Source organism: Adiantum capillus-veneris, chromosome 29 (genome assembly GCF_014529385.1).
Source record: "Adiantum capillus-veneris isolate H3 chromosome 29, ASM1452938v2, whole genome shotgun sequence".
NCBI classification, from domain to species: domain Eukaryota; kingdom Viridiplantae; phylum Streptophyta; class Polypodiopsida; order Polypodiales; family Pteridaceae; genus Adiantum; species Adiantum capillus-veneris.
In genome coordinates, this window is record NC_140959.1 from 87,274,245 (window position 1) to 87,418,423 (window position 144,179).

General features: G+C 43.8%; 2 protein-coding genes across 2 annotated transcripts; one reads left to right on the forward strand and one right to left on the reverse strand.

Annotated features, from left to right (window-relative positions):
• Window positions 1-2,767: 2,767 nt before the first annotated feature.
• Window positions 2,768-92,266, forward strand: LOC147419538 (uncharacterized). Its single transcript, XM_086506079.1, has 7 exons — window positions 2,768-3,176; window positions 3,273-4,090; window positions 67,668-67,877; window positions 68,766-69,005; window positions 69,083-69,294; window positions 69,390-69,644; window positions 91,278-92,266. Exons 2-7 carry the CDS (start codon window positions 3,709-3,711, stop codon window positions 91,527-91,529), a joined length of 1,551 nt encoding a protein of 516 aa, XP_086362205.1. The 5' UTR covers window positions 2,768-3,176; window positions 3,273-3,708; the 3' UTR covers window positions 91,530-92,266.
• Window positions 72,371-73,564, reverse strand: LOC147419539 (uncharacterized). Its single transcript, XM_086506080.1, has one exon. The coding sequence runs from the start codon at window positions 73,562-73,564 to the stop codon at window positions 72,371-72,373; it is 1,194 nt and encodes a 397-aa protein (XP_086362206.1).
• Window positions 92,267-144,179: the final 51,913 nt, after the last annotated feature.

Below are 144,179 nucleotides of genomic sequence, written 5' to 3' on the forward strand. Positions count from 1 at the left end.
CCAAGCACCAAATGGACTAGTCATCCATTCTAGAATGATGTCGCAGGGTGAAAAGGGATCCTCTACCTGCTAAGAAACGTAGACTAAAGACTAAGACTTTATCTCTTCTACCTCATAGTCGAGGACGACTATGAGGTAGAAGAGATAAAGAGCAATGCTACCTAATGGAGCTTAAAGACCTTAGGGTTATCTTCATTAAAGACCTCCAAAAGTTAGTGTTAAAAAGTCCTTTGATCTTAAGCAAGCTAGGGTTGACCTTGAGATGGGAATCCTACCTAAGCATGAAGTGCTTGTCGGCTTGCTAAGTGTTAGTGGGAACCTTGCCCAAAAGCTTGAAGTGCTTCTCACATGCTTAAATGACTAAGGTTCTTGAAGTGTTCAATTCAAAGATAAATTCTCAAGAGGCATCAAAGTTTCCATGCTTGGTTGATTAAGTCATTGAAGTATTCAATTCAAACCAAAAGACTTAATAAGCATAAAAGACACATGTTAAAATGATCCTCCACATGTGGCCCTCATGATGTGACTGAATGCTATTGGATAGGTTTTAAAGCGATCCAATGAGAATTTAGATACATAAAAATAAATAATTAAGTTCTTTCTCTTAAAGAGGAAAAAGAGGACACATATCCAAATGAAATAATAAAATAATATGAGAGAGAGAGAGAGAGAGAGAGAGAGAGAGAGAGAGAGAGAGAGAGAGAGAGAGAGATGTGTGGACCAAGCATGAGAGGGGGGTATACCCTCCCCCCCCCCCCACGCACACATTCTCTCATTGTGTGGAGTGCAAAGTGCAAGAGCTCCATCTCCTTCTCCGAACTTGTTGAGAAGTGGAGAGCCTACATCAACACTCTTGGCTATGGAATGCAAATCCAACCAAGAGCCATTCTTCAATGCTTAAGCTTGCCACCTTCTTCATCTTCATTACTATGCTATTATGCTATACTAAGCAAGAAGAGTCGTGATAAGTGAGGAACTATTTCTTTCTTCTATGGATGATTCTTCTTCCTCTTCCCTACCCTCATTCCCCGCTAGCTCTTTCCACCTTCGAAGGTGTTTGAGGCCTTGGGACTGAGGCTTGGGATAGTTAATGCTTTCTGCAATGTTTATGTTATGCTGGTGATGCATGAAGCTTTCCATCTTCATAGCATCACTGAAGGTCACAAGGAACACAAAGATTGTATTGTAACAAGTCTCTCTTGATGGGAGAATCTATAATACAAACGCCTTTTGGAGGGGGGACCGGCTCCAAGTAAATCCGGTCCTCAACTATTGTCATGTTCTCTAATACTCTCTCTCTTGCAAAAGTATTGTTCATGCCAAATTAATTAAGTACTATGTTCATGTTGCTACCATCAATTAAGTTTACCCTCTATGTTCTCAAAGTAATCTCACAAAAATGCTCACTCTAATTCTCTTAATTCCGCTATTTACAAAGTTCATATGCCATTTCCATTACAAAGCTCAACATTTGAGCTCGCAAATCTGAATCGGATCAGAGTGAAAAACACTCGGCTCGACTCACCTTTGTGGTGCATGCATAATCTTAAAAAATGGACAGGGTTCAGTACCTTAGCACAAAGCAAAAAATTAGGTAGAGGAAAGTCATTTTTTTGCACAATTGAATTGGGTAGTTTGGAAAATCTTGTTCAACCTTAGTAAAACGAGGTTCTCCATAGTGCTAATATTTTAGGTTTTCTCAAACAAACGGGATCTGCCATGGCAACTCTAGAGTATTGAAGGGAGAGGGGGAGCATCTAGTGTTGAGCCCCATGAGCTGCCCAAGCGGCCCATGAGCAGGTCCTTGCCGTGTAAATCACCCAATAGGGCAACAACAAAACAAGCAAGGGCTAGTTTGTGAGCAAATTTGAGCTCTGGATGTAGCTCATGGGTAGCAGGAGAGAGCATACAATTTGTAGAAGGTTGCCCCATTTTGATAGAGCTTGGATTTGCAAAGAGCATCATTTTTAAACTGCTTGTAAACATGCATACCTGCAAGGTATGCATGCTAATTCTAACACAAATATATGCTTTAGCACACCGCTAGAGCCTATACAGCGGCATGCATAAACTTTGAGAGAGCCAATGGGCATAGGTTTTGACGAGATTCCTCCCTATACCTCATGTGCATCCTAGTAAGTCCTATAGTAGTACCACTTATTGACACATTCGCCTTTAAGTGGGAGGCAAGTGTCAGAAAAAACCCGGGATCCACTGTATTTTAACCGACTGAAATTGTAAAATCCCAATTAGGATTTGGGCTTGCCTTTAAGAAAACCGAAAAATTTACACAAGTTTTAGAGTAACTAGTACGGCCGGCCGCCTCTCCCCCTCTCTCTCCCTCTTTATCGCGTGCAAAGGGGCTTTTTTTTAAATTTTGGACTTTAGCCTTCAGGTCGCAGATTGCGACACGTGTAAAGGGCTCCCCCTTCTGCCATATTATGTTAGTAGATTACCGACAAAAGCTTCAAATTTTAACCTTAGGGAGAATTACCTTATTTTCAATGGTTAGTAAAAATGTATTTTTCTAGCGCCTCTAGAAAGCCAACAAAGGTGGTTGCTTTGTATTTCTAAATTCAAGAATAGTCATTTTTGATGGGATGGGAAAAGGAACACATTATCAAAAGCATGTCTTGGGTAAGGTAGAATAAATGGGTAGGCTCTGTTGCTAAGATAAAAGTGATGTAAAGCACATCCTGTCGCTCCTCCTCCATTTGACTGTGGGTGTGTGAAATTGTGAGCCTTTTTGTGAAGGGGAAAACTTAAAAGAGAGGTGGTTTCTAAAGCTACCTGCAAACACTGGTGGAATCCTGAAAAGTTGGGGCCTTTAGGAGACCACCCCTTCCTTAATTGCTTACAAAACCAGCACTGCCGTGTGTGTGTGTGCGGGAGGGGAGAGAGAGAGAGAGAGGCTGGTCGCTCGTTAACGATCAGAGAGAATTGAACAGATGGAGGCGGGCATGGGGCGGGACTCAGGAGTGAAGTGAGTGAAGAGTTGAATTACCCAATTGCAGGCTTGCAGCTGAGAGAGGACATGGGCTTGTCTGCTTGTGCTTGTACGTGTGTGCTCGTGTGTAAAGAGAGAGTTGATCCTTGAGAGAGAGAGAGAGAGAGAGAGAGAGAGAGAGAGAGAGAGAGAGAGAGAGATTCTCTCGCCTCGAGCACACTCTGTCAAGGTAACTGCAACCATTCTTCCTCTCTAATAGCACTACCAGGTGGATCTGAATATTTCCATTTGTTTACACATCTTTTGCTTGCTTTTCTGCCTGCAGTCACATGGGTACATTGTATAACTCCTTACAGATATTACAAATGATGGTCCAGTTTGTACTTAGCCCTGCAGGTAACTCGTGGAATTTAGCCACCAATGCAACAAATTCTACAAAGAGACATATTCAGCCACTTTGTTGAAGTCAAGTTCATTGAGGTTTCCGTGCTTTCCTCACGTAGCGGTTGCTTTTATGCATGCAAGACCAACTTTAATGTGTGAATGCTGATCCCACCGGTATCTTCAGCTTCTCCACCTTCTTACACATTCCGTCAAGAAGTCAGGTTTACACAGATTATTCGATGACAGCTAGTGCAAGGTTGGTTTTTGTAGTTCTCCAGCTGAATTATGCACTGCCCATGGGGTTTTCGGGTACTACGGAGACTTTGAATTGAGATAAAAAGGGCTTTGCCAACTTGTTCCACTTCAATTGTGGTCTTATGGAGACGGAACACGTTTTTGTGGATGCGGATGACACAGATTTCTTGTCAATGTCGTATGAGCCAAGGATCCTAGACCCTCTGCCTTCACCAAGAGAAACATCAGAGGGGTGGGTCGAACGCCATGGAGGTGATTGGGACACCTTACCACATGTTCACAGCAGTGCAAATTTTACAAGCCGGGATTATGCAAATGTTGTAGGGAAGGGCGATTCCTTGGCTGACCCTGAAACACTAGAAAAGGTTTGGAGTTGGACAGCAAATGTGTGTATTCGGGTATGGGACAAGTTGGAGCCAGCGGTTGTGGAATATTTGCCTGAAGATCGAAACCCTTTCTGGGTTTGTGGAGTCTTGCTGCTGGTTTTCTTCCTAGCCATTGCAGGTTTTTCAGCTCTTCTTCTTGTATTTGATAGTAGTGTGATGAAAACATAATGAGGCTGTTTTTGCCTGCTTTATGAAGTGTGTGTGTGTGTGGAGAGAGAGAGAGAGAGAGAGAGAGAGAGAGAGAGAGAGAGAGAGAGAGAGAGAGAGAGTTAGTTTATTAACGTCTTTTAGAGGTTGAACTCGGCCTATGAGACAAATCAATGTACGACTGTGGTATCTTCTGTCATCCCAATAAAGAAAGAAAACACATACTGACAAAACTAAAAGTAAAGCCAACTCTAACGCTGGACCTGAAAGGGGTAACTGATTGGAGTGTACAAAAGCTGGGGGAGGGTATTGTAATTTAATGTAGAGGGGGATGGAGCTGTATGTATAGGGGCTGAAAATGCTAGCTATATCCATTGGGTATACAAGTAGTAATGCACAATCTAGCTAACTCCATCTAGTACCGTATTGAGGGTGTGGGATGGTGTACCTTAGTGATTTGGGGGTGAAGATCTGTCTGAAGAATATGCCTAGATATGAGCAAGCTGAGCAAGTCTCTCCTCCTCTTTTTGCTTCAAGCTCTAATCTTTGTCATTGCTCTATGTAGAGCCTAAGCATCTACTGGTAACATGGTGTCCTCTGTCTCCTAACGCCTAGAGCGGCTACACCCCTCTAGGACGCACAATCCTCTTAGGTGGATCGTAGCCGGCCTCCAGAGCTCTCTCAGGTTTCAACTACTTAGCTTGGGACATTCGCCTCCTCGACTGGCTCCTTTGCCTCCTAGCTCACCTTGACAGGTTCGCAAGGCTTGTCCTACCCCATCCTCTCAGCCACATACAAAGCAATTGTCCCCAGCCCTTAAGGCACCTCCTCCCTAGGCACCGAGTGGACAACAAAGCGCACTGGATGGAGGAGCTATTCAAGGAGGTGGTGGAAGCACAAGTGCCTCAGTTTTCATGTCAGTTGTGCCTCCCCCCCCCCCCCCCCCCCCCCCCCCCCCCTTGGTAAGAGACTTATCTCAAGGAGGCCTCCAGAGTCCAGTTGCTTCTTTGCACTGAGGTAGAGCTCAAAGCTTGGTATGAGGAGTCACAGGGTAGATGACTTGCCCCTCTTTTTCTTAACATGTACCATCTAGAGCGCAAGGCCTCTTCCAAGAGGCGATACCATGAGAGGCAATAGATATTACAGATGTATGCCATTGTAGGTTAGATATTTACAGGTTCAAAAATATGCCACCGTTGAGGATGCATTACATGTTAAATCCATCTTATGATGTGGTGATTTACTCACTCATGGAGATGGGTCATGAGATATATGCCTCCATTGATTGCATGTATGAGATTGTGGATGGGATGCATCATGACATGGGATATTGTGTAACTACTTGTCAGGGTTTGTATGATACTGAGGCCTTGTCAGTAAATGCATTTACTGTGCTGTTATTTTTTGAATATATGCCAGTGTGATAGCAAAGATGTTCGCTTATGCTTTGGATAGGGTTAGTGGTTCATTCTTTCTTGAGTATCATGGAGCTCCATGCACTAACTTGGAACACTAACGGATGATAGTCCTCTAGAGTGAAGGGCTCTAGGAAGCTTCTGCTCAGAAAGATTTTGCATAGGCATGTAGTTGGAGGTTTACTCGTTCAAGAGCAAAAGATTGCGAAACCATTTGGCAATCTTATGTATGTGAGATCTCGCACCTTCTGGGAGCCTGCTCTACAAGAGGTTTGTCTCGCAGTTGTGGTGTATGCATCTCTGTGGGTCCAAGATATGTTGCATCTATCAACAACTTGGTATGTTAGTTGCTGGCATAGCATTTATGTTGCCTTACAGATAGTGTCACATGAAAATGCTTTTTGTCCCTCCAAACGAAAAGAAACACAAAACACTTAACTTGTCGAAGCAAACTCAAAATAGAGGGACAAAATGCGTTTCGTAGGTTCAAAAAGTAATTTTGGTGTAATTTTCAAATCAAAATTAGCCAATATAGTGTGTGATGCTCGACATGTTTTACCACTTGTGTGATTATGTATTCAAGATTTATCCACATAATAGACTCCTAAATATTACGTTTCCTATAACCTCTAGAAACATTTGTGTTTTGTATTGTGTTTCGTCATGGCATTTTCAAAACAAAATGAAACCAAATGCCTCGATACGAACACAATGAAACCTTTCTTGTTACACTACATATAGATAGTTGACACTTTGGTTGGTTTTATGTCTATCTATGCTCCTACTCATCCTCAAGAACGAGTTCTGGCCTTATATCTAGTTACAGGGAATGGCCATTTTCAAGTCTCCGTTCCCCGTTCCCATTCCAACTTCCCGTTCTGAATCCCCGTTCCGTGTTTCAGATGTGAGTATCTGTAACAGGGAATGACAATTCATGCTCGTTGCCATTCCAGTTCCCTGTTTTGATTTTCTGTTCCGAGTAACTATGCCTAGTAAAATTAAAATAGAGAACACATAATTAACCATTAAGCCAGCTATCCCACTTGCAGTTAACCACATGCAACATGAGGGTGCCCAATCTCGTAACATCTCTCCCACCAGGGATAGCAACTGTCCTCAGTTGCTCATTAAAGAATCAACATCAATTGGACTGTGAGTGATGAAAAGTGTGGAGAAGGTCTAAGAAGTTGCGGAATTTTTTTTCAGGCATCCATTTGGCATCCTCTCGAGGATGGCCTTTGAAGGTCAAAAGATAGCGGTTATAAACCATGCCGGCGCATGTGGTGGTGGTCTCGTGATCAACTATTTGTGTAGCGATGAGTTGTTCTTCTTGGTTCACAAGTGAAGGTGGTTCCTCATAAATGTGATGTGTAGGTAGGGTCCTCTGAAAGATCTTAAAAGACTAATGTGAAAAGCATTGTGAATGTGCTAATGTGAAGGTAGGTCTAAACGAAATGAAATATCATCGATCACAACGGAAATTTTGAAAGGACCGTAAAAACGAGGAGCAAGTTTAACAAAATTATTAGTATCAACACTTTTGATCCTTCGTTTTTCAATGCGAAGTATAACATAATCACCTTCTTTGAATTGGTGTGCCTTATGGTGCTTGTTAGCATGCTTAGTGTAAAGTCTTGTGAGTGTTTAATGGCAGAAAAAACACTTCCATAAATATCATGAAAATTAGTAGTAAAATCATCTGCGGCAGACACAATATTGGAAAGACGTGAAGCAGGAGTAGGCAAAGAATGACCATACACAATTTCAAATGGAGATTTACCTGTGGCAGTGTGAGTGGTGTTGTTATATGCAAACTGTAGAATATGCAAGTAATTATCCCATTTCTTGGGTTGAAAAGAAACATAAGCTTTTAACAAGTCAATGATAGTGCGATTAGTGATTTCGGTTTGACCATTAGACTCAGGATGGAATGCAGAAGTAAAATCAAGTGTGGTTCCAAGATTTTCAAAAACAGTAGTCCAAAAAGCACTACAAAATTTGGAATCTCGATCATAAATTATAACTTTAGGCAAACCATGATGTGGAAAGACAGCTTTAAGAAATAGAAGTGCAGCTTGATGTGCTGTGAGTGTTTTCTTACAAGGAATGAAGTATGCTTGTTTAGAAAAACGGTCAATGACAATCCAAATCAAATCATGCTTGTGAACAGTGAGTGAAAATTCAGTGAAAAAATCCATTGAATTATGTTCCCAAGGTTTTTTAGGAATAGGGAGAGGTTGTAAAAGTCCCAATGTTGCTGCTTTGACCTTTTGACAAATCAAACAAGTTCAAACATACTGTTTAATATCAATTTTCAGAGCAGGCCAAAAGAAATCACGACATAAGTTTTGAAAAGTAGCAGCAAATCCTCTGTCCAGCATAGGGTGGTTTGTGCAACTTTTCAATGATCAATGTACGAAAAGATTTAGTTACACATAATTTTTGTTTGAAATAAAGAAAGTTTTCTTGAATAGTGTATTCCAAAAATGTGTGCACAGAGTTGTTAATCATATGCAACCATGTGGTTTTGAAATCATCATCTTGTGTATAAGTGTCTGGCATTGAATCAAATGAAGTACCCGTAATGGTTGATAGACTATTAAGAGAGTGTCTTCGATTCAAAGCATCAGCTACAACATTCTCCTGCCCAGGTTGGTATTGAATGTTGGGTTGAAAACCGGGCAATTGCAGTATTGGTGCATTTATCAAAGCATTCTTGAGTGCATTAAAGGAACTTACTTACAAATCAGTCTATACATAAGGAGAATTTTTCTTTAATAGGAGAGTGAGATAATGAGATTTGTAAGCAAAGTTACGTACAAACTTCCTATAATAATTGCATAGATCAATAAAAGAACAAAGTTCATGCAAATTTTTGGGTTTAGGCCATGATTGAATGGCTTCAATTTTCTTAGGGTCTACGTGCATTCCTTTTCCTGATACAATGTGTCCCAAATATTCAATTCCAGATTGGAAAAATGAACTCTTTTCAGAATTCAAATACAAGGTTTTTTGTTCAAGCAGTTCAAATACACGTGTTAAATGCTCTTTATGTTCTTATTGTGATTTATTGAATACAAGAATGTCATCAAAGAATACAATCACAAAATCTTGATGGTCAATGAAAATTCTATTCATCATGCGTGTGAATGTGGCTGGTGCGCTTGTCAAACCAAATGGCATGACAAGGAATTCATAGTGTCTTGTTTGTGTTTTGAAAGTAGTTTTGTAGACATCTTGGACAAACATTTTGACTTGGTGATACCCTGATTTGAGGTCATTTTTGCTAAATATGTTTGCCCCTTTTAGTTTGTCTAATAGGAAACCCATTTTTGATGGTGATCTTGTTCAAAGTCCTATAGTCAATACACAAACAAAAAGTTTCATTTTTCTTTTTAACAAGAAGTACTGGAGCTCTGTATGTAACAAACTTGGACACTCCAAGTCAAGATTCTACCGCGCCACAGCAGAGATTCACTTCAAAACAGTTCACAGTTCACAATTGATTCGACATGGCCCAACGGAGTTCCGTGCTTAGAGATATTAGCCCCAAAGACTGGCGCTCCTTTCGGTATTTCTTTTTGTATTAATCTAAGTTTAAAGTACAAGGGAGTGAGAGGGTTCTCACTCTCAGACTCTGGACTCTGCGTCCAGATGCTGTGAGGAGTGGGAGCCTAACCACCTATTTATTGGTTTACAAGGGATGCCAAAAGCAGAGCCCTAGAACCTTCAAAATCAAAAGATTCTCAAAAGAAAGCATGGCTTCAAAAGCTTCTTACCACAAAAACTTGTGTAGGTTTTCTCTTACGTAAAAAGTTGCCTTCCGTAGAGCTACCGTACGCACTGCCACATCAGCTTGCTTTCTGGAAATCGCGTCGCATTTTTCGGGGGTCCGTACCTACCACGTCAACCCTGCAACGTAATTTTTGAGATTGCTGCTCTGGGAGTGTGTTGCCACGTCACTAGTTTGTGACATACCTTCCTCTTGAAAGCATTGTAATCGCCCTCGATTACGCCTGCAAAACAGACAGAGGCCATAAACTGTCTTAGCAGTCACTGACTGTTAGTACCGACGCATTAGGAACACACATCTAGTACATGTATCAATCGACAGTCACATCACAGGACATCACATGACAAATCACATCCAAAATTTCATTTGGATCTCAGATCATGATTAATCGGCAATGTATTTAGCAATTGCATCTAGATCCACTTGGGACCTCATAGATCTGTTCCAAAATCTGTTCTGGAACGAGTATCTCCTTGTTTTCCTCCACTTCGGGTTGCTCATCTGGCTCCCCAGCATTGGGCACATCGCCTTTAAAAGGCTTCAGGAGACTCACATGAAAAGCATTGTGAATCCTCCAAGTATCAGGCGGCTTCAGTCGAAAGGAGACATCATTTATCTTTTTGGAAATCTAGAAAGGTCCATAGTATCTCCAAGTACTCGTCGGCTTCAAAAATCTTATCTTTTGTGCTTAGGAAGGTTGGAATCTTTGTAGCACCTTCGATAATCTCAAATGGCGCCTTCCCCGGCGAAGAGTGTATCATGTTATTGTAGGCAAATTCCACCAAAGGTAAATACTTTTCCCATTGAGTCTTCTGATTCGAGATGTAAGATTTCAATAAATCTAGTACCACTGAATTAGCAATTTCTGATTGCCCGTCAGTCTGCGGGTGGAACGATGACGAGAACTGCAACCGCGTGCCAATGTTCTCCCAAATAGCCTTCCAAAACAAACTCGTGAATCTAGGGTCTCTATCGGAGACAATCGTCTCAGGCATGCCATAATCTGAAGATCTGGGCCACAAACAATCTCGCTAAGTGATCCGGTTTGATTGTTTTCTTCACTGGAATGAAATGAGCTTGCTTGCTAAATCTGTCAATAATAGTCCAAATACCATCGTGACCACTCTGTGTTCTCGGGAGATAAAAAATGAAATCCATTGCAATACTTTCCCAAGGGCGGGTTGTAAGGTGCAGCGGAATGAATGTTGTACTTTCTCAAGATGAGTGATCCATATTTGCTCAAGGTTCCTTTTAGTTCTTATGGAAGGGAGAGCCTTCCGTTCTTTATGGGGAGTGCTATGATCACGAACAAGTGAGTGGATATTGTGCGTGCAAGTCTATGAGTCTGAGAAAAAGAGAGAGAAGAGAGATACGGCACCAAAGACGTTGTAAAACCCTCCTCCGAAGGCCCCACTCTCGTCGGCGAGAGTGGTCTACTTATTGATTGCACAAAGTGGTACAATGACGATGCAATGGACTGATGCAACCTGGGACTATGCCGATGGCGACGACGGCGACGACGGCGACGACTTAGAGGCTAAAATCTGTGAGAACTGGGGGCTGAAATCTGCAAACTTTGGGGCTGTTTTCATAGGACTGAAAAACGCAGGTTTAGCTGCGTTTTAGGGCTAAAAAGAAACACACTGTCGGAACTGCAAACAAACGCTGAGGCTGCGTTTTTGGAATGCTGAAAAAACGCTGAGTATTGGCTGCTAAGAGGCTGCTTTTTGCTGCTGTACTTGAGGGCTGCAAACGCTGGTTAGCTATGGCAACAGGATACTGAAAACGCTGATTGTTCCTACGACTGAAAGCTGAAAAACGTTGTTCCTCGAGGGTTGAATCGCTGACTGTAGAGGGCTGAAAAACGCTGTTTGTAGAGGGCGATAGCAAGAGGCTAGGTTTGGAGACTGCGGCGATGTGTTGCTCTTGAAAACGCCAGGCTGCCAGAGAAGATGGCGCTAACACAAATGCTAGGCTGAATGGGAAGGGGCTCGCCAAGGAATGCTTGGAGAGGGTCTTGCTGAGAGAGAAAGGGGTACTTGCTGCCTGAGGGCCTGTTGTGCTCCTTTCTCATCTGCCTAAGATTGCTAACTTGGGTTTGCTTATATATTTTCTTGCCCAATTTGCCCTACCTACTTTTGTTCGGAAGTCACTTAAATTAATAAGTGACAAATGTCAAAAATAGGGAAAATAGGATAAAGTCAATGCAAAAATCCCCAAACTGACTCTGATGGAATCTGATGGAAATGCTTATGCTTATGCGGTGTGCAACCAGAGGATATGCATCTACACTAAGTGACTGGCCATGCACGGTCTACGAATAGACTCACAAAAGTGCCAGATCAATTCTAATCTAGACTGACTGGACTGACGGGAACCCTGTTATGGTGTAGCTTGTCCACGGACACATAGGGTTGGATGTGTCACGTGACATCCCCTCCTTTTTAAAGTGAGGTACTGGTACCGAGCTGCATGACTTCCTTGTAGTCTGCCAACAACTCTGGATAATCCTTGAAGAACTCTTCGTCTACCCATACCGCTTCATGGGTTCCGTGATCTTTGAATTTCAAAAAATATTGTCGTACTTGTTTCTTCGAACCATGGCGAAACCGATGCAACAAGACTTGCTTTGGCTCCATGACTTCAGCTTCATTGATGATCTCCGGTTCTTCTTCTTCCGAAATGTCCTTTGGACGTGTTCCCAGAAACACTTGCAACCAAGAAACATGGAAAACGTTGTGCATTGACCATGAGTTAGGCAACTGCAATTTCATTGAAACCTCATTAATCTTTTTGATGACTGGAAATGGACCATACATACGAAAAGACAACTTAGGACATTTCTTTCCAACTTGCTTAAGACGTTGTTTCATGATTCTTAGATATACCCAATCTCCTTCCTTGATCGAGACCTCTCGACGATGCTTGTTAGCCTGCTGAGAATAAGATTCCTGAGCCTTGCTTAGCTGAAGCTTCACACTCTCATAAATCTCATCCAATGACTGACTCTCAGCATTGGCATCAGGCATTTGACTGAACGATCTAGTCAAAAGTGACTGGAACGGACGGCCAAAAGCTGCCTCATACGGAGTTCGACCAATAGCAGAAGAAAAGGAGTCATTTAGAATAGCCTGAACCAATGGGAGATAGAGCTTCCACTGAGACTGCTGATCATGAACATAAGAGTTTAACACATCAAAAGCCACCTGATTATAAATTTCTGTTTGACCATCTGACTGTGGATGAAAAGCCGATGAAAAATTCAACTTTGTGCCAAAATTTTCAAAGAGTGCGCGCCAAAAGTTGGACGGGAACTTAACATCCCTATCTGAAACAATGGACTTTGGCAAACCACAGAGGGGGTACCAATGCTTAATGAACAATCGTGATACATCTTGTGCCGTGATTGTGGTCTTACAAGGAATCAACATGCAAAATTTGCTAAAACGATAGACAATTGTCAAAAATTGAGTGTTCCTTGAATGTAAACTTGGTGGTAAGTTAGTCACAAAATCCATAGAGATATCTTGAAAAGGTCCCTCGAGAATAGGCAGCGGAAGCAAGAGGCCTTGCTGCTTACCTCGAGGAGCTTTTACTTTTTGACATATAGTGCACTGTGTGACATAACGAAACACATCTTTCCGCATTTTAGGCCAATAAAAAAATCGTTCAATTTTTTCCAATGTGGTGTTCATTCCCCTGTTGACATAAACCAAGAAAAGAACGCACATCATATGCAGTTTTGGGCAATTCCAATTACGAACCTGTTCCACCTTCGCGGGGTCTAGCTTGATATCCTCTGCAGAAATGATATAACCTAGATAAGTGACTTCAGTAAGAAAAAATTTAGACTTCTTAGCGGCAATGTACAACTGACACTCTCATCCAAACGAGTTAGTACCCTTTCAACATCTCTTTCATGTTGTTACCACGATGCAGAAAAAATGAGAAAATCATCTAAAAAGATGAACACACATGTATCGACCATATCACCGAAACGACCTACCATGAGACGATTGAACGTACCCACGGCACCTGTCAATCCAAAAGGCATAACAATATACTCCCATTGCCCTCGCTCGGTACGAAAAGCGGTCTTGAAAATGTCGCCTTTGAATACCCGTACCTGATGGTATCTACTTTTGAGATCGACCTTGCTGAAAACCTTTGCCCCATTGAGCCTATCAAGGATATACTCAATGCGAGGTATCGGAAACTTGTTCTTGACGGTCATCTTGTTTAATGCCCTGTAATCAACACAAACGAAACGAACCATCCTTCTTGCGAACAAACAAAATAGGGGCAGCAAAGGACTTACACTAGGACGTATGAATCCTCTAGCCACCAACTCCGTGAGTTGTCACTCTAACTCTTCCTCCTGTGACTTGTTCAAACGGTAGGGAGCCTTACTGACAGGCTGCGCTCCCTCCATAAGCTCGATGCGATGGTCCTCCGACCGCTCGGGTGGGAGACGAGGTGGAAGATCATCCTGCAAAAAGAGATGTTTAAACTTCGTAAACAACTCCGAATACTTACCTGGAGCCTGAATGTTGTGGGAAACTGGAGCAGCATAAATGAATGTTGCTTGTGCTCCTCGTCGTAATTCACGCTTTGCCTTCACATGAGAGATAAGAGGCAAAGAATGCAAGTCCTCCTCAGCACGAATGATGAGGGGGGAATTAGTTTTGGCATGTAAAGTGAGAGTGTTAGCCTCAAAATCAACGAGACCGTTGAGTTCACGAAACCATTTAATGCCCAAAATCATATCACGTCCTGAGAGAGGAAACACAAGAAATTTCCTACGAAAAGAAGCTTGTTGAACGGTAAACATCACATCAAGGCACTCCTTCGTGATGAGAGAGTCCATACCAGGAGCGAAGCCAGAAACCTCGAGAGGAGATTTCTGACTAACCTCTAGGCGGACGCTCTCAACAAGAGGGGGACTAATCACATCATGCATACTGCCTGGATCAAGCAATATGATAAAACGTTGCCCCTTTACATGATCATAACACTCCAAGAGAAACTCATCAATGTGTGTGTCAGAGTCAAGAGAAGATGCAGGTTGTGTTGTGACAGTGCTTGTGGTAGTTGTGGGTGCTTTTGGTTCCTTAGGTGGGACTGTCTTAGGACAGGCCTTGTTAATGTGACTCTTGATGTGACATTGAAAACATCTACCTTTTTTAGCATAAATCACTTGTTCTTCAGCCGTGATGTATCCTCCTATAATTCCTTGTGAAGCTTTTTCATCAGGGGTTAGCTTAGGTTTTGCAGTTGCTTTAGCTTTACCCTTAGATTCATTGTTAGAGTTCTTTTCCGAGGAATTAGAGGAAGAAGAGCTAGGAGAATTACCATTCTTACCATTCTGTGTGTTCTGAGAATTCTGCGGGGTTCCTTGAGAAGTCTTGTTTTCCTTAGGCTTTCCTTTGTTGTGCTTCATCTCGTGTGCGAGAGCAATCACTACCGCTTTGTCGAGATCGATTGGATCAAGTACCTCGACATCATACTTGATATACTCGTCCAATCCGTAAAGAAATGCCTCCTTGCGCTCCGAATCCAATTTGCGTAATTGAGTTCCGAGCTGCAAAACACGATTAGAGAAAGACATAACCGGCATACCATTTTGCTTGAGAGCACGCCAATCGTCCTTCAATCGTGCAAGGTACTGAGATGGCATAAACCGCGCCTTGAGCTTGTCTTGGAAATCAGCCCAATTGAAAGAAAGGGGCGTGAAGTCATCGGCTTCCTCTAAGTGCGCGGCTAGCTGTGCCTCTTGCCATGCGTGGTACCAATTAATGGCATCACCGGCAAGGTACATAGCTGCCATCAAAACTTTGCTATTGCCTGTCTTCTTAGTTGTCGCAAAATAAGCATTAAACTGATGTAACCAAGAATGAATAACGGTAGCATCCATCTTATTGTCATACTTATTGAAAGTCAACTTTTCGGTGATTGGGTTGTTGGAATCCGCATCGTGTCTTGCACCACTCGAGGAACTCCCACGATCTTTGGGTGGTTCGGTTTTCGAGGCTAGCGCTTGTCGAAGCAATTCTTGAGTGCGTAGCTCTCTTTGAGCTTCACGCTCGATCTCCAAAGCCAATCTTTGAGCTGTACGATCGGCCTCCAAGGCCGCGCTTCTTGCCGTCTCGTTCGCCTTTCTTTGTTGTTTTCGTTCTTTGCGTGCGTCGCGCTCGCGTTCTATAGCAAGGCGATTGTCTTCTTGTTGTGTGGCAAGTCTCGCGTTTCTCTTGTCGCGCTCACGGTCCTGAACAAGGCGATTTGCTTCTTGCTCGCGGTCCCTAGCAAGGCGATTTGCTTCTTGTCTATCCATCATGGCCATCATCTGCTTGACCATTGCCTCCATAGGGTTTGGTACACTTGGTGGCGTAGATGGCGAAGGGGGAGGGTTGAAAAAATCTCTTGGTGGGGAAAAGTCTTCGTCGCCTCTCTCATGCTCATCACCTGTATGCGAAGTATGCATTCCGCTTCGGGTGACGACCATGCACTATGATCTTTGGTCCTTAAGTTCACGAGGAACTTGGGTTCTTGAGGGTCTTGGAGTTCTTGAGGTTTTCTTTCGCTTGCAACACTTCCAAAGCTCTGATACCAATGTAAGGTGTAGTGGAATGAATGTTGTATTTTCTCAAGATGAGTGATCCATAATTGCTCAAGGTTCCTTTTAGTTCTCATGGAAGGGAGAGCCTTCCGTTCTTTATGGGGAGTGCTATGATCACGAACAAGTGAGTGGATATTGCGTGTGCAAGTGTATGAGTCTGAGAGAAAGAGAGAGAAGAGAGATACGACACCAGAGACGTTGTAAAACTCTTGTATGAAGGCCCCACTCTCGTCGGCGAGAGTGGTCTACTTATTGATTGCACAAAGTGGTACAATGACGATGCAATGGACTGATGCAACCTGGGACTATGCCGATGACGACGACGGCGACGACTTAGAGGCTAAAATCTGTGAGAACTGGGGGCTGAAATCTGCAAACTTTGGGGCTGTTTTCATATGGCTGAAAAACGCTGCGTTTTAGGGCTAAAAAAAAACACACTGTCGGAACTGCAAACAAACGCTGAGGCTGCGTTTTTAGAATGCTGAAAAAACGCTGAGTATTAGTTGCTATGAGGCTGCGTTTTGCTGCTGTACCTGAGGGCTGCAGACGCTGGTTAGCCATGGCAACAGGATACTGAAAACGCTGATTGTTCCTACGATTGAAAGCTGAAAAACCCTGTTCCTCTTGAGGGTTGAATCGCTGACTGTAGAGGGCTGAAAAACGCTGTTTGTAGAGGGCGATAGCAAGAGGCTAGGTTTGGAGAGTGCAACGATGTGCTGCTCTTGAAAACGCCAGGCTGCCAGAGAAGATGGCGCTAACACAAATGCTAGGCTGAATGGGAAGGGGCTCGCCAAGGAATGCTTGGAGAGGGTCTTGCTGAGAGAGAAAGGGGTACCTGCTGCCTGAGGGCTTGTTGTGCTCCTTTCTCATCTGCCCAAGATTGCTAACTTGGGTTTGCCTATATATTTTCTTACCCAATTTGCCCTACCTACTTTTGTTGGGAAGTCAATTAAATTAATAAGTGAGAAATGTCAAAAATAGGGAAAATAGGATAAAGTCACTGAAAAACCCCCAAACTGACTCTGATGGAATCTGATGGAAATGCTTATGCTTATGCGGTGTGCAACCAGAGGATATGCATCTACACTAAGTGACTGGCCATGCACGGTCTACGAATAGACTCACAAAAGTGCCAGATCACTTCTAATCTAGACTGATTGGATTGACAGGAACCCTGTTATGGTGTAGCTTGTCCACGGACACATAGGGTTGGATGTGTCACGTGACACGGGTGGGTATGGGTAAACGCTGTAACAATCCCTGTGCTTTATGCCTGTCAAACTTGACCTTTTGGCATACCAAGCAACTGCGTATAAAATCGTCCACGTCCTTCTTGAGTCTCGGCCAAAAGAAGTATCTCTCCACACCTTTCAAGGTGGTAGCAATGCCGCGGTGACCCGTAGAAGGTGGACATTGGCATTTGGTTAGAACCTTTTCCCTCAACGGCTGTGTAACGCAGAGCATGGTTTTCTTCATCAAGTAGCCATCCCGAATGGAATATCCCGCTATTACCTCCCCATTCCATATCCGAGTGAAAATATGTACAAAATCTGTATCTGTGGCATACTGATCGATCATATCCTCGAAGCTCCTATGATGTATTGCGGAAATAGCTAGAACCAACGGCTTCTGAGACAAAGCATCTGCCACCAAATTCTTCTGTCCCTGCACATGGACAATCCGGAAGTGAAACTGCGACAAGATGTTCGCCCACCGCATCTGCTTTTCCGATAGCTGCTTCTGTGACAAGAAGTAGTGTAAACTCTGACTGTCTGTGAAGACAGTAAAATCCGCTCCGAGTAGGTCATGTCGCCACTGAGTAAGAGCATGGTTAACCGCCAAAAGCTCTTTCTCATATATCTGTGCTGTCAATTCCGGCCTTGAGAACAATCGGCTCTCATAGGCAATGACACGGCCTTCTTGCATTAAGACCGCACCTAGACTACGATTACAAGCATCACAATATACTTCAAATAACTTCTGCAAATCCGGCAAATCAAAACTGGTCCTGTAGTCAATTTCTCTTTCAATGTCTGAAAGGAAGTCACCTTTGTAGGTCCCCACGAGAAAGGGACTCCCTTCTGTGTCAAGATATGCAAAGGGGAAGCAACCTCTACAAACTTTCTAATGAATCGCCGATAGTAAGAACATAAGCCCAATAGGCTTCTAACTTCATGGACATTCTTCAAATCGAGCCAATCACGGATAGTCTCTATCTAGGCCAGGTCCATCTGCACTCCTGCTGCTGCTGAGACAATGTGTCCTAAAAAGTGCATCTCAGGTAGGAAAAATTCACTTTTCTTTGCATTAATCACCAACTTGTATCTCGTAATGCCTGAAAGACATGTAGCAGATGTTCTCTATGTTCTGCCTCATCCTTGGAGAACACAATGATGTTGTCAAAGAAAGTGCCAACAAATAGTATGTACTCTCGAAAAATCCTATCCACTATTTGGTTAAATGTCGTTGGAGCATTGGTTAGGCCAAAAGGCATGACCAAAAACTCAAATAAACCAAAAGTCGTCCGAAAAGCTGTCTTGTAGACATCTCCCAGCGCGATTCGGATTTGATGATATCCGCTCTTTAAATCGATCCTGCTTAAACAAGAGGATCCCTGTAGTCGGTCTATTAATATCATCGATCCTAGGAATGGAAATCTGTTCTTGATGGTGATTTTATTGAGAGCTCTATAATCGATGCACATTCTTTAAGATCTGTCTTTCTTCAAAACCAACAATACTGGAGAGCAGTAAGGTGAAGTATTCGGCTGGACAAGACCCTTTTCCAAGAGGTCTTTCACTTGTTCATAATCTCTTCATTCTGGGCTCGGCTCACATGGTAAGGTGGCCGGTTCGGTGGTGTGCTTCCGGGTATCAAATCAATGGTATGATCCTCAAGACGAGTTGGTGGCAACTCGCCTGGCAGGCCCTCAAAAAAGCAATCGACATGAGTGGAGAAAATCTTGGCGTTCTTTTTCTAGATCTTACATATTTGTCCTATGATCATCATTCACCTCTTTCACAAAAAGATCGAGTAAACAAACAGTTTGGATTTTATTAATTTTGAAACTGCCGAAGCCGATACAATAGGGACAGACTCGCCCTTAAGTTTCACATCAAGTACAATGGTTCGGCCCTTTTACGTAGTCAAAGTCGCTTTTCTCGCTCGATAGTCGACCACGGTGTTGTTCTTATGGTACCAGAGAATTCCCAAGAGGACATCACAACCTTCCAAGGGCATTATGTAGAAGTCCTCGTGCCCCAAATACCTCTAACAATGCAACCGAAGTTTTCCAATGACAAGTGTAATGGCTACGTCCCTGGCGGGTGCCGCTAGAAGTGCCTCTGCTTGTGGCCCCATCCGATCGGGTGTAATCTCGAGCCGTGCCGCCAATTCAGGTGAAATGAAGTTGGCCTTGGCTCCTCCATCAAAGAAAATCAGGGCTTCTTGATCTTTCACTTTGCCCCAAGCTCGGTAAAGTTCTGTACTCTCATGAATCGTGCTTGGGTCAGTACCCATGCAATCTGGAACCAGTCCTGCTTTCATCTTGCCTTTTCGTCGACGTTCCTCAGCTGCTTTTGAATTCTCTAGCCTTTCTTCATCTTGTTCTTTTTATGCCTTTTGAGGGCACTTTGCAGAGATGTGTCCTTGTTCCTCGCATCCAAAACACTTCCCCTCTTTGATGTAGTTGGCTCTCTCTCGAGGAGTGAGCTGGGGTCGTGCATCCTTATCTTTCTGATCTTGGGGGCTCTTCCTCTTTCTACTTTCATTTTTAGAAGTCTGTTCTGCTTTCTGCGTCATGATCTCATCTGTGGGGTAAGTCAAATTTCCTGAGTGTATGGCAAAGCCCCGTTTCGCATGACTCATCAGTTCTTGAATAGAATCTGACTTTTGCTCTAATCAGTGATCTCGGATCTCCGTAGGAAGTCCCAAGTTAAACCGCTCAATCTGTTCCTTAAATGAGATCTTCTTAAATGAAGAAGTGGGTAGAAAAGAGCTTTAAAATCTCTCGCAATATGCGTCCAAGGTATCTTTCTTGGTCAACCGAAGATGGTTCAAGCAGTTCGTATGTCGCGTTCGTACTCCCGAGCAACCAAGAAGAAATAAAAAGCCTTTTAAATTTCAACCATTTAATTGGCCCTTTCTTGTTCAATAGAAGAGTAGACCACCATGTTCGAGCATTTTTCTTAAAGTAAGAGGTAGCCCTCCAAATCTTGGAGTGCTCTGAGTAATGTCCTCCATAGAAAGCTATATCAAACTGCTGTATCAAGGCTGAAGGCCAAAACCCTCGAAGCATCACGGAATCCCAAAAAAGTGTCAAATTTAATCGGTTGTCCACCTTCTTTAAATTCTCGAACTTTCTTGATTTTATCCTCCAAAAAGTCATACTGGTTGGCTTTATAGAAATTCTTCTTCTTTGCATAAAATCTGTGATCATGGATCTGAAGACGAATCCTCTGTAGAATTGTCAGAAACTGGGCGAGACTTAGACTTCTTTGCCTTTTTCTTGCCCTTTCTGAAGCTTTGCTTTTTGCTTGGCTTTTTCCCTTTCCTGTCTTCTTCGCTCGAGTCAGAAGAGCTAGAAGAACTGTCAGAAGAAGAAGAAGAAGAACTGGATACTCCTTCAAATCTGACATGCTTCTTTTGCTTTCTTGCCGAGGCAAAAGCAGATTGACGACCCAAGTAACCCTGGAAGTCAGTTTCTTTCTTTTGCTTTTTGTCGAGCTTTTTGGCTTTGTTGTTTGCGTCAAAAAGCTGGGTAATTCGTGTATCAACCACCTTTTCCAATTCTTGCTCTGTAAACATCCTCGGAGTAGGAGGTTGTTTGAGAGCCGGTTTGAGGGGTGGCTGCGTGGTTTGCCGCCACTGTGAGTGCACCTCGTCGAAGGAGGTCTAGGTCAAAATTTTTGCAAATTTCGGGTCCTTCGCAAAATTTATCATCATCTTTGTTGCATCGTCAACCAATCGTCGACGCTCCATCTCTTCAATCTCCGCCTGAGTAGGCCGATGCGGGCCGTACTCCTCGCGAGAATCTTCTTCATGATCTCTTCTCGCATCTTCAGATACAGAGGAAGTTGACTGATCTCTGTTTGAATCCATAAGTGTCGTGAGAAAAGGATCGGATTTCCCGATAGCAGAGAAATCGGCTATGCTCTAATACCACTATAACAAACTTGGACACTCCAAGCCAAGATCCTACCACGACACAGCAGAGATTCACTTCAAAATAGTTCACAGTTGACAATTGATTCGACACAGCCCGCCGGCGGAGTTCCGTGCCAAGAGATATTGGCCCCAAAGACAGGTGCCCCTTTCAGTATTTATTTTTGTATTAATCTGAGTTCAAAGTACAAGGGAGTGGGAGGCTTCTCACTCTCAGACTCTACGTCCAGATGCTCTGAGAAGTGGGAGCCCAACCTCCTATTTATTGGTTTACAAGGGATGCCAACAACAGAGCCTCTTGTAGAAAGAGCCCGCTTGGAGGTTAGCAAGACATCTCCTTTCGAGGTGTCGGGCTTCGCTCCCGGTATGGACTCTCTCATTACACGAGAGTGCCTTGATGTGTTATTTACTGTTCAGCAAGCGTCCTTTTGCAGAAAATTTGTAGTGTCTCCTCTCTCTGTGATATGATTTTGGGCATTAGATGGTTTTGTGAGCATAACCCTCTCATTGATTGGGTAGACAATACTCTCACTCTAAATGCCAAAAGTTACTCTCCCATTACCATTCGTGGTGAGGAAGTTATTCATTCTTTACCTCTCATTTCTAATGTGCAGGCGAAGCTTGAAAAGAAACAGGAGAAGGACACTCTCTCAGTCCTTTCTTCTTCAAAGCATGACACATGTTTTGCGTGATAAAGATGTGATTGTTCACAAGGATGATGGTTTAGATGATGCTGTTTCTAGTGAAGCTAACCTCATTGCAGATACGATCAATCACGCAGATTCGATCTTGGCTCTCGAGTCGAGGTCCAAGGAACCCACTCAAGAAGTATTGTGTGTTCGCATGATTAGTTAGCACTCATTGTTTGAGTGTTTCATTCGTGACGGTTTCTTGTATTTTCGTCACCGTCTTTATGTGTTTCCTTTCCATAGGCATGTCGTATTGTACGATGCACATGATTAACTCATGGATGAGCACAGATGTATGTTGATTACTCTCGAAAAGAAGAAAAGTTTGCATTCAAGGTTCACATTCCATGTCTCTTCTTTGCCATGACACAATCTTAGAAAGAGCACGAGAAAGATTGTCTATCAAGCATGGGCATTTCCGTTGTGATTTGCCACAGTTCATAGATTTAGATATGAAAGTCAATATTCGATCTCACTTGTTGCGTGTGTTGGTGAACGGTTTGGCACTTTGTCAATTGGTTCATCTTAATTGCATGCACAGTCATTTAGGAAGACTAGTATTTTTCCAGTCACTCTATATGGAATGGGTATGTTCATGATTTTGTGTTGGAAGTGGTTTCAGGAATTTTCCTCCTCGGAGATTCTTGAAGAAGGTAGACCTACGTCCATATACGCAGTTCGAGCATTGAAGCCACAGATCACTTTGTGTCGCTTTCGGCGCGGCCAAAGAAGCAAGCATTGCAGACCTTTACGAAGTTCAAGTATCGCACGATCCACGTATCAGAGTGGACAGACGAAGAGTCCTTCCCAAGATTCCAGACGTTGTTGGCGATCTCCCTCGACGCCATACAGTTCGGTGCCAGTACCTCACTTTGAAAAGGAGGAGATGTCACCTGCACATCTAACCCTATGTGCATGTGGACAAGCTACTAGGTCTAGGGTTCAGGTCAGCTTAGGAAGTGTTCTGGCACCTTTGTGAGCCTTTGCGCAGGCCGTGCATGTCCAGGTACTTAGAGTAGTTGCATATCCTTTGGTTGCACACAGCATGATCATCAGCATGACAGTCAGTAGCCATCATGAGCATTTTACAGTGCATAGAACCCATTTTCCCTATTTTATCCATTTTTCACTTATTATTAATAAGTAACTTTGTTGGGAAACTAGGTAGGGCAACTTTGCTAAGTTAATATATAAGAAACCTAGCGCTAGCACTTTCTGTCCCCCTCTTGTTGAGAGAGCCCGCCTAGAGGTTAGTCAGAAATCTCCTCTCGAGGTTTCTGGTTTCGCTCCTAGTATGGACTCTCTCATCACGAAGGAGTGCCTTGATGTGATGTTTACCGTTCAACAAGCTTCTTTTCGTAGGAAATTTCTTGTGTCTCCTCTCTCAGGATGTGATATGATTTTAGGCATTAAATGGTTTCGTGAACTGAACCCTCTCATTGATTGGGAGGCTAACACTCTCACTTTACATGCCAAAACTGATTTCCGCCTCATTATTCGTGCTGAGGAGGGCTTGCATTCTTTGCCTCTCATCTCTCATGTGTAGGTAAAGTGTGAATTACGACGAGGAGCACAAGCAACATTCATTTATGCTGCTCCAGTTTCCCACAACATTCAGGCTCTAGGTAAGTATTCGGAGTTGTTTACGAAGTTTAAACATCTCTTTTTGCAGGATGATCTTCCACCTCGTCTCCCACCCGAGCGGCCGGAGGACCATCGCATCGAGCTTATGGAGGGAGCACAGCTTGTCAGTAAGGCTCTCTACCGTTTGAACAAGTCACAGGAGGAAGAGTTAGAGCGACAACTCACAGAGTTGGTGGCTAGAGGATTCATACGTCCTAGTGTAACTCCTTTTGCTGCCCCTATTTTGTTCTTTCGTAAGAAGGATGGTTTGTCTCGTTTGTGTGTTGATTACAGGGCATTAAACAAGATGACCGTTAAGAACAACTTTCCGATGCTTCGCATTGAGTATGTCCTCGATAGGCTCAATGGGGCAAAGGTTTTCAGCAAGGTCGATCTCAAAAGTGGATACCATCAGGTACGGGTATTCAAAGGCGACATTTTCAAGACTGCCTTTTGCACCGAGCGAGATCAATGGGAGTATATTGTTATGGCTTTTGGATTGACAGGAGTCGTGGGTACGTTCAATCGTCTCATGGTAGGTCGTTTCGGCGATATGGTAGGTGTATGTGTGTTCATCTTTTTAGATAATATTCTCATTTTTTCTTCATCGTGGGAGCAACATGAAAGAGATGTTGAAAGGGTACTAACTCGTTTGGTTGAGTGTCAGTTGTACATTGCAGCTAAGAAGTCTGAATCTTTTCTTACTGAAGTCACTTATCTGGGTTATATCATTTCTGCAGAAGGCGTCAAGCTAAACCCCGCGAAGGTGGAACAGGTTCGTAATTGGGATTTGCCCAAAACTGCATATGATGTGCGTTCTTTTCTTGGTCTATGTCAAGCATATAGTTCGCACATAGAGAATTTTGCACGCATTGCTGCACCTATGACTGATGTTTTGAAAGGGGGAAAGACTCGCCATGAGTGCGTAGACTTACCCGAGGCAGCTATTGAGGCTTTCGCAGCTCTCAAGGTTGCGGTGAGAGAAACTCCGTGTCTTATCCTTGCTTCCTGGGATGATCCCTTTGAGGTATGGACGGATGCGAGCAATGTCGCCATAGGCGCTGTGCTCCAGTAGCATGGTCGTCCTGTAGCTTTCCTTAGCCGGAAGCTCAATAGTGCGGAAAAGAATTATTCAGTTTATGATAAAGAACTTTTGTCTGTCATTCACTCTGTTAAGCATTGGAAGCATTTTTTGTATGGTAGAGAGTTTACAGTGCGCACCGATCATCAAGCCCTCAAGTGGCTCCAGTCTATGCCTAGTGCACATTGGAGTGATCGCCAAGTGCGGTGGTCACAATTTTTTGAGCAATTTGGCGGTTTGATTGAGTATGTGCCTGGAAAAGCTAACCCTGTTGCAGATGCTTTGAGTCGCAAAGGACAGATTTTGGCTCTTGAGACATTTTCTATGCAAGGTGAGTCTTTTGACAGCATGAAGAATCAATATGCACATTCGGAGTTTGGTAAGTATTGGTTGCAGGCTCTTGCTTCCCAAGGGCCCAACAACTATCTCATTCGTGATGGATTGTTATTTTTTCGTCAGCGTCTATGTGTGTTGCCCTCTCTCAGGCCAACCATATTGCATGATGCACATGATTCTCTCACGGGTGGGCATAGGGGAATGAACACCACATTGGAAAAAATTGAACGATTTGTTTATTGGCCTAAAATGCGGAAAGATGTGTTTCGTTATGTCACACAGTGCACTATATGTCAAAAAGTAAAAGCTCCTCGGGGTAAGCAGCAAGGCCTCTTGCTTCCGCTGCCTATTCCCGAGGAACCTTTTCAGGATATCTCTATGGATTTTGCGACTAACTTACCACCAAGTCTGCATTCGAGAAACACTCAATGTTTAACAATTGTTGATCGTTTCAGCATGTTGATTCCTTGTAAGACCACAGTCACGGCACAAGATGTAGCACGATTGTTCATTAAGCATTCGTACCTCCTCTGTGGTTTGCCAAAGTCCATTGTTTCAGATAGGGATGTTAAGTTCACGTCCAACTTTTGGCGTGCTCTCTTTGAAAATTTTGACACAAAGTTGAATTTTTCATCCGCTTTTCATCCACAGTCAGATGGTCAAACAGAAATTTATAATCAATTGGCTTTTGATATGTTAAAGTCTTATGTGCTAATTTTTTCTATCTTTTGTGGTGCGTATGCCCTATCAACTACCTCATTTTTGTGCTAATTTTTTCGATTTAATGCTTCTTTTAGTGCTAGGCTTCTGTCACAAGACGAGAGCGTACACGAGCACTTGAAAATCTGAAAATTAAAATACTTTGCAAATGTGAGAGAAGGGAGAAGATTGACATAGTATTTGGGACCAGAAGATGGGCTGGTCCCCCCCCCCCCGTTAAGAGTATTCTTTTATTCAGGGAGAATTCGTATACAAGCACGAGAACCCGAGGAAACTCCTCCGTTCTGTAATCTTAGACCCGAAGGTCGTGCTTTCCCGTAAAGGGCTTGGGCACAAGGCCGTTCCTTCCCGTAAGGGACTTAGGCACGAAGCCGTTTTCCTGTAAGTGACTTAGGCGTGAAGCCGTACTTTCCCGTAAGGGACTTAGGCGTGAAGCCGTACTTCCCGTTAAGGGCCCTCCCGTAAGACGGGAGATTCCTGCAAAACAAACCACACAAACACGCGACAACAATTCGTATGGTGAATCCACAATAGATACCTGTCGCTCTTGCGCGGGAAAAAGCGACTTCCGTGCTTCGTACTGTTGCGATCTCTTGCGGCAGAGTCTTCTCTTGCTGACGTTGGTACCCCCTTTGAGTGAGGGCATGTGGTGCTTTTATAGCTCCCTGACCACGGCACGAATAGTTGCTCGCGTAGAGATCGCGACCTTTTTTTTTTTTTTTGCGTTGTTCTACCCGAAATAGGGAGAGAGAATTCGCTGGCTGGTTTTGTTGCTTTATCTTCTAAGTGGCTGCCCACTTATTAAGTGGGCGGTTGGCATATTTTTAAATTGGTATGAACCTGCCCAAAAACTCAATAAAATCTTATTAGTTAAAACCAATGCATTTAACAACACTTCCCAGGCGTCCCTGGATGCAACCACATGCACGAATGCAATGCAAACATAGATTCCTCGCGGAAAAGCGTCTGTCTTCCCACGATTGTTCTTGCTTTTCGTAAAAAGCATCATTGAACCCATCTTTATTCTTGTACTTGCGTTCTTACGCGTATTTTCTTACTCAGTTCGGATTTCCTCCTTAGCCTACGGGATGCCCCCTAATTGATGCACCCGTCACCCATCATCTGACACATCAGAGGCACTTGTATCCCGGCCCTTTCCACCGAACTTACGGAAACTCCTTCGCGATGTTTACCGTCACCCATCAAATGACACATCAGAGTTGTCCGTTCCTGATGGTAGTTCCTGTAGCTACAATCTTTTAACAGTTCTTAGTGCACATAATAAAATATCATAAAAAGAAAAGATTAATCATAAGAAAATAGTCCAATTAACAACAACTTCATTATGGCTGAGTCTGCCCTTGATCTCCGGAGTCATGACAGAAACTCAGTACGTTGAACTTTGTGTTGATGTATGCTCACGTGTGTGTGCGTGTGGTGTGTGTTGTGTTGGGGAGCATATGTTAGTACCTAGTTCTATATCCACTATTGGGCACTGACGACGTTAGTGGGGATGTCGTGGTATTTAGTCAATACTATGCATGATGGAGCTGATGGTTATATTGTCTTGTGGGTGACCACCATGGGTCTATACCTTGCATTGTCCTTCAAGGGTGAATTTGGGCTTATCCTGGATTCATCTGGGTATATTTTTTAGTCGTATAGTGGACATGCAGACTTCACATTGTGAAGTTTTCGTCCGAGTTACGACCAGTTGATATTGTGTTAATTCTTTCTATCTTTTGTGGTGCGTATGCCCTATCAACTACCTCATTTTTGTGCTAATTTTTTCGATTTAATGCTTCTTTTAGTGCTAGGCTTCATTATGGCTGAGTCTGCCCTTGATCTCCGGAGTCATGACAGAAACTCAGTACGCGGAACTTTGTGTTGATGTATGCTCACGTGTATGCGTGTGGTGTGTGTTGTGTTGGGGAGCATATGTTAGTACCTAGTTCTACATCCACTATTGGGCACTGACGACGTTAGTGGGGATGTCGTGGTATTTAGTCAATACTATGCATGATGGAGCTGATGGTTATATTGTCTTGTGGGTGACTACCATGGGTCTATACCTTGCACTGTCCTTCAAGGGTGAATCTGGGCTTATCCTGGATTCATCTGGGTATATATATATCTTATGTTCATGATCAACAGTTTCAATGGGAGCTCTATCTCCCATTGGTTCAAGCTGTTCTAAATGACTCCTTTTCTTCTGCTATTGGTCGAACTCCGTATGAGGCAGCTTTTGGCCGTCTGTTCTAGTCACTTTTGACTAGATCGGTCAGTCAAATGCCTGATGCCAATGCTGAGAGTCAGTCATTGGATGAGATTTATGAGAGTGTGAAGCTTCGGCTAAGCAAGGCTCAGGAATCTTATTCTCGACAGGCTAACAAGCATCGTCTGGAGGTTTCGATCAAGGAAGGAGATTGGGTGTATCTACGAATCATGAAATAGCGTCTTAAGCAAGTTGAAAAGAAATGTCCTAAGTTGTTTTTTCGTATGTATGGTCCATTTCCAGTCATCAAAAAGGTTAATGAGGTTTCAATGAAATTGCAATTGCTTAACTCATGGTCTATGCACAACGTTTTCCATGTTTCTTGGTTGAAAGTGTTTCAGGGAACACCTCCAAAGGACGTTTCGGAAGAAAAAGAACCGGAGATCATTGATGAAGCTGAAGTCATGGAGCCGGAGCAAGTCTTGTTGCATCGATTTCGCCATGGTTCGAAGAAACAAGTACGACAATATTTTTTGAAGTTCAAAGATCGAGGAACCCATGAAGCGGTGTGGGTAGACGAAGAGTTCTTTAAGGATTATCCAGAGTTGTTGGGCGACTACAAGGAAGCCATGCAGCTCCGTACCAGTACCTCACTTTAAAAAGGAGGGGATGTCACGTGACACATCCAACCCTATGTGTCCGTGGACAAGCTACACCATAACAAGCTACACCATAACAGGGTTTCCGTCAAGTCCAGTCGGTTTAGATTAGAAGTGATCTGACACTTTTGTGAGTCTATTCGTAGACCGTGCATGCCCAGTCACTCAGTGTAGATGCATATTCTCTGGTTGCACACTACATAAGCATAAACATTTCCATCAAATTCCATCAGAGTCAGTTTGGGATTTTTCAAGTGACTTTATCCCATTTTTCCCTATTTTGGACATTTTTCACTTATTTATTAAGTGACTTTTGTTGGGAACTCAGTAGGGCAAATTGGGTAAGTTAATATATAAGCAAACCCAAGTTAGCACAATAGGGCAGATGAGCAAGGAGCACAACAGGCTTTTCCAAGCAACAGGTACTCCCTCCCTCTCTCAACAAGACCTCCCCAAGCCATTCCTTGGTGAGCCATCCCCATCATTGCATAGCGCCATCCTCTCTCTCCACCTCGGCGTTTTCCCACCTGTAGCCATCGCCAGCAAGCCAGCACCTTCAGCGTTTTGGGATCGCCAGACTTATGCAGATTCAGCGTTTTTGACCTCAGCGTTTTCAGCCATAAAACGCAGCATCTGACCTGCAACAGTCAGCGTTTTTCAGCCTTCGACAACAGCCCAAAAATGCAGCCTGTCCTTGCAAAGAACCTCAACGTTTTTGTCATCTGTATGAGCCTCTACAAATCAGAGATTTTCAGCCACACGAAACAGCCCCAAGATCACCCAGATTCCCAGTCATTACCCCCTTGTGGACAGCAGATAGAAGAGAACCAAATTCAGCCATAAAGTCATCATCGTCGTCATCGATATAGCCCCCGTTTGCATCAGTCCATGCATCATCATTGTACACCTTTGTGCAATCAAAAGTAGACCACTCTCGCCGACGAGAGTGGGGCCTTTGGAGGAGGGTTTTACAACCTCTCGGGTGTCGTATCTCTTTTCTCTCCTTCTCTCAGTCTCATACACTTGCACGCACAATATCCACTTACTTTGTTTGTGATCATACACTCTCCATAAAGACGGAAGGCTCTCTCCTTCCCTAAGAACTAAAAGGAACCTTGATCAAATATAGATCACTAATCTTGAGAAAATACAACATTCATTCCGCTGCACCTAACAGGTTCTTTTTACTTACAGAAGGGAGAGTCTTCCGTTCCTTTAGTGAGAGAGTCCAAATGATCACAATCAAAGTGGATAAACACTGTGCATGAAGGTGCCGAGACTGAGAGAAAGAGAGAAGAATAGGACACCAGAAAAGTTGTCAAAACCTCCTTCGAGGTCTCCACTCTCTATGGTGAGAAAGGTCTATGCTATTGATTGCACAAACTTGGTACAATGGTCTAAATGCAATGAACTTGCCGACGATGTCGACGACGATGACGACGACTGAAATCTGAAAACGCTAGGGGCTGAAATCTGCAACTTTGTATCTGCTGAATTCTGACACTGTGTTGGCGATGACGACACAGTGTCAGAATGTCCAACAGTGTATCATACTGTGCGGCGAGGATCTGCTGCGGCAAGGTGAGATCTGCGAGGTTTGGGACTTGATCTGCAGTGTGAGTGCTGAAAACTGAAAACGCTGATGCAATGGAGGTGCTTGTTGTCGGGAATGTGCAAAATGCTAGAGTGGTCTGTAAGTTGCAAAAACACTGGGCTGATCTAGTGGAACTGCTAACGCCAGGGTTGATCTGCAATCTGCAAAACGCTGGGGCTAATTTGCGCAGAAACGTTGGGAGTCTTGATGGCTGGACAACACTAGGAGATGTTGCCGGTCTTGCTGTGAAGGTGTACTGCCAGATGTTGTGTATCTGGTGCCTCTTCTGTCACGCTTGCTTCTTTGGGCCGCGCCAAAAGCGACACAAAGTCATCTGTGGCTGCTTCAATGATCCAACTGCGTCTATGGACGTAGGTCCACCTTCTTTAAGAATGTTTTAGGAGGAAAATTATTGAAAGCACTTCCAACACAAAAACATGAACATACCTGTTTTATGTAGAGTGACTAGAAAAAGACTAGTCATCTCTAAAGACTGTGCATGCAATGTAGATAAACATAGAGACGGAGTGCCAAACCGTTTATCAAACATACGCAGAAAATGGAATCGAAACTTGTCTTTCTGCTCTAAATCTATCAACTGTGGCAAATCACAATGGACATGCTCATGCTTGATTGTCAATCTTTCTTGTGATATTGTGTCATGCCAAGGAGGAAACATGGAATGTGAGTTCCTTGAATGTAAACTTTTCTTCTTTTCAAGAGAGTCCCGCATACATCCGTGCTCATTCATGAGTGAATCATGTGCATCGTACAATACGGCATGCCTATGAAAAGGGAACACGTAAAGACGGTGTTGAAAATACAAGAAACCGTCACGGATGACACACTCGAACAATGCGTGTTCACTAATCATGCACAAACACAATACTTCTTGAGCGGGTTCCTTAGATCTCGACTCGAGAGCCAAGATCGGTTCTTCGTGATTAATCGTATCTGCAATGAGGTAGCTTCGCTAGAACAAGCATCAATTAAACCATCATCCTTGTGAACAATCACATCTTTATCATGCAAATCATCATCATTGTGAATAATCACATCTTTATCATAGAAATCATGTGTGTTGATGTCATGTGACACATCCAACCCTATGTGTCCGTGGACAGGTTTAGTCAATCCAGTCAGTCTAGATTAGAAGTGATCTGGCACTTTTGTGAGTCTATTCGTAGACCGTGCATGTCCGGTCACTTAGTGTAGATGCATATCCTCTGGTTGCACACAACATGATCATAAGCATTCCCATCAGAATCCATCAGAATCCTTCAGGGGAATTTTCCAGTGCATTTAGCCTATTTTCCCTATTTTTGACATTTTTCACTTATTATTTTTAAGTGACTTTTGTTGGAAAGTAGGTAGGGCAAATTGAGTAAGTTTGTATATAAGCAAATCTAGACTAGCACTTTCTGGTAGAAGAGGTAGCAGGAGCACCTTGCTCAACAAGCAACTTCTCAGCAGAACCCATCAGAAGGCCTAGCGTTTTGCAGATTGCAGGACCTAGTGTTTTTTTCCATCAAGACCAGCCTGGCGTTTTTGCTTAGCAGATCAGCCTCGGCTACCGCAAGACAGCAATAGCCCCAACGTTTTTGCAATAGAATAGCAGATCAGCCTAGCGTTTTGCATTTTGCAGAGCAACCAGCGACAACAGCAGAATTTCAGCCCTAGCGTTTTTGGTTTGCAGATCAGCCCCGGCGTTTTGCAGATTCACCGCGACGGAACACCAAGAAGCATCAGCATTTACAGTTTCAGCCCGGAAAACGCAGTTTTCAGCATCTGCGTTTTCAGCACGTCGTCGTCGCATCGTCGCCATCGACATCGTCTCCGACATAGAGTCAAAATTCAGCAGATAAAGATTTGCAGATTTCAGCCCTTAGAGTTTTTAGATTTCAGCCCGTCTCGTCGTCGTCCTCATCGTCGTCGACATCTTCGGCAAGTCCAAGCTTTGTAGAGATTTGTGCAATCATAAGTAGACTACTCTCGCCATAGAGAGTGGGGCCTTCGGAGGAGGGTTTTACAACGTTTCTGGTGTCGTATTCTCTTCTTTGTCTCTCAGTCTCATGCACCTTCATTCACAGTTTCCATTCACTTTGTTTGTGTCCATTGCACTCTCTCACTAAAGGAACGGAAGGCTCTCCCTTCCGTAAGTAAAAGGAACCTTGAGCACAGTTCGGAGCACTCATCTTGAGCAAAGTTCAAACATTCATTCCGTTGCACCTAACATTGGTATCAGAGCTTTGACAGTGTTCTGTATCACTCAAGGAAAGAAATGGCAGCCATAGAGCGTCAGTACGAAGGGAAGAAAAAGAAAGTCAAGCAAGGTTTGATCGCGAGAACAAAGCAAGAATGCAAGAGATGTTGCGACTCTTTTCTCAGTGCAGGCACAGATGCAAGAGATTTGGGAATAGGAGACTCTCTCAGTCTCTTCTTCTCCAAAGCAAGACACACATGATTTGCATGATGCTTTGAATGACAATGATAAGCATGATGATTTGGATGATAATGATGAGTATGATGATTTGCATGATCAAGATGTGATTTCTCATGAGCATGATGATTTGCATGATCAAGATGTGATTGCTCACAAACATGATGATTTGCATGAAGAAGATGTGATTGTTCACAAGAAGGATGATGGTTTAGTTGATGCTTTTTCTAGCAAAGCTAACCTCGTTGCAGATTCGATCGATCACGAGAAATCAATCTTGGCTTTCGAGTCGAGGTCCACAGAACCCCCACGAGAAGATTCGATCAAACACGAAGAACCGATCTTGGCTCTCGAGCCTCGGTCCAAAGAACCCTCATTGTATGTGTTCGCATGATTGATACGCACGCGTTGTTCGAGTGTTTCATTCGTGATCGTTTCTTGTATTTTAGTGAGCATCTTTATGTGATCCCTTTTCCTAGGCATGACATATTGTATGTTGAGCACATTTCACTCATGGATGAGTACGAATGTATGCGGATTTTTCATGAAAAGCTGAAAAGTATGTATGTAAGGAAGTCACATTCCATGTCTCTTCCTTGGCATGACACAGTACCTGAAAGAGCACATGAAAGTATGAGCACCAAGCATGGGCATTTCCGTTGTGAATTGCCACAGTTGATTGCTTTAGATTATAAGAGAAAGATTCAATCTCATTGTTTGCGTGTGTGTGGTGAACGGTTTGGCACTCCGTCTCTTTGTTCATCTACATTGCATGCAGAGTCTATTAGGACGACATGATTTTTTTCTCTCACTTTACATGGAATAGGTATGTTCATGTTTTTTGTGTTGGAAGTGGTTTCAGGAATTTTCAGCCATGGAGATTCTTGAAGAAGAAGGAAGCATGACTCTAGATGAAGTTGAAGCATCGAAGGATTCACAGAAGACTTTGTGTTGCTTTCGGCGCGGCCCAAAGAAGCAAGCGTTGCAGACCTTTATGAAGTTCAAGTACCGCACGACCCACACATCAGAGTGGGTCGGCGAAGAGTCCCTTCCAGGATTCCGGATGCTATTGGCGATCTCCCTCGATGCCATACAGTTCAGTACCAGTACCTCACTTTGAAAAGGAGGAGATGCCACGTGACACATCCAACCCTATGTGTCCGCGGACAAGCTACAACATGATTAGGGTTCAGTCAATTGAGTCAGTCTAGATTAGAAGTGATCTGGCACTTTTGTGAGTCTATTTGTAGACTGTGCATGCCCAGTCACTTAGTGTAGATGCATATCCTCTGGTTCACATAGCATGATCATAAGCATTCCCATCAGAATCCATCAGAATCCTTCAGGGGAAATTTTCAGTGCATTCAACATTTTTCCCTATATTTGACATTTTTCACTTATTATTTTTAAGTGACTTTTGTTGGAAAGTAGGTAGGGCAAATTGATAAGCAAACCTAGACTAGCACTTTTTGGCAGAAGAGGCAGCAGGAGCACCTTGCTCAATAAGCAACTGCTCAGTAGAACCCATCAGAAGGCCTAGCGTTTTGCAGATTGCAGGACCTAGCGTTTTTTTCCATCAAGACCAACCTGGCGTTTTTGCTCAGCAGATCCGCCTCGGCTACCGCAAGACAGCAAGAGCCCCAGCGTTTTTGCAATAGAACAGCAGATCAGCCTAGCGTTTTGCATTTTGCAGAGCAACCGGCGACAACAACAGAATTTCAGCCCTAGCGTTTTTGGTTTGTAGATCAGCCCCGGCGTTTTGCAGATTCACCGCGACGGAACACCAAGAAGCATCAACGTTTACAGTTTCAGCCCGAAAAACGCATATTTCAGCATCTGCGTTTTCAGCGCGTCGTCGTCGCATCGTCGCCATCGACATCGTCTCCGACATAGAGTCAGAATTCAGCAGATAAAGATTTGCAGATTTCAGCCCTTAGAGTTTTCAAATTGCAGCCCGTCTCATGTCGTCGACATCGTCGGCAAGTCCAAGCATTGTAGAGATTTGTGCAATCATACGTAGACCACTCTTGCCATAGAGAGTGGGGCCTTTGGAGGAGGGTTTTACAACGTCTCTGGTGTCGTATTCTCTTCTCCATCTCTCAGTCTCATGCACCTTCATTCACAGTGTCCATTCACTTTGTTTGTGTCCATTGCACTCTCTCACTAAAGGAACGGAAGGCTCTCCCTTCCGTAAGTAAAAGGAACCTTGAGCACAGTTTGGAGCCCTCATCTTGAGCAAAGTTCAAACATTTATTCCGCTGCACCTAACAGTTGTGCTTTGGAGAAGAAAAGACTGAGAGAGTCTCCTCCTCCTTTTTCTTTTCAAGCTTCGCTTGCACATTAGAAATGAGAGATGAAGAATGAACAACTTTCTCCCCACAAATGACAATGGGAGTTTCACTTTTGGCATTGAAAGTAAAAGTATTGGCTGTCCAATCAATGCGAGGGTTATGCTCACGAAACCATTGAATGCCTAAAAGCATATCACATCCTGAAAGAGGAGACATTGCAAATTTTCTACGGAAGGACGCTTGTTGAACAGTGATGTCACGTGCACATCCTATGTGTACGTGGACAAGCTACTTCAAGACAAGGGTTCAGCTAGCTTAGCTTAGGAAGTGTTCTGACACTTTTGTGAGTCTGTTCGCAGACCGTGCATGTCCAGGCACTTAGAGTAGATACATATCCTTTGGTTGCACACAGCATGATCATCAACATCACCATCAGATTCCATCAAGAGCGTTTTACAGTGCACAGAACCTATTTTCCTATTTTAGCCATTTTTCACTTATTATTAATAAGTGACTTTGTTGGGAAACTGGGTAGGGCAATTTAGCCAAGCCAATATATAAGAAAACCTAGCGCTAGCAGTTTCTGGCAGAAGAGGCAGCAGATACCATCTGAAGAGCACCTTCTTAGAAAGACCGGCAAGAGGACAAAGCGTTTTCAGCCACCAAAGACCAGCTAGCGTTTCTCTGCGGCAGATCAGCATTGGCGTTTTGCAGCAGAGTACCTAGCGTTTGCAGAATTCCCAGATCAGCCTGGCGTTTTTGCAGACAGCAGATCAAGCCTAGTGTTTTTGCAACTTGTAGAGCATTCTAGCGTTTTGCAGATTCCCGGCGATAGGACCAGCCATAGCAGTAGCGTTTTCAGTTTTCAGCATATAGATACCGCAGAACAAGTCCCAAACCTCGCAGATCTCACCTTTCCGCAGCAGATCCTCGCCGCACGGTCAGATCAGCCAGCGTTTGCAGATTCAGCCCGCTATTCGCGAATTTCAGCATCTGTGTTTTCAGCGCGTTGTCGTCGCATTGTCATCATCGTCGTCTCACCGACAGAGTCAGAATTCAACAGATACAAGGTTTGCAGATTTCAGCCCTTAGCGTTTTCAGTTTTCAGCCCGTCTCGTCGTCGTGCTCATCGTCGTCGACATCTCGGCGAGTCCATTGCATTGTAGAGATTTGTGCAATCAATAGTAGACTGCTCTCGCCATATAGAGTGGGGCCCTTGGAGGAGGGTTTGACAACTTTTGTGGTGTCGTATTCTTCTCTCTTTCTCTCAGTCTCAACACCTTCATTCACAGTGTTTATCCACTTTGATTGTGATCATTTGCACTCTCTCACTAAAGGAACGGAAGGCTCTCTCTTCCGTAAGTAAAAGGAACCCTTGAGCACAGTTCGGAGCACTCATCTTGAGTAAAGTTCAACATTCACTTCCGCTGCACCTTACAAGTGAACAACACACCAAGGCACTCTCTTGTAATGAGAGAGTCCATACTGGGAGCGAAGCCCGCTACCTCAAAAGGAGATGTCTTGCGAACCTCCAAGCGGGCTCTTTCGACAAGAGAGTCACTTATCACATCATGCATACTACCAGAATCAAACAAGACCACCATGTGTTGACCATTCACATGACCATAACACTTCATGAGAGACTCATCAATGGGAGGATCATGAGAAACTTGGGATACACGAGTGTTCTCATTTAGGGCATTAACAGAGGATGTGGGTTCTTTAGATTCGCTAGATTCAATCTTAGGACATGTTCTTTTTATGTGACCCTTGATGTGACAATGATAACATCGACCTTCTTTAGAATAAATGCCTTGTTCTTCTGAAGTTATGCATCCTCCTAAAATTCCTTGTGCGGCTTTTTCATATGGGGTGAGCTTAGGTTTAGCAATTGTGTTAGCTTTACCCTTAGATTCATTGTGAGTGTTCTTTTCTGAGAGACTAGAGGAAGATTGGTTAGAAGAGCTACTATTCTTACCATTCTTACCGTTCTTACCATTCTGAGGGCTCTGAGAAGTCTGGAGAGGTACTTTGAGAAGACTTGTCCTCCTTAGGTTTTCCCTTGTTGTGCTTCATCTCTTGTGGGAGAGCAATCGCTACCGCCTTGTTGAGATCTACGGGATCGAGGACTTTGACATCAAACCTGATATAGTCGTCCAACCCGAAAATAAAAGCCTCTTTGCGCTTCGCATCCGATTTGCGTAATTGGGTACCAAGCTGCAAGACACAGTTAGCAAAAGACATGACTGGGATACCATTTTGCTTGAGATTGCACCAATCTTATTTTAACCGTGCTAGGTATTGAGGTGGCAAGAACCACGCCTTGAGCTTGTCTTGGAAGTCGGCCCAATTGAAAGAAAGGGGCACATCTTCCTCGACTTCCTCTAGGTGCACGGCCAATTGCTCCTTTTGCCACGCTTCATACCAATTAATGGCATCACCGACAAGATACATGGCTGCCGTCAAAACTTTGCTATCTCCCGTCTTCTTAGTTGTTGCAAAATAAGCATTAAATTGATGCAACTAAGGATAATTAGCATTAGCATCCATCTTACCGTCATACTTATTGAATGTCAACTTCTTTGTGACGGGGTTGTTGGAGTCCAAATCTCTGCTTGTGCCACTTGATGAACTACCAACATCTTTGACCGGCTCGGGCTTCGAGGTAAGTACCTGTAGGACCAACTCTTGCATGCGTTGGTCTCTCTGTGCCTCACGCTCCAACTCCAAGGCCGCTCATCTATCTTCGGTCACCAAGCGCGCTTGCTCACGCTCAGGCTCCAAGGCTACCCTTCTGTCTATGGCCGCCAAGCGCGCTCGCTTACGCTCCAAGGTTAACCTTCTGTCTTCGGCCGCAAAGCGCGCTTGCTTGTGCTCACGCTCCAAGGCTAACCGTCTTTCTTCGCGCTCGCGTTTCAATTCTTCCTTTCTTTCTTTGCGTTCACGATCCAGTTCTGCCTTTCTTTCTTCACACTCGCGCTCCAAGGTGGCGCGTTGTGCTTCTTGTTGTGACATCATGTCCATCATCGTCTTGACCAAAGCCTCCATAGGATTTGGTGCAACCCTTGGCGTAGATGGGGAAGGGGGAGGGTCGGAAAAACCTCCTAGTGGGGAAAATTCTTCTTCGCCACTTCCATGCTCATCACCTCCATGCGAAGTATCCATTCCGCTTTGGGTGATGACCATACACAGATCTTTGGTTCTTAAGTTCACGAGGAACTTGGGTTCTTGTGGTTCTTGAGTTCTTGTGGTTCTTGAGTCCTTGAGTTCTTGAGTTCTTGAGTTCTTGACGTTCTTGAGGTTCTTCTTTAGCTTGCAATCTGTGTTAGAGAAGGCTCTTCTCTTACCCAAGCTCTACTCTTCCCTACGGGCGCACCCCTTGGCGGCCTTGCGCTCACACCAAGGTTGCTTTTTCCCACGTCACGTCGATTGGCCGGCCGCTAAGTGCACGGTCCGCTCTCAATGAGTGAAAAGAGGAACAAGGGGCGGCCGGACAAGCCCTTCTTTCTTGGGTTTCATGTCACTCTTCAAAAACACGATTAGGAATCGACACGCCCAAGTGGTCTTGGGTTACGTGTGACCACAAGAAGCAAAAGAAAAAAAATCTTGTGGTTCTTTCCTTGAGTGATATAGAGCACTGCCAAAGCTTTGATACCAATGTAAGGTGCAGTGGAAGTGAATGTTGAACTTTGCTCAAGATGAGTGCTCCGAACTGTGCTGAAGGGTTCCTTTTACTTACGGAAGGGAGAGCCTTCCGTTCCTTTAATGAGAGAGTGCAAATGATCACAAACAAAGTGAATAACACTGTGGATGAAGGTGCTGAGATTGAGAGACAGAGAGATAGAGAGAGAAGAATACGACACCAGAATGTTGTCAAACCCTCCTCCAAGGGCCCCACTCTCTATGGCGAGAGAGGTCTATGCTATTGATTGCACAAATCTGGTACAATGGTTTAAATGCAATGGACTTGCCGACGATGTCGACGACGATGACGACGACGACGAGACGGCTGAAATCTGATAACGCTAGGGGCTGAAATCTGAAAATCTGGTATTTGCTGAATTCTGACACTGTGTCGGCGATGACGACGACGCGACGACGATGCGCTGAAAACACAAATGTTGAAATCTTCGAATAGCGGGCTGAATCTGCAAACACTGGCTAACTTGACCATGCGGCGAGGATCTGTTGCGGGAAAGTGAGATCTGCAAGGTTTGGGACTTGATCTGCGGTGTCTAAGTGCTGAAAACTGAAAATGCTGAAGCAATAGAGGTGCTTGTCGCCGGGAATCTACAAAACGCTAGACTGATTTGTAAGTTGCAAAAACACTGGGCTGGTCTGTTGAAAATTGCTAACTCCAGGGCTGATCTGCAATCTACAAAACGTTGGGGCTGATTTGTTGCAGAAACGCTGGGAGTCTTGATGGCTGGACAACGCTAGGAGATCCTGCCGGTCTTGTTGAGAAGGTGCACTGCCAGATGTTGTGTATCTGTTGCCTCTTCTGCCAGAAAGTGCTAGCGCTAGCTTTTCTTATATATTGACTTAGCTAGTTTGCCCTACCCAGTTTCCCAACAAAGTCATTTATTAATAATAAGTGAAAAATGGCTAAAATAGGGAAAATGGGTTCTGTGCATTGTAAAATGCTTCTGAAGGCTACTGACTGTAATGCTGATGATCATGCTGTGTGCAACGAGAGGAAATGTAACTACTCTTAAGTGCTTGGACATGCATGGCCTGCGCAGAGGCTCACAAAGGTGCTAGAACACTTCCTAAGCTGACCTGAACGTTGGACATGAAGTAGCTTGTCCACATGCACATAGGGTTAGATGTGCACGTGACATAAACATACACACCACTGCCTGTGCCCTCTGCTAGGGTCGACACACTTTGGCTGCACCAACATTTCGAGATAACTGATCTTGGGCTTCTTCACTATTTACTAGGATTTGAGATCTACCAGACACCAGATGGCATCTTCTTTTCTCAGTGAAAGTATGCGAAGGCTATCCTGGAGATATTCCAGATGATAGGCTGCAGGCTTATTGACACTCCTCATGATCCCGGGGAGAACATATCGATTTATGATCCTTCACCATGGATTGACCTGGAGTAGTACAGGAATGTTGTTGGCTGCCTCGTTTGGTTGACTTATTCTCGACCAGACATCTGTTACACAGTTTTTGTCCTCAGTTCTTTCAACACCCGACCTCATCAGCGACATTGGCACTGTGCCCATCGTACTTTGTGGTACATTAGCGGCACCTTGGACCATGGTGTGTTCTATGGTCGCTCCAAGGGTTACACCCTGCTTGGTTGGTGCGATTCAGATTCGGAAGGAAATCTAGATACTTAGCGCTCTACTACAGGAGTAGTTTACACACTCAGCTCGGGACCCATATCATGGAGCAGTAAGCGACAACCCACCGTTGCGCTATCTTCCACAGAGGCGGAGTACAGAGCAGCTTGCTTTGTTGCTTGTGAGGCCATATGGCTATGAAGATTACTGGGAGAGTTGTGTTTTTCCCAGACTGCTACTACACGTCTTTTGTGCTACAATCAGAGTTGCATAAGCTATTGCCAAGAACCCTATCTTCCGTGCTCGGACAAAGCACATTGAGGTGCAGTATCACTATGTTCGGGAGTGGGTTTTGGTTGGACATCTTCATTTGGAGTATGTCCCTACTGCGGACAATGCAACAGACATCTTTACGAAGGCTGTACCTCAACGGACCTTGGCTTCTCACCTTCGACTCATCTATGTTGTCTCAGCATCCGATGCTGAGAGAGGGTTACAACACCGTTGCTTTGCCATTTTGTACGGCTAGTGATTTTCCCGGTCTGGCCACCCATTGCACATCATGTATGTTGCACGGGTGAGCACTTTAGTATGTGTTCGGCTGGTCATTTTTGAGTCTCGCTGGGTGCACACATATTTTAGCCATTTTATGGGCTTTTATATTTTTGACTTAGCTACACATTTTTGCTCTACCTCAACCCAACATCTATAAAAGGAGTGCTTGGGGTTTTGTATTTAGGCATTGTGTATTGAGAGCATTGTTTGTAGAGCATCTGTGCCTCTAGCATTTTCTCTCTCTCTCTCTCTCTCTCTCTCTCTCTCTCTCTCTCTCTCTCTCTCTCTCTCTCTTTCTCCAGCGTTTTAGCACGCGTGGGCTCTCTCCCTCTCCGCTGCTCGCTCTCACGAAAACAACACTTTTCAAACATTCAATACTCCCCCCACAAATAACCACAAAGGTTTGGGCCATGAGTATTAACAAGCATTCTCAAACATTATTTCTCAGTACTCCACCCGGGAGTAAAATCACAAATCATTGAAACCAATATTTAAACCAGAGTGAAACAATTCAAATTGGCACCAAGAGAGGTTCAAAACAAATACCATCCATTTCAAACAAATTCCAAACAGGGTCACCAAACAAGTTCTCAAACAGAACTCAAACTTAAAAAGCAATCTCGACATCAGTTGAGCTCAAAAAGACGACTAGCTTTCCATCCTAAAACGTGCATCAAGATTAGGGTTAGATTTCTTAATAAGGTTGTAGCCGATTGCAGCATGGTTCGTAAGCTCTTGAACAATTGAAACAAGCCTCGATAGACTATTCCTGTGGCGGTGATGGTAACCCCAAGATATACCAATCACAGTGGACCTCCAAGGTTATCAGCTCGAGAAGAGATACTTGTTGAGAGATGTCAAGCAATTTCATGTTTTAATTTGCTAGGGTTTCTGTGGCAAGCTTTTCAGGATACCCCACTCTGCCAGAAGTTGCAATCCGAAGGAAGATGTCTGAAGCCATGTAACCTCGGGCAAAAATTTTCTTGAAATCTTGCCTAGTCCTTGGAGTGTGCAGCTTGGTAGCTATAAACGTCCACTGCATGGCACTGCCTTTGAGGAAAACAGCGGCTTGAAAAAAAGAAAAAACTTTGATTCTTCTTTGCAAGTGATCTTTATGGCTTATGCCTAGCGATGAAGACGGGAGCGCGCCCGATGCGCGATGAAGTAAGGGTGGAGTGGCTAATAAGTCCGGGTTTGAGAGACGAAGCTACTCTAAATAAAATTCCTGTCAGACTTGAAAGTGCCATCTTGCTCTGTCTACTCTTTGGTAGGACCGGCATGCTTTCAGAGAAGCACACGCGTGAAGCTCTGATACCACTGTCACGGACGACCACCATGTGCCAACGGAAAAGAACATACTGAACAACTTTAAGCACTGCAAATAACAACTAGATAGAAAGAGATAGACGACACGAGACAGGGAGTGGTGGAGTTCCACCCCAAGAGAGCATTGGCCCCAAACCTTGGCGCTCCTTTCTACATTTCTTTGTATTACTTGAACTCTGTACGTCGGTACTCCTTCCTCTGCACCTCACACAGAGCATGCAAGAGAATGAGCCCTTGGCTCACATTTAAAGGTCCTTCGCCATGAAAAGCTGTTACATGAAAAGCTTCAGACTCAAAAGCATTTGGTTCCAAAAGCTCTAGTGCCCAAAAAGCTACTAGCGCATTTTGCGAAAATCCGTACAGGTGCCACGTCTGCACAGCTAGCGTAGAACGCGGAAATCTGTCTGTACAACTGCCACGACATCAGCTCGCCACGTAAGAGAGAAGGGTGTGTGTGCGGTTCTGCTTTATTTTAATGTCTTTAGGTCCCTTGGGCCCCATTGAACGGGGTCCCATAAGTTGGTGGGAACTCTTCTTTAAAAATAGGACACTCGGCAAGACTTTGCAAGTGGGTAAAACTTCTTCTGTTGCTTCTGCTTCTTCACTAAGGGGCCCCATTGAACGGGGTCCCATAAGTTGGTGGGAACTCTTCTTTAAAAATAGGACACTCGGCAAGACTTTGCAAGTGGGTAAAACTTCTTCTGTTGCTTCTGCTTCTTCACTAAGGGTTCAGGCAGCTCGGTCAAATCTACAGGTTGGCTCCGTTCTTCAGTGGCTTGATACGTCAGCAGTTTGTGACAACTGGTTTCCCCCCTAAAAGAGAATCTTTATTAGGGAGAATCTTTTTACAAGCACAAGAACTGGAGTGACCCCTCCGTTCTAAATCTTCCGACTCGGTGATCAATTCCTTCCCAAGGGGGAAATTTCCGAGAGACGAGCCCTCAATTTTGTTTCCGTCTGTTCTCAAAGCGTGAAGCTTTACAGACTGTTCCCGATTCCATTCTCGGAATCTCTAAGCATAGGCTGAGGCCTTCTTTACTCCTCTGTGTTGGAGTACTTGCAAAAGCACAAACACAAAACAACTTGTATGGGAAATTCACGATTGATACTTGTCGCTTTGAGTACGGGTAAGCGAACTCCTGTGTACTTGCTTCGCTCGATCACTTGCAACGTTGGCACATCAGAGAAACAGAGAGAGAGAGAGAGAGAGAGCGGGTTGCTTTTATAGGCTCCCACACCTAGCAGGAATAGCCAATGTGGAGCCGGCCGGAATAGAGGCCATGGGTAGCGCTATAGATAGGAGGAGGATACGTGCTGATTTGCGAGCAGAGAAAGAGATCGTTACCCTTTTTTTTTTTCATTAGCGTTGGCTTTTTTTGAAGAAGCTTTAATGTTATTTTAAGTGGGCGGCCGGTCACTTTAAAAAAAAAAAGTGAACATGGACAAAAGTCAATAAAACTGAGTGAGCTGAGAATTGATGCTATGCAATCACATTCCAGGCGTCCCCAGATGCAGTTCTTAGGCATAGATGCAATGCAAACATACATTCCTCGCGGGAAAGCATTCGCTCGTCCCCGAAAACACTAAAAAATATTCCGCTTTTCTTAGAAAAAGCTTCTCAAAACCCATCTTTATTCTTGTGCTTGCGTCTTTACGCGTATTTCTTTTTCGAGTTCGGATTTCTTGCCGTACCAAAGGAATATTCTTTTTTTGATACTCCCGTCACCCATCACGTGATGCATCAAGAATGTGCATTTCCCGGTCTCTCCTACCGAACTAACGGTACAACCCCTTTGCGATGCTTAATGTCACCCATCATATGACATATCAGGGTTGTCCGTTTCTGATGGCTTTTGATAATTCCATTAGATCTACAGTTCCTAACCTTACGGTTCAAGTGCACACATTTAAATATTCTAGTTTCAATGAAAAGAAATTACTCAAAAAAATACGAAAATAGTCCATTTAGCAACATCCCTCTAGCTTTTAAACAGTTTTCCTCAATTGTAGTGCTTGTATATATCCTTCCAGAATCTCGGGATAAGATGCTAACTCCTATTGGGTCATCCATTGAGCATTTAAAGTAGAATAATTCTTTAACTTTACCAGATACTTCCGTGTAATCTTCTCGGACTTAAGTGGCCGCTCCTGATGATGAATGATTTGCTCCGGTTAAAGTATTACTTCCGTTTCCTCAACCTCAGGAGGCTCCTCAGCAATAGGCTAACTTGGAGGCGGTCCCACATATGGTCGGAGTAAACTAACATGGAAAGCATTGTGGATCTTCGAATTAGATGGTAGATCTAATCGGAACATCACATTGTTCACTTGGTCAATTATCTTAAATGGCCTATAATAACGAATGGAAAGTTTTACCACTTTCCCTTTATGAGTCGCTTGTTTCTTTAGTCTTGCCTTCTCAAACTTGAGTAAGACCAATTGACGGACTGTCAAGTCTAGATTCGTTTGTCCGCAACTTTCTTATGTTTTTTCTTGAGAGTGCAAACTGGCTCTCTTAACTTGCCTGTAGGCCATGTCCAAATCTCAGACAAACTCATCTGTTGCAAAAATCTTATCCTTAGTGACGAGGATCGGTGGAAGCAAAGGCTTACCATAAAGAATCTCAAAAGGTGCTTTCTCCATAAACGAATGTATGTATTGTTATACGCGTACTCGACAAGGGGCAAATATTTCTCCCAGTCAAATTGTCATTTTGACACATAAGATTTTAGCATATCCAGTACTGTGGAATTAGCGATCTTACTCTGCCCATCCGTTTGAGGATGATATGTAGAAGAAAAATTCAACTTCGTGCCAAGGTTATCAAACAAAGCACGCCAAAAGTTTCCTGTTATGCGAGGATGTTGATCAATCACAATAGACTTGGCCATCCCATGATGCTTAAAGATCTGTGCTAGAAAACTCCTAGCCATATGATCCACTTTGATCGTTTCTTGATTGGAATAAAATGAGCTTGCTTGCTAAATCTGTCCATAATGGTCCAGATCGCATCATTTCCAGTCTGAGGCTTTGGGAGATTTATAATAAATCCATGGCAATACTCTCCTAAGGTTGATCAGGTGACAGGTACAGACAAAGGTTGGAGTAACCCAAGCGTCTTATGCCGATTGTACTTTACCTTTTGGCAAACCATACATTCCCTATGTTTGCTTTAAGGCTTGGCCAAAAGAAATATCTTTCCAATGCTAAAGTCGTAGGGAGAATTCCCCGATGATTGCATAAAGCGAAGCATGTGCTTCTTCCATGTTTGTCTTCCTCAATGGTATTGCCACGTAAATTGCTTGGTGGTGGTAGAGGTAACCAGGGATATTCATTCTCTTTGTTCTGTAGCTTGCTCCCAATGGAGAAGAAGTCTGGGTCGTTTGGATACAAATCTGGAAGTGATTCTAGTTCTTTTTTTTTTTTTCCAGAAAAAGATCCGTCTATTAGTTAATGAAACTGCCCATAGGGCTACAACCACCTCTTCAAGAGAGGGCTACAACAACCATGAAGGGGAGACTCCCCCAATGAAAAAACAGCATATGTACAATGAGGCTAAATCAAGCATAGTTACTTGGAACGGGGAACGGGAATGGGAGGGTCCGGAACAGGACGAGAACGGGGAGGAGGACGGGGGTCCGGAACGGGGAGGAGGCCGGAACGGTCCACCCAAAGTAAGACTTGAATTAACTCCATTCAGCTTAGTCCCAAATAAACTCCTAAACAACCCCAAAATTGCCCCCAAATCTTCCCCCTAACCTGCCCTCAAAGTGCACCAAATATGTTCCCCGAACAGCCCCAAATTTGCCCCCAAAAGCCCACTTTTTTCCCCCAAACGCCTACTTTTTCCCATTACGCCCTGTGTTTCGCCGTTCCGTCTCATGTTCCACCTCGTTCCCCCCATTCCGGAACACCGCCGGAACACTGTTCCGGTTACACCCCGTTCCGGAACGGCGTTCTGTTCCCATCTCTGTTTCGAGAACGGGACTCGTCCGGAACGCCTTTTCGGAACGTTTGGGCTGTGTTCCCCCCGTTCCCTGTTACACTGAAATCAAGAGATGGGAGGAGGGAAAAGCCACACAGGTGGTTGGTAGTGCCATCGGAGTACACCCTGGACCATGGTGTAGAAAGGACCATGGCGCCAGAGTCGTAGGAAAGCCTCTCTGCGCTCCCGCATGCGGTCGGAGCTGCGTTGTAGTCTCTCGAGCTGTCCTCTGAGAGTGGATCATCTCTAGCCAAAGATCGCGAACAGTCTCTGCTGGTGGCACAGGGCGAGCCTCAAAGATGCGGAAGCAACGGGCCCGCCAGATGAACCAGAGTGTCAGGCCACTGATGAGCTCCCAACACTCCTCTCTCTCACTGCACCACTCCTGTGGAGTAAGCTCTGTGGCAGGCTGGAGTGTAGGTCGCCCCCCCTGCATCACTATCATCTTGCTGGTGGAAGATAGCTCAAATTGAAGTGCCGGGCCCGTGAGGGTGGACCAAGCCGCTGCTCCCCAAGTGTACTGTCGAGCCGTGGAAAGAGCAGGCATCAACCGAAGAACACGAAGCCACACCTGCTGTCCCAAAGGACAGTCTCAAAGACAATGACGCTGACTCTCCACAAGATGGTCACAAGCTGCACATGCGGCCGATAGACCACTATGCACTAGCCAGCTCTCAACTGCTGTAGCTTTGTGTGCGACCAGCCACTGAAACAAGGTGACTCGCCTCGGCTGTCTGGAGTCCCACAACCTCTCCAAAAGGCTGCCAAGAACTCAGTTGTGAGACCCTCCTCCTGCCAATGAGGTGCTGCAGCGGGGCGGGCCTCTCTCTGTGCTGCTAGTATGTGACGTCCCAGACAAACAATGTACTGAAAGAACGGGAAACCTGGGTGGTCTGCAGAAGAGAAAGGGTCCCTCCAAAGCCACTTACCAAGATCCCACTGTACTCGTGCCAGAGGACAACACTCCCAAGCCCACAGTCTCCAATGTCCAGTCTCTAAGAGCTGCTGGGTCAGGATCGATGACACAAGTCCTCCCACAGATGCCCACCACTCGGATCCTTTGAAAATAGTACTTTGCCACCTGTGGGGCCTCTACTGCAACTCGTTGTAAGCGTCCCTCCCTCTGTAACTTGAAGAAAAGGGATGGAACAGTCTCAGAGAAGGCCCGGATTGAGATGAGAACCTCCAGTCGTGTGAAGGCTCCCATCCACCTGGGTGCTACTGGCTCTAGAGGTGCGAGCCACTCAGCTGGAACTGCCTCTGAGATGTCCTGGCACATGCTTTGCGCCCCTCTCATACCCTATAGCTGGAAGCCATGCAACTCCTCTGACAAGCCTGAAAACTCTAACCAGTCACCTAGAGAGCGCGTTGGACCCGTTGCCATGGGACCCCAGGAAACGTGAGGCCGACTACCAACCAAGTGGCCTCTTTGAGTGCTAACCATGGGGTTCCAAACAAGGGGTTGTCGTATGCGCTCCTCCGTGCAAGTAGGCTGTCGCTGCTCCAGGCCTCACCACAGGTGTTCCCAAGATCGAAGCAAACTCACAGCGAAGCGGTCCTCCAGTCTCCTGCTCAAACCAACTCTGCGCATCTCTGTGAAGATCCATCAGGTTGAAGGTCGCCAGGGGCCTCTAGCCTGAGGCACCCTAGCACGAAGCCGCTGTAGCAAGAACTCCTTCCAAGGCTCCTCACCTGGAAGAAGTCCTCTGACTATGAACTTCCCAAGAAGGGCTCTGCTGTGCTGTGCTGGATCAATGATCCCAAGCCCTCCCTGTGAACAAGGAAGAGTGATGACGTGCCAAGCCACTTTGGCTCGGGCTATCTGAGTGTCACGTCCTAACCAAAGGAAGTTCCTGATCAGCCTCTCTACCTGGCTGATACACGAACTCGAGAAAATCCAGCAATAAGTGATGTACCACATAGTCGCCAACAACACCTGGTTGGCCACTACTACTCTGCCAGCCAAAGAAAGTCGTGCTGAGCTCCAATGTAACAACTTCCTCCTGATAGATAGGAGGAGGGGAGCAATCTGTTGCTCGGGAGACAAGTCCAGACCAACCTGACAGCCCAAGTATTGAACAATAGTCCCTGGGGGAATCCACCTAAAACCCTCTCTTGGCATCCAATGAGGTATAGGAGTACTACCAACCGAGAAAGCCACTGTCTTTCTCCAGTTGGTCAGTGCGCCAGATGCACAATAGAAAGTCTCAAGAGCCTGCTCACACCTGTGAAGGTTGGCCTCTTGGCCATCCAAGTACAAGGCCGAGTCATCAGCAAACTCAGCATCCTGAAACTCATCTCCCCGGATAGGAAGTGCTAAGCCCCGCAAACCAACCTGCTGCAACACCAAGAACCTGCTCATCGCCTCAGCATAGAACAGAAAGAGGAAGGGGGAAAGAGGGCGGCCCTGTCTGAGGGAATGTATGAGCATGAAACGATCGCCTCTACCTCCTGACAAAAGTACCTGACTGTGTGCTCGTCTGTACAAACCTGACACCCCTCTGATCCAAGCATTTGAGAAACCCATCCTGCGTAGAGTGCCCTCCAGAAAGTCCCAGTCAACTCCGTTGTAGGCCTTCTCAAAATCGAGAAGAAGAATCACCAGATCCTCACCACGAAGCCTCGCTAAGGCAGAAGCCTCCCAAAAAGTAAAGATGTTGTCAAGGATACTACGCTCCTTGACAAAACCAGTCTGGGTCCCATGTATAAGGCTCTCTAGAAGTGGTTGAATCCATAAACTCAGAGCCTTGGCAAGAATTTTGTAGGCTGAGTTGAGGATGGTGATGGGACGCCACTGTTGAATCTCATCCAAGGAGCCACCCTCCTTGGGAATGAGGTATATCAGACCCTCACTCATGTTGTCAGGCATCTCTCCTGTGTGCAAGATGTACTGGAAGGCACTACAAAGATTAGGGCCAAGCAAGTCCCAGTACTCCAAGAAGAAACTGGGAGTCAAGCCATCCTCACCTGGACAACTACCACGGGGGAGTGCACTAAGAGCCGTGTGCAACTCCTCAAGCTGAAGTGGAAGTTCAAGTCTCTGGCGCATCTCCTCAGTCACAAGGCAAGGCATCTGTGTCCACACCTGCTCCCTGCATGCATCCTGACTCTCTGACTGAGGCTCTGCAGATAGTAACTCACGGTAGAAGTCAGTAGCAACTGCACGCATGTTCTCTGGCTCAAAAGCAACTGACCTGTCGGGCCTCCTCTGTTACCATATACATGTGGTAGTGATGTGTGTGAACACACTAGGACCACCGGGGCATTTTTTCCCTCTTTAGGAGGTTTTTTCCCCCGTGCATTATATATACGCCCATCACTCAAGGGCTATCTATCTTTCCATTGCACACTAAGTAACACACTCTCTATTGTGTGCCTTGAGCTTCCTTCGTCTTCTCCAAGCTGTGTGTCTCTCTGCAACCCTAATTCCAACAATTGGTATCAGAGCAGGTCACGTCCTCCCGGGCTTAGTCGCCAGTTGCTCAGCACACGCCTGCTCACTTTCTCCGATTTCAGTGAGCTTTGGCAAGCGTTCGCAGGTCGACAAATATTTTGGGAGAGCTCGTAGAGCTAGGTCTGCTCAGAATTTTGATTTGGGCTCATTTCGGCCTCCGTTTTCACTACAAGCAGTATTGCACAGGCTATTTCGTCATTTTGTGCAGAATTTCTGTTAGTGCCGATTTCTGCATAACAGGTGTCTTATAGTCTTCTACGGTTTGTGCTATATAGCACAGGTTGTTCCCGCTCCGTTTCTCCTATTTTCTGGCAGTTTTCACATCAGGTGCAGCATTTACCATGGCTGAGAACAACAACACAGATGTGTTCAAGATGTTTGCTGCTGAGGACAGGTTGGATGGGGACAACTACCCTATGTGGGCTTATATGATGCAACATGTTTTTGTGTCAAAGGGTGTCTGGAACATTGTGCAAGGCATTGATGTACGTCCTGGTTCTGAGGATGTAGGCGATGTTGAGGATGTTGCAGGTCTTGCTGCAAGGATTGCAGCTGTTAGAGTTGTTTTGCCTACAACAGAACAAGCTCGTTGGGATGTTAAGGATGCGCAGGCTCATGCATTGATTGCGTTGTCTGTGAAGCGCACCATTGTTCCTCACATCCGTTCAACAAAATCTGCAAAAGAGGCTTGGGATATTCTAGAAGGTCTTTATGCAAGCCGCAATGAGGCTAAAATTGCTTTGCTGCGTAAAGAGCTGGAGTCGAAGATTATGCATGAGGAAGATGATATGGACACTTTCCTTGCTAGTGTTAAGGATATCAATGAGCAACTTATTTTTGCAGGTAAAGTTATTTCAGACAGTTCTCTTGTGCAGACTGTTCTTGATGCCTAACCAGATTCTTACCAGACTTTTGCTAGTACTTGGAGACTTATGACCCAAGGAAATCCAGAAGTTGTCAAGTTTGATGCATTATGCACATTGTTGTTGCAAGAGTCACTTTCTAGAAAAAACAGAACTAGACAGCGTGCAATTGAACAGGCTTTTATTGCTTCTCAAAGAAAGGGTGGTAACAGCAATGCAGCCACTTCTTATGGTTCTGCTGCGAGTGGCAAAAATTCTGTTTCTAATGCTTCTGCTAGCAGCAATTCGTTTGGAAATTCCGGTGATAAGGGCAAAAAAAAAATGCGTTGCCATTATTGTAAAGCCAATGATCACTTGATCAAGTCGTGTCCTAAGTTGAAGGCCAAAGAGGCTAAGAAGAAAGAGGGTGGTTCCACTGCAAATGCTGGTTCCACTACAAATGCAGCCATTGTTGAGTCTTCTGTGAAAGGAGACCGTGTTGATGATGTTAATGTAGAATGGGCTTTTAGCGCAGAGTGCACTTACAATCCTGCTGACCATGATGCATGCTTGTCAGTTGCTGCAGATTCACATGTGTGGTATTTCGACAGTGGCGCTACAAAGCACATTACCTCACATCGTGAATTGTTTACCTCTCTCGAGTCTGTCTCTCATGGGAATTCAGTCACTTATGCCAACAATGCCTCATATCCAGTTCAAGGAGTTGGAAAGATTGTGCTTAGTGCTGCTAATGGCAGTTCTTTCACACTTGTTGATGCACTTTATGTACCTGGGATCAAGAAGAATCTCTTGTCTGTATCCGCACTTGCTAGACTTGACTTGTAGTAAAATTTGTGGATGATAGATGTACAGTTCATGATCTCAGTTTTGGTGATGAAATTGTTGCATCTGGCCTTTTGTGCCGTGGGCTGTATAAGCTCACTTTGTATGACAAGTGTGGACTAAATTTTGCAAATGCTGTTGCAGATTCAAGAGCTATTTCAGATGCAAAACTTTGGCATGCATGTTTTGGTCATTTGAATTTTGCCAGTTTGCTGCGTTTGCAGAAATCTGATATGGTTGCTTCTTTGCCGTCTCTTGAAGCACCTGTCAAACATGTTTGTGAAGGCTGTATTTTGGGTAAGATGCAACGTTCTAAGTTTCCAAAGGATGGTTCAGTTCGGGCCACATGCAGGTTGCAGCCTGTGCATAGTGATGTTTGTGGGCCCATGCAAACTCCGTCCTTGGGCAATTACCTGTACTTCGTGACTTTCATTGATGATTACTCCAGGCATGCATGGGTATTTCAACCTAAAGCGAAGTCCGAAGTTTTTATGTGCTTCAAACAATTTCTGGCTATGGCTGAAAATGTCTCGAAATGTACTATGGGCACCCTCCGTTCCGATCGAGGGGGGGAGTATATGTCTCATGAATTTAATGCATTTCTGGCTAATCGTGGGATAAAACACCAATGTACAGTGCCTTATACACCTCAGCAAAATGGTGTTGCTGAGAGGAAAAACAGGTCACTGACGGAAATGGCACGATGTATGGTCAAAAGTCAAGCTTTGCTACATTCTTTTTGGCTTGAGGCCATCATGTGTGCCACTTATGTACTTAACACGTGTCCTACGAAAGCTTTGCAGTCTATTACTCCATACGAAGCATGGCATGATAGAAAGCCTTCTATTGAGCACATGCGTGTTTTTGGCTGTTTGGGATATGCTTTGGTGCCACAAGTGCAGTGCAGAAAATTGGATGATAAGGCTGTCAAATGTATTTTTGTTGGTTATAGTGCCGAAAGCAAAGGTTATAGGTTGTATCATCCGCAAACAAAACGTATTCTGGTTTCTCGAGATGTAGTGTTTGTGGAAGATTTTGTTCAGCCCTTGTTGTCATGTACTAGAGACAATAATGTAAGCTCACGGGACATTTATGACACTTTGTTGCCTCTTGTCAGTGGTGGAAATACGAATGTAAGTTCCAACGAGGCAAATGTACAGCCTATGGGGGTTTCTGAAAATGTTTTAGATCAGCCTATTATTGATGCAGATGTACATGATGTACTTGATGAGGAAAGGGCTGAAAATGAGCAGGCTAGAGGTATGCCAAAATGGCTGGTGCACACTTTGCGTGACAGTAAATTGGATGCACCTTTGTCTAGTCGTACTCGTTCAGGATCTCGCCATGCATCTTATGCATCAGATTGTTATGCTTTGGCTGTGTCTAGCTTACATGATGTTGAGGAGCCTCTGTCTTTTGATGAAGCACAGAATTCAGAAAATTGGATGGCTGCCATGCAATTAGAATATGATGCACTTATAGAAAATGACACATGGACTTTATGTGATTTGCCTCCTGGCAAAAAGGCCATTGGTACGAAATGGGTTTACAAGTTGAAACGCAAGCCGGATGGTGAGATCGATCGCCATAAGCTCGACTTGTTGCAAAAGGTTATGGACAGCAAAAAGGCATAGATTATGAATAGACTTTTGCTCCCACTTGTCGTATGACTACTGTACGTTTTCTATGTGCATTGGCAGCTCATTTTGGTTGGGATGTACATCAATCAGACATTGTTATTGCTTTCTTGAATGGTGACATATTTGAGGAAGTTTATGTAACGCAGCCTCGCGGTTTTGTCATAAAAGGACAAGAGGACAAAGTGTGCAGATGTAAGAAGGATTTGTATGGGTTGAAGCAATCTCCTCGTGCTTGGTATGAGAAAGCTGACACTCATTTGGTTAAACGAGGCTTTCGTAACAGTTCAACAGAAAGCACATTGTATGTAAAGCGTGAGGGTGATGTACTTCTCATTGTGGTTCTTTATGTTGATGATTTGCTGATCACTGGACCAAATGAGAGACATATTGCTGAATTTAAGGCTGATTTGAATGCTACTTTCAAGATGAAAGATTTGGGGATGTGGCATCATTACTTGGGTATACAGTTTAAGCAGTGTGATGGTGGTATTGCCTTGTGTCAGAAAAGTTACATAGAGACATTGCTATGTAAGTTTGGACTTGAGGATTGCAAACCTATTGCCACTCCCATGGAAACAGGTTGGAAGTTGAGTCTACATGATGCTGGCGATCCTGCTGATGTCACTCTTTACCAAACTGTTGTTTGCTGCCTCATTTATGTATGCAACACGAGACCGGATATTCAGTTTGCAGTCTCACAGGTTAGCAGAGTGGCACTTTACATTTTGGCTTGTTTTATCCCAAGGGGGGATCATTGCCGCCAGACTTACATGCTTTTTCGGACTCAGATTGGGTTGGTTGTTTTGACACGCGAGTGTCCACAAGTGGTTTTTGTTTCATGGTTGGCAGTTCATGTATATCATGGTTGAGCAAGAAGCAACCTACTGTGGCCACTTCGAGTTGTGAGGCTGAGTACAAGGCAGTCTTCACAGCTACGGTTGAGTGTGTATGGCTCAGAAGCCTTATGGCTGATTTGGGTGTTGGACAGGACACTGCCAACACTATCTACACTGACAGTCAGAGCCCATTGGGAGTTGCGAGGAACCCAATTTTTCATGCTCGCACAAAGCACATTGAGGTGCATTACCACTATGTCAGGGAGAGGCTCTCAGTAGGAGATATCAGCTTGGCTTATGTGCCAACACAGGACAACCTTGCAGATCTTTTCACAAAGGCATTGTCTCGTGAGAAGCTTGAAGCTTTCCGCAAAGCTTTGGGCTTACTCCCCTTTGTGGATTGATCCTGTCCTTAGGGCATGGCACTTCCCTTTACTCATGTGCCAGCTCTCGTTCACCGCATCACCACTTGAGGCCGCCTTTTGTGGTGCTCACTGCTCCCTTTGCAGCGATCCCCAGAGGTCTGACCAGCTTCGACATTCGCAGACGCTGGGATTTCTTCGATTACAGCTTCACTCGGTTTCTGGGTGATTCCTCTTCCGACTTGGAGGAGGCCAGCTTTCGAGTCCACGTCCTCTTTCTTGCAGCTAGAGGCAGTGAGGCCCTGGACACAGCGGTGGGTTTCTCCTTTCCGTTGTGTAGTAGGGATACCACAGAGTAGACCCAACACACAATCCTGGACTGGCTCCAGACACAGGCTACTGAGTTCTCACACCACACGGGGGACTTAGCAGTGACAGATCTGGTACAGACACTTTGGCCTCTTGCCAAGTCGTGACACCTCCAGATGTTGCAGGTTGCAGGCACATTGTGGTACACTTGTTCGCCGACACTCAGTGCCCTCCATGTTATGTTTTTGTGCATGAGGATTCCTGGACAAAAGATGTAGCCCTTCGGGCTGCACGCTCGGCTTGGGCCTGGGCGGGCCAGTCACTTCTTGCACGCTTGTCTAGAGGTCGTTCGGATGCGGATTACTCCCCATCCAAACCGGCCTAAAAGATGGCGAGGTTAGCTACTGTTTCAACATTTGTTTTCTCTCATTGACTCCATGAGGATCATCTCATGGAATGTGCAGGGATTAGGAGGGCCCCAGTTTCAGTGATAGAGGGGTCGGCTACGTCAGGAGCTGCAAAGATGCCTTGTGGGTGGTGAGATTGACATTCTTATGCTGCAGGAGCATCATCTTTGTGAGAGCCGCATTCGGCGTTGTGGTCAGATTTTGCGTGGTCGCTATGAGACTTTTTGGTCAGCTGCTTTTGGACCTAGAGGCATCCAGGGTGGGGTATGTATGACTATTGCGGAGTCTCTATAGCAGGCCATCGTGGGCAGAGGGATTATTGTGTCAGGCAAGTCTCAGTGGATCACTATGCAGGTTCAGGGTTGCCTTGTGGGCTACCTAAACATATATGCGTCCAATGTGGCGAGTGCACGAGCAGAGTTTTGGTCACAGATTGTTGAGTCTCTGGCGCAAGCAGAGCAGTGGTGCATTGGGGGTGACTTCAACATGTTGAAGGACCCTTCTGACAGGATTGGTGGTAGCCACGCTATTGTGCAGGGAGTTGAGTTGGCAGCTTGGGAGAGGTTTTGTATGACTCTGAAGGTTTCGGATGTGTGACAGCACTCTAGCTTTGTGAGGCCCCCAGATAGCTTGGCCTTCTCGCGTTCGGACCGCAGAGTGGGAGGAGTGAATCTATCGCGGATAGATCGCTTCTACACTAGTGACCTTTTCTGTGACTCGGGTGGGACAGTTCGCATCCTGGCAGGGACTTCCTTCTCAGACCATGCACCTGTGATCCTCACAGTGATAGATAGGCAGAGGCAGTGGAGCACGATGCTACGCATCCCTGAGAGGGTTTTATTGGACCCTGCACTCAGAGAGCGAGTAGAGGCTCTTTGGACAGAGAGCTTAGACACACAAGATTCTCCTGCTGACAGAGTAGCCTCAGGACTAGCTCAGCTTAGTCGCTTCTTTCTCCAGGATCCTTGACTCGCCTGACTGCAGCGAGAGAGGAGGAGCAGCGTCTCATGCGGGGCGTTGCCTCCTTGCAGAGGATGTAGGAGCAGCATCCAGACAGTCCTTGGTTGGAGGAGCAGTTACTGCAGGCTCGCCAGGAGCTTGGTAGCACAAAGAAGCGGCGCCATGAGTTTTCTTTTCACCGACAGGCATCTCAGTGGATGCAGGTGGGTGACAGAGTGACTGGTGCTTTCTTCGAGGCAGTGGGACCTCGGCATACGCATGCCAAGATCAGTCAGTTGAGGATGTTGGAATTAGGGTTGCAGAGACACACACACAGCTTGGAGAAGACGAAGGAAGCTCAAGGCACACAATAGAGAGTGTGTTACTTAGTGTGCAATGGAAAGATAGATAGCCCTAGAGTGATGGGCGTATATATAATGCACGGGGGAAAAAACCTCCCATGGATCGTGCAAAAGTTGAAGCGATCAAGTCATGGCCAAATTTGAAGACGGTGCACGATGTCTGAAGTTTCTTGGGACTATGCTTCTATTACAGAAGGTTTATCCGAAATTTCGCTGAGATTGCTTCACCTTTACATGCTCTTCAAAAGAAGGCAGTCACCTTTAAATGGACACAGAAAGAGATTTCAACTTTTAATCTCTTAAAGGAAAAGATGACTTCAGATCCAGTCATTGTGTTGCCAGATCTTAGGAAGTCATTTGTGGTCCAGTGCGACGCCTGTTGTAGTAGCATTGGTGCAGTGCTAATGCAAGATGGCAGGGTAGTAGCCTATGAGAGCAGAATTTTGCAAGGGCCAGAGATGACCATGCAGGTCTATGAGAAAGAGTTACTGGCTGTGATTCATGCGCTCTTAAGTTGGAAACACTACCTGCTAGGTGCAGATTCCGTTGTCCAAACGGACCATCAGACCTTGAGATACTTCTTGACACAGACAAAGTTATCAAAGAAGCATATGCGATGGGCAAATATCTTGTCCATGTTCCATTTTCCGATTGTGCATGTGGCAGGCAAGAAGAACGTTGTGGCTGATGCCTTGTCAAGGAAGCCACAAATTTCAGCTGTGCCGATTCCTTATCATCATGCACTTGATGATATGAGGGAACAATATGAAAATGATGAAGATTTTGCCAGGGTCTTCGAGCAGCTAATGGATGGACAACGTCATGAACACTATCTTCTTAAAGACGGGTTCATGATGATGCATGGCAGATTGTGTGTCACAAAGCCATTGCGACGCAAAGTTATAGAAGAGAGTCATGTCCCACCGTATGCAGGGCATCGTGGTATCGATGCTACAATTAAAGCGGTTGAGCTATTCTTCTATTGGCCTACATTGAGAAGAGATGTGGATGCCCTTGAGGCAACAGAGCAAGGGGGCCCTTGAGGGTTGGGACCCAATATCCTTGTGTCGTCTCTTTTATCTCTCGTCTCTCTCTTTCTTTCAGTTTAATTCAGTTCTTTCAAGTGTTAAAGTATCCCTTGTGTTTGTGTGCGGGAGTACTAGATCTGAGCAAATCCTTATTCTCTTCCGCTGCACGTGACAAATCACCTGCAAAAGCACAAACATGAAACAACTCGTATGGTGAATTCATGATTGATACCTGTTGCTCCGAGTATAGGAAAGCGAACTCCTGTGTACAGGCTTCGCTCGATCACTTGTAGATTCTCCGCCTGGTAGACTCTTGCTACTAGCGTTGGCACCTCAGAGAAATTGAGAGAGAGAGAGAGAGAGAGAGAGAGAGAGAGAGAGAGAGAGAGAGAGAGAGAGAGAGAGAGAGAGAGAGAGAGAGAGAGAGGGTTGCTTTATAGGCTCTCGCACCGGCTATTCTCGCACTCGACAGGAATAGCCGGTGCGGAGCCGGCCGGAATAGAGGCCATGGGTAGCGCTAGAGATAGAAGGAGGCTACGGGCTGATTTGCGAGCAGAGAAAGAGATCGATGGCCCTTTGTTTTTTCATCAGCGTTGGCTTTTTTTGAAGAAGCTATAATGTTATTTTTAATGGGCCGCCCACTTAATACCAGTCACTTTTTACAAAAAAAAGTGAACCTGTACAAAACTCAATAAAACTAAGTGAGCTGAGAATTGATATGTCCCCGGATGCAGTTCTTAGGCACAAATGCAATGCAAACACACATTCCGTGCGGAAAAGCATTCGCTCCTCTTCGAAAACACTTAAAAATATTCCACTTTTTATAGAAAAAGCTTCTCAGAACCCATCTTTCTTGTGCTTGCGTCTCTATGCGTATTCCTTTTTCGAGTTTGGGTTTCTTGCCAGACCAATGGAATATTCCCTTTTTGATGCTCCCGTCACCCGTCACGTGCCGCATTAGGAATATCCGTTTCTCGGTCTCTCCTACCAAACTAACGGTACAACCCCTTCGTGATGCTTAATGTCACCCATCATATGATACATCAGGGTTGTCTGTTCCTAATGGCTTTTAATAATTCCAGTAGATCTACATTTCCTAACCTTAAGGTTCAAGTGCACATGTTTAAATATCCTAATTTCAATAAAAAGAATTACTCAGAAAAATAAGAAAATAGTTTATTTAGCAACAATCTGCACTATGATGAGAACCACTGTCATTTGTATCATTGGCAATGGGTGCATTCTCCTCTGAAGCTTGAGGAATAGGGGTCTTTGTCACAAAGTGATGACGTGGCGGACAACAGAAACCCTAATTTCTGCCAGAAACCCTAAAATTCCTGCAAACCCTAAATTTTGCCAAAAACCCTAATTTTCGGAAATCGCGGAGGCGGATTATTATTATTATTATTATTATTTTTTGAAAATGATGAGCGACGCGAATTTTGCTTTTGCTTCTTTTTTATAAAAAAAAAGAGAAAAGACTCTCTAAGAGAGAGAGAGAACTGATGCTTTTGATTTTAAAAGCTTTTGGGGCTCTGCTTTTGGGCATCCCTTGTAACCTTTAAATTAGTGGTGAGGGCCTCATTTCTCAGAGCATCTGGACGCAGAGTCTGAGAGTGAAACCCTAACCGCTCTCTTGTACTTTGAATTGATTAATACAAAAAGAAATACCGAAAGGGGCGCCAGTCTTTGGGGCCAATATCTCTAGGCACGGAACTCCGCCGGGCCAGTGCAAATCTATTTTGATCTGTGAATTGTTTTGAAGTGGTTATTTGGTGCTGTCGCAGTTGATTCTTGACTTGGAGTGTCCAAGTTTGTTACAGTGGTATCAGAGCACGGCCGATTTCTCTTCTACGGGAAATCCGATCCCCGAATTTTTTTCCGCGGCACCTATGCCTTCAGGCAATGATCAGTCGACTCCCTCTGCATCTGGAGATGCGGGTTGGGATCACAACGAAGATTCAGACAGAGAGTATGGCCCGCCTCGGCCTACTCAGGCGGAGCAAAGAGAGATGGAGCGTCGTCAATTGATTGGCGATGCAACAAAGATGATGCTCAATTTTGCCAAGGACCCGAAGATGGAAAAATATATGAACCAGACCTCTTTGAAAGAGGTACAGATGGAGTTGCAGAGAACCACAACACCACTCCCGAAACCCGCTCTCAAGAAACCTTCTGCCTCCAAGAAATATACGGAGAGGGAACTGGAGAACGTGGTTGATGCACGGATTGCTCAGCTTTTCGACGTGCAAAAGAAAGGCAAAAAGCACGGCAAAAAGCAGAACAAAGGCACTGACTTCCCGGGATATTTGGGTCGTCGGTCGACATTCGACAAGGCAAAGAAATTGAAGAAGCGCGTCAAGTTTAAAGACCTACTCAGTTCTTCTTCTTCATCTTCTTCTGACAGTTCTTCTAGCAGCTCAGATTCGAGCGAAGAAGACAGAAAAGGTAAAAAGCGAAGCAAGAAGCAACGCTTTGGAAAGGGCAAGAGAAAGGCAAAGAAGGCTACATCTCGCCCAGAGACTGGCAGTTCTACTGAGGACTCGTCTACAGACAGCTCAGATTCCGATGATGGAAAGTTTTATGCGAACAAGAAGAATTTTTTACAAGGCCAACTAGTATGACTATCTCGAAGATAAAAGCAAGAAAGTCCGAGAGTTTAAAGAAGGTGGCCACTCGATCAAGTTTGATACTTTTCAGGATACTCAGATGCTTCGAAGGCTTTGTCTTTTATACAGCAGTTTGACATCGCTTTCGCGGGAGGACGCTATTCAGAGCACTCCAAGATTCGGAGAGCTGCCTCTTACTTTAAGGGGAATGCTCGTACTTGGTGGTCCACGCTTCTATTAAGCAAGAATGTGCCAGTTACATGGCTGAAATTCAAGAGGCTTTTTATTTCTTCTTGGTTGACTCAAGAGTTTGAGCGAGATATACGAGCTGCTTGGAACCATCTCGGATGACCAAGAGCGATACAGTGAATTCTTATTGTGAAAGATTCTGGAGCTCTTTTCTACCCGCCTCTTCATTCAAGAAGATCTCGTTCAGAGAACAGATTGAGCGGTTTACCTTGGGTCTACCTACAGAGATCCGAGATCACTGCTTGGAACAGAAGTCAGCTTCTATTCAGGAGTTGATGAGTCATGCGAAGCGGGGCTTTGCCATTCACTCTGGCAGTTTGACCTACCCCACAGATAAGGCCATGACACAACGAGCCGAACAGACTTTTGGGAACGAAAATAGAAAGAAAAAGAGCAACCCAGAGAAAAAAAAGGATGCACGACCCAAGCTTACTCCTGAGGAGAGAGCTCGCTTCATCAGAGAGGGGAAGTGCTTTGGATGCGGGGAACATGGACATATTTCCGCAAAGTGCCCTGATAAGGCACAGAAAGAACAGAATGATAAACACGACGACAGGTCTGAGAGTTCGAGAGCAGCTGAGGAATGTGGCAGAAAAGGCAGATAGAAAAGCAGAACTGGTACCACATGGCGTGGGACCTGCACCGAATCTAATGAATGAAAGTACAAACTTTGCCGCTTTCGGGGCAAAGCGAAGGATCACGAAGCTCTTTTGAAGGAGCCAAGGCCAACTTCTTTTCACTTGGAATTGGTGGCTCGATTTGGAACTACGCCCGACAGACTGACGCCACAGGCGGAGGTAGTTCGACTGGCACCCGGATGGGATGTTGCCATTACACCGAGCATTGGCAAACTTCGTTTGCAATGACAGGGGTGTTCAGGGCACGTGAGTGACGTTCTACTCGGGATCCCTTGGTACCACAAGAACTACGCCGTGGTTGACTACCGGGCCGAGAAAGCGACTTTGATAAATGAAGGGCTTAGAGATTGTACTTGATGAACTTCAGTTTTCTTACTCATTCTTTTGGGAGAACTGAACGATGGATAAAGGTTGAATATGTTTTGACCTGAAGAAAAGAACGCCAAGATTTTTTTTTTTTTTCTCCACGCTCATGCCGATTGCTTTTGAGAGGGCCTGAAGATCATACTATTGATCTGATATCTGGAAGCACGCCACCGACTCGGCCACCTTATCGTGTGAGCCGAGTACAGAATGAAAAGATTATGAACTCAGTGAAAGACCTCTTGGAAAAGGGTCTTGTCCAGCCTAGTACTTCACCGTATTGCTCTCCAGTGTTGTTGGTTTTGAAGAAAGACGGATCTTGGAGAATGTGCATCGATTATAGCACTCTCAACGAAATCACCATCAAGAACAGATTTTCGATTCCTAGGATCGATGATATACTCGACAGGTTACAGGGATCCTCGTGCTTTAGCAGGATTGACTTGAAGAGTGGATATCATCAGATTAGGACAGCACCAGGAGATGTCTACAAGACAGCTTTTCGGACGACTTTTGGGTTATTTGAGTTTTTGGTGATGCCTTTTGGCTTAACCAATGCTCCTGCGACATTTAACCGGATGATGAACAGGATTTTTCGAGAGTACAGGCTATTTGTCGGCACTTTCTTTGACGACATCATTGTTTACTCCAAGAATGAGGCAGAACACAGAGATCATCTGCTTCAAGTCTTTTAGGCATTACGAGATCACACGTTAGTGATTAATGCAAAGAAAAGTGAATTTTTCTTACTAGAGATACACTTTTTGGGACACATTGTGTCAACAGCAGGAGTGCAAATGGACCCGGCCAAGATAGAGACTATCCGTGATTGGCCCGATTTGAGGAATGTCCATGGAGTTAGAAGCTTCTTGGGACTGTGTTCGTACTACAGGCGGTTCATACGAAAGTTTGCAGAGGTTGCTTTCCCTTTGCATACCTTGACACAAAAAGGAGTACCTTTTTCGTGGGGACCCACAGAGGTGACTGCCTTTCAGACATTGAAAGAGAAATTGACTACAGGACCATATTTTGAATTTGCCGGACTTGCAGAAGTCATTTGAAGTATTTTGTGATGCTTGTGGTCGTAGTCTGGGTGCGGTCTTGATGCAAGAAGGCCATGTCATAGCTTACGAGAGCCGTTTGTTCTCTAGGCCGGAGATGACAGCACAGATCTATGGGAAAGAGCTTTTGGCGGTTATCCACGCTCTTACTCAGTGGCGGCATTACCTACTCGGAGCGGATTTTACTGTCTTTACAGACCATCAGAGTTTGCACTACTTCTTGTCACAGAAGCAGCTTTCGGAAAAGCAGATGCGGTGGGTGAACATCTTGTCACAGTTCCACTTCGAGATTGTTCATGTGCAGGGACAGAAGAATGTGGTGGCAGATGCTTTGTCTCGAAAACCGTTGGTTCTGGCTATTTCCGCGATACATCATAGGCGCTTCGAGGATATGGTCGATCAGTGTGCCACAGATACAGATTTTGCAGATATTTTCACACAGATACGGGATGGGGAGACAGTAGCTAGATACTCCCTTCGGGAAGGCTACTTGATGAAAAAGACTATGTTGTGCGTTACACAGCCGTTGAGGGAAAAGGTTATGACTGATTGCCACTGTCCACCTTTTACGGGTCACCGCGGCATTGCTACCACCATGAAAGGGGTAGAGAGAGATTTCTTTTGGCGGAGACTGAAGAAGGATGTGGAAGAGTTTGTGCGCAGTTGCTTGGTATGCTAGAAGGTCAAGTTTGACTGGCATAAGGCACAGGGATTGTTACAGCCTTTACCCATACCCACCCGCCCCTGGGAAAATATTGAAATGGATTTCATTTTTGATCTCCCAAGAACACAGAATGATCACGATGATTTTCCGATTACATGGCACGCCTGAGACGATTGTCTCCGACAGAGACCCCAGATTTATGAGTTTGTTTTGGAAGGCAATTTGGGAGAACATTGGCACGCGGTTGCAGTTCTCGTCATCGTTCCACTTGCAGACTGACGGGCAATCTGAGATTGCCAATTCAGTGATTTTAGATTTATTGAAGTCTTGTATCTCGCATCAGAAGACTCAATGGGAAAAGAACTTACCTTTGGTGGAATTTGCCTACAATAACACGATACACTCTTCGACGGGGAAGACGCCATGTGAGATTGTTGAAACTGCTGCGAAGGTTCCATCCTTCCTGAGCACGAAAGATTAGAAATTTGAAGCGGATGAATATTCGTGAGATTTGGATACAGCTTTTGCCAAGGTTCGCGAGACTTTGCAGGAGTCTCAAGAACGACAGAAAAAGGCAGCGGATCGCCATCGTCGCGACTGGAAACTGAAGGAGGATGATTGGGTGCTCTTACTTTTGAGAAGGCACGCCTAAGAAAGAAAAAGGGAAAGGAGAGGCTTTTTCCAAAGCCTAGTATGTGATACTACGGACCTTTCCAGATTACTGACAAGATAAATGATGTCTCCTTCCGATTGGAACTGCCAGATACTTGGAGGATTCATAATGCATTGCATGTGAGTCTCTTGAACTCTGTTAAGGGTGATGTGCCTAATGATGGGGAGCCTGATGAGCAACCCAAAGTGGAAGAAAACGAGGAGATCCTTGTTCCTGAACAGATTTTGGCACATAATGATACGAAGAAAGGTAAAGTCCAAAGGCGGTTCTTGGTTTAGTTCAAGAACTTTCCTGCATTTGATGCGAAGTGGATGGAGGAGGAGGACCTAGCAGATACTCCTCGGATTGTGAAACTTTACCTCGATGTTTTGGTTTAGCATAGTCTACTCCAAACGGAACCCAGAACTCAGCTTGGCCGAAGATCTGGTGCAGTGGGATGCACAACAGGGGAGTTACTCCGCTCCCTTGTCAACAGATGCCTCGATTTTGATACTAAAGTCATTGATGTCTCTTTGAGCTTCAGGGATACTGAGAGCTGACAGTATTCTGCTGGATGACTTTATGAGATGGAATTCCTGATTACGATACTGATTTGTTCTTGACTTCTTGTGAGTGCAAGAACTGATAGCCGAAATGACTGCAGCATTTTGGTCTGATTGATCTCGAATAGACATGGTTGCAATAGGGGTTAGTCAATCGGACATCGATGAGGTCCCGATTGGACCTAGATGTGATTGCTAGCTACATTGCCGATAAATCATGGTCTAAGATCCGAATGAATGTTGAATGTCATGTGATGTCTTGTGATGTCTGGTGATGTCCTGTGATGTCGTGTGATGTGACTGTCGATTTTGTACATGTGCTAGATGTGTGTTCCTAGTACGTAGGTACTAACAATCAGTGTCTACTAAGACGGTTTATGGCTTTTGTCGGTTTTGCAGGCGTAATCGCGGTCGATTACAATGCTTTCAAGAGGGGGGTATGTCACAAAGTGATGACGTGGCGGACAACAAAAACCCTAATTTTTGCCAGAAACCCTAAAATTCCTGCAAACCCTAAATTTTGCCAAAAACCCTAATTTCCGGAAATCGCGGAGGCGGATTATTATTATTATTATTTTTTTTTTTGAAAATGATGAGCGACGCGAATTTTGCTTTTGCTTTTTTTTTATAAAAAAAAAGAGAAAAGACTCTCTAAGAGAGAGAGAGAACTGATGCTTTTGATTTTAAAAGCTTTTGGGGCTCTGCTTCTGGGCATCCCTTGTAACCTTTAAATTAGTGGTCAGGGCCTCACTTCTCAGAGCATCTGGACGCAGAGTCTGAGAGTGAAACCCTAACCGCTCTCTTGTACTTTGAATTGATTAATACAAAAAGAAATACCGAAAGGGGCGCCAGTCTTTGGGGCCAATATCTCTAGGCACGGAACTCCGCCGGGCCAGTGCAAATCTATTGTGATCTGTGAATTGTTTTGAAGTGGTTATTTGGTGCTGTCGTAGTTGATTCTTGACTTGGAGTGTCCAAGTTTGTTACAGTCTCCGAAGAGGGCTCATCAAGAGGCAAATCAAAATCCGGGTCTCCAAGTATCGGCAAATTGGGGGTTGTCATGGAAGACTTGGGAGCGGAAACCCCCTCTGAAGGTAAAATCTCGTCGAAGACAACAACACGGTTGAGTACAACGTCCTTCTTCTCTAGATCATAAAGTCGATATCCCTCGGAAAGAGAGTTGTAGCCGACAAAAAACATTCTCCGGGACTTGGGGTCAAACTTTTCCCTTTGCTCCTTTGATAGGTGGATATAGGCATCGCTCCCAAAAATCCAAAAGTGGGAGATGTCAGGCCTCTTAGCAAAATAAGCTTTAGATGGGGTCTTCTTAGGAACTGAAGAGGTTGGAGATCGGTTGATGGTATGAACTGCCGTCGCAAGTGCCTCTGGCCATAAAAACTTCGGCAAGCCTCGATGCTCAAGCATGGTCCGTGCCATTTCTACCACTGTCCTATTCTTCTGCTCCACAACGCGATTCTCTGAAGGTGATCCGGTATTCGCAAGCTCTTGCTTGATGCCATGGTCCACACAAAACTGAATGAAAGCATTAGATTCAACATGTGATTGCTTTCCTTCTCCACAAGAGAACGCCAATTCTTGAAGAGGCCAAATGCCTCGTGCTTGTGCTGTAGAAAGTATACCCAAGTAAAGCGGCTGAAATGATCCACCAACAACATGAAATAAAGAGCCTTCCGAGGGAAGGAGTCTGCATAGGTCCACAAAGGTCGGTGCGAACCAACTCTAAAACGGCAATGTCTCGGCGTGTAGTAAGCCTTCAAATAGATTCTCGATGTTGCTTCCTACGAATGCAAGTAATGCATTTCCCATGCTTACTCCCAACATCCGGTAAGCCTGTAAGCATCTACTCACAAAAAGCAAGCCGAAGAGCATCATTTGTTTAAATGACCAAATCTGTAATGCCAAAGATCACGTGTGGGTATCCATGTTGCTAAAGAAAGAGCATGGAGCGTGTAGAGTTCGTTCTCTACCGAGCCCCCTCTGACCTCTTTGCCGGATTGTCGATCCCGAATCGATACCGCATCCTCTGTAAAGGTCACCTCCATGCCAAGCTTGCACACCTTGTGCGCACACATAAGATGAAATCCTAGCTTTGGAGCATAAAGTACCTTGGAGGTATGCATACCTCCTTTGCCGTCGGGAATGAGCTCCATGGATCCCTTGCTGTGAATAGGAATTTCAGATTTGTCGCCAATGAAGATAGTACCACAGTGTCGTTGCATGTTGGACAAACGATCCTTGGAAGGTGTCATGTGACCAGAATCCAATCACGATCATCTGGGCCCGCAAGAGTCAACTCAACCTCTGGTGTCCCTGGAGAGTCCTTTGTGGGGAGAATCTTCAAATGAACAATGGCCGGTGATTGCACTAGTGCCGTCGAAGTCGAAGCATCTTCAAGTCGCTTTGGACACTTCCTCCAATAATGTCCCTTCTCACCGCAACTGCTGCAATGCCCGTTCCGTCTTCAAGGCTTCCCGCTCGGCATCACTTCTTATCTTTGGTGTTGTTGCTTTTCTTCTTACCCTTCTGCTTCTTGTTGTTGTTAGAAGAACCGGTCATGGCTTCGGAGCCTGACTTCTTCCCCGTATTGAACCGCTCCTCTTGGTCCAATACCATTGGAACAATCTCGTCCCAAGAGATAGCATTCAGCTGGCCACTAATAATCAAGGAAGAATAGTTTGGTGAAAATATGAAGAGAAACTGAACTTTGGGGTTGTGAGTGACTTGGGTTATTCAGCTGTGAAAAAGGAAGCCCTTGTTGCTGTTGCTTGCAATGGTGCATGGGGGTTGTGTAGTTGAGGGGTGTGTGTGTGTGTGTGTGTGTGTGTGCACGCGCGAGGGCCTAGAGCCTTGATTGGAGAGTGTGTCTCTCATCAAGAGGGCCATGAACATGGGTGGTGACCTCTGTACTTTCACCCCTTTTCTTGCGTTTTTGTGATGGAAGCTGCATGAAGCGGATCTCCCTTGTACTCGTGGCTTGCGAATCAGGTTTGGCATTGAAAGCCCTTTGTTATCGTTGTGAGAATGGGAGAGTGTTTCCGCATGTCCACCATGGTTTTTTCTGAGTTTTTTTTTGCTGAACATCATGAGTTTTTGTATAACTCACGATTCACATGGTTTTTGATGGGTTTATGTGCATGGTTGGGAGCGACTATGGAGCTTCATCTCGCATATGTAAGGGTTGCTAAGATGGTGTGAGGCTATGGTTTTAATGATCAAAAGTGCATATATTTTTCTTGGTTTTTGTTGGTTTCTTTTCCCAACATTTAGTGGTTTTTTTGAGGCCAATTGCTCATAGCTGGGGCTATGGCAATATAGAGGGAAGCTAGTTGAGGCTAGTCGAGGTTGAGTGCGTGTGAGGTTAATGAAATTTGTGAGCAAAGATCAACCCATATTTTCTTGAGAGACCTATTCTCTTCATCCTCTCTTCTTTGTGGTGGTTTGAGGTGTTGTAGAGGCCAGCCCCCAATCCTTTACACTGTGTGGAAGGCCCGTTGTGTTCACATTTTGAGCTCACAGTCTTCCCCTACATCCAACACTTTGATGGCCATTTGGATTGAGCCGCAACATACTCTTCGTAGTCAATGGGATACTTCAGCATGTTCCTCTAGGGCAGCGGAGCAGCGTAGACTCTCCTTTCTTCACACATGGGCAAGATCTTCAGTTCTTTTCAGTCAGGACCCCAGTCACATCACATGGCATTATGCACCTCCCGAACGGTTTATTCTACATCTATCATACATGCCACCTTGATGTTCACTTAGCCCTCAATTTGTTATCGCGCTTTTGTACTTTCTCTGGATGATAGGCCATTAGTCATCTTTAGAGGTCTGTTTTGTACACAGAATATAGCCTCCAGAGAGAGAGAGAGAGAGAGAGAGAGAGAGAGAGAGGTTTTTTGGGTTTTGATAGGTCTACAAGCAGGTGCTAATAAGCAAGATTCAGCTGTAAATGTTGTGAAAGTGCAAGCTGTCAAGGTTGACAATCTGCCTCCAATTAACGTGCCACATGTGAAGCTTTCTGACGGAAGGCGTATAGCGTATCGAGAACAAGGGATCAGCAAAGAACTTGCTCGGCATACCATATTGGTGGTGCATGGATTTCCATCATCCCGCCTTGCAGGTAATTACTCCACATGTCAGGGCTAAGTTTAATATCCTGTACTTCCTCCCTTCTTTCTCTCTCTCCCACTCTCTTTGACACACACACTTTTTTTAAAAAAATCGGATTTGATTAATTTACAAGTGGGAAACCTCAAACCGAGGAAAACCCACGGGAAAGGAGAGATACAAGAGGCGGAGCTCTATGAGCTTTCCCCCACTCTCTTTCACGCGCGCGCGCACACACACACACACACAAAACAGGGGGTTTATGAGAAAGATCTGATAGGTTGCAAAATATGAGAAAAGATAGTCACAACCCCCCCCCCCCCCCCCCCCCCCCCCCCCCCCAGCTCTCTCTCTCTCTCTCTCTCTCTCTCTCTCTCTCTCACACACACACACACACACACACACACACACGTGATCGATAAAAAAGGGCTGTTTCCTGTATGGAAAGATATCACAGGTTGCAAAATTTGAAAATTGTGATCAGGCTCGAACACATACACACTCCCCCCCACCCCTTCCTTGTTCCTACCCCCCTCTCTCTCTCTCTCTCTCTCTCTCTCTCTCTCTCTCTCTCTCTCTCTGTCAGCCTACTGTGTTAATAAATTATGATGTATCAGTAGTAATCAATTTGGCAGTAGTTTAGTCAAGCATCTTTGATTCATCATTTATAAGCATGTGGACACCGCACCCTCTCCTGCAAACCCTTCTCCAAGTTCTCCCACTTGACCATTGATCTGTAAGGCATATGAATTTCATAGACATGTACATATGAGCAGACATTTTGGTGGCTAAACAAACACACGTGGTGGTTTTTAATGATAATAAGGTGCTGTCTGCATCTGATTTCTGATAACCACACAGGATCTCATTTCATGACTAAGATTTACATGGTTTTAAGCAGGAATCCCTGGGATTAAAACCAGACTCTTAGAAGACTTTGGAGTACGTTTAATTGCTTATGATCGTCCGGGATTTGGTGAAAGTGATCCACTTTCTCGCAGAAATTTACGTTCCTCAGCCTTGGATATGGCTCAAATTGCTGATTCTCTAGGGGTTGAAGAAAAATTTTGGGTGGTCGGTTATTCAACAGGGGGAATTCATGCATGGGCCGCGATGAAGTATATCCCTGATAGATTAGCAGGTGAATGTTTTTAATCAAGAAGTTTTATTTAAAAGTGAAAATGGAATGCTCTCAATAACTTTTTTTCATGACTTCAGGTGTCAGCTTATTTGCACCCGGAGGTAACTTTTATGCTCCAAACATGACCAAGCAAGAAAGCCATGAGATATGGAGACCTTTAAATTTTCGTCAAAAACTTCTGTATAGGATGGCACGATGGGCACCTTCCTTTTTGCCCTTTTTCTGCAGGAGGATGCTTTTAGAGAATATTGAGAAGCTTCAGAATGAGTATTTGGTCACTGTGGGAAAGGTATAGTACTCCACTGTTATTCTATTGAGGGTTTTCTGCAAGACTGTTCCACTTGGTGAAGAAGGCTAACTCTGCATGGCTCTCTGTTATTTCAGGATAATGTTTTGATGCAACAGGACATGTTCATGAAAGCTCTCATGAGGGATGTAGAGGAGTCTGTACGGCAGGGTCATGCAGCTACCATTGCACAGGAGTTCCTCATCCAAGTTCGCCCTTGGGGATTTCACCTCTCAGATTTTAGAATGAGAAAGAAGCTGCCAAATTCTGGATTATTATATCGCCTCAAAAATTTTTGGAAGGAGGAAGAAAGAGGCTGGGAAGGTTTCAGTGCACCTATTCATATCTGGCACGTAAGTTATTTGAGAGAGAGAGAGAGAGAGAGAGAGAGAGAGAGAGAGAGAGAGAGAGAGAGAGAGAAGAGAGAGAGAGAGAGAAATGAAATGAAATGTTATATTAACGTCTTCAAAAGGCCAAAGTGACCTATGAGACCAGAAAGTTACAATGCGGTGTATCTGATACAAAGTCAGATTAACAAAATAAATTAAACTAGGATAACAAAACATAAATACTGCGGGATCCTAAACTAAGCAATACAATGTGAAGGCAATATGGGAGGGGAGTAGAGATCCATCTTCATAGGGATCCATCTTCATCTGCACTATGGACGACGAAAGAGTATGGTTCGAATCCTTTGCTGTAGCCTCCTTCGAAACTGTGTAGCTCCTCTTCCCCATCGGGGTCGTCTAGATCTCCCTAGCTCCAATACTCGGTCTATGAGAATGCCAGTAGTGCGGGTAGACCTCTCCACTGTTGGCTGCTCCTGTGTCTGTTCTTCTGGGTGTACAATATCTATTGTAAAGAAATCTGTGATCTGTCTCTGGGGTTGTCGCTCTTCAGCTCTCCTCAGTAAAGTTTCTCTATGCCTATGTAACTCAAGTAGATATAGCCCAAGACATCTCTGATCCTCATAACTCATGACCCTAGATAGAGGCCCAAAACCTTCTCTGAATAGACAATTAAAACGGCCTCGTATCTCATAGTACACTTTGCAATGACATATGTAATGTACTTCTGTCTCTGGCTCTAGATGGCATAAGCGGCATATCCTGCTATCTGCTGGTGTCCCTCTGAATCTGCCAGTCTCAATCTCGAGTTGATGTGATGACGTGCGTATCTGGCCAATGGCACAGCGCAGACCATGAGAAAGATGCGTGTCCATATAGCTAGGTCGAATCACAAATCCATCCCCCGTGAGGTGGAGAAGATGCTCTCTATAGAAAGCCATCTTTGTGCCCAACTCCTGTAACGGCTCTTTCCATGTCCTCCTCATGTCCAACTGGATCAGATCCTGACGAATAAGTCTATTAATCTCTACCCATGTCAGAGACCTCATGGGTGCCTGTAGAGAGTATTGAAAAGGAGGCAACCTGTCCATGGTGAAACCATGTGTCTGAAACCATGATGCCATCTGTGCAAACCAGCATGATGTATCCCCATTAAGAGCTAATTGTCTGGAGGACTCTAGAGCCACCCTGGCATATCTATCTCTAGTAGTATCCCACAGACTGTGTACAAAGGAGACTGATCTGGTAAGCGCCTCAATCTCCATAGGGGGGGCAGCTAATTCCGTTTGAATGATATCATGCGGTACGGAAGCCTTGGCTCTAATCAGCCGAGAGATCATAGATACCAGGGGCTTCTCCATACGCCTCCAACCATCTTGGCCTATAGAAGGTCCCCAAACCTGCACCCCATATAACATAGTAGAAGCAACCAAAGTATCAAAGAGCCATAACTTTGTCCTAGGTTCCTGGAATTGAACCTGCGAACACATCCTCTCCATTCCCCCCAAAGCCACACCAGCTCTAGTTAGTCTAGTCTCTGCTGCTCTTCTCAAAGAAAATCTCGGCCCTGTAAAGACTACCCCCAGGTAAGTGTATGCGTCTGTATACTCCACAATCTCTTGACCATATTTGAAGGTAGGTACTGATCTCCTAATCCATTGCGGTGTGGTGTTAAACACCATAACCTTGGTTTTACCTAGGTTTACACACAGTCCACTATCCTCTGCAAAACTGCGTAGTGCATCCAAATGTCGTTGCATACCTTCTGGTGAGTCAGATATCAGCACAATATCATCAGCATATAGTAGCAATGGGATCCACGTCCCTGCCAGCTGGGCACCCCTGTCACCCTCTCTGTCAATGTACTCAGACACCTCATCAACATACATACCAAATAGAGTAGGAGACAATGGGCAGCCCTGTTTCACTCCGATAGTAGAGTGAACTAAATCAGATACCCCTTCCGGAGTGCGTACATGTCCTACCACTGATGTGTACAAAGCCATAATCCCCCAAATCACCTCTATGGGCACCCCCATCTCCTGCAATCTACGCATCAATCGGGCTCTTGGTACCATGTCAAATGCTTTGCGAAAATCCACAAAGCTACAATAGGTCCGTCTCCCATGTGCTCTACCCTCCTCAATGATGGCCCTGAGTGTCAGAATATGATCAAGAGTGGAGAAACCCCTCCTGAAGCCGGCTTGACCCTTTGCTCATACACCCTCGCCCTCTACCCAATTACTCAAGTGTTGCTCCAGAATAGATGCATACAACCGTGCCAATGTGTGTCCAACCATAATAGTGCGGTAGTTCCCAGGCTCTGTGGGGTCCCCAGCCTTGAAGATGGGCACAATATTATACAGCCTCCAAGTCTCAGGTAATCCCTCACACATGGCACGATTGAACAACACTGCGAGAACCTCCATCAGCATATCCCTGGCATGTATAAAATGCTCCGCTACTAGACCGTCATGATCATATGCCTTCCCGGTCCTCATCTTGTCGATGGCTCTTTGTACCATCTCAGGTGTAAAGAAAGTGCTCGCAGCTGGGCAAGGCTTGGTAGGGTCTGGAAGGGGTTCCTGGACAGGAACCGTATATAATGATGTCGCATATTGGCCCCACACATTAGGTGAAGTAATCACTGGGGGAGGGGAGTGCTCATGGAAGAGTCGCCATGCCTCTCCTGAGTCCCTACTCAAGAACATCTGATATAGGTCTCGTTCCATCTAAGCTAGGTAAGCTCGCTTCTTCCGTCGCACAAGGCGTCGGAAAGCAATCCAAGACTGTCTGTAAGTGATGACTCCTAAAAGAAGATCCCTCTGAAGTTGAGTTCTCATCTCTTTGCATTCCTCATCATACCAACTATTATGGGGCATGCTCCCAGAATGTCGTCTCTTGCCCGGCTGAGTGTGTGGGTATGCCACTGATGCAGCCCCATGCAGTGTCTCAGTCAGTAGAGTGGTGCACTCCTCCACTGAGAGGCCTGTACCATTTGTACCAGCTGTGCCTTCCAATAGACGGTCCCAGATCTCCTCTGTATAAACAAAATCAGTCTCTGGAGTGAATGTATAGCAGGTGTGTGACTTGCCTCCTGATGTATGGGTTGTACTATATTGAAATTTGACGGACAGTGTCAAGAGAGCATGATCTACTGCTATGCCCATTGGCTTGGCTCCCACTATGAAATCTTGAATGTAGGGGATAAAGCTCGGTTGTGTCATAACATAATCCATTGTACTGGCCCCATGTCTGTGTGGAAAGCATGTGAAACCGGCTGCTCCAGGAAATAGCTGTAAGCCATTAAGTATAGCTAATCCATGTGTAGTCGTCATTTCCATGAGGTATCTCCCATACTCCGTCTGCTCGCTATCATCTGAGCATCTGTCAAGTCCCAACTCACCCCCATCCAGCTCTCTAAGCACCTCATCTGAAGTGTCGTAGAAGACTGTCTGCGAGTTACCCGTTCGGGCATTGAAGTCCCCTAGGAGAATGATATCACCATCCCTAGAAAACTCCCAAATGTCATCATCTAGGATAGAGAAAGGCGCCTGCCCTCTGGATGCGGCATACATTGATGTACTGGGAGGAAAGTAACATATGGCAATATATAGGAATCGACCTATGTCAGGTCTCAGTCTCACCCACATATATCTAGCATGATCATCTCTTCGTACAATATGCAGTAATGGTTGTAGTTCCTCTTTGAATAGCATTGCTACTCCTCCTGAACCTCTACTCCCGTGCTCAGATCTCGCATTTGTCCTGTGAGCTGTTTCCCATCTGTAGCCCACCACATGTGGAATTACCTGTCCAGGGGCTTGATGAGTCTCTGAGAAGAACACAATATCCTTATCTTTGAAACTCTCCTCAAATGCTCCCACGTCTAACCTCATAGACCCATTACAATTCCAGGTAGCCATCTTCAGTGTGGTCCCATAGGTCTCGCACCGTCATGCAATACGCCGCTCTAAAATCACCACCTGTCCATCTCTGTAGAAGGCTATCTTTCCCTTCTCCCTTGCTGCTGTAATTTTTGGCATTACCTCTCTCATGTGTGCGAGTTGTGAGAGAGTCAGGTCATCACCAAGGAAAATACTTGTCTTTTTGAGAGTAGGCCTCTTCCTCAAGAATTCCTTCTTCTTTTCCAACGAGGGGAAGCGTAGTATGAGAGCTCTCCCCTTTGAAGACTCTCTTGTGCCATCACTTTTCTTACCTACCCTCCATGCCTTTGTGTGCAAAGGCTTCTCCATCCCCATCATGGATGTAAGGCTTGTGACCTCTTTCTCCACATTGTTTATATCCTTGAGACCGGTCACTCTCACATGCAGTGCTCGCATCCGCCTTCTTTGTTCCTCTTCGAGAGTCATGTTGATAAGCGTCGGTGTACAAGGAGTTTCTTGACCTTTCCCTTTCTTGGCGACCTCAATCCATTTTTCAGCCTCGTCCGCCTTTTTGTGTGTCCTTGTTATCATCTCCGCCCATGAAGACGTCTTTGCCACACTCAGTTTCTCTTCCTCTGTGATCATCCTTACGTGCTCCTTAATTTCCTTGATTTCATCTATTACCGAGGGTTGAAATTCGCCTTCCTCTAGTCCATTGCTTACTCTATCAGCAAGCTCCTGTTTAAGGGCTGAGACTTCTTTTTTGAGTACCCGTATCTCGGCGTTTGGGTTCTCCTGTTTGAGGACTGAGACTTCTTCTTTGAGTGTCTGTATTTTTGCGTTAAGGCTCTCTCTCTCCTTCTTCCACTTTGCGCCTTCATTGAAGACCATCTGAAGGAGGTTGGCCTTCTCATTCCACCATCCTTCCATCTATGTTTTCCACTCCTTCATTTCCCTCTCCATGTGCGCCATCCGCTTATTCGTGAGCATGAAGGTTGCCTTTGCTCGCGGCTTGCAAACAGGTGAGACATTGGCGGCTTCCGTGTCCTGTGCAGGGTCTTCTTCAAGTGTGACAGTTTGTGCAACACCCATCAAGCCTTCATGGCCTTGACGTTGATCCATTACGGTGAGGTCCAAAGAATGAGAGAGAGAGAGAGAGAGAGAGAGAGAGAGAGAGAGAGAGAGAGAGAGAGAGAGAGAGAGAGAGATAGATTTGGGGGGGCGGGGGGGGGGGGGGGGGGCACGATAGGCAGAGGAGGGGGGGTCAGTGTGATAGAGAGAGGGAGCAGGGCGGGCATCGTGCGAGAGAGAGAGAGAGAGAGAGAGAGAGAGAGAGAGAGAGAGAGAGAGAGAGAGAGAGAGAGAAATGAAATGAAATGTTATATTAACGTCTTCAAAAGGCCAAAGTGACCTATGAGACCAGAAAGTTACAATGCGGTGTATCTGATACAAAGTCAGATTAACAAAATAAATTAAACTAGGATAACAAAATATAAATACTGCGGGATCCTAAACTAAGCAGTACAATGTGAAGGCAATATGGGAGGGGAGTAGAGATCCATCTTCATAGGGATCCATCTTCATCTGCACTGTGGACGACGAAAGAGTATGGCTCGAATCCTTTGCTGTAGCCTCCTTCGAAACTGTGTAGCTCCTCTTCCCCATCGGGGTCGTCTAGATCTCCCTAGCTCCAATGCTCGCTCTATGAGAATGCCAGTAGTGCGGGTAGACCTCTCCACTGTTGGCTGCTCCTCTGTCTGTTCTTCTGGGTGTACAATATCTAGTGTAAAGAAATCTGTGATCCGTCTCTGGGGTTGTCGCTCTTCAGCTCTCCTCAGTAAAGTTTCTCTATGCCTATGTAACTCAAGTAGATATAGCCCAAGACATCTCTGATCCTCATAACTCATGACCCTAGATAGAGGCCCAAAACCTTCTCTGAATAGACAATTAAAACGGCCTCGTATCTCATAGTACACTGTGCAATGACATATGTAATTTACTTCTGTCTCTGGCTCTAGATGGCATAAGCGGCATATCCTGCTATTTGCTGGTGTCCCTCTGAACCTGCCAGTCTCAATCTCGAGTTGATGTGATGACGTGCGTATCTGGCCAATGGCACAGCGCAGACCATGAGAAAGATGCGTGTCCATATAGCTAGGTCGAATCACAAACCCATCCCCCGTGAGGTGGAGAAGATGCTCTCTATAGAAAGCCATCTTCGTGCCCAACTCCTGTAACGGCTCTATCCATGTCCTCCTCGTGTCCAACTAGATCAGATCCTGACGAATAAGTCTATTAATCTCTACCCGTGTTAGAGACCTCAAGGGTTCTTGTCAAGGGTGCCTGTAGAGAGTATTGAAAAGGAGGCAACCTGTCCATGGTGAAACCATGTGTCTGAAACCATGATGCCATCTGTGCAAACCAGCATGATGTATCCCCATTAAGAGCTAATTTTCTAGAGGACTCTAGAGCCACCAAAAGATAGAGAAGTTAAATCAAATTAAATTAAATTAACTTAGAAAAGGGAAGGGGGGGGGGGGGGGGGGGGGGCGATAGATTGAAGAGGAGGGGCGCGATAGACGGGGGGCAGCGCGATAGAGAGGAGGAGCGGGGCGGGCAACGCGAGAGAGAGAGGGAGCGAGGGAGCGGGAGTGAAGGGCAGGGGGGTGCGGGAGAGAGCGCGAGAGAGAAAGGGTGGGGGGGCGGGCAGGGAGCGCGGGGGGGCAGGGGCAGCAGGGCAGGAGGGCGCGAAAGACGGAGGGGAGGGGGGCAGCGATAGACTGAGGAGGGGGGGGGACTGCGCGAGGGGCAGAGAGAGAGAGAGAGAGAGAGAGAGAGAGAGGGGGCGGGGGGGGGGGGGGGGGGGGGGGGGGGGGGGGTGGTGGGGGGGCTAATAGAATCCTGTGTGCTGTGCCGTACGCTGCCCGAACTGATGTGCGCCTGACCTGCTACCTGCTGTATGCTCGCTGCAGTGCTGTTGCCAACTGGCTGTCGCTGCCCTCCGCTGCAGCTGAAGCCAGAGCTTCACACCCGCACTGCCCGGGAGTCTCCTAGAGCTGCTCACGCCTTCAACCTCTGCGTGTTTCTGCACTCAACGCTGCTGAGAGATGCTTTAGTCCGTGGCTACGATAATTACATTACAACCGAGTGCCTTTTGCATTTGGCGAGCTTCCCTAGGGCCATGGCTTGTAACGTCTGCACAGATTGAGTTGTTATGCAGACATTCGAGCTTTGCCTGCCATATTCCGCTGTGGGGTTTACTTGGGGCTTGTCCTTGAGCCTTGGCATGCAGGCTTATATCCACACTTGAGAGAGAGAGAGAGAGAGAGAGAGAGAGAGAGAGAGAGAGAGAGAGAGATTTTATTATTGTCCTCGGAGGTCAAATATGACCTAAGGGACCAAAGATACATGCAATGTACTATTTGTGGGGCTGATAAAGAGTCTGAGTACCACACACTACTAGAGTGCTCAGTTTTTACTCACATTTGAACTTGCAGTGAGCATAATGTGCATAGTCGATGGGACTCCTCTCCATTGCCCCAACGCCCCGTCTCTGATTGAAGGGAGTTGAAGATACGCCGAATGGCTGCGATAGTGTGTATTGCGTATCTCGGCAAGGGGATAGGCTCAAGCATATAAGGGTGAGTACGGTTTCCTCTTTTGGTGAAGAACATAGTTTTGTAGTTGGGGGCAATATAGGTGGTGTAATGTATGAAGCATGACCCACCGGATTCCTCCCAAGCGGTAATACATTGCAATGCGTTGTAGAAAAGCTTCATTCACTTGGGATTCTATTGAGGCATCATGTAGCAAGCGTAATGCATCCCATCTCCCAAACTACTTCTTTATGTCTTTCATCCATTGCGTGCTCGAGATCTTGCTTTTTTTGCGTCCGTTGGACTTTTTCGCTTGCTTCCCATGCAAATTGGCTACTCCTCCTTGCCCTCTTCGTTGCTTGATATTTTTTGACCACATCAATGAATGTACATCGTATTTCTTTAGCGCATCGTGTCATGCTTCCAATTTTCAACTAGAAGTACAAAAATGTGTGCTCTTTTTGGTGTCATAATTTTCAGCCATACATATTGTTCGTGCTTGTTATCTTTTATAATTGATATAAAATCTTCCAATCCTTTTTGAATCATATAGCTACCCCTCCTTGCCCTCTTCGTTGCTTGGGATTTTTTGACTACATCAATGACTATACATTTTATTTCTCTAGCCCATTGTGTCATTCTCATTTCAATAAGGAGTACAATATTGGCTTAGCTAGTTAGTTCATCTATGCCAATCCCCGCATTCCATGGGCATCCATTGCAATTCCAAATGCATACTTTCAATCATAACTCGGCCTCATAGGTCATTTTTTTTCCGGAGTTCCTTCCATTCTAGTTTCACCATAGTTTTCTAGCACCCGCCTTCAGTTTTTGCTCCCTGGTGGCTACCACACTAACATTGGGTGCCACGATAGCTGTTCTTACACCTTTCACCTAGACGTATAATCTGACGACAGAGCACCTTGCTAACAAATGAGACTGCTATTTGACATTATCGAGGACGAGCAGGTGACCTTATACACTCCTAGTCTCGCAGGCTAACCACTGGCATTTTGCGAGTGGGGGTCAAGAACTGAAAATGAGGCCTTGGCCTCCCTTTTATAATAATGGCCGGCCACACTGGTTGGGTTCACACTACGCCCGCCCGGTCATTGGACGCCCATCACGATGGCGTATGGGCTAGATCCCCTCTCCTACGAGCGAGACATAACATTTTGTTGTCCAAGCTGATCATCAAACCTTACGATACTTTCTCACACAAACGAAGTTGTCTGAGAAACACATGCGATGGGCAAACATCTTATCAATGTTCCATTTTCAGATTATGCATGTGGAAGGGAAAGAGAACGTGGTGGTTGATGTGTTGTCACGAAAGCCCCAAATTTCGGCAGTGTCAATTCCGTACCAATGTGAACTAGATAAATGAAGACAGAATATGGTGAAGATTCAGATTTTGCAAGGATTTATGATCAACTTGTTGATGGGCAACATCATGAGCACTATATGCTTAAGAATGACTTTCTCATGATGCATGGAAAGCTATGCGTTACTAAACAGTTACGACCAAATGTTTTGATGGAAAGTCATGCTCCACCATATGCTGGGCATCGTGGAATTGATGCGACAGTGAAAGGGTTGAGGCATTCTTCTATTGGCCAGCTTTACATTAAGATGTTGACACATTTGTAAGATCATGCTTAGTATGCCAAAAACTCAAATTTGACAATCAAAAGTGACCGGGATTGTTGCAGCCATTGCCGATCCCTGATAGGCCATGAAAAAGCATAGCGATGGACTTTATCTTTGATCTTCCAAAAACGCAAACAGGCAATGGTGGAACTTGGACTATCATTTGTAGGTTCAGTAAGCAGGCCCATTTCATTCCTGTTAGGAAGAAGATGAAGCCAGAACACATGGTCAAGATATTCATGAGCCATATCTTTAAGTATCACAGGATGTCTCAGTCAATTGCTAGTGACAGGGATCCACGTATGACGAGTCTTTTTTGGAAGGTATTGTTTGAGAACATGGATACTACGCTAAAGTTCTCATCTTCGTTTCATCCACGAACTGATGGACAGTCAGAAGAGGCAAATTCTATTGTCGTAGATCTGCTCGAATGTTATGTGTCAGAGCACAAGGCAACTTGGGAACACGATCTTCCATTGGCTGAATATGCTTACAAACACTGTTCATACGTCAAAAGGTAAGGCACCATTTGAGATAAGGGAAGGAGGGAAGAAAGTCCCACCCATTTTGCAAAGTAAAAACAAGATATTTGAGGCAGACAAATATGTGCAAGATATGGATGAAACATACAGGAAGATAAAGATTGCTCTTGAGAAGACTCAAGCTAAGCAAAAGAAAGTTGCTGATCATCACCGTCGTGAACTTGTATTTTCACTTGGTGATTGAGTACTTTTGCGCTTTGAAAAGGCCAGGTTAAGGAAAAAGAAAGGCAAGGAACATTTGTTTCCTAAGCTAAGCATGCGATGTTATGGTCCTTTTCAGATTTCAGAAGAGACCAGCGATGTAGCTTACAGGTTGAAGCTACTTGAAGGCTGGAAAATACACAATGCTTTTTATGTCAACCTCCTAAGCCCTTTGTTGGTGATGTGCCAGAGAATATGCTTGATGAGGAACAACCCGAAGTGGAAGATTGGATGAGATTCTTGTTCCTGAACAGATATTGGCACATAAGGAAAGGAAGGTTAGAGGAAATGTTGCAAGACGCTATTTGGTGAAGTTCAAGAACTATCCATCTTTGGATGCTAAATGGATGGAAGAGTTTGAATTGGTTGATTTACCTCAACTATTGCAACTATATCTTGAAGCCTTTAAGATGGAACCCACAGTGACTTGATGTAGCCCTATGGAGCAAGGTGAGAGCATGGTTCATGATGCTCAAAGGAGTAGTTAAGCAATTGTATCTACTCTTTCCATACAGAATTTGGCTAGAGAAGTTTGTGCTTGAGAGTACACCAGAAGACTTCCATGCTTGATATATGTGGTAGCCAGGTTGGTGGGATTGTCTAATCGTCCAACACTACATTTTTGGAAGTATGTATATCTTGGATTCCCATCATAGAATATATGTGATATCAGGAGATATAGCACGTATTATTGGCATGCAAGCGAGGTTGCTTGCAATATTTCAAGGGTGGGGTGTGTCACCAGGAGGTGCATTTTTCTTGTTGCCTTCTTTAAAGTTTAAATATGTACTACATATTTTCCCTGAGAAAGAGATCCTTCTATTAGTTAATAAAACTGTCCATAGGGCTACAACCACCTCTACTAGAGAGGGCTACAACAATCATAAGGGGAGACACTCCCGATGAGAAAAAAACATATGTACAATGAGGGCTAAATCAGGAGATGGGAGGAGGGAAAAGCCACACAGGTGGACGGTAGTGCCATCTGAGCTCACCGCGGACCATGGTGAAGAAAGGCCCAGGGCGTCGGAGTCGAAGGAACGCCTCTCTACGCTCCCGCATGCGATCAGAGCTGCCCTGAAGTCTCTCGAGCTGTCCCATAAGAGTATGGATCAACTCCAGCCAAAAAACTCTAGCAGTCTCTGCTGGTGGCACAAGGCGAGCCTCGAGGATGCAGAAGCAGCAGGCCCGCGAGATGAACTAGAGTGTCAGGCCACAAACGAGGTCCCAAGGGCCAACACACATCTCTCTCACTGCACCACTCCTGTGGAGTAAGCTCTGTAGTAGCAGGCTGGAGTGTAGGTCGACCCCCCTGGATCACTATCAACCTGCTAGTGGAGGATAGCTCAAACTGTAGTGCAGGGCCCTTGAGAGTGGACCAAGCAGCTGTCCTCCAAGTGTACTGTCGTGCTGTGGAAAGAGCTGGCATCAGCCGAAGGACCCAAAGCTAAACCTGCTGCGCCATGGGACAGTCCCACAGACAGTGACACTGACTCGTCTCCAAAGGATGGTCACAAGCTACGCATGCTGCCAGAAGGCCACTATGTACTAGCCAGCTTCCCATTGCGGTAGCTCTATGTGCAACTAGCCACTGAAACAAAGTGACTTGCAGCGGCTGTCTGGCATCCCACAACCTCGCTCAAAAGGCTGACAAGAACTCAGATGTGAGACCCTCCTCCTGCCAATGAGGTGCTGGTGCAGGACGAGCCTCTCTCCGTGCTGCTAGTATGTGACGTCCCAATCGAAGCGTACTGAAAGAAACGGACCTCTGGATGGTCGACTGAAGAGAAAGGGTCCCTCCAAAACCACTCCCCAGGATCCCACTGCACTCGTGCCAGTGGATAGCTCTCCCAAGCCCACAACCTCAATGGCCTGTCTCAAGAGCTGTTGGGTCAAGATCTATGACACAATTCCTCCCGCAGATGCCCACTACTCAGATCCTTTGAAAACAACACTCTGCAACCCGTGGGGCCTCTACTGAGACTCTGTTTAATCGACCCTCGCCCTGAAGGCCCCCATCCATTTGGGCACTGCTGTCTCTAGAGGTGTAAGCCACTTAGCTGGTACTGCCTCTGTGATGTCCTGACACATGCTTTGCACCCCTCTCATGCCCTATAGCTGGATGCTCTGAAGCTCCTCTGACAGACCTGAGAATTGTAGGCAGTCACCTAGAGTGCGTGCTGGACCCTCTGCCATGGGACCCCAAGAAACATGAGGCCTACTACCAACCAAGTGGCCTCTTTAAGTGCTGACGATGGGGTTCCAAACAAGGGGCGTCTCAAGCGCTCCTCCGTGCAAGTGGGCTTGTGCTGCTCCAGGCCTCTCCGCAGCTGCTCCCAAGAGCAAAGCAAGCTCCTAGTAAAACGATCCTCAAGTCACCTGCTCAGACCAACTCTGCGCATCTCTGTGAAAATCCATCTCATGGAAGGTCTCCAAGGGCCTGCTGCCTGAGGCACTTGAGCTCTAAGCCGCTGAAGCAAAAACTCTTTCTAGGGCTCCTCCCTTGGAAGCAGTCTTTGACAACAAACTTGCCAAGAAGGGCTCTGCTGCGCTCAGCTGGGACTATGATTCCCAACCCCCCATGAGAACAAGGTAGAGTGATGACCTGCCAGGCTACTTTGGCCCGGGCTATCTGAGTGTCACGCCCTGTCCAAAGAAAGTTCCTGATCAACCTCTCTACCTGACTGATATAGGAGCTTGAAAAGATCCAACAAGATGTAATGTACCACATAGTAGCCAACAACACCTGGTTGGCCTCTGTAACTCTGCCTGCCAAAGAAAGACGAACTGAGCAATCTGTTGCTTAGGAGACGGGTCCAAGCCAACCTAACAGCCCAAGTATCGAATTGTAGTCCCTGGGGGGATCCATCTAAAACCCTCACCTGGTAGCCAATCACGCGTAGGAGCACTGCCAACCGAGAGAGCACTGTCTTCCTCCAATTGATCAGTGCACTTGATGCACAACAAAACGTCTCAAGAGCCTGCTCACACCTGTGCAGGTTGGCCTCCTGGCTCTCCAAGTACAAGGATGAGTCGTTTGCATACTCAGCATCCAATAGCTCATCGCCTTGAATAGGGAGCGCTAAGCCATGTAGACCAACCTGCTGTGAAACCAAGAATCTGCTCATCCCCTCAACATAGAACAGAAAGAGGAAGGGGGCAAGAGGGTAGCCCTGTCTGACTGAACGTGTGAGCATGAAGCAATCTCCTCTACCTCCTGCCAAAAGCACCTGATTGTGTGCACGTCTGTAGAGAGCTGACACACCTCTGATCCAAGTATCTGAGAAACCCATCCTGCGTAGAGTGCCCTCCTAAAAGTCCCAGTCAACTCTATCATAGGCCTTGTCAAAATCGAGAAGAAGTATCACCAGATCCTCACCACGGAGGCACGCGAGGGCAGATGCCTCCCAAAAAGTGAAGATGTTGTCAAGGATACTGCACTCCTTGACAAAACCTGTCTGGGTCCCATGTATAGTGCTCTCTCGAAGTGGCTGAATCCTCAAGCTCAGAGCCTTGGATAGAATTTTGTAGGTTGAGTTGACTGTTGAGGATGGTGATGGGCCGCCACTGTCGAATCTCATCCAAGGAGCCACCCTCCTTGGGAATGAGGTAGATTAAGCCCTCACTCATGTTGTTAAGCATCTCTCCTATGTGTAAGATGTACTGAAAAGCGTTGTAGAGGTCTGGGCCAAGCAAGTGCCAATACTCTAAGAAAAAACTAGGAGTCAAACCATCCAAACTGAGACAACTACCATGGAGAAGTTCTTTGAGGGCCACATGGAGCCCCTCTAGTTGAAGAGGCAGCTCAAGCCTGTGGCACATCTCCTCAGTCACAAGACAAGGCATCTGTGCCCAAACGTGCTCTGTGCATGCATCCTGATGCTATGACTGAGGCTCTGCTGACAACAGGTCACGGTAAAAGTCAGTAGCAACTGCACGCATGTCCTCTGGCTCTGAAGCAACTGACCCGTCAGGCCTCCTCAACTGGCTGACACTGGCATGCGCATGCCGGGGTCCCACAGTCACAAAGAATGCCCCCGTCACTCTGTCACCCACCTGGGTCCACCGAGATGCGTGTTGATGGAAAGCAAACTCATGATGCCTCTCCTCTATGCTAGCAAGCTCTTGGCGAGCCTACTGCAACTGCTCCGCCAACCAAGGATTGTCTGGGTGCTGCTCCTGCATCCTCTACAAGGAAGCAACGCCTCGTTAGAGATGCCGATCCTCCTCTTTCGCTGCAGCTAGATGAGCCGTAGACTCCTGAAGAAAGAGTCGACTAAGCTGAGCAAGTCCAGAGGCCACTATGTCAGCAGGAAAGTCCTGCGTGTATAAGCCCTCTGTCCATAGAGCCACCACTCGCTCTCTGAGCTTTGAATCCAACAAGATCCTCTCAGGGATGGGAAACATCGTGCTCCCCTTCCTCTGCCTATCTGTCACAGTGAGGGTCACTGGTGCATGGTCCGAAAAAGATCTCCCAGCCAGAATGCAAACTGGCCCTGCCAAGTCACAGAAGTGGTCATTGGCGTAAAAGCGATCTATCTAGATAGATTCACTTCTCCCACTCTATGGTCTGAGCGAGAGAAGGCCAAGCTGTCTGGGGGCCTCACAAAGCCAAAGTGCTACTAAACATCTGAAACCCTCAAAGTCATATATAGCCTCTCCCAAGCTGCCAACTTAGCCCTGTGCATAGTAGCATGGCTACCTCCAGTCCTCCAGTATGTTGAAGTCACCCCCAATGCACCATTGCTCTGCATGCGGCAGAGACTACACAATGTGAGACCAAAACCCAGCAAGTGCACTTGCCACATGGCGCATAGATGTTTAGGAAGCCCAAGAGGTGGCCCTCAACCTGCATAGTAATCCACTGAGCCCTGCCAAGCACAATAATGCCTCTGCCGTAAATGGCGTGTTGCCAAGAGTCCGCAATAGTCATACATACCCCTCCCTGGATACCACCATGTCCAAATGCAACTGACCAAAATGTCTCATATCGTCCACGCAAAAACTGACCACAACGTCTAGTGCGGCTCTCACAAAGATGATGCTCCTACAGCATAAGAATATCAATCTCGCCGCCCACAAGGCATCGCTGAAGCTCTTGACGCAGTTGACCCCGTTGGCGCTGAAACTGGGGCCAACCTAATCCCTACACATTCCATGAGACAATCCTCATGGAGAACGAGAGAACAGATGCTACAACAACAACTAACCACGCTATCTTTGAGGCTGGCTTGGATGGGGAATAATCCGCATCCCCTAGATAGGTGTGACTGCAATTTTTGTCTGGCCTAGGACTAAGAAGAGCGTACCGTGTGTAGGGCAACCTCCTATGTCCAAGAGTCCTTACGTATGTATACATAGCATGGTGGGCTCTGCGTATCAGCAAAGAAGTGTACCACAATGTGTCTACATCTTGTCGAGTTTGGAGGTGTCACTGAGAACTTGGCCAACGGCCACAAAGTCTGTACCAGGTCTGTAACCCCCAGGTCTCCCATGTGGTGAGAGAGCTGGAGGGCTTGTGCTTGCAGCCACTTCAACACTGAGTCCAGTGTCCACTCTGACTAGGCCCTCCCACATAGGGGAAAAGAGAAGCCAACTGCCGTGTCCAGGGCCTCTATCCCTCTAGCTGCAAGGAACAATATTTTCACCAAGAAACCGAGTGAAGTCATAGGCGAAGAAGTCCCACCTACGACGAACGTCGAAGCTCGTAAGTCCACGAGGAACTGCTGCAAAGGGAGATGTTTTCACCTGGAGGGGGGTAGGAAAGAAAGATTGTCCCTCTCTCGCCAAGCGACTCGTGGCAAAAGCGCTGCCAAGAGATCTCCTAGCAGCCGAGGAAGGTCTTACCCCATGGGTCCGCTGTGGGATAGGAGCGGCAGGAGAGGAGGAAGCGGGGGGGGGGGGGGGGGTAAGTGGGGGATGGAGAGGTTGGGGGGCAGGGAGAGGCGGAAGGAGAGGGGGAAGGCAGGCAAGAGGAGGGGGGTAGGGACGGTAGGGAACTCTAGGGGAGGAGGGGTTGTCAAAGGAGAGGCTGAGGTAGAGGGAGGAGCGGGGACCTCGTCTTGCTGAAGAGGGTTGAAAAGATTCCCTGTGGGAACCCATTGCTGCTAGGCTGGAGCCTGGTGACCACCCGGAGGGCGAGGCTGGTGTGGTGGCCCCTGTGGACGCAGACCACGAACCTGTTGCCAGTCCTCCTCTGCCTGAGCCCCAGGCTTGGAGGGTGAGGCTGCCTGAGTATCCTATGACTCTGTTTGCTGCTGCTGACTAGTCCTAGTAGTCTGGGGGTGAGCCTGAGGTGAAGGTCGGGACCTCCTCCGTGGATAGCAGGCCTTCGCAAGATGGCCCATCTGGCGACAAATGAAACACTGATTCGGAAGGCCCGAATACTCCACGCTCTGGCAGAGCCAACCACCACTCACCCGAGGTAGAAGAATGACCTTCAGAAGGGTGTGGGTGTCTCGCACCAGAACACGTACTGTGGGAATGCCAACTGCCTTGGCAGCTACAGAGGCTGCCGTACGAGGTGTCTTTAGGACGGTCCCAATCTCTGAGCCAATCCTGGACAGGAGCGGAAGGTGCTCTCCTCTCAAGCCGGGGAAGTAGACCGAAATGAGAAGGTGTGCCTCCTCGACATGAACATCGGTAGCTGGGTCGAAACCGTGGGGCCACTGTCCAAAGTGAGCTCGAACTGCTCGGATGGCCAGGGGGCTCATCGCAATGACCTTGGATGCCATCTTGGGAGTCTCGAACTCTATCTGGTAGTAGCCACGTCCAAGAAGTTGAACATCTAGGATCTTGCCCACATCTGCGAGAAGGCGGGCCTAAAGGAGATCATTCACCTCCCCTCTCCTGGGTCTGGTGTCGAGAATCTTGCAGATAATAGAGGTGGTTTGATGAAGGCGCGCCACCTCTGCCCTCTATGTGCGCTTGTTCGGCGAAAGAGCAAGTCGAATGGTGGGTTCTGCGGGGTCGGGCGAGGGGGCTTCATTGGGTCCTTCTGTGGCGGAGCAGAATCCTCCATCTTTGTCTAGTGCTGCGAAGGCGAGCGAAGGGGAGTCGAGGGCGTCGATGCGAAAGAAGCTAGTCGGTGTCGCTGTGAACCAACACTGAAAGAAACACGAGGTGGGGGTGGGGGAATGTGGGTAGGTTGCGGACAGCACGAGGAGGGGGAAGTGAGGGGCGGGCGGACAACTCAGGGCAACGCGAGGGGGGGGGGGGGGCAGGGTCAGGATAGCGCGAGGGGGAGCTGAGGGGATAGGAGCGATGGCGAAGGCGAGTGCGACAGCAGCAGTGAGCCAATTTGAAAATCGAAACTTGTTCTTGTTTGGTCATATACTACATATTTTTATTTATTTTCCCCGGAACCCTTGAAAAGGTGCAAGTGGACATCGTGTGAAATGACTGCGGCCGAACGGATTTCTCACATCGGGAATCTACGTCGGTCAGTCTAGGACTGGCGAGGCCTAATAGCACACTGAATTCTGATGAGTGTGGAAGCCTGTGTACGCTAAATGGAATTTGGGCCACTCGGCAAGTCACTTAGAACTTTGTAAGTTGGTGGGAACTAGGAAATTAAACCAAAGGGGAAAATTGGACAGTTGGCAGTAGCAGAGCAACATGCAGGACACCTCAGCAAGAGGGGCGCCCAAATGAGAGTGAAGGCTGATTTTAATCCTCATTGTGCATTTACAATGTGTGTGTGAGTAGTGGGTGCAGGTTCACAGCTTTAATGGAAAGATTGCCTTCTCCTTTGTCTCATGTAGCGCGATGATTTGCTCTTGCGCATCTCTCTCTCTCTCTCTCTCTCTCTCTCTCTCTCTCTCTCTCTCTCCCCTTTGCAGATATGGTAATGCCCCACTAGTTGGGCTTCTCAGTTGAGTGTACAGTTCTGGAGGTTTTATGCGCATTTGCCAAGGCAAGAGCCTTCTGAACAAGAACCAGATTAGCTAATTGCTAATCCCCCACAAGTACGCACAGTTCGATCGCGAAAGATTGCAAATTTGGAGAGTTTTCTTGCTTGAAAACTCGTCCAAATCACAGGGGGACTGTCCCATTGCGTGCTGGAGCCCTTGGGTTACGCGTAGACGTTCTCGCTCCTTAAAAAACAATCCAAAACAGAGAATTACAGCCTGCTATGTTTTTCTGCAGGTTTAGGGTTTTACACCTGAAGTGCAAGAGAACACCAGAGGAGCCTCAGGAAGGCCTTGGCATGCTTGTAGAGGGCTTTGAGAACCTGGCAGTGACAAAACAGGGAATTACACTGTTACAGCTCATCGGAAAGCTTCTAAATTGTGAGGAAATCTGTCCTAGACAGGTAATTTTGACCTATAGGGGTTTTGGCGTCGTTATGTTACTGAAATTGGGTCAAAAACCTGCAATTTCAGCCCTCGCCAGGTTTGGACATCTTTGTGGTACTTTGATCTACGTGTTCGGATCGTCTGTTCTTAATTGAATAAAGAAATACCGAAAGGGGCGCTTGTCTTTACGGCCTATTAGGTGTCGGTCTTCGTGTGTGCAGTGACATTCTAGTCGTTGGACGCATCTGAAGCTCTCTTTCCTTCTCAGTGCTCTGTGTAAAGTTATCAGGTAGTTGAATTAGTACCGCCCTCTATTGTGTACAGCCCGGTTATATGGTTCCATCGACGGGATAGTCACTTTTTCTTCAAAAGGTGCAGCGTCGATTGTTGTGGGTGAAAGCAACATAGAGTTTGTCGTTATGGCAGAGAAGAGAGACCAAGTACCTGAAGAGGGATCTTCCTCACATGGCACAGAGAAAGTTCCTTCAACTCTTCAAAAAGAGGACAGGTTGTTCAGAGCTCAACTGCGTAGCTGCATGGAAATGTTTCAATAGTTGGCTAACAACTCAAGGATGTAGGAGTTCTTACAGGCTCCGACATAAGGATTTCAGGCTCCGACACAAGGCATGACGGAGCTGTTGCAGAAAAAGGAGATTTCCAATGCACAGAGGACTCGTGATGCTCGAGGGAAAGCCCATGTAATTGAGCAACCAACGCTGTCCATTGATCCCAAGAAATTTGCTTTACCTGGACAGGAACCGTTCGTGAATGGTCAAGGGAGTAATGAGCAGGCTATGCGTCAGACCCTTTCGTTACCTACTTCCTACCTTGGTTATTTTAGAGATGGTTCAGTGTTTCAAGCTATGGCTGGACCTTCCACAGGTTATATGCCAGGGAATGTGTTTGGGACAATGCAAACAGGCATGGGTAACGATATGTATGGGAACATAGGTGTCCAACCAGGTTTTAGGGTGCCTATGGGCAATTTTGAATGCCTCGAACACAATTTGGTATGGCTGGTTTTTTGCAGCCATATGCCCAAAATGCAGATATGCCAAGTAAAACAGGTGATGTGAGTGCTGGAATGGTCAATCTTAGAGCACCACTTTTATGGGCACCTGTTTATGACAATGTGACTCCTCTAAGTCAACCTAAGGATTACAAGGAAGGTGGGCAGGGAGTGAAGTTTGAAATTTTCAGGGGAACTGAGGATCAACAAAAGGCTTTAACCTTCATACAACAGTTTGATGCAGCTTATGCTCGAGGAAACTTCATAGAGTCTTCGAAGATACTGAGGCAAGGTTGCCCCCTCAGTGCCGTATTGTGTGCCGTTGCCAATGGCCCCTTGTTGTTGCATTTGGATCACTTGACTTTGCTTGGTCGTCTTCATGGGTTGCAATTACCCTCTGGAAATGACTTATTGCCCAGGCTTATGCCGATGACTGGTTGTTCATGCCTCGTAATAACTAGGATGACATGCGAGAGATTATGCAGACATTGGATACGTTTGGGCTTGCAGTAGGCATTAAGGTCAATTTCCGAAAATCCAAACTCCTGTCTCTTAATGCACATGACTGGCATCATCTTTTGTGGCCTGGAGATGTACTTGATTTGCATGTGATTGTCAGACACTTGGAGTATCCTATTGACGGGAAGGTAACCAATACTTAGCAATTGGATTGGGTTATGCAATGCTTGAATGCCAAATTGCAATATTGGAAACTGTCCACATGGCCATTACATGTTCGGCTCCGTATTGTCTAGAGCACCATGATGGCATATGTTCAGTTCGACTTGCCGTTGTTGCATTGGCCTCTTCCTTGCCTCACATTGCTCATGTCTAATATTTTATCTCATTTGTGACCCACTAATTCCCAATAGAAAGGGCTCCATTTGTTATCAATGAAGAAACTCTGCACTCCGAAGCGTTTTGGGGGACTGAGTATTTTGGATCTTTGCCGCCACGCTATTGTGAGGAAGGCCATGTTATTACCTACTCTTGCGCAAGTGTCAGCGGACAGTCATGATTGCCTCACTATGTCAGCATGTTACCACTTCCGCCTTTAATCACTGGAGACCTCCCCCTGGGAGATTGTGTATGGCAGATGGTTGGTCATATTCCTGGTTGCTCGGTTACCTCTAGTTTACTCCTTGCTTGGAAAGCCGTTACGGCTCATCTTTCATGGCATGGCAGACAACAATCAAATGGGAATTGGCTACACTTGGAAAGCATTTACTGGAGTAGGGCATTCTCTCTTGCTCTTGTTGACCGGTCGCCACTCTAGGCATACTTCCTTTCTTGTTGAGGCATACACACGGTGAATGATGTGGTTGACACGTCTAGGGATATGCTTCGTTTTTCTCAAGCAGCTCCACGCTTTGGTCTGGGCATGCGTTATCGTCAGATTTGGAGCGCGCTGAGCACATGTTGGCTGTTTTCCTGCCCATTCCGCCACTAGCCAATGGATGCCGTACGTCGGATTGGACTTTATGGGACACACCTTTTGCTGCTATTTCTGCTAGCAACATTTATGCTTCTCTCTTGCATGAGTCTTGGCTGGCTGACCATTGTAATGAGCTATGGTCTTTGTATAAATCTGATCAATGGTGGAGAAAGGCTCTTATTGCAATTTGGAAGAGCCATTTTCCTCTGAAGGAACGTCTGTTTCTATGGCGTTGCTTGTTCGCCCTGTTGGAACCCTCCTTAGTGCGCATCACATCAGCTCTTCTCGTTGTGTCAGATGTTCAGTTTGTGAGAGACTGTCAGACACCCGCTTTGGGATTGTCGCTTCACCAGGGCCTTCCTTGACTGCATATCAGCCTGTATGCTCCTCCACTTTCCCTCGGCAGTTTTCCACAAACGGTTCTGGGCTTTTGGAACTCTCCTTAGTGCGCGTCACATCAGCTCTTCTCGTCGTGTCAGATGTTCAGCTTGTGAGAGACTGTCAGACACCAGCTTTGGGATTGTCGCTTCTCCGGGGCCTTCCTTGACTGCCCTGTACGCGCCTCCACTTTCCCTCGGCAGTTTTCCACAAACAGTTCTGGGCTTTTGGCATTCTCCCAACTTCCCTTCATTGATTTGTGGTCTTCTTCACATGGGTCAGGTTCTGGTCTCTATGGTCTTTGTGACGCCAAAGCAATTTTCGCATGTTCCATCAGCATGATGCGAATCTCTTCCTTCGTTCAAGATTTCACGTAGGCAATCCTTACATTCTTCCCTTGATGTTGGGAACTCCCTCCATATCCTACAGCTCTCCTATGAGCCTTCACATTACAGAACACTTCTTTGTTCTTCTCTTTGTATCTGATCTTTCTGATGGGTTTTTCTCACTTTGAGGTTTCCCACTTGTAAATTAATCAAAAAAATTTTACAAAAAAAGAGTGTGTGTGTGAGAGAGAGAGAGAGAGAGAGAGAGAGAGAGAGAGAGAGAGAGAGAGAGAGAGATGTGGCTGTGACTCTTTATAGGGTACAGAGGACCGAGTAGTGCCGCTGGGCATCAATGAGTTTGCAGTCCGGATGGTGCCACAAGCAGTTTTACACAGATTGGATGGTGAGGGACACTTTTCATATTTTTGGTTTTGTGACAAGTGTCACCGTAGTATGTTCCTGACCATGTTCAAAGAACCAGAAGGAATCAAGATCTCTGCCACAGAGCATCCTACTTCAGTCGGTTTGGAGACATTATATCAAGCTTACGAGCAAACTGAAAAGTCTTAACTAGGGAAATAGATAAAGCAATTCAAGATAGGGCAGTGTATGCCAGCGACACAGATTTCACACAAAAGGGATATAGTTTCACATGAACTTGACTAACTAATTCCATCAAGGGGCTTCTTCGCAACTGACATGTAGGCGTGAAGTGGTAACTCAGCTCTTGCCAAAATGAGCTTGTAGTGCAGGCAATTCCCCTTCAAGTGATCACAGCTTACAGCCTTCTAGGTCTTTGCTGGTTGTATGATGACAATACTTGGAGCATGTACATTTAATGTAAGGTCTGTATGTGGAGTCTTTGAGAAGTGCAAGCTAATGAAGGACTACAAGATATGCTCCATCCATTTTGGGGCATGTGATGCAATGTCAGGATAGGCAATGCACCAGTTTTGAGGGGTTTCTTTACAAATATTTGTGAAGCTCTTCATGTATAAGGTATAAAGTTTACGAGTACGATGCATGTGATAAGGTGCAAAACAGGGGCTCTTCAATGAGCCTAAATCCTGTGCAAAAAGGGAAGTTGTTGTCGGCTTATGCTTGATCGCTTTTGCAGCAGCTTTCAATGATATTTCTTGTGATATTCACAAAGGTGCCAGATGGTTAATTGCTGCACGGATTATGTCTAGCTTTTCATACCTGACATGTATGAAGGGAAATGGCATTGTTGCATCCTTTTTGTTTGCAATTTGCTGTATTTCTTACTATCAATGACCAAACATCAATAAAAGGATAATTATGGAATAGTCGCTGTATTTCTTACTATCAATAAGTGGCTGGAACAAACTGTAATTGTATTGATCGGTGTGTACCGCATTTTGGACCTTGGCATGAGCATGCTTGATTGTGTTGAATTCTGTAGATGCTATTTTGTCGGAAGCCATATCAATAGCTTTTGCTCTCGTCCAATGGTAAATCCTCGACTGGAGTGCTCCTAAACAACTGAGAAGGGTTTTGAGACTTTTGGACAAGCAAAATGTAGACTAATCTTAGCTAGTATTTAGGAAAACTTGAGGATATATAATGCATAATGCATTTTGAAGATATCTAATCCCTGATGCATGTAATATATTAAAAACTTGTTGTTTCCTATGTTTTGACAAACAAGGCCTAGTTTTATGGTTTTGCAATAATAATGTGAGGCCCCTATTGGTTTAGCCAAAATAGCCGTCTTCTTTTAGGAAACATAACAAATATAAGAGACACATGTGAATGGAGGTTGGGTGAGTTTCGATATCAAAAGTCCCACATAACGTTGTGAATAAAATGTCAGAACAATACCAAAGTTTTGTCCCACGGGGGTTCAGAAGGTTTACCATGTGGTACCACATGAGTGTACAATAGGGGGATTTTTAAGAGGAAAAAGACAATATGTATGTATATAGTGTGTGTGTGTGTGTGTGGTGGGGGGTCAATAGGGTTACCATGTGGTATCACATGAGTGTATAATAGGGGGCCTTTTAAGAGAAAAAAGATTATATATATATATAGATATATATTTATATAGTGTGTGCGCACACACACACACACACACACACACACACACACACACGCACGCACGCACATTATAGAAACACATATAGAGAAGATTGCAAGCATATTGGTTGGTGTGGAGCATGTTTCCACCACTTTGGTAGTTGACAGAGCATAGTCAAGAGCTTGCACAAAATAGGGCCACCTTGAAACCATTAGTGCGTATCGTCTCTAAACTATACCAATTGGAATTGTTTGATATTGAACCGAATTGCTATGTTCATATCACTGAGCTAGAATAAAGGAAATGTCAAAATGATGTTCACAAACATGTCTACAAGCTCGTTGCCTTCAAATTTCTAAGACGGTCATGCTTTCTTTTCGAACTTATTGTAGAAGAAAACTTTCAGCTTCATCAAGAAAAAGCTTCATGCTCGGCTTTAGCTAAATATTGGGCATAGGTATTGTGTGTGCTGGATTGGTCTAGAACAATTCAAGAATCAAAATTACCACTGTAGGCCTTCCACTAGGTTACTTTATATGGTACTCGAGGCCTCTCTTGAGTGCAAGATCTTGAGTTCAAACCAATCTAATAGCCGATTGTATTCATACCATCTCCAATTTGGAGACATTGAAAACTGGGTTTGCCATGAGGCCAAGACCTACATTTTTTCCATTGGCTTATGAATTCATGGAATGTAAGCTCTTGGGTAGGCCCCACCAATGTTGTATTCCTTTGGGCTGCTAGAATAGAGCTTGTCCATCTATTTGCCAATGTGTTCTAGAATCAAGAAAAATGCCATATGACACCCAAAAACATCTTACAAGGTTTGTGCATCATAGTGGAGTCCAATTAAATCATAATCTAGGAAAAAGAAAAATATCTATAAAGTAACACTACAAATGTCGTGGCTCTTGCCAATGAAATTTGTTGAAAACGCGTCTCAGCTCAAATTTTTTGGTTATAAAATCAATAATGTTGATTAGTAGCAAGACGGAAAGGAAATATTTTGCCTAACCTTTGAGCAAAAGTAGTGGAAAATGTGTTAAAAATGCTCAAATTTCAGAACTTTCCTCTTTAGAGAACCATCGAAAGGAATTTTCTATGCTTATAAGGAAAATAATTTTTCTTGAACAATGGTCCTTTAAATATCCCCTCCCCCCCCCCCCCCCCCCCCCCCCCCCCCCCCCCCCCCCCCACGCCCACCCCCACCCACAAACAAGTAAAGCTCACTGTAGATAGTGGGAACAACACGAGTCGGGAAGTAAACCTAGTAGTGGAAGTGCTAAATAACGAGTCCAATTACTGCGGCAATTGCACAGTGGACAATGGTCCTTTAAATATCCCCCACCCCACAAAAAAAAAAAAAAAAAACAAGAAAAGCTCATTGTAGATAGTGGGAATAACCCCAATCGGGAAGTAAACATAACAATGGCAGTGGTAAATAATGAGTCCAATTACTGCGATAACTACACAATGGACAATCAATTAGAGTTCTAGTCTGGGAGCTATAAATAGGGCCCATTACTCATTTGATGGGATCTATTGAGACTATGATCAATGAGTCTAGTGTCATTCCTAGAGCACGTTGTGCTTTTATACTCTTTTTCCATTAAGCTCAGGGCGTTCTTTGGCTCATGCTGTTGTACTCATTACCAGTTGTATTTATCTGAATATATAATCTAGTTCCAAATCCAGTTTAAATTTCACATTTCTATTTTCATTTCTATCTTTGTCTTTGTTCGATCTATTGACTGAAGTCCGCTTTCCTGAACTAGTTTAGCTAACATTACTAACTCAACTTGGAATAACTGTCAGAAGTAACTAGCTCATTCCATTTCAACAATCACGGTGGTGAGCTAAATTTCTCTTGACAAATAATATTTATATCCCAGTTGGGTTTTTGAGTTAGCCAAATTCAATCATGCCACCTAGAAGAGTTATCCGTGGCAAAAGACTATCAACCATATTTACGGAGAATCCAGATTGTGTCAGTCTAATCTTAGATGAGTCGGAGAGAGGCTCTAATACTAACACATAGGGAGACAATGAAGCCAATCCAAACTTGGATCAACAAGAGGCTGAGAAGCAGGAAGATCCCCAACGCTCTAGAGGGTCCAAGCGTAAGCGGTCAGAGAGAGTAGAGAGAAGCACTTGATCTAGTAGGTCTCAAAAGGAAGAAAAGGACAAAAACAAAAAGCATATGGATGAAAGTGATGGCAGCAAAAGGAGCCACATATCAATTTAGAGGAAGTCGAAGAAAAAACCAGAACCAGACACGATGATTGAAACGGATGATAATGATTAAGTGGGACGCATATACTCATCACTATGGCAAGAGAAACAGAGAATGAAAGTCAGTCTCAAAAGAGAAATCCCAGCACCATGAAAGATCTACTGATTTGAAGATTAATTTTTCAACATCTAAAGGGGGTTAGAAAGATGACCTAGATGTCCATACTCAAAGATTCGAATAGTCTGCTAAGCTCAATGATATCGATTAGGATGAATGGGGAGAGTGCTTTCCCCAAGCATTGGATGCAGCTAGGAAGTGGTACTACAATTACCGATTGTGTTAACTTAGAACATATAATAAACTGATTAAAGCTTTCCACCTTGAATATTCAGATAACAAAGGAGGTCAAGACATCTTATGTGAGATACACAAATAAGACAAGGAAAATTGTGAGTTCGAAGCTATGTTGAGAAAATTAAGAAACGAACAAAATAGTTATACGAACCCGCATCTGAAAAATAAATGATGGCTTGGTTCATCGGTGGGTTCCGAAGTAAAAAGTTGAGGGAACAGGAGGCTCCAACCCCAACGAAGAAATTCAATGATCTGGTTCAACGAGCTTTGAAACTAGAACATCATGCAATGAAATTCCAACGATAGTGAGATGACGACTGAGGAGTCAAACTCCACCTCCAATTCCACATCATTTGATGGTGATTTAGATGGTAAGGGCAAGAGCAATAAGAAGAAATCTTGGACGAGATATCAAAGCAAAATACTGAGATAGCTAAGACTAGACCCTTAGTGAGCAAGTTGGAAACTTGTGTTTGAAGTGCAGATCCAGGAATAACAGGTCTGACAAGTGCACTCAATGTACGTACTGTAAAGCATATGGTCATGTGTGGAATAATTTTGGAATTAGAATTCATCACTTCAAAAAGGGGAAAGATTTGTCCATTATTGCACTGACCAATTTGGAAGTGGTAAGCATTGGATTGCCGTAGAAATGCTACTAGGAGACAAGCTGACATATAAATTCACGAAAGATATTAGAACAAAGATTAAATCCATGTTAGTCAAAACGCGAATTGCCAGAGGTGTGCTAGACTAGACGACCAAGCTACTCTAGAGAACAATGCGACCGATAGCAAAGGGTGTAAAATATGTGTGACAGCTTTGCATCACCAACGCTTCCCACAAATCATTTTCAGGTGCAAATACAATGGAGGGTTTGACCATATTATCCTTGCATCCTCTTTTATTAATTTAATTCAAGGTCCTACTACTAGCTATACTATTATAAAATTTATTAAAGAGAGGAAGACCCCCCTCCCCCTCCCTTCCCCCCGCACCCAAAACCCCCCAATCCCAAAACAAATCCGCGCACATTCACTCACCATTCACAACAAGTATGGTGAATGTTGCTCTTGGATGAGCAAATGTGCCGAGAAGCTTTGCATCAACCAACGCCTCCTACGAATCATTTTCAGGCCCAAATACAATGGAGGGTTTGATCATATCCTCCTTGCATCCTCTTTTATTAACTTAATTCAAGGATCTACTACTAGCTATATTTTTATTAGAATTTATTAAAGAGAGGAAGAACGCTGCCACCCCCAGTCCCCCCCCCCAAAAAAAAAAAAAGAGGATGTTAGACCTTGTTCTTCCAAGTCTTCTCTACTATGTAAATAGCCTACATGTATGCTTTCCTTAATTTCATGCTTAGGATGTTAGAGAGTTAAGAAAATATCACTCGTACTTTTCATGTTGGATGAGATGAGGATAAGTGTCAAAGTCTAAGATGAGCATAAGTGTCAAAGTCTAAGTCTATATTACAAGTTCGACCGAGATTGTGAATCACTTAGAAACTCATGCAACATAAGAAAGAGTGGAGAAACCATCACTACAAAATCCCTTTGAAAGCTTGTGCTAGTACTTATGACACTCAAGTATGTTGAAGGATCTGTGCATATTCTTTGGAGAACACATCCAAACTCTTTATTGCACATCAAACTGTTCTTATTGGATATTGCTTTAGTATTCATAAATGGGTGTCTCACTACTAGACACATGCGTTATGCACACTTTATTTTAAAAATTTGTGCACATTCACTCACCATTCTCTACAATTATGGTGAACGTTGCTCTTGGATGAGAAAATGTGCCGAAAAGCTTTGCATCACCAACGCTTTCCACGAATCATTTTCAGACACAAATGCAATGGAGGGTTTTATCATAACCTCCTTGCATCCTCTTTTATTAATTTAATTCAAGGTCCTACTACTAGCTATAGTGTTATTAGAATTTATTAAAGAGAGGAAGACCAGCCCCCCCCCCCCCCCCCCCCCCCCCCCCCCCCCTTCCCAACAAAAAAAAAAACTCCCCAATCCCAAAACAATCCGTGCACATTCACTCACCACTCACAACAATTATGGTGAACGTTGCTCTTTGATGAGCAAATGTGCCGAGCAGCTTTGCATCACCAACGACTCCCACGAATCATTTTCAGGCCCAAATACAATGGAGGGTTTGATCATATCCTCCTTGCATCCCTTAATTCAAGGCTCTACTACTAGCTATACTCTTATTAAAATTTATTAAAGAGAGAAAGAACCCCCCCCCCCCCCCCCCCCCCCCCCCCCCCCCCCCCCAAAAAAAAAGAGAGAGGATGTTAGACCTTGTACTTCCAAGTCTTCTCTACTATGTAAATAGCCTACATGTATATAATGTTTTCCTTAATTTCATGCCTAGGTTAGAGAGTCGAGCAAATATCACTCGTAGTTTTCATGTTGGATGAGATGAGCATAAGTGTCAAAGTCTAAGTCTATATTACAAGTTCAACGGAGATTGTGAATTACTTAAAAACTCATGCAACATAAGAAAGAGTGGAGAAACAATTACTACAAAATCCCTTTTAAGGCTTGTACCAGTACCTATGATGCTCAAGTAAGTTGAAGGATCTGTGCATATTCTTTGGTGAACACATCGTAACTCTTTATTGCACATCAGACTGTTCTTATTGGATATTGCTTTATTATTCATAAATGGGTGTCTCACTATTAGACACATGTGTTAGGCACACTTTATTTTAAAAATCTGTGCACATTCACTCACCATTCTCAACAATTATGGTGAATATTGATCTTGGATGAGCAAATGTGCCTAGAAGCTTTGCATCACCAACGCTTCCCACAAATCATTTTGAGGTGCAAATACAATGGAGGAATTGACCATATTCTCCTTGCATCCTCTTTTATTAATTTAATTCAAGGTCCTGAAACCATTACTACAAAATCCCTTTACAGGCTTGTGCCAATGCTTATGATGCTTAAGGCTGAAAGCAAGGGATGGTAGTACAAAATTGGTTGTCCTTGACACCATCTAGGCTTGGTGGGTGTGGTAAGGAGAAAAAATAAAATCAATTTCTTGGAGGCTTTATAATTTACTCTACTTTATTCTTTTTTCCCGAAACGGGTTATAACAGATAAACGACGTGGGTGCAAGAAGTGGGGAAGGAGATTTGGCTGGCTCGCTCTCTCTCTCTCTCTCTCTCTCTCACGCACGCACACACACACACACACACACACACACACACACACACACACACACACACACACACACACACACACACACACACACACACACACACACGCATTCTCTGTTTTGTTCTCTGTGGAGCACCCACCCTTCCCGCCCACTCTCTCTCTCTCTCTCTCTCTCTCTCTCTCTCTCTCTCTCTCTCTCTCTCTCTCTCTCTCCCCCACCATACAGCCATGGCAACTGAGGCCAGTACCATATCTTCAGAGATGACGATGGATACTGAGCGCGATTCCTTCACCTATCTCGAGTCACGGGTACCTGCATCTACAGAGGGTGCTATGATGGAAACCACGAGCATTCATGAACCTATCAGCAACCAAGTATTTTTGCGGGACTATTGGGCACAAAAGAAGCGTGAGCAACGACACAAGGAGCGCAACCCTGCTAAGAGAGCTGAACTTGCTATAACCAGATCAAGGAACAATATATGCAAAGCCGTGGCTAGATGTTGGCGTCGGCAGACCCAAGGACTAACAACACTAGAACAACAAGAAATTCTAGAGCAGCTCATGCATCATCAGCCATTTTCCAAGTTGAGGATTTCGGATGTGCAATCGAGTTTTCTTTTCGGTGTTCTCAACACATTGACTCAGCTGAAAGTGCCCCACTCTTCAACTGAGATTTTTGTGAAGAGAACCTCTTTGATGACGATGATACTGAACAATGGTGATTAGAGCATAACCACTGTGAAACAATCCAAAATTGCTGCTGCCTTGGGTGTTCATCGACGTAATATAGCGGTAACAAGCAGTCGACTGGGAATGAAAGATGAGGATGAAGTGTTGCCACTTAGTGCTTGTCACAGACAGTTGCCTCTGCATACAAGTATCACAATTGAAACTAGAGATTTGGTGGCCGCTTTCTGGAAATCCCAGACAAGAGTTTCTCCTAAAAAAAAGGATATCTGTAAGCACAGGATCGAGGCAAAATGTGTCATCAAACATCCCATACATCTTCTAGATGATTCTCAAGTAATATGTATTGCCCACATTGTAATCCTTGCTCGCCTTTTTACTCTTGGATTAACACAGAATACCACTAGCCAACAATCATTGTACGAATACTCAGCTCCATAGTACCATTTCCAGCATGCCAAAATTTGACCAATTCCTAGCATTCCAAACCTGGTATCATTCTGGTACCAATTCCTACCTCAGTAGTACCCAATTTGAAGCTTCTCTAGATTCTGAATAGTACCAAACAGATGCATAGTACCATTGTTTGGTAGAAATGCTCCAAAGTAAAGATGCACAGTCCTAATTAGGTACTTTTTTGTATCTGGAAAGTTGTTATTTTGGAACTATGGATCCATTTTACAGCTTTGCAGTATACAAAAAAGTACCCAAATTGGTACTAGGTTTCCAAATTGGTACTATGTAGGGTACAGACATGTACCCACTTTGGCACTAGGGATCCTATTGGATACTGTGAATTTAGGCTGGTACTATGCAATGTACAGAATTTGGTACTAGGGATACTATTTGATACTATGAATTCAGGATGGTACTATGCAATGTACATGATTTGGTACTAGGGATCCTTTTTGGTACTATGAATTCAAGCTAGTACTATGCAATGTACAGTATTTGGTACTAGGGATTCTTTTTGGTACTATGAATTCAAGCTAGTACTATGCAATGTACAGGATTTGGTACTAGGGATCCTTTTTGGTACTATGAATTCAAGCTAGTACTATGCAATGTACAGTATTTGGTACTAATGATCCTTTTGGGTAATATGAATTTAGGCTGGTACCATGCAATAGAGAATTTGGTAATGGGGATCATGTTTGGTACTATGAATTCAGGTTGGTACCATGTAATGTACAAAATTTGGTATTAGGGATCCTGTTTGGTACTAGGTTTGGTACTATGAATTCAGGCTGGTACCATGCAACGTACAGAATTTGGTACTAGAGATCCTGCTTGGTACTATGAACTCATGCTAGTACCATGCAATGTACGAAACTTGGTACTAGGGATCCTGTTTGGTACTCTGAATTCACGCTGGTACCATGCAATGTACAGAATTTGGTAGTAGGGACCCTGTTTTGTACTATGGATTCGGTTGGTACTATGCAATGTACATAATTTGGTACTATGGACCCTGCTTGGTCCTATGAATACAGGCTGGTTCTATGCAATGTACATAAATGTACCCACTTTGGTACTATCAATCCAGTTTGGTGCTTTTCTGCACTTAATTTGGTACTATAGCCTGGAATCTGGCAATACAGTGCCAAATTTGGTATTTTAGAATGAGTTGGTGGTTTACATTGTTAATTTTGGTACTGTAAACTACTTTGGTGCTTTGCTGCTTTATAGTAATATTCTGAGCTCTAATGTGGATCAAAGTTTGTATATAGGTGGAGCTCTACAGAAGATTCAAAAGCACGTATCCTGCGGTGGAGTTGTCACTTAGGTCCTTTGAGACACTCAAGCCATTCTTTGTCCGAAAATTAAAGGAGCGCTATACTTGCTACTGTATTTACCATATCCATATGGTATACTTCAGGGATGCTTTCAATAAAATGCGCCATAACAATTTTGGGCATCACGCAAAGGAACATCCATGTACATGCTCTATTTGTGGTACACAGTGTGAAGTAGGTGAGTGTTCTGCAAAACCATGCAGTTTTTCAACACATAAATATCTTGCTGGATTTCATATTGTGCCCTCGCCCTAAGGATCATGAATATCATGCACAGAGATGCTTGATGGGAGAGTGCCCTAGATGTGGTGTAAGGAAGTTTTCATTCTGCCTAGACGAGATTGCAATAGATAGCAGGGAGGTGATTGTTAAGATATTTAAGGATGTGGGTATTGGACACGTTAATGCTAAAGGAAACGAGAAGAAGAGAAAGGAGTTAGTCGTGGAAAGGATGAAAAGTGCAACTTTCATTCATCTTTTTTCAGATCATCTGAAAAGCTTTGTCAAGCACAACTTTGTTTTTAGGTGGTAGGCCCAACAATTTAAAGACTGCTTGCTAAAGTTTCCAAACGACGTTGTGGTTTTTGTTGTTGATTTTGCAGAGAATTACAGCTATAAAGTCCAGAATGAGATTCAGTCCATGCATTGGTGGTCAACACAGGTCACAATACTGGTGCACATATCTTATATCAGAAATTCAGTAGGAGCCATTGAGAAGACTCTGAATTTTTACATATCAGACGATAATCTCCATGACACACTCTTTGTTCAGCATTGTTTTCTCTTGCATGACAGTTGGATGAAACAACAAGGACAATGTTTCCGTTATCATTGGGTTTGGTCAAATGGTGCCGCTTCACAGTTCAAGGCACGACTACCATACTATTTTGTAGCCAGGTATTATCAGTTGAAAGGATTGCATATGATGCACAACTTCTCCGCTTCAGGACATGGAAAAGGAGAGCATGATTATGTAGGTGCTGTTATCAAGAGAACCTTGATGCATGAGGAGCTAAAGCCCGATGGCTAGCCCATGAAGTGTGCGGCTGATGTGGTCAATTTTCTAAATGCGAGGTTTAACACAGCGAGGGAAGGTGGGGGTGCTAGCACAAGAAGGGTCTTCTGGTTGGTTTCATCGAATGATGTGTTGTGTTCTCCACTATGAATTGCAGGGTCCCGCTCATTCCATTGTGTTGAGACGGCTACTCAACACACAATCCATGTGATATGCGTTTTCGGACGCTGTCTTGCTTTTGTGATCCTTGTGTGCATGGGCAATCGAGGAGATGAAATAATAAACAGCGCACTGAAGAATGGAATTATCTCTCCATTGAGCCATTGAGAGATTCTGTACAAGTAGGTAGTGATGAGGACGAGGATGATGAGGATAACTACAATGACCTGCTTTCCTCCCAAGTGAGTGTGGATTTAACCATGCCTATGTATGAAGGAGACCCTAAGGTGCTGAGCCAATTACTGTCCATTGGGGATAACTTTGCAATGAAACCAGCCAAGGAGAAAGAGGACTTCTACCTTCTAAAGTGCACCAAAACCATGTACCAGGCACCAAGAGTACTGAAGGACCTTTGGCATAACAAGATCGTAAAGGGTGGAATTCTAGTTGAGGGTTTGTACTATGCCCTGGCTGAGGGCAAAGTTGATACTTATACCCTATTGAATGAGAAACCACCGGTCATGATCTACTCCCATCTTGTTAGAGCCATACGGTTCCCCATGGAGGTCAAACCGGGCCTGCATAACCATTTAAAACTATCCTTAGAGATATATGAAAATATCTACAACAATATGCCATATGACGAAGGGAGTGACCACGAGGGGAGCCATACAGCATAAACCCCAACTACAAGTCTAGCCACTGGCAGCAACAGTTGTAATTCTCTTGAATAGAATCTTACTTGTGATCAGTAGTGTGTACTTGCTAATTTGTTTTCAGCTGACTCTTGTAGTACCAAATTTGATAGCAAGACTGCCTAATCCTTGTTTGATAAGCTGGATACTTTAATATGGTTGAAAATATCTTAGGCAGGTGCAAGAATCTGGGTTTAGTTATCAATGGGACATAAATTAAAGTGGGAAGGAGTAATCAATGCTCGCGGGTTATTTGACATTTCTGCTGATTAAGGCTTCACATGCAAATAGCAACAGAAAAATTACCAAAGAAGTGGCAAGAAAAAGATCATGTGCAGAAAAATTAAGTGCATGTGTAAAACTTTTGCAGATGAAGGTTCATGCCCAACAATAATTTCTTATTACACGAAAATGCCAGTCTTTTACAGAATATTTTACACATCAGGGGGGTCAAACCGGTACGAGTACCCTTCCAAAGATACAAAATAGTCAGCAACATACAGGGAGATGTCATCCTCTACATCAAACAGGGGTGTGCGCGGGCTATAAGTGGTGGAGAAATTCTCATCTAGCCATCCTGTGATCCATGGCAGAATGACATCCATGAGATACTTCGGCTTGTTCGGATCGTAATAGTTTGGCTCATATGACCGAATGCAGCAGTACGACTCATAATCGTTCTTCAATGATTTGTATCTTGTGTTGTCCACAAGGAGCATGCTGGCTTCATTAAATTGAGGATGCTTGCGCCAAACTGTTCATAGGAGCTTCAGGAAAATGGGCTTGTCGCCGAACTGCCCCAAAAGGCCTGCCACATCCTTCATAGAGGAAGCCCATTTTTCACAATGGGACTGGTAAAAAATATATGTGTCAAGTAAACTAAGTTGTTAGAGCAGGTATACAGTTCAGAGTACCAAAGTCTGAAAAACAACAACAAGTTCTGTACATAACAATACCAAAGCACCAAAGTACCAAAGTACCAAAGGACTTAATCACCAAAGTCTAAAAAACAGCAAGTTCTGTACATAACAGTACTAAAGTACCAAAGGACTTAAATCACCAAAAAAAGAAAAACAGCAAGTTATGTACATATCAATACCAAAGTACCAAAGTACCAAAGGACTTAAATCACCACAGTCTGAAAAACAGCAAGTTCTGTACATAACAATACCAAAGTACCAAAGGACCTAAATCACCAAAAAAAGAAAAACAGCAAGTTCTGTACATAACAGTACCAAAGTACCAAAGTACCAAAGTAAGCTGTGCAAATAGTACCAGGTTGTATGGACAATATCAAGTTGTGCAAGCAATACCAAAAGTACCAAATGTACCAAAGGACCAAAATGAATAAAAATAACCAAAAGAAACAAATAGTACCCAATTGTGCAAACAGTACCAAATTATGCTAACATTACCAAAATTGTGTGGACAGTATCAATTTGTACAAACAGTACCAAATCCTATAAATGATAGTACCAAATAGTACAAAAAGAACCAATAGTACCAGAATATGTACAAATCAGTAGCAAAGGTAGATACGATACCAAAATCAGCCAAACCAGTTTGGAAGTTAAGGGATTCATACCTAAAAAGAGACTTTGCATCTTCATCAACTTAGGGAAGCAAGCATGCAGTATGGTCATCAGATTGTGTCTTTGGTTGCAGGACCAAAGCATCACGTAGCATCGCCTCCTCAGGCTAAGGATGAAATTTTTCATATCAAGTCTGACCACGCAGTATTTGTGTCGGGAGACCTGCACACATTGGGGCCTACATCCCTCTGGAACTGGGATACACCACAAATCTTTGGGTTCTTTATGACAATCCTTCAACAGAACTCCATTCACATCCAGAATGACAAGGTGCTTAGTGCTCGCCTTTACGTCCAGCGGCATTGATGTATCCGGTCCCTTTTCATTCAGCCCCACTACCTATCCCTCACTGAAGTACCACGAAGCAAAATGAGTAAAGGAACACCCAGTTGGCCTTTTGGCAATAGAAAGTGTGGACATTTAGCACCATTAAAGGTTACCAATTGTTGACAACATGACATAACAAGGAACGGACACATTAACATCTGACTGACATGACACCAAACATTGCCAAACACAAAATGGGATCGTATTTCATGATATGCGAGAAGCAAGTACAAAATGTTGTTAAATAGCTAATTCTTGGAGGTTTGCGGCTTGAGACCACGACCTTTAGGGCGCTTTTTACATTTCATAAGGAAGAGTTTGGAGAGTGTGGCACAATCAATGCTATAACCTGTTTCTAAGGTTGTCGCTTGCCCCGCACCTTAGGCCTCCTACATGGCTTTCGTCTCCTCCGAAAAATAAGCTGCCTCCTCCGTGCCATACTCTTTCGCAGCCTCCTTCGCACCCTCGGTAGGTTCCGCCTCCTTCGCACTATCAGCAAGTTCCACCTCACTCTTTGCCTTCTGCCTCATCTTTCTACCTGCCTTCTTCTCTACATACTTTGGAGTTGCATCCAAACACTCAGCCGCGGAGGAAAATTCCACTGTCACCTGCTCATCAGCCTGAATTTTTGCATTGTTCTTCTTGCCTAGCTCTATCTCTATGTCATCAACTTCCTCAATCGGTTCACATTCCTGTTTATCCTTCTCCTACACTTCAGTTTTCAGTTTAGCTTCTGCCATACCAGAGCCCACACCAGCCTTAGACCCTTTCCCTTCCACTGTGCTGGCATTAGGGCCTTGCTGGCTTTCCTTCGCTTCAGCTTTAGTGTTATCTTCCTCCAAACTGGAGTCTAGAGCAGGCTCACCCTTTTTGCCTTCCATCGTGTTGGCACCAATGTCATGCAGTACTTCATGCACTAACTTATAAGGATCTTCCTGGAACATGTGACTGGCATCTGACTTGCTGTATCCAGGAAGATCCTTCCGATCCATAGGGGTGTTGGTGTTGTCATGGGTGTCCGCACCAAAAGATCCTCTCCCTACATATACACAAAGATGAAAGAGAAGATTAGATCATAAATTCAACTGATATTATAAGCATGTAGTGTCCAACACAAACACCCCACTTACTCTTCAATAATGACCTCCCTGAAATCCAGGCCTTTGCCTCCGAAGGGATTGCAGTGTTGGAAAGTGCCTTCACGCATGTATCTTCCATTCTCAATACACCTCCAAAACACAGTGGATGGTACTGATGCCTGCAGGGAAGCATGAAGGTACCAACCACGTAAGAAGCCTCCAAAGCCTCCCCACAGGCAACACAAGAACCAAACACATGTATTGTGTTTTTAGGGTCCACAACATGAGGCCTTGGAGTCAATGTGTGAGTCATCCCTCTCTTCACATCAGCAAAGAGCTTGCTTACAAATTCATACTGGTCTTGGGTTTCCAAGGACTCGTTGTAGAGCCTGGCATACTCTGTCTACAAAACAGAATGCTCTCATAATTTACTTACCAAAACAACCAAGATGCATGGAAGAACACATGCAATAGCAAAAAATTATTGAAAGAGTACCAAAATAGAACAAAACAGTACCCAACAGGCACCAAAACAGTACCAAAATTGACTACTAGCAAGGAATAACACATGCAGTACCAAAATATTATTGCAACAGTTACAAAATAGAACCAAGACAGTACCAAATCAAACAATTAGCAAAGAAAACATTATTAGAAGAAAATACCAATGTAGTATCAAGGTACTAGAAATACCAAAAGTACCTAAAGTACCAAAAGTTTCAACAGTACCAGAGCAGTTTCAAGCACCAAAAGTACCCAAGTCATACTCAACATTACAGTATAAGATAGTAACTAGAAAGTACCAAAATAAGTAATCAGACTACCCAAAGAGCAGATAAATACCCAGAGTACCAAGGATTGTGCCACATAGCACCCAAGGCAAGACTCAAAAATTAGAAACAAGGAAGTACCAATATAGTACCAAGTAGTTCAAATGAGTACCAAATGAAATCAAGTAGCAGCATAAAGTACTAAGGAAAGTTCCAGCACTGTCCTTAGTGTTAAATAAAAGTACCGAAACACTTAGAGAGAGTACCAAACCAGTCCAAATAGTACTAAAACCCATAAAAATGTCAGCAAATAAACCAGTCAAGAAGTGAAACATGCCAAATCACCAAACCTTGTGCAGAATAAAAACTTTCAACCGTCGTACACAATGCAATAAGCCAAAAATACAATACCTCCTGCTGTTCAACCTCAGCTTGGAGCTTCTTGATATTTTAGGAAACCCCGTGCCGTCGTAACAAGCGCCGACTTGCTCCCAGCTCAGCCTACACCACTCTGATCTCTTCATCAGGGATAGGTATTTGCTTCCGCAGCACACTGATGCGTGCCTCTAAGGTATCAATATCCTCCATCAAACTTTTCTATGTGCACGTTTGCCTTGCAATGGGAATGAAAGGATTATACAAATTCTCGTGATTCATGCAAACTACTTGACTATGATAAAGGCTAAACCTACACAAAAAGATACACAAGCCGTCCTTAGTGGGGGCACCAAATTCAGGCGGTCCGGGCCGAGCAACAAGAAGTGTGGCCTCTAAGCACCCCTCTAGGCTCCTATGCTGCTCAATTGGGTTGGGGTTGGAAAAGAAACAAGAAACACACACACAAACCCGCAACCTAACCCTACACGAATTTGGGGCACCACCTAGTTTTGGATGCAAACTAGGACGCGTACACACACACACACACACACACACACACACACACACACACACACACACACACACACACACACACACACACACACACACACACACACACAGAGAGAGAGAGAGAGAGAGAGAGAGAGAGAGAGAGAGAGAGAGAGAGAGAGAGAGAGAGAGAGAGAGAGAGAGTTCAGGCTGTTTTGAAATGTATTGGCAGTGATGAAGCAAACACAAATATATATGTAAGAAAGAGAGAGAAGGGGGAAAGGGGTGCTTGTTGCACTAATACCTTCTTACAAATGTGTCATGATCAATCAAAGTGAGATTTGCATTTGTTCAACATAGCTTAAGTAAATCACACCACAACACATCACAAGAAAAGCCACCCCAATCATTGTCTTAAGGCCAGGGGAGTCCTCTCCACCCTGTCACCCTCTTACATCACATGGGTTTCATGGCTAATTTGATAACAACACCCGGAGAGAAGCTATCAAGAACTTAAATAAAACACCAAGACACTTTCACATCATTGTTCTCCAAGACTTTACGTTGGAAGAGAGACAAAGTATCCATGATTAGTCTAAATCCACCCTCCTTGATTCAACAAATGTTGGGCTTACACTAGTAGGAGAAATGATAGGCTTCTTACTCTCAATTAAATGATCACTCTCTCTTACGATGGCATAGAGCTACCTTGCTAATCACCCCTAATACAACACATACATATGCATAAGCCAAAGAGATTCCACTCAAGAGCTCCTTCTCAAGAGGTTGAGCTTGGCTTCTCAAGCTATAGCATAGTGCTCTTGCTTATGGCTTCCCCCCTTTTGTGCTAGCTACACCCTCCTTTTATAGCAATTTTGAGGGCTAGGGTTACTCCTCTAACCATGGCTGGGTTATATTTTCAACACTTTATCTAATTTCTTTTGCTGGGCATTATCAAGGAGCTGGTGGGGATAGATGAAGAATAAGGAAGAAAATTCTTAAGAGATAAGAAAAGATGGATTTTTACAATGTTGATCCTCCAAGTGTGTTGAGTAGGGCCAATTTGACGCTTGTTGATGGTCCACTAGCTTTGACGGTACGTTTTTTCTCCACTCTTGACCTTCCTTGGGAGCCAAGGTAATTGAAGATGAGTAATCAATCACCATGATGCTGTCTTTCAAGAGGAGGCTGAATTTTGTGGTTTTTTTGATAGATATGGGTAATTTGGAGGAGGAAAAATGAGACTAGGTGGTCAATTTTGTTATGGAAGTGCATGTTGGAGGCATGAGTCCACCATGGTTTCTCTTATTCTTCAAGGTTGAGAAGACGGTGAGTAGGGTGCAGAGAGGAGAGGTGAGAGAGATGGGGATGATGAGTGGAGAAGTGTGTGTGAAAGAGAAAAATGATAAAGTGGAAGAGGAAGTGTGGCTCCATGGCATGGGAAAACTGGGGTCCACCAATAAAATCATAGCTCACACTCGTAGCTCAAAATAATATGAAAAAAGTTGAGGCAAAAGTTCAGCTTACGAGCTACAATTCTTGTCTTTATCACCTTTTCAAATTGAAAGAGCAAGTGGCCTTTAATAATTCAGCAAAATCGACTTTTTTTTTTCACTCCACAAAGTCCTTGTGGGGTCCTTCTTTGGATGAAAATTTTGAATGCCTCCAAGAGTAAGCCCTCCATAGTGCATGCATGCATGCCACATAGCCTTGACCTTATTTGTTAGGTCTATAATTGAAGATATTGTTGAGATCATGACATAAGTGAATAGTACCATTAAGGAAATCAAATATCGAGGGGTCTAAAAAATATGTACATGTTAAATATAGATAATATAGGTGGAAAAAATGTAAAGGGGTGAAAATAAATCTCTCTCATTATGAGGCTACCATAAAAAGATGAATATTTTTGGTGTTCCAATATATGAGATTAAAAGAGAATAGATGTTGGAAGGGAAAATCACAATAGTGAAAAAATATACACATAAATAAAACTAGTTTTTTTGGATTTTTGTTGGGGCGGAGTTAAAGCAAAAATAAGAGAAGCTTGCATGAAAATATTTCTATATGAAATAGAGAGTATGAAAAATGGTAAGAAAATTTATGGTAATGGTGAGTCAATATACATAGCATAAATAATGCAGAAGTAGGTAGAAATATTTAAATAAATACCAAAATAATTATGAAAAATACGTATATTTAAGCCCTATATACAATGAAATATTTACACACAAAGAAGTCCATAATATAATTCTCTTTCTTATTTTATTTTTTTGCTTTTTTGGCTCAACTAGCCTAGTGACTAGCTAATTGAGGGTTTTTAAGAAAATATGGGAAAACTTCCCTAACTCACACACGCCTGTGTACAATGAAATGGTAGGGATAGCCACATTGTTTGGGTGATTTTGGTAGGGTGAGGTAGCTCACTGTGGAAATTTTGATAGCAAAAAAATGGCTATCAACAGGTTTGCCAGAGGGAGACTAAGATAATATCTATCCAGCCTCGCTTTCCTAGCTAACTCAAAACTATTGTAATTTTGCCACGTGAATTCTCCAGGAGTCCTATGGCCCACATCTGAAGTTGATCTTTCAGGAGGAGCCAAGATTCTTTTTTATTTCCTGAGATGCAGACCCCTTTGTTGAGAAACCTATCCTAGCCTCAATGGTCTCAACCATGTTAAAACCTCCCAAGATCAAAGTGAGTCCATTGAGAGTTGTAAGTTCCTCCCAAAGTGCCATATGGTCCGCAGTAGATCCTCCAACATAAATGGAGATGATTCATAAGTTAAGAGGGGAAGGGGGGCGAATAGCACACCAGTAGTTCCCAGTGCGTTCCGAAGAACACGGCCAGTGTTTGGGGACACCCAAAGCATTGCCGCCTGAACCTTTTGGATGGGAAGAGAAAATCCATCTGAGGTCCTTGGAATCTTTAGAAAGCCTCTTGTTGAGTCATCCCCAGTGACTTTTATCTTTTGAAGAACGAGAACGTCAAATATTTTGTAACGAACCCAGTTGGAAACTTTCTTAGAGTTGTTGGGGTCGGAAAGCCACTTTACATTCCAGGAGAGCACTTTCATTTATGACTTTGCTGGGGGCGTTTTCTTGCGCTGGTCAGCCTAGGGGGGGTCTCGGAGACATTGGAGTGACTTCATTTGTTGTCTTTTAATATCTCTATGGGGGTGGGACTGGAAACCGGGACAAGCGCTGTAGAGGTGCCTTCACACCCAACTAAATCTTTGTTCAGATCAAGTTTAAAAGCCTGGTCAAGGGCGTTGACTTGTCGTTTCAGTTTAGAAGAAGGATCCTTGGGGGTGGAGAGGATACAATCCTCCTCTTCAAAATTTGAAGAGTCAGCAAAGTCGATGAGTGACTCTAGAACAACAAACCGGTTACGTCTAGGAGCTGGACGAGCTTCCGCCTTGATTCCGCCTTTCGGGGGGGAGGGGCATTTGTGCCTTTAGGAGATTGGGGATCCGAGCTTGGAGGATGTGGCTCAGGGGGGGAGTGGACTGAGGAGGGGTAGAACTGTTGGAAGGAACGGGGGGAGGGGCGGGATAATTCTTGATGGGATTGTATTCCAAGGGTTGCTCAAAACCTATACCATCGTCTATGAAGATGTCAATGGCAGGAGGAAGCGGGAAAAAAATGTCCATTTCAACTAGTACCTGGGGATGCCATGAAGGGTTAAACTCTCTCCTAGGTCTACCCCCCAGAACTTTTCCAAGCTGTGAGAGGAAATCATTTTGAGGTGGTGATGATAGTGCAAAGGCAAGTATGGCAGCTCCACCCAAACAAGGTAGTGTTTTTGGGTGGAGACTTCAGGGTTTAAACTCTCTCCTAGGTCTACCCCCCATAACTTTTCCAAGCTGTGAGAGGCAATCATTTTGAGGTGGTGATGATAGTGCAAAGGCAAGTTTGGCAGCTCCACCCAAACAGGGTAGTGTTTTTGGGCGGAGACTTCAGGGTTGAAATGCTTATTCCATCGAGAGAGAAGTAACGGAGAGATTCTTATCAGCTAGGGTCCCATGCTAATGATATCAAAAGCCATTTCAGCTATCTAAAAGACAAACAAATAATGATTTTTGGGGAGAGCTTGAATAGTCTCAAGGACTACACCTCTAACTCCCCACTAATTTTTAATCTAGCCTTTGAGAGTCTCTGCCAGGGGCCTGGGGCCAGCAAGAAGACCAATCACTACCCTAGCCTCTAGATCCTTTTTGAGTTTGATTATTTGAGAAGCAGGGAAAGTGACAAAGGGTTTACCTCCATTATTGCTACCTGATCCATTCAGAGGAGTTCCTTGGCCTTCTTGGTGGCACCTGGTGCCCAAGGACGCTCTCCGATAGGGACATGATGCGAACTTGATGTTCCGCAATTAGGCAGGTTCGTGTCCTGTAGAGGAAGAGAAGCTTGATGGCATAGAAAAGCTTGGTGAATGTGTTCTGCTTGATCCGCAGGGAATGCTTCTAAGAGAAAGGGAGGAACAAGTGAAGAGGAACTAAGCTACACAGGAGAAATATTGTCACTCAGAAGCAATCTTTGAGAGGAGTACGTATCCCACGTGCTAGGTTGCTTGGCAGGAGCATGATGAGAAGAGAGGGGACCGAGGAACGCGGGGAAGGACATGACCTCCCTTGGGTAAGAGGAGAAGGGAAACCCTAATCTAGCAGGTTTTCCCTTTGGTAGGTTCAATATTAAATACAACAATGACAAGCATTGCAAGAGTTCCATGGGGTTTATAATGTCATGTATATACAAGTTGAGGTACAAAGTATGAACAAAATAATTTTGTTCAAAAGTTTGTAGAATGCTTAATACATGATGGTTATCAGAGAAGTTTTGTTTGGCTCCTTAGGTTCATATTACTAGTGCTTCAACTCAAGCTCCCCATCATCATCTGAGCTCGTGTGGAAGAAATTCAATTTCTCTTGCTAAAATCTTAGTTGGACCCGGATGAGAGGCATTGGAGTAGTGGATGAGTTCATCATATTCTGTAGGGATAATTTTACCCACATAGAAAAGAGTAAGTGTACTAAGTGAACACCACCATTTTTGTATGCACAACAAGAGAATATTATTCAACCCACTTGGGAGCAACTTGAAGCAGTCATGAACTTGAAATTGATGGAGCATGGGTGAGGCGTGCGCCAAAGCTTCGGACCCACTTACCGAGTTCAAGCAATCATTGGGTCAAGGGCCCTAATGTGTAGATATCAAAGAGACAAAAATGCAAATGCCTCCATATTTATTAGGTGTTGGAGTTTTTATTGGCCAGAACCCCTTGCTCATGATGAAGATCTTACTTGATCACCTTGAGGATCTATTTTTGACAAGTTATGTAGTGCATGAAGCTATTGCAAAGATAAATGACATGTTTAAAAACAAGGATGATGCCCAAATTTTTTTATTTTGGTGGAGGTCTAGACGTGTTTCATCTTGAAAGACAAAGATGATGCATCTAGATGGTGCTAAAGCGGCAAGACAGAGATTAAAATGGAAAGAAAGAAGTGTTGGGAAGCAGGTCCTAAAGGAGTCAAGACATATTTAGGAATTTTGGAAATTAATCGAGTCCCATTTTTTAAGGAAATATTTAGAATTGGAGTCTTTTTTATTAAGTTTGACCTTATGGGTGTTGGGCAGAGCCTTTGTGCCATATTAAAAAGAGACACAAGCACATGAATAGGGGGCTCAACCGTAAGTTCAACCCTCACTTGGTGTTGCTGCTTCCTAGTAAATATAAAGAATGTTTGGGAAGGGATTTGATTCTATGAAAACACAATTATAGACCTTCTGAATAAGCTAAACACTAAGCTCTTCACTTAGTACAAGGGAACGTGAATGAGGATATTTTTGTGCAAGTCCAGCAAATCCAAGACAGGTCACTCCCCCAATATCCTTGAGGAGCATGAAATAGACCTCGAGTTTAGCTTGAGTAGACTGATGAAACTTGAGGACATTAAGAAAAAAGAAAATATGGGAGAGAAAGTTTTCATGGTGTGATCTCAATAAAGGATCAAGAGATGAAAACTCCTCACAAGCTAAACAATCCTACCATCGACTATCACTCTATCACACACATAGAGAGTCATCAATGTGCCTCTGCTACTACTCCCCTTGCTTAGTAATTTTTTCAAAAATGACTAGCCACCAGAGGCATATGCAAGTGGATAATACGTGATGAGCAACAACCTTAACCTCTCCACATTTTATGCTTTCTCATCTAGCTCCATACGGATAATCTACATAGCCTTTTAACATGAAATATTATTTTGTAAAGCTCTAATTTTCCTTGAACATTAAGAATTGGACTCTATGCTAGGTGCATCGAATGATTTCTTAGGTTCTAACTAATTTAAAGACTGATACATTAATCTTCTGAATCTGCCAAGAAAGGGAAGTGATTGGGTGTCTAGAAGAGATGCAGCATAAGATTATCTTTGCCAGTCTAGCCATGCTTGTTTGAAGCTTATGTTTGCCAAGAAAGGGAAGTGATTGGGTGTCTAGAAGAGATACAACATAAGATTATCTTTGCCAATCTAGACATGTTTGTTTGAAACTTGCAAGTTTATCTTAGGATCTATAGACAAGGGTTTGGAGTATCACACACAGATCGATACACAAGTCTTACTCAAAGGAGAACTAGATCGAAAAACAATTTGATTGATTTGTATCCATAATGTGAATTGGTTCCAAGAGTCTCTCTATAAATGTCACTACTAGGAGTTTAATCATTGTTACAAATTTTGATTACACGCTTGTGGTGCAACAAGGAACTTCTTATGTTTTGTGGAATTAATAATTCATCCTAGCATACCTTTTCTAGGTTAATTACATACTAAGAGGTTTTTCTACATCCATAATGAATTCAATAATATACCTAGAAATAGAACTAAGCGAGCTTAGTAAGTTTGGGATGACTATAGGCTTCAAATTAGTAGAAAAGATCCAATGAGAAACATAGAAACATATTTGCATTATGAAGAGACAATGACCAAAAAAGTCTCCTATGCATGTCAATCAAAGTATTATTATCTATTAGTGGCTGAGGAAAATTTGACATGGTGCACCATTGTAGAAATGTCTTATTCAAAGGACAAGTTTTACCTTTTCAAAAGCTTTGTCATCTTAAAGTGATTGCATAAAAAACTCGTAGTCCATGTTTAAATCATGTGGATTCCAAGAAGATCTCTCACTTATAGTCCATGTTTAAATCTTGTGGAGTCCATGTTTAAATCTCTCACTTATAGTCCATGTTTAAATCTTGTGGAGTCAAAGAACATCTCTCACTTCCATAAATTAAATTTCCTTGTGTATGCAATATAATGCACAATAGAGAGGACATGTGAAATCACCCTAGAAGTTCACGAGTGTGTTTTTTTTAGCAAGATTTTGATTTCAAGATTTTGCAATGAAAACCATTTTTGTGAGATTTTTGACTTTTAATTGGGAGGCTATTCTAATGGCACAAAAAAGTTAACAAAAAAAAGACATTACTCATACAATACACACCAAAAAAACATGTTTAAGTTTCAGAAAGTCCTAACTTTGAGCTTGAACATCTAGCAAGATATGAACCACAAAGCATACATCTTTATATATAGCTATACTATATAGAATTATATAATATATAGCGTAAAATAATATATAACTACCACATATATCATTATACTATACTATATATAACTATAACTATACTATATATATATATATCTATAAAGATATAATATCATATATATTTCTATTCTATATATAATTATATTATATAGGTACACAAATTATGGTTATGGTTTTGCAATGATGCTATGGTATTCATATTATGGTTATGGTTTGGCAATCAGGTTATGGTTATGGTTATGGTTTTGCAAATCTCCTTTGGCAATCACGTTATGGTTATACCTTTGGTTTTCAAATCATATTTTAATGATGATTAGAAAATCTTCATGTCCATGTGCCTATGGTTTCGGAGTCGAAGTTATGATTATGCTTTTGGAAACTTATCATGCTTTTGATTTTGTGGTTTTATTATGCTCACACTTTTGCAAATTTATACTTACTCGCTCTTCAATGTCAAATTGTAGGTGAATTGATTCTGTAGGACATGCAACATCATTTCCCAACCCTCTCTGACCAATTTTGTTTTGCAGGATTTGATGTTGGTACACGGGATCAAGGGATTGTGGTGAGATCACCAAAATGTATCCTATGCCCAAAGGCTATAAATTTCCTATTAGTTTCTCTACAAGGTACTCCATATAGGTTCTATAGCCCTATAGCTATAGGGTGGTACATATATTTTTGGTGGGTACAGGCGTATGCACACCAAATCCTTTAAACACTCACTAGATTTTTCGAAGAAAGCCATGTAATTCAGCCTATAATGATTTGTAATTGTGATGTGATTAGACAATAACCCTCTCTACCTCTTTGAATCTACACCCTTGTAAGAGGCCGGATGGCCGTGGGAAAGCTTCCTTAACTTTTAAGTGAAAACCCTTAGTTTGGACAAAAGAATTATCACTAGCTTGGAAGATTTGAAAGCGTGCACTGTGGGAGCCTCTTACTGCTACAAATTGTAATCCTCTTACTGCTACAAATTGTAATCCTCTTTTCTCTTGGACTAGTAATCGGAATTCATTTTCGAATAGTACATTGTGTTCCTTGTCTCTTGCTCTACAATCTAAGTGTATTCATTTTCAATTCTGCTGTGGTTTGTGACGCTTTCCTTGTGAGATAAATGCATCGATTTGGAGGTTAAAATGGTTGTTTTTTGACATTTTGACCATGGATAAGTGTTTCTATTCTTAAGGAGGACCTTTTCGAGTACTTTTGTTTCATCTTTTTGCACATTTTTGTTGGAATTAGGGTTGCAGAGAAACGCACACAGCTTGGAGAAGATGAAGGAAGCTCAAGGCACACAATGGAGAGTGTATTACTTCGTGTGCAATGGAAAGATAGATAGCCCTAGAGTGATGGGTGTATATACAATGCTCGGGGGAAAAAACCTCCTAAAGAGGGAAAAAATGCCCCGGTGGTCCTAGTGTGTTCACACACATCACTACCACATGCATATGGTAACAAATACCCCCTGGAGTGATGCGGTGAACGAGAGCTAGCACATGAGTAAAGGGAAGTGCCATGCCCTGAGGACATGATCAGTCCACAAAGGGGAGTAAGCCCAAATCTTTGCGGAAAGCTTCAAGATTCTCACGAGACAATGCCTTTGTGAAAAGATCTGCAAGGTTGTCCTGTGTTGGCACATAAGCCAAGCTGATCTCTTCTGCTGAGAGCCTCTCCCTAACATAGTGGTAATGCACCTCAATGTGCTTTGTGCGAGCATGAAAAATTGGGTTCCTTGCAACTGCCAATGCACTCTGACTGTCAATGTAGATAGTGTTGGCAGTGTCATATCCAACACCCAAATCAGCCATAAGGCGTCTGAGCCATACACACTCAACCGTAGCTGTGAAGACTGCCCTGTACTCAGTCTCACAACACGAAGTGTCCACAGGAGGTTGCTTCTTGCTCAACCATGATATACATGAACTGCCAAGCATGAAACAAAAACCACTTGTGGACACTTGCGTGTCAAAACAACCAGCCCAATCTGAGTCCGAAAAAGCATGTAAGTCTGGCGACGGCAATGATCCCCCTTTGGGATAAAACAAGCCAAGATGTAAAGTTCCACTAAGGTAGCGGAAAATTCTCTTGACAGCCTGCCAATGCTTAGACCCTGGGCTATGCATAAATGTGATGACCTGTGAGACTGCAAATTGAATATCTGGCCTCGTGTTGCATACATAAATGAGGCATCCATCAGCAGTTTGGTGAAGAGTGACATCAGCAGGATCGCAAGCATCATGTAGACTCAACTTCAAACCTGTTTCCATGGGAGTGGCAATAGGTTTGCAATCCTCAAGTCCAAACTTACATAACAATGTCTCTATGTAACTTTTCTGACACAAGGCAATACCACCATCACATTGCTTAACACTAGAATAGTAACAGGACACTTGTATGTCCTTGGACACTTTTGTGTCCTGTTGAGTGACCATTTTGCTTGAATTATTTGAAGAGTATGAAAATGAATTTCTAGGTGCTATATATCCACAAAGTTGCCTTATGAGCTGAAAAAAACTTAGCATTTTTTTTTGAGTATCGATCTCACCATTAACCTTACTCTTGCACAACATTTTTGAACCTAAACTGTGTGAAAAAACGGGTCCTGTTTTTGGCTTTTTTTCAATTTTTGGCAACTATACCACTCTAAAATTCATGTTTGTGAGGTTTAGATGGCTAGAGGCTAGGCCTTCATAGTTCTCAACATGTTTTGATGCTTGTAGGGAGAGCTAAGTGTTAAAATTGAAAGTTATGACCAATTTACAAGAATTGCATAATCCTGTTTTTTTTGGCCAAAATTAGCACTTTTATGATTTTTTTGGTGGCTTTCTTGATATCCAAATTCAATTTTGATTGTGTAAGTGTAATGTATAACATAAAGCTAATCTTCCTTGGGTTTTGGGGGACCTAATATGCTATATAGCATAGTATATGATGATGGTTGAGTTTTTTGATTGGTGAAGAATACGATACATTTTAGAGTAGCAAGTATAACTTTCTCAATATTGCTAGTTTCTTAGGCCAATTGTGTGTATTTTGTAGGTAGTGACCATATCTAATCATAGACTACAAACTTGGCTAGATATTGAGTAGTTTCTATGGGTTTCTAGAGGTCATAATGCTAAACCCAGTTTTTTCATGTTTGTTGTATTTAGCACTTTATCATTGCCCCCAAGGTTCCAATTGTAAGAGATCCATTATCCTTTTGACATGCTCCATGGCTCCTTTTGAATCCAGAGGCCCAAAGTGAACTAAGAAAACATGTATATAGTATTTGTATTGAGCGTGACTATAGAAACTTTGATGATAGGTATGCAGAATGGCAAAAATGCAACTTTTTTGTACCTATTTTTTTTGCCCAAACAAAAAATAGTGAGGTAAAAGCAACCATATGTATTTGTCAGCAACCCATTGAAATTAACGGGGAATTTTATCTCATGTCCTACAAAAATCTCCACTCTTATTTATATGCAATCAACCGTAAGAAATTGTTGTTTTGGGCAAAATGCACTGGTCCATCAACTTTGGAGGCTTGTAGTGACCAAGGGATGAGAAAAATTACAAGTTTCCCATTTTTTCCATATGTAGTAGTTATTGAACTATAAGCTCATGAAAGGATTTTTCAAAATGAGTGGATGTTTTTGGAATTTTTTCCCAAAACCCTGAAAGGACACTTTTATGTCCTGTTAGGTTACCATTCTAGTATTAAACTGTATACCCAAGTAATGATGCAACAACCCCAAATCTTTCATCTTGAAGGTAGCATTCAAATCAGCCTTAAATTCAACAATATGTCTCTCATTGGTCCAGTGATCAACAAATCATCGACATAAAGAACCACAATGAGAAGTACATCATCCTCATGCTTTACATACAATGTGCTTTCTGTTGGACTGTTACGAAAGCCTCGTTTCACCAAATGAGTGTCAGATTTCTCATACCAAGCACGAGAAAACTGCTTCAACCCATACAAAGCCTTCTTACATCTGCACACTTTATCCTCTTGTCCTTTTATGACAAAACCGCGAGGTATCATTACATAAACTTCCTCAAATATGTCACCATTCAAGAAAGCAATAACAATGTCTGATTGATGTACATCCCAACCAAAATGAGCTGGCAATGCACATAGAAAACGCACAGTAGTCATACGACAAGTGGGAGCAACAGTCTCTTCATAATCAATGCCTTTTTGCTGTGCATAATCCTTTGCAACAAGTCGAGCCTTATGGTGATCGATCTCACCATCCGGCTTGCGTTTTAACTTGTAAACCCACTTCGTACCAATGGCCTTTTTGCCAGGAGGCAAATCACATAAAGTCCATGTGTCATTTTCTATAAGTGCATCATATTCTGATTGCATGGCAGCCATCCAATTTTCTAAATTCTGTGCTTCATCAAAAGACAGAGGCTCCTCAACATCATGTAAGCTAGACACAGCCAAAGCATAAAATCCTGATGCATAAGATACATGGCGAGAACCTGAACGAGTATGACTAGACAAAGGTGCATCCAATTTACTGCCACGCAAAGTGTGCACTAGCATTTTGGCATACCTCTAGGGTGCTCATTTTCAGCCCTTTCCTCATTAAGTACATCATGTACATCGGCATCAGTAATAAGCTGATCTAAAACATTTTCAGAAACCCCCATAGGCTGTACATTTGCCTCATTGGAACTTACATTCGTATTTCCACCACTGAAAAGAGGCAACAAAGTGTCATAAATGTCCTATAAGCTTACATTACTGTCTCTAGTACATGACAACAACGACTGAACAGAATCTTCCACAAACACTACATCCCGAGAAACCAGAATACAATCTTTTTGCGAATGATACAACCTATAACCTTTGCTTTCAACACTATAACCAACAAAAATACATTTGACAGCCTTATCATCCAATTTTCTGCGTTGCACTTGTGGCACCAAAGCATATGCCAAACAACCAAAAACACGCATGTGCTCAAAAGAAGGCTTTATATGGAGTAATAGACTGCAAAGATTTTGTAGGACACCAGTTAAGTACATAAGTGGCACACATGATGGCCTCAAGCCAAAAATAATGCGGCAAAGCTTGACTTTTGACCATACATCGTGCCATTTCCGTTAGTGACCTGTTTTTCCTCTCAGCAACACCATTTTGCTGAGGTGTATAAGGCACTGTACATTGGTGTTTTATCCCATGACTAGCCAAAAATGCATTAAATTCATGAGACATATACTCCCCCCCTCGATCGGAATGGAGGGTGCCCATAGTACATTTCGAGACATTTTCAACCATAGCCAGAAATTGTTTGAAGCACATAAAAACTTCGGACTTCACTTTAACACTAGGTTGGTAATGGGACACTTTTATGTCCTGGGACACTTTTATGTCCTGTTAAGTGACCATTTTCCTTGAATTATGTCAAGAGTTTCAAAATGGATTTTGAGGTGCTATCTATCTAGAAAGTTGTCTCATGAGCTGAAAAAAACTTGACATTTTTTTGGAATATCAATTCCATCTTTAACCTTGTCCTTGCACAACATTTCACAACCTAAACTGTGTGAAAAAACGGGTCCTATTTTTGGCTTATTTCAACTTTTTGCAACTATTTCACTCTAGAATTCATGTTTGTGAGGTCTATAATGCTAGAGAACTATCTTTAGTAGTCCTCAACATGTCCTGATGCTTCTAGGGAGAAATAAATGTTAAAGTTGTAAGTTATGACCAAATTACAAAAAATGTCAAATCCTGTTTTTTAGCCAATTTTAGCTCTTCTATGATTTTTTTGGTGGCTTTCATGATATCTAAATGTAGTTTTGATTTTCTATATCCCATATTGTAACATAAAGCTAATATTCCTTGAGCTTTTGGGCACCTAATACCCTAATTTGCATAGTACACAACGATGGTTGGTTTTTTCTATTATAGAAGAAAACAAAACATTCTAGTATATCAAGTATAGCTTTTTCAATATTGCTAGTTTCTTGTGACAACTATATGCATTTTGTAGGTAGTAACCATATCTAGTCATAAGGATCAAATTTGGCTAGATATTCACTAGTTTCTATGGGATTCTACAACTCATAATGTTGAACCCAGTTTTTTCATGTTTGCTGTATTTAGCACTTCATCTTTGTCCCCAAGATTCCCCTTGGTAAGAGATGTATTATTCTTTTGACATGCTCCATGGCTCCTTATGAACCTAAAGGAAAATAGGGAACTAAGAAAACATGCATATATTATTTGTATTCAGCGTGGCTATAGAAACTTTGATGATAGGTTTGCAGAATGGTAAAAATTCAACTTTTTTGTACCTAGGAAGCCTCCTTGTGAGACTCCCAAAAGAGGTCTCTCTCTGATTCGGGAAGAAGAAGAGTACCCATACGAAGGGCTCAAGAATTTACTTCTTGATAATGCATCTCCTTCCCAAAGGAGAACTCAAGAGCCTCCATCGAAGGAACGAGAAAGAAGTGAGTCTCCCGCCACCTCGGCAGAGATGGCTCCACGAAGACGGAAAAAGGCGAGAAAGAGGACACCCTCTTCTCCATCTTCTCCATCCTCTTCCTCTTATGAAAGTGATGGTGAAGACGACGAAGATCAAGACAAGAAAAAGGCGAGAAAGAGGTCACCCTCTTCTCCACCTTCTTCAAATTATTCATCTTCTAAAGAAAGTGATGGTGCAACCTTTGAACCATAAAAAAGAAGAGGCCATAGGAAATCCTATGCCGCATGGAAGAGGTCGTCCAAGTTGAATAAATTCAAAGAGGGAGGGAAGAGCATCCTTTTTCTTACCTATGATGGTACCTTTGGTGCTAGGGACAAAGTCTTGGCCTTTATCCAACAGTTCGATGCGGCGTTTGGAGATGAGGGCTTCACGGAGTCCTCTAAGCTATGCCATGTAGCTATGCACTTTCAAAAGTCCGCCAGGCAATGGTGGTCTAGCCTACGAGCCAATGGTGAAGCTCCACGAACATGGAAAGATTTAAGAGCCTCCATTATGAAGCAGTTTTTGGCCACTGATGCCAAAGACAAAGTACTCACCGAATGGTGAAGCTTAAAGCTCTCTCCCTATGAATCCATCCACAAATATGTAGACAAGTTTTGGGACCTACAACTCAAAGCCACTGTCTTCAAAAAGTTGGATTTTGGAGAGCAAAAGCAAAAATTTTGTGCGGGCTTAACCAAAGAAATGGTGGAGTATGTCAACTCCCAAAGGCCACGTACTATATCGGCGGTAATACACCATACTATGGTGGCCTCTCGAATCAATTTCCAAACGGGGGCTAAAAGAAATAATAAGCCCACGGAAAACAAGGGTTCCAACGAGACTAAGGGGAAGGAAAATGTCCAAAAGTCTCATGAGGGCAACTCCAACAAAGCTAAAGAGAAGGGAGTTTACAAAAGTAAAAACAAACTCTCTCCTGAAGAGCTTGAGTGTTATCGCAAGGATAACCAGTGTTTCAAGTGCGGTGAACAAGGGCATGCGTACCGCGCTTGTCCCCAAAAGAACAACGTCCACCAAGATCCTCCTAGAGATTCCTTGGTTGAAATCCAAGAGGAGGAGACTCACCAAACTCATCACAAAGGATCTCCTCTATGCCATGCTTGGGGAAAGGTAAGAGAACATGATGCTTTTATTCTCTTTGACCCTGGTTCTACTCACAATTTTATATCTATAGAGTTGGCCACCAAGCTAGGCATACAATCTTACGAGATGGGAGATGTCCTACCCGCAGACAATGCCTTCAAGGGGCAAGAAGCTTAAATCACTCCCTTAATCGGGAAATTGAGGCTTCATGTCCAAGGCTATGTGGACAAAAGAGGACTTCTTTATCTCTCCTCTCAAGCATGAGGATGTAATCCTAGGGGCACCATGGTTTGACCGCCTGGCTGCCAATGTTAAATTTCTTGAAAGGAGAATCTCCTTCAAGTTCAGGGAAAAAGACATGTATATAGATGCTAAGGAAATGGGTAACACTATCCCCATTGTACATACACCAGCTTTCAACAAGTCAATAAAGAGCTCTATTTCTGTGTACATGATTTTTGTTAAAGATTCTCAGAACGAACCTAATGATTTAGCAAAAGAAAATAAAAGCAACCAAAAGGAATTAGAGTTATCCAATTTTCTCAAGGGGTTTCAAGATGTTTTTATTGACGACATCCCTTGTGAGCTACCTCCTAAATGAGGTAATGATGACCATGCAATTGAACTTCTTCCAGGAAGTTCACCGCCTAACAAACCTCCTTATAGAGTTTCTCAAGCTCAACAAGAGGAGATTATGCGGCAAGTGCATGAGTTAGTTGAGAAGGGCATGATTAGGCCTAGCTCATCTCCATTTTTCTCACCTGTGCTATTAGTGAAAAAGAAAGACGGCACATATCGTATGTGTGTCGACTATAGAGCACTAAATACGATCACTATCAAAAATAGGTTTCCCGTTCCACGGGTAGAAGACCTATTTGATAAGCTACAAGGATGGACCTACTTCAGTAGGATTGACCTAAAAAGTGGCTATCATCAAATAAGGATAGTTGATCAAGACATTGTAAAGACCGCATTTCGCACCACATTTGGTCTTTACGAATACATTTTCATGCCTTTTGGCTTGACCAATGCACCAGCCACATTCAACCGCTTGATGGAGAAGCTGTTCAGGCCTCATCGAACCTTCACTAGAGTGTTCTTTGATGATATTATCATCTACTCTAATTCATTAGACGAACACAAGCAACACCTCCAGGTAATATTTCAAGTTTTAAGAGAAAATAAACTTTATGTTTATCGAAAGAAAAGTGAATTTTTCTTGCAAGAGATTTAGTATTTAGGTCACATCAAAGTTAGAGGTAATAAAAGGATGGCCTAAACCAAGGAATCTTCATGAACTAAGAAGCTTTATAGGTATGTGTGCACACTATAGACACTTCATAGAAAAGTTCTCACAAATTGCGGGACCATTATATGACCTAACAAAGAAAAGCGTTAGGTATACATGGTCCGCTAAGGAGAACAATGCTTTTGAAAAGCTTATCTCCAACCTGTGCTTACACTACCGGATATCTCAAAACCATTTGAGGTCCAATGTGATGCTTGTGGTGATTGCCTTGGAGCTGTTTTGCTCCAAGAAAGGCATGCCATAGGCTATGAGATTCGAAGGCTCGACCCTATTGAGCAAGCTCTAGGCATATATGAAAAGGAACTCCTTGCAGTTGTACATGCCTTAGACTCATGGAAGCACTATTTATTGGGGACTCCTTTCATTCCGCTAACGGATCACCAAAGTCTTAAGTACTTCATGACGCAGACCAAGCTCTCCAACAAACAAATGAGGTGGGCAAATTTCCTTTCGCAATTTCATTTTCATATTGCTCACATTGCTGGCAAGCATAATCAAGTAGCTGATGCACTCTCAAGATGGCCGAGAGTGAATGCGGTTTCCATAGCAACTCACAATGATCTATCTTCAATGATAGATGAGTATGCTATTGATCCCGATTTTAGAGATGTGATTTCAGTCCTTGCATTAGGGAAGAAAGAAGAGCCATTTACTTTACAAGATGGTTATCTTCTCTATGGCAATAGACTATGTGTTACCAACTCACTACGTGAGAAAGTAATGTATGAATCTCATGCTCCACCTTATGCGGGGCATAGAGGGATTCAGTCTACCTTAAAGGGAATTGAAACATATTTCTATTGGCCTACCATGAAAGTGAACATACAAGAGTATGTTTCTAAATGTGTGGTATGCCAAAAGACAAAATTTGATAGAGGGAAGCAACTTGGATTGCTTCAACCCTTGCCAATCCCTAATTCACCATGGGAGAGCATATCCATGGATTTTATCTTTGGATTGCCTAAGTCTATCCATGGGAATACGGGAATATGGACGATAGTAGACAGGTTCAGTAAACAAGCTCATTTTATACCTGTCAAAAAGACTATCAAAGCCCATCAAATGGCAACCCTCTTCATTTCACAAATTTTCAAGTACCATGGATTGCCAATGTCCATAGTGTCGGATAGAGATCCTAGAATGACTAGTAATTTATGGAAGGGTCTCTTTGAGAATTTAGGGACAAGGCTAAACTTCTCTGTGGCCTATCATCCACAAACGGATGGCCAAAGTGAAATAGCTAACCTAACAATTCTCGATCTACTAAAAGCCTATGTAACGGAAGTAGATCAAAGATCCCAATGGGAGAAGTACTTACCCTTAGTGGAGTATGCTTACAATAACACTGTACATACTTCCACGGGAAAAGCACCTTTCGAGGTAATTGAGGGAAGATCAAAAAGCCCTTGCTACTTAAGGTACATGGGAAGATCTTCGCTGCTGCAGATGAGTATAGCCAAGACCTACAAGAATCTTTTCAAAAGATTAGGGATGCTATCTCTATCTCACAGCAAAGGTAAAAGGCTGCTGCTGACAAGCACAGAAGATCCCAAGCCTTTAAAGAAAATGATTGGGTCTTATTAAAGTTTCCCAAGGCTCGATTAAGGCACACGGCGGGCAATAATCCTATGGGACACCAAAAGTACTATGCTAAGCTAGCAAAAAGGTACTATGGTTCCTTCCAGATTCTTAGGCCAATCAATGAGATGGCCTATCAATTCAAGTTGCCCAATCATTGGCTCATACACAATGCTTTCCATGTGAGCCTATTAAAGCCTTACAAAGGAGAGCCACCTCAAGAACCAACTATTGAAGACCCACCGGAGATCGAGGACCAAGAGGAGGTGTTGCAGCCCGAGTCCATTCTCCGACATGAAGACAAGGTACTAAGAGGCGGTAAGACTATCCGACGATATCTTATTAAGTTTAAGAATTATCCTTTTGAAGATGCTAGATGGATGCAAGGCATACAATTAAAGGATAACCTAAACCTTGTCAATGCTTACAATGATTCCCAAGAGTAAGCAAATGTACAAAATGTTAAAAATGAACAAAGTTTTTGTCTTATAAGACTCTCTTTTCTTTATTGTGCACAAAAATGAAGTAGTATGCATGCTTAGATCAAGTTTGCGGAGACGACATCTCCCAAACACCAAGTAGAGTTTGTCACTCTACTATGGACGATTGATAGGACTAATGAGCAGACATGCTTGTGGCAGCCTCAGGCTCTCAAGCGCCAAATGGACTAGTCATCCATTGTGGAACGATGTCGTAGGGTAACATAGGGATCCTCTACCCGCTAAGAAAAGGACTCATGAATATGCTTTATCTTCTCTACACCATATTCGAGGACGACTATGATTTCAAGAGTGAGGTAATGTTAATATAATCAATATCTAATTCTCCTAAATGATTTTCTCATATTAAACTGATCATTTAATGTGGGGAAGTGCCAGGGGAGAAAAAGCTAGAATATTGGTTAAGCTAGCAGACCGGCCACTGTAGGGATCCAAAGGAGAGAAAATAGGGATCCAAAGGCGGGGCCATCTGCAAAAGAGCCATGTGCAACAAATTAATGGGCAAAAAAGACCCTAAGGTTTAGCCCATTAAGACTTCCAAAATGCTAAGGTTCCAAAATTCAAAGGTTGTGTCCAAAGGTCAACCATGGGGGGAATTGGATGCTTTGTGTGTGACCCAAAAAGTCTTTACAAATCCCTACATAGGAGGGGGCGAGCCTTGGGAGTAGGGGATGAGAGAGAAAGTCACACACACACAAGCTCCCTTTACACAAAGGGAATGAGGGACACATGTCAGCTCCCTAGCCCAGATGCCCACAAGGTGTACCCAATTCCTATTGGATGGCCTTGGAGGTGGACCAATGAGAATTAGACTAGAGTAAATCTAGTTTAATTAATTTAAAAACACTTAATAAAAGAACCAATGAGAATTAAGTCCTCTAGAAGACTATTGGACAGTCTCCCAAGGGGTCCAATGAGCATTTAGCAGCCCAATGGCTTGCCTGATTCCTATTGGCCAGGAGGCAAAGGGGTCCAATGAGAGTTTAGTTGAATTATTAAATTACCTAAATCTCTCACAAAAGGGGAAAGGGGGACACATGTCAGAAGGCTATCACTTATGCTGCTTAATAGTCATTGGCTAGCCCTGGGGAGGTCCAATGGGAAAATAGCAAGAGCAATTAGCAAGAGGGCTCGCCCAAGAGAGAGAGGGGGCTGATTTTTGCAAGGAATTCTCATACACACACTCACACACAGTCTATGTGTGAGGAAAATAAAACTATCTCTTCCCAAGCTTTAATGGAGAGCTCATCACCTACTCCAAGCTTGTGAGATAGAAGCCTACATCGACACACTATTGGCATGTGGATGCAAATCCAACCAAGAGCCAAGCTTCAATGCGTGCTCATCTCCTCTACCAAGATAATTACTAAGCTAAGCTATGCTAATATGAGTGATTATGTGCGTATGATGTACATCTTTCTCGTAAGATACTCCTTCTTCCTCTCAATCTACTCTCATACCCTGCTAGCTCTCACCATCTTCGAAGGTGTGTGAGGTCTTGGGTCTGAGATCGGGGATAATTGATGTTTTGTTTGTTATGTGTTTTGCTTAGTGCATGAAGCTTTCATCTTCATTGCACTAGAACACAAAGAATTGTATTGTACAATGTCTCTCTTGATGGGAGAAACCATAATACAAAGCCTTTTGGAGGGGGGACCGGCTCCATGCAAATCCGGTCCTCAACTGTTGTCAATAGCTTAATTTCTCTCTCTTTTGAAAATATTGTTGATGCTATCTAACTAGGTGTTATGCTTTTTGTTGCTCTCTCCACCCAAGCACTCTTGTAATTCTCATTAGGAATCTATTCTAATGAAATGCCCACTATGTTCATGCTAATTTCCGTTACACACAAGTTTTTAGGCCATTAAATGTTACAACTGCTATATCTAGTAAACAAACCTTGCAACACTGGAAGAATTGTTCACTGGTTTGTACTATTGCTTGAGTTTGACTTTACGGTAGTCGTAAAAAAGGGAACCACACACACAAGAGAAGATCATCTTTCATGACTATTTCATGGGGAAGCAGCTGAGGGTGTTGATCATGATTTTCCTGATTCGTACTTGTTTAACATCAAAATGGTACCAAGATGGAGCAAAGAGGTCATACCTCTACTCACAATCGGCTCATTATAGATAGAAACACAACCATTAATTATACATCAAACACAAAATCTCCAGCTTTTAGCAGGAGGACTGTACAAACACGGTAAGGATGGGATATTGAGACTATGTGTATAGCCCGAAGAATCCACCTACGACCTCAAACATGCTCATATACAAAATACCGGATTTCACAATGGAAAAACATAGACATGCCAATGGCTAAAGAGACTAGGACTCTACTGGCCAAACATGGAACACACTGTCCATACATATGTAAAATCTTGCGTTGGCTATAAAAAACAACCTCCAGTGGAACATGCCACCCTGTTTCGAGTAGTCCAAGCACCCAAATGGAGTGCTTACATAGTTGAGTACTTAAGAAATAAGACCTTTCTAGAGGAATGTGGAAAAGAAAGAATTAAAACTATAGAAGAAGAGGCCAAACACTATCTACTCATTGCCAACCAACTGTATATGCGGGGAAACGACAAACAACTAGGGCTATGTGCTACAGAAAGCGAATATTACGTTATCTTAGATCAAGCACACTCTAGACAGCCAGGGGGACATTTCTCTGCTGATAAAATGGCAAAGCTCGTGCCAGGCATATGGTGGCTAACCCTGTTTATGGACGCAAAGACATATGTCAAACGATGTGATGAATGTCAACGCACAAAACCACCCCTACGGCGAGATGAAATGCCATTGAGGCCAATGCTAGGGGTATGTGCTTTTGCAATGGGGCATTGACTTCATTGGTCCCATCATACCTCCAGGATACAAGACGCACGCACAATACATCATAGTAGCATCATACTACATGACAAAATGGGTGGAAGCAAAAGCGACCCCAAAAAATGCAAGAACTACAGCTCAGTTCCTTTTCGAACATGTCTTTATGAGATATGGACTACCTATCAAAATAGTGAGCGATAGGGGAACACACTTTTTCAATGACGTCATTGAAAGCCCTTTTGACAAATTCATGGTGGTCCATCGCAAATCAACACCTTATCATTCGCAAGCTAATGGGCAAGTAGAGAGTACCAACAAAATCTTATGCACCGTACTCACCAAAATAGTTAGTGACTCTAGAAATAATTGGGATCAAAAGCTACACACAGCCTTATGGGCTTACAGAGTAGCTTTTAAAACTTCCATCGGCATGACACCCTTTAACCTGGTATTTGGGATTAATGCGATTCTACCATTGGAGTTCCTAATCAGAACTCTAAGAGTGTAAACAAAATTAGGATGGATGGGCCATGACTTATCAGAGAGACTAGACACCCTGGAACAATTAGATGAAACCTGACTTAGAGCGGCAGCTGGGATATATGCTCAGAAAAAACAAATGAAGGCTTTCCATGATCAACATGTGATTGGCAAGGAGTTCCAAAAAGGGGATTATGTTTTAATGTATACCCTCAAACAACACTCCAAAAAACTCAAAAAGCGAGAGATGGGACCTTTTGTAATACATGATATATCACAAAGTGGCGCCATCAAGCTTGCAACATTAGCAGGAGAGGAGATGCCTAATTAGATAAGTGGCTGCAGATCAAAGAAATATCTTCTTCTGCTAACACCCAAAGAACTTGCAACAATACATGCAGCAGCTCAGTGCAAAAATCAAGCACATGACATTTGAGAACAGGCACAATAGGAAGCCAGAATCAGAATATTATAGCGCAAGGAGCAAGCAAACTTTCAGAGAAAAGAACAACAGAACGATGTTATTGAGACTTCTTCGATAACATCCATAACAACAGCTATATGGTTAGGAGGAATGGATCTACGCATTAGTTTACAAATTGCAGATGGCACCACAGAGCGAGCATTAGTGGACACTGGGCCAGAGCTAATGTAGTTAGCTACTCCACTTTCAAAAAAATCATGTGGGAGCCTCTAATGCCAAACACTATAGGGTTCAAAGTAGCAAACAAAGGCACCATGGACAGTTTGGGCTACATAAATTTACCAATCACAATTGATGGAGCAGTTTATTCGCACCAGTTCTATGTGGTCAACGATCAACATCTTAACGAAGCAGTTATTATGGGAGTGCCATGGATGCACACTTATCAAGCCACGCCAAACTGGCAGGACAATACCTTACCGCTCAAACAAGAGGGCCAGTCTTTCACCATGCCATTCATAAAAACAGCCCATGTATGGGAACCTCTACCATCGCCACATGCACCAGCTCAGTGATATTCCACAATAGTGGTCAAGCAAATATGGGCTAAAAAATACATCATGCAAACCAATCCTAAGCGATTGTGGATACCAAAACAACAAAACAAGTCCGCCTACATTGCCTACACAAAAATCAGACCTCGACAAATTGCATACGGCTTTTGTCAGACAAACTAGGTCAATGCAACACCACCCTCGGACACCCAACAATGTAAAGTGGGTATGGAAACCAAAACAAACTCGCTCACAAGATGCCTCTTTTAGAGAATCCACAAGCAAGAAATTTTAGTGGCAACCAAAGCAAAGCCAGCTAGCAAATCAACCAGCAGAATCAAAATTTTTGCAGGTCATCGTCAAACACAGGGCGCGCCTTCTCCAATTACTACTATTTGGACCATGCAGCTTCAATGCAACCTCGCCACCAGCGGCCACTGAACCTATTGTTTAGCACCTCTCTCTCGCACGTCATTTTGTTTCCCATGCATATCCTCCATCACCATCACAGAGCCACACTATACAACTATGCATAGACACGTGCTTTATTCGCATGCACTCTAACACATGTTCGTTGGAGACAACTCACTCTATGAAGGGGGGAAAATGCAGCAAGATTATCATTTGTATATGTTATCATTATCAACTTATTTCTTTTTCTTTTTTACTTTCCTTTCTTCTTCTTTAAAAATAAGTTTTTCAGAGCCTTATAAACTCTTAGCCGGCATAATCATTAGCCATACCGTTGTCAGACGTTTTTCGAACGTGCGAAAAACCAATCAGCAACATTGGAATGCCTAGCAGACAGCCATTGTATATACTTGTACATACCTGTGATTGCACTTTGAGAGTGGTTTTCAAGGTAGTCGTACAAAGCTTTGGTTTTGGCTGGGCTCTGGCAGCAAACCATAGACACCATGTATGTTAGTGATCGGTGGTTGTTCCTTAAGTATGCGATCACGGATATGAGAGCTGAGTTTGGATACTTATGGTGGGAATAAACCTTTGCTTGAGCCATTTAAGCTAAAAAAAGAGCTTCTGGCAGTTGACCGTGAGGATTGCAAGCATGGACAATACATGAAGGCCTGTTGCCATGGGATAAAAGTTGCAAGGCTCGCAAATTAAGGCTATATCGCTGTGGGAACTGACCCTTGCTCAAAATAAAAGGATGATTATGCCCAAAAATGACGAGAGGGCGCCTGCAATCATTGACAGCATGGGCTGGTCGTGGGGAGCCGGGAGAAAGTTTGGGGGGAGGATTGCGGAAGGCGGGAGGCGGCTACTCAGTGTGGGGGGAGGGGGGGTGTGCACCAGAGAAGGCTCGAGGTCGGCTACACACACAGGGGGCGCTTGCGAGCCAGTCAGAGAGGCTAAACCAGAAGCTTGAAGGGAGAGCTCCAAAGCGAGCTCACAGGCTACAGCAGGGAGGCCATCAAGCTTGTATGTGAAGGGAGAGCAGCGGATTGAAGGGTGTGGACGGGCTGCAGAAGCTGAAAGGGGAGCTATCAAGGCTAGGGAAAATCAAGGCCGAGAGCCCAAGGAAGGAGGCCACCGAGCAGGGACAGTAGCTGCTTGATGCTTTTGATATAGCACTACAAGAGGGTACCGCCATCTGGAGGGTGCTCGGATAGAGCTAAACAAGAGAGGAGGTGCGCCAGAGAGGGCGGCCGAGAAGAGGCTGAGCCCGAGCTCACGGGGGGTGGAGGGAGCTTTAAAGAGTGACCAATTGTGAGCATCATCGAGTAGCAGCAAGAGGAGCGACAGGACAATGCAGGGAGCGGCCATGTTGGGGCCTTGCTCGGGCTGATCAAGCTCTGAGAGATCTATAGAAAGACAGGATCTACAGGTTTGGGGTCGCCATATACGAGTTGCCCGAATAGTATCAGGAGGGTGCTCGAGGTCAGAAACCTGCAGGGAGACAAAGCTGAGAGCAAGAGTTGGAGAGGCCTTCAAGGCTGCCGATAAGGCGGGGCGCTAGCCTTGGGAGTGTGAAGAAAAAAGCAGGAGAGAGCGCTGCAAGAGAGGGATCAGCCCCGACTGAGCTTGAGCTCACAAGAGGCAAGAGTTGCAAAAACCGAGGAGAGGAAGAATACCCTCCACTGCTGCAGGCAAGGAGGAGGATAGTCAAGGCCGGGGCTTGCCAGTAAGCAACCGAGGCTAGGGAAGCTGTCGAGCTGCAGCGGGATTACCATTTGGAGCTTGAAGCTGGCCAGTTCGAAGCAGGCCAGCTTGTCTGGGCTTTCTCTCTCTCTCTCTCTCTCTCTCTCTCTCTCTTCGTCTCTCGATATATATATATATATATATGGTGCTTAGTTGAAGAGTAGTGGCTAGACCAAGCTGGCTCTTCTTGAAGTTCCTTTCTGTGTTCGCCCACTTGCTCCATTTGGATATAGGTGTTACGAAGCCACCCGCATGGTGTTTGAAAGGTTAGCTTTGGTACTACGAATTGGCAGAGAGGCCAAGCTATAGAGGTTTTGTGTCTGGGCTTTCCTCTGCCACCGTCATCATCTAATACCAGAATAAGAGTGTATATAAGGGAGGTTACACTAATTTTGGTTAATTTTTGGCTGACTAATAATGATTGTAAATAATTTTCTTTTACAAAAAAAAAAAACAACAGATAATCAACAAAAATTGATAAGTGGAGCTAGGAAAGTTGACTTTTGAAAGCAAACACTAAAACTTCAAAGCAGGGACTTTGAACATGGCAAATATGGAAAGGTTCGAGTCAAGATGGATCTTGAGCCAACTTTTAAAGGATCAAAACTGCAAATTGAACACCATTTGTCAACCAAGCGTCAGAATGATGAACGATTCGAAACACAGGTGATATGAACAACAAGATATGATCAATGGAGGTAAGTATAAATGGGGAATTTTGGGTAGACTAGGAACATATAATCAAATGGGAAAACATAAGCTCATTTGCATTGAGAGAGAGAGAGAGAGAAAGAGAGAGAGAGAGCCACAGAAGCATAGAGTTTCAGAATTTGTTCAGCCCGCCACTGAGACCACCTTGATGGATCTTACTACACAAGATTTGACAGGTATGATCATAAACCTTGCAAGAGCATGTGTGTATGTTCCATACTGCATCAACATGGTCAAAACAACAGATCAGAGCAGTACAAAGTCACAAAATTGGCAAACTAACAGGCCAATGGGGAAGTCCAAAACCCATCACAAACCAAAAATATTTCACCAGTAGACCCTAAATAGCTGGTAGAATCAGGTAGGAAAAAAATAGTAGCAAAAGGTGGTGGAACATGAATCAAGATCCATGTTTCTCAAACCCTAAAAATTGAGAAGTATACAAAAGCACCCATAGATGGTCAAGAACAAATTCCTATAATTGGTTTTGCAAAATGCATCCCAACATGGAGCATGATCCATGTTCCTTTTTGCCAAAATCGGGACAGAAGTGGCTCACTAGCTGGGCAATGTAAAAAATAGTACCGGTGTTGCAAAAATGACAATAAAAAGTGCTCTTAAGATCATCAAATCCAGCTTGCAAATGGTCCTTTGGTCATTTTCAAAAGGAAAAAAGGTGGGACCCCAAAAAAAAAACTCATGAGAGGTCAAATGCTGGGATGCCAGCAAGACTTATAAAGAAGGGCTAAAGACAGAGTTCCTAACAAGTTTTCAAATTGCTGCTAAAGCCAATTGGGAGACTTCACAGTCTCCTTGGAGCCTATTAACAAGCAAATGTAACTTAAGGATAGTGGTAGGATCAAAGGATTACTTGCAAAATGGTGATAATTGGAGGAATCAATTTGTCTCCTCAAATGGATTCAATTTCTGATGTAATTTGACAGGGAGCCATGCAAAGCTATAAACTACAAACCTAAACCATCGACTAGAATCAAGACAATGATAGATCTCCGGCAAAACATGTGTCCAAAAAGGGTTGCAAGAAAACAAATATGGTGAAAACAGAAAAAACATGGCCATAAACTAGAAAATGGGGCAAACTAAGGAAAAACATGTCCAAATTTGAAATATTTCACCAGTGTACTAGGAGAACCTATAGGAACATATGTGCAAAGGAATTGTACCAAAATTCTTTCCAACATGGATCGCGATCCATGTACCTTTTTGCCCAATCAAAGCAAAAACCATGCCATCTAACGCATATGTTCAAGGAAGACAAGCCATGGAGTTTCAAGACATTTGAATCCCAAAATCCACATCAAAATGCCAAAAAATCCAAAAAATCTCTAAGTCTACAAATGATTTCTAAATTTTAGCCCAAGTGTCAAACCCTTGATCCAAATCCCAAACTTTTTGGACCAAGGCCTCATCTAGATGAACCCTACCGGATGGTATCATCATATTTTGAGAATGTTGCCCAACATGGATCGTGATCCATGTTCCTCAAACCCTAAATTTAGAGAAAATTGCACAGTAGCATCTCCATATGCCCAAGAACAAATTCTCCAAGTTGGAATTCCATGAAATTCCAAAATTCTTCCCAACATGGATCGTGATACATGTTCCTTTTTGCCAAAATTCATCTGTTACATTACCTCCTTGTGCCTATAGTAATCCTAGATGCACTGGTGAAATTTGGGGTAGTTTTGACAAAGTTATGCTCATTTTTCATTTTATGGTCAAGTTTACACTTTTCAAGAGTTTTGATCAATGGCTAAAACCTATTTTCAATGCTAAAATTGATCGCAGGATGCCCCAAAGGAAAGCACAAAGGGAGTGGAATGCAAAACACTATGAGATAACCGATATCTCCTCAAATGAGAAAGCTTACATCACCGAACAGGCACTTGAAGCAATTTCGGATAACATCTTCATCGGAAGGTTTCAAGCAGCAGACATAAAAATAGTAAAGGCCACAACCTTTCCACAGGAAATGTGGACATTGCACGAAAAGCCAGAAGTGCAAGTAGGGGGCAGATGCCTATAGCTAGACAGCTTCTTACGACTGCCTCCTTGGGGAACGGACTTCAGACAAGCTCACGAGCTCATAAGTTCAATTCAGTACAATGGGAAAACAACTTTGATCGAGAAGGATGGGATAGTAGTCAAGGTGAAAATCACGGTAGAAATTATCAATGAAGCCCTCCACCTGCCGCAAGGGATGCACAACCTCTTGCAAAAGACAAATGAAATAGATAATGATAAAGCCTTCCTAAAGCAACGAGGGTATAAGTTAACGTATTAAGATTTGATATACTCAGAAACTGAACTGCCAGTACGCCTTATATCGCAACACTTCAAAGTGTAGAAGCCGCCCAGATATACAAAACCTTTATTGCACATGGCCGTGGTAATGGCAATGGGCTTGGCAGAAGGAAGGATGGTCAATTGCGACTTTGGAAATTATCCTCTTGACAACATTGTCGTAGCAAACATAAATGGGAGCCAAAGAAGAAAAGACTACATGAACGGGGGACCAATGCTGACGCGTATTTCCTATCAGGCACTAGGGATGATCGATGATCTACCGCTAGCCGGAGGGTAGATAGATCTGATCCAAAGATCTAAAAGAGTAGTAAAACCAGTGTAAGAACTTCCACGAGGCCAAAAGTAGAAGTTAAGCAGACTAGGCAAAGCGCACCTTTAAAATATTCCAACAGTGAAAAGACAAAGTCAGATGCTCAGGGTAGCCAGGAAGCGGGGTCCCAACCAAGAGACACTCCTTCGGAGTACCAGTCTTTGGAGGAGGAGTAGGACAACCAATACACACTTGGATATACCCATTTGAGAAAGAAAGATGTGCACGTGGTAGAGGCTATTGCCATTCCTCATGCCAGAAGGACAAAGCAAGAAACTCACGCATTGAGGGAAAGGCTCCGGCCGCCAACAAAAGCATGATGAGAAACAAACCCAAGGTACCGAAGCTGATGATGAGAAAGAGGAGGAAGAAGCCGAAAAAATTCCACTGCTACGCAAGCGAACAACTACTTTAGAAAGGATCAAGCAGCAGAAGAGGCAAGAAGATGAAGAAAAATGTGAGATTGCCAGCACAATGTGACAACAAATCCATAATGAACCGAAGAAAAAAATGGAGCAAAGGGAAAAAGAAGAATCAAAGAAGCTACGCGTTGATGATCTCGAATCATCTGACGAATCTAATCGAAGCAGAAAAGAGGAAAGTAACTCGCAAGGGGAGGAATAGCAAGACACACACGACCAACAAGGTCAAGAATTTGGTTCTCCCAAGGACACTAAGGCACCTCCAGAGACTGAAGTAAAAGGGAAAGATAAAATTGAAGGTTTGCCAGAGCAAGGAGCAGAGGAAAGGCAGTCAGAACAAAAAGGAGATCAAGGAAAGGAGGCCACACAAACAAAGCCCACCACAACCTTTGCTGCTCTAGAAGATCAAAGATGGAGAGAAAAGCAAACGGATGAGGCTGAAAAATCGGATCAAGGCCAAAAAAGTCAGCATAGGCCAAGATTGCCACAATCACAAGCTACAATGGAGGAATGAGAAGAAATAGTCAAGTCCTTTGACATTGATGCTCACTTAGAGCAGATCAAGTTACAATTTCAATGTCAAAGGGCTCTTTACAATCTGCAAGAGCTGGAGTTAGAAGATATAAAGAAAGAAGCATCTAAGACGGTAGCAGAGTCCTTGCGGCTAAAGCAAAAAATAGAGGCACTAGAGAAGGCACAATTCCAGGCACAATCAGAGTTGCAAAGAGAACAAGAAAATGCAGCCTACTATTACAAGGAGGTGCAACAGTTTAACGAGGCAAACTCCACACTGCAAGTTGCGAAGCAATGTCTCGAGGAGGAGCTAACCAAAGAAAGAGAACAAAATGAGAAGCTGCAAAGCTTGTATGCTGTGGTTAATAGATCTCTAACTCAGCTTCTGGCCATACAAGAGACCCCTTCTCCTCAACAACGACTGCAGGATTATCCTTCTTAAACAAGAAATTAAAGATTTGAAAGAAGCCCTGGTTCAAGAAAAATATGATAGACAGATCATGACAACAGGACATAGGGCCCTACAACAAGCCAAGGACAAGGAAATCAAAGAATTAAAAAAGCAGTTGGCTGAGGCAAGAGGGGACTTAGCGACTCTGAGATCCAATCAGACAAAGCATCAGCAGGCCCCAATGGAATTTGAGCAGGAAGGAGGAATTGAACCATCCACGTATGAGGCTCATCAAATAGGGGTGCCCACTACCACTATGGGAAAAAGAACACAGGAATCTGTAGATCCAGCCACGACATCCACTTCAAAGTCAGCCAAGGATGAAATTCAATGCTAGATCTCAGAAGTAAAGGATCCCTTGCACAATGCTTATATGCAGTATGAACTAAAAGTGCTGGAATCGGCTTCCCTCCTCATGATTACTCCAGATGAGGTGGTAAAGAATGTCGAGCATGAGATGATCTCCCTGCCACTGATGCGGCAAGAGACTAAGTTATGGTAGCAAAAAATGCTCCCCGAACTTGTACCAAACCGCAGAGGGGACTACAGGGAGGTTCCTGTCATGGCACTTCAGATTCAGAAAAATCATTGATAATCAACCCCTCTAGCAAAAGAAATGGTTTGATTAGAGGCCAACAGATGAAACCTATTACACAAATTCTCCCCAGCATCTCAGGATCGACCCCATTTACTGTCCCATCAACACAAGGCGATCCTAGGATAGCTTTTACACTTTGCAAAGCAAAAGACGGACTGTGCTAAACTACCCAGTAATCACAAAGCCACTGAATAATAACCAACCATTCGAGTAGTACATGGTTCAAACTCTAAAAGGGGTGATCAACATGATGAAGGAGAATCCGGATCTTGCTAGTCAGATGCTTGTAAAGATTGTCAGGATTCTCATCACCTACATTACAGCTTTTAAGGATATAGAAGCAGTAGAGCATCCCTGGAAAATCTTTGTCGAAGGCACGCGAGGCATTTGTTGGAATATGGAGACCAAAATCCTAAGCAAGAATATTATTATGGGATTATATGCAAGAGTCATGTTCCTGCCCTCTCATTACATGCAGACCTTTGAAGAGGCATTCATGACGGGCATTCAATCCCATGACAAATGATTTTCCACCCTGTCACATCGCCTATCAAAGTACCCTCAACAACAATCCTTTCTGAGAGCTGGCCACCAAAATAGAGATTAAAGCAAGAGCTTAGAAGTTTAGAAACGTCATTGCAACACTCGAGAGAAGACAATAGCCTACACTCAAAGACGGCTTGTACGAGGACGTGCAATGAATAGGAAGGGGGAAATGTTTGGTGGATACAGGCGTATGCACACCAAACCCTATAAACACTCACTCAATTTTTTGAAGAAGGCCATGTAATTCAGTCTATGATGATTTGTAATTGTGATATAATTAGACAATACCCTCTCTAACTCTCTGAGTCTACACCCTTGTAAGAGGCAGGATGGCCGTGGAAAATCTCCCTTAACTTTTAAGTCAAATCCCTTAGTTTGGACAAAAGAATTATCATCAGCTTGGAAGATTTAAAAACGTACACTGTGGGAGCCTCTTACTGCTACAAATCGTAATCCTTTTTTCTCTGGGACTGGTAATCAAAATTCATTTTCCAATAGCACATTTCATTCCTTGTCTCTTTCTCTACAATCTAAGTGTAATAATTTTCAATTCTGTTGTGGTTCGTGACGCTTTGCTTGTGAGCTAAATGCATTGATTTGGAGGTTAAAATGGTTGTATTTTGATGTTTTGACCATGGATAAGTGTTTCTATGCTTAAGGAGGACCTTTCTGGGTACTTCTATTTTAGTTTTTTTTATATTTTTTTGTGTTGGATCGTGATTTATGTACCTTCCCAAATGGTGACAAAACTTGGTAGGATTGTGTCCTTGTGCCCTTAGGTGTTTTGATACCTCTCCTTAAGTTTTGTTGCATTCCAAGTTCGTTTGGATGCCGAAATGGCGTGATGACCTAGAGCGGTGAGATTGGACATATACTGATTGTCTGACTAGGAAGTGGTTGATTTGCTTTTGTCATAGAATGAGTATCCCTTTGAGTTCACTTTGGTGAGATTGAAACTCTCATTAAGTCTCCGTGCCCCATCCCGAGTCGCTTCCTTGCATATTGACATTATGTTAGTACAAAAGAGCTATGCTGCAGACGTCCATCGCGGCGACCCGCTAACAATATATAAATCATTCTAAAATATTAGAACTATAATTCTCTCTCCTTTGATGATACCTATTAGAAATCCTTTTAGTATGGTCCTAATTCCATAGAAAGGCATATTTTTGGCTTTTAGATAGTCTTAAAAATACCTACAAAGAGATTCATATGACCCTTAGGCCATAGGGTAAAGTTTGTGTTTCTTCTAAAAACCTGTTCACATTAGGTGAAATTTGGAATCACAAAGGGCCCTTTAAGCAGTTTGACTTTACTTCTCTCTACCAAAACGGGCACATGGATAAATTTTGCCAAACAAACTCCAAAGTTGGCGAGGGTTTGACATTTAGAATGTCCTCTTCAAGTTCTATCTATCCACTGATATATAGCACGCCATGACATTCCTTATATTTTAGAAGATTCTTTTTTTTATTCACTTAGATTTTGACAGAGTTGTCACATCATAGGTGAATAAAAAAAAGAATCTTCTAAAATATGAGGAATCTCATGGCGTGCTATATATCAATAGATAGAGTTTGAAGAGGACATTCTAACTATCAAACCTCTGCCAACTTTGAGTTTGTTTGCAAAAAATTTTATCTTTGCATCCGTTTTTGTAAAGAGAGGTAAAGTCAAATTCCTTAAAGGGCCCCTTTTTGAGTCTAAATTTCACCTAATGATAAACACTCTTGTATCACAAAATATAGAGTAAGACTTATGTCCCCTGGTCCTTAGGGTTCCAATATACCAATACATAAAAATAAGGTCACAATCCCTGAGGCTCAAAACAAAGCATGTTATGGTCATAAAACTCATATAGAGGGTACCCTATGGTTCCACGACCAAAGGATGTCAATATAGATGCTCTAGAAGGACATATAGTCTACCCATTACCCTTGGGGCCATTAGATACTCTTGAAATATATTACATTATTCTCTTAATAGGAACCTTGGCTACATGCTCTAACAAACATATTAGGCACCCTTTGTCTTTAGGATCTACATAATGCTAAGCAAATAGGCACATGAGTTGTTTTATCAAAGTATATAATTTGGTTCAAAGGCTATATATTATTTTTCTTTATGTATAAAGTACTTCATAAATGCCCTATGGACCTACCACCATACAATGACCATAGGGTGCTACAAACAAAAGGTACCCTAAAATGCTAAGGTTATAGAGTTCTCTCTAGTCTATACCTACAAAAAGTACCTTACAATTATGAGGTTATGAACTACTCCGTACATTTCCTTTGGCCTTAGGGCCATAGGGTGACACATGCAAAAAGTACTCTACTACAATCCTAAGGTTATAGAGTTCTCTCTATATTATATCGACAGAATTAGCACTATTTTAGGCTCTCATAGATTCTAAAAGATACCTAAAAAGAGCCACAGGGATGAAATATGGTTTTCATGAAGAAACTTAGTATCACACCCTCTGCTCTAGGAAAAATCCTCTGGCCCTTGGGCCACATGGTGCAAATATAGAGGTGCATCCTATAGACCTAAGGATATAAAATTATCTCCATTTTATACCTATAAAAAATCCTATCCATATAGCCATAAGGCCATGAAAAGGTGTATTATATGCTCTTGAAAACTCTTAGAGAAACCCATGAGTAACATCATGTGCTCCAAAAAGCACAGGGTATCAATGTAATAGCTCTCCAAGAAAATTGAAGCCATTCAAAGGCACCTACATGGGCACCATGGTAGCCCTATGGACCTAGGTCCATATGATCTCTCATTGGAACAAAGGGAAGCTTATGGCCCTTGAGCTTAAACACTGGCACCCTATGGACCTAGGGCTATATGATCTCTTCTTTGAAACAGAGGCATCTTAAAGCACTTGATCCCTATGGCTCTAGGGTCATATGATCTCTCATTACAATAGACACCAACCTATGTCCCTTGAGCTTACATTGGAACCCTATGGCACTAGGGATAGAGGGTGGCCTAGGTGTCAATTTAAAAGCTCTTTAAAAGCATTTAGAAGAGTCTAGTGTGCCTACATGGTTACTGTGGCAGCCCTATGGCCCTAGGGACATATGATATCTCATTATAATAGAGGGAAGCTTATGGCCATTGAGATTATACATTCGCACCATAAGGCCGTAGGGCCATATGATCTCTTATTAGAATAGAGAAAAATATATAAACCTTAAGTCCTATCACCCTAAGGCCATAGAATCTCTCATTACAATAGAGGTTAACCTATGGCCCTTCACTTTATACATTGGCACACTATGGCCCTATGGGCCATATGATCTCTCATTAGAATAGAAGGCAATCTATGGCCCTAGGGACAAAAGGGTGGCCTAGGAGTCAATGTAAAAGATCTCAAAGAGTATTTAGGCCATTCAAGGGAATCTACATGGGCACCATGGCACCTCTTTGTCCCTTGGGCCACAAGATCTTTCATTGGAAGAGAGGGAAACATATCGTCCATGAGCTTATACATTGGTACCATATGGACATAATTCCATAGGATATCTCATCAAAATAGAGAGCAAACTATGGCGCTATGGCCAGAGGTTGGCTTAGGTGTCAACCTAAAATGTCTCAAAGATCATCTAGGCCATTCAAGGGCACTTACATTGGCAGCATGGCAGTCCTATGGCCCTAGAGACATAGGGTCTTGTATTACAATGGAGGGAAACCTGTGGCCCTTGAGATTATACATTGGCACTCTATGTCCCTAGGGCCATATATATAATATCTCATCAAAATAAAGAACAACCTATTTCCCTAGGGGAAGAGGGTGACATAATTGTCAATTCAAAATCTTTGAAATTTGATTAGGCCATTCAAGGGCATCTACATGGGCACCATGGCAGCCCTGTGGGACTAGGGGCATAGGACTTATGATTGGAATAGAGGGCAACCTATGGACCTTGAGATTATACATTTTCACCCTATGGATCTAAGGCCATAGTATCTCTCATTACAAATGAGCAAAGCCTATGGACCTAGGGCTAGAAAATGGCCTAGGTGTTCAATGTAAAAGATCTCAAAGAGCATTAAATTCATTCAAGGGAACCTGCATGGACACCATGGAAACCCTATGTCCCTAGGTCCAAAGGATCTTTCATCATAATAGAGTGCATCTTATGTCCCATCCCCAGGCCCTAGGGACATCGGATCTCTCATGACAATAGAGGGCAACCTATGACCCTAGGGCTAGAGGGTGGACTAGGTGTCAATGTAGAATCTCTCTAACAACATTTAGTCCATTCAAGGTTGCCTACATATGCACCATGACAGTCCTATGGCCCTAGGTCTATATGATCTCTCATTGGAATAGAGAAAAACATATGGCCCTTGATGTTATACACTGACATACCCTATGGCCCTTGGTCCATAATATCTCTAATAAGAATAGAAGGCAACCTATGGCCATAAGGCCAAATGTGTCAATGTAAAAGCTCTCAAAGATAATTTTGGAAATTCATGGGAGCCTACATGGTCACCATGGTATCCCTAGTGCCATAGGATCTTTGATTACAAGATGAGGTAACCTATGGGTCTTGAGATTATACATTGTCACCCTATTACCCAAGGGCCATATGATCTCTTATTAGAATAGAGGGAAACCTATGGTCCTAAGGCTAGAGGATGGCCTAGGTGTCAATGTAAAAGCTCTCAAAGATTATTTAGGCCACAGGCACTTACATGGGCATCTTGTCAGTCATATGGTCGTAGGACCATAGGATCTCTCATTGGAATAGAGGGAAACCTATGACCCTTAAGCTTGTACATTGGAATAGAGGGAAATCTATGACCCTTGATCTTGTAGGCACCCTAAGACCTTAAGGCAATAGGACCTGTCATTAGAATAGAGATAAATCTATAAACTACCTATGATCAACATCATGTGTCCTAGAAACCATAATGAGAACCCCTACGGCCCTAGGGCCATAGAGCACCAATATTATCAACACCTTGTATTCAAAGTCTACCATGTGGCCACAAGGCCTTTTAGGGTGGTCCTTAAATTTCTACAAGCTATATTACAAGGTATCTTTTCTCTTGTTAAATATATTCTCAAATATCTATTTAATATTGTCTCAGATATCAAATTTGTCATTTGGATACTCTCTTATTTTCTTTTAAGAGTGTGACAAAGCTAACAATAGGTGTTATTTAAAACTTTCAGTCCTTCAAAACGATATTGCCGTTGAAAAATTTTCACATGAAATTGTTGGTACAAAGGATTTTCAAACTATGGAACCTTTTGAAATTGCGGTTGACAAAGTTTCACTTGAGATTGTTGGTACAAAGAATGTTTAAGCTATTGAACCTTTTGAGAAAGAGTCCATTGATCTCAATCACAACCAGAGCGTTCTTGAAGAAACTGACAAAAAATCTACATTTTTTTGCAGGTCAATCATTGCAACCATTGGGGAGGAACTTGAAGAGTGATGGTATGGAAGTAGAAGGTGCTAGAAGTTC

Bases quoted from the DNA above. Each gene is read 5' to 3' on its own strand.
- LOC147419539 (XM_086506080.1), bottom strand. From the start codon at position 73,564: ATGGCTACCTGGAATTGTAATGGGTCTATGAGGTTAGACGTGGGAGCA.
- LOC147419538 (XM_086506079.1), top strand. From the start codon at position 3,709: ATGGAGACGGAACACGTTTTTGTGGATGCGGATGACACAGATTTCTTG. The intron at 4,091-67,667 runs GTTTTTCAGCTC...GGGTTTTGATAG, and splicing joins TTTCTTCCTAGCCATTGCAG to GTCTACAAGCAGGTGCTAAT. The intron at 67,878-68,765 runs GTAATTACTCCA...GGTTTTAAGCAG, and splicing joins TCCATCATCCCGCCTTGCAG to GAATCCCTGGGATTAAAACC.